This window comes from Acanthochromis polyacanthus, chromosome 8, assembly GCF_021347895.1.
Source record: "Acanthochromis polyacanthus isolate Apoly-LR-REF ecotype Palm Island chromosome 8, KAUST_Apoly_ChrSc, whole genome shotgun sequence".
NCBI lineage: Eukaryota > Metazoa > Chordata > Actinopteri > Pomacentridae > Acanthochromis > Acanthochromis polyacanthus.
In genome coordinates this window covers 29,776,890-29,880,519 of record NC_067120.1, presented here as the reverse complement: position 1 = coordinate 29,880,519, position 103,630 = coordinate 29,776,890, and the positions used below count along the sequence as shown (strand labels likewise).

Genomic DNA, 103,630 nt, shown 5'->3' with positions numbered 1-103,630 from the left:
TGATTATTCCTAAAATGTACTGAGCATGGTGGGCAAACATTGCACCAAATTTCTGGAAATATGAGAACTTCCTACTGTGTTTTGGTTCTGTCAATGAAAAAATATGTACCAATTAAAGCTCATCCAGAGTCCAGCAGCAACTACATCAGCTACAGCTCTTTTGATGATTTGTTATGAAGGTGTGGATGACCAAGAATCGCTTCTTACAGTCTTTCTTTACACTAAGTTGTTTTCATGTCTTCATCTTTCTGGCCTGTTTGCACAGGATTCAGCCTTCACTTCTATATAGTGTAGGCTCATTTGTAATTTCGTGTAATTTTTTGGTCAAAGCAAAAACTCATTTGATTTTGAAAGAGGATATCATAAGTTTAAAAAAAAAATAGGATGCCATTTTTTCTTCACATTCTAAGGGTCCGAAATCCAAGATGGCGGCCAAAATAGCAGCCGTTTAGCAATAATTCAATATCTTCGCTAGTACACATGATATAATTACAAACAAAGTATCATAGCATAACAAAGTAACATAGGTTTCCTGACACAAGAAAACCAATGGAATCATCAAATTTAGGCAAAAGTTGTGATTTACATGCCTAATTTTAAGATGCCGTCCAAAATGGCTACCGTTTACACTAAATTCTACACCGTAGTCCATACAATGATATTGGAAATAAATGTTCAAAGACCTTTTCTGTTTGATTAAAGTAATGTATTGGTCACGTGGTACACACTATATGAACAAGTCAATAAACAAATCTATATAACTATAGTGAAACCATGTTAGTTATTGTTCAGTCATTTTATGAATGAAAAAAAGGCAAAAAGTCACATGGTATATCGATGTAGTTTTAGCAGTGGACATCAAACGTCTTCACACTATTCATTTATCCCTGGTTGGCTTGTTTTGTTGTAGCAAGTGAAAACCCAACATCCACAGAATTCTGTACATGGGATATTGTTTTTGCGACAACTGCACCTTCCTTCACGTCCACTTTTGCATCCGCACTCTATCAGGTGCAGTACTGCCTCAGGAGCTGGTGGATTCAAACATCGAACAGGAGAGAATCAGAATCAGAATCAGAATCACTTTATTCATCCCCGAAGGGAAATTCAGTTGTCAGGGTTCTTATCTGTTTAATTTTGAATTGAATAGCCTGACTGCTGATGGCAAGAAAGATTTCCTAAATCTTTCGGTCTTGCAGCGCAGGGATAGGAGCCGTCCACTGATGTTTCATTGTTCATTGAGGCAGATGTGAAGTGGATGATCCATGTTTGTCAGAATGGCCTCCATCTTGCTCAGTGCCCGTCTCTCCACCTCATCCTCCAATGTGTTCAATCCGATTCCAACCACAGAGCCAGCTTTTTTAATCAGTTTGTTCAGATGCCTTGCATCCTTCTGTTTTATGCTGCCTCCCCAGCAGAATGCAGCATAAAACAGGACACTTGCTACCACAGACTGATAGAACATCTGCAGCATCTTACTGCAGATGTCTAGTGATCGAAGTCTTCTGAGGCAATAAAGTCGGCTCTGGCCCTTTTTGTAGATGAAGTCTGCGTTTGTAGACCAGTCCAACTTATTATCTAGGTGGACACCAAAATATTTATATGATGTCACCATCTTGATGTCCACGCCACAAGTGTTCACTGGCTGAAGAGGGGGTTTGGATCTGCGGAAATCTATGATCATTTCCTTTGTCTTTGAGGCGTTGAGTAGCAGGCAGTTTTTGTGTCTCCAGTCACTGAAGGCACTTATCAGATCTCTGTATTCAGCTTCATGTCCATTTCTGATACATGCCACGATAGCAGTGTCATCAGAGTATTTCTGAATGTGGCAGGACTCAGTGCTGTATTTGAAGTCAGATGTATACAGAGTGAACAGGAATGGAGCCAGGACTATTCCTTGTGGAGCCCCAATACTACTCATTAATGTCTCAGAAACACAGATCCCCAGCCTGACAAACTGTGGCCTTCCTGTCAGGTAATCTGTAATCCATGAAACACAGGAAGGATCCACTCCCATCTCTGTGAGCTTGTCTTTGAGGATGGTGGGTTAGATGGAGTTGAATGCATTTGAAAAATCAAAAACCATGATTCTCACATAAACGCCAGGTTCCTCCAGATGAGACAGGGCACGGTGAAGCATGAAGAGGATGGCATCATCCACTCCAATGTGTTCTTTGTATGCAAACTGCAAGGAATCGAGTTTGTCTTTGACCTCAAGCCTCAGTAGACGTAAAACCAGCCGCTCCAGAGTTTTCATGATGTGTAAGGTTAGCAATAGGTCTGTAGTCATTTATTTCAGCTGGACATTTGATTTTTGGTACCGGTACGATACAGGATGTTTTCCATAGACCAGGCACCCGCCCCAGCTGTAGACTCAGGTTGAAGATCCTGTGGAGAGGTTGACACAGTTGTGCAGCACAGTCTTTAAGCAGTCTTGGACATACACCATCTGGGCCAGCTGCCTTCCCAGAGCAAAGTCTCTGAAGCTCCAACATCACCCCTGTCTCTGTGACAGAGACGGATACAGGTGCTGGAACGGAAGTGGCTGCAGCTGTGGAGACATGTGTAGGAGACGGAGGAGAAGAAGGAGGAGCTATAGTGGGGATTTCCATATGTTGAGGAGAAGGAGGAGTAGCAGTGGAAGTAGGTGTGTCCACAGTGTCAAATCTGTTGAAGAACAAGTTGAGTTCGTCAGCTCTTTCTACATCACCCACTATTGGCTCCCTCCTCTTTTTATTGTTGTGTCCAGAGATGGTTTTGATTCCTCTCCACACATCACAGATGTTACTGTGTTGAAAATTCCTTTCTATCTGACTTGAACCTGCGTCAAATGTCCAACCAAATGCAGCAGGTGCTGGGAGGCGTGAGTGATTTTCATCAGCTTTCCTCCAAATCATGGCTATGTAGTGTCCACGCCAAATATGTATGTCCAGTGAACCAGAAGTTAGAGGAAGGTTTATTCCTTCGGCTGCACGATTTGAGTAGAGGAACCAGCGAAGCTCTTTTACTGTTGTGTGGATTTTTGATCGATACAGCACGCAAACTAAACATTCCTGATGAGAGCATGCATCAGAGGGCAGATCATTGTCATTTCCTAGCATTGCTAGTGCATCCAGGATCTCATCGTCACAAGACATGAATGCCTTGAAGCACCAGTCTTTGGTTCAGCCAGCTGTATGTTCTACTGTTGTAGCTGCTACTTGTAGCGGTACATGCGCTGATTGATTGCCAGATGGCTCACTTTCAGTTGTCTCATTTCTGTCAGCTTCGGCCTGTTGTGCGTGACTACTGAGTTTCTCAAGATGATGCAGCATCAAAGCCTTATCATAGGCGAGCAGAGGAGACCCATCTGAAACAAATAAGGATCGTGGTAACACACCAAACTCATAAGTTCCAATGCACTCCTTCAGGTCAAGTTCTAGTCGACTTCTGGAGATAACAATGAAGCGCTGCAAGAGTCCTCGCTCTTCTTTGATCTTGACCACATTGTCCCCTACTCTGATTTCTGTTGATGCATTAGCGCTTTTGTAAGTTCCAAGACTCTGCCATGTTGGTTAATATATGGACTCTAAGCTACGTTATGGTTGCTGTGGGTAATTGTTTCCTGCAAATACAAAGAAAATACATCTTTGTATACACATATACACCAAATGTTTAAACCTTAAGCTAATGCGGAAAAACTGCGTCCAGCGACTGCATTCAAACATCAATTATGGGGAAGCCGTGTTTAATTCAAGATGGCAGTCTGTCTGAAACACAAAATAAAAAGATTAGTAATCACAGGGAAGTTGTTATCCATGTGGAAATCTCTATTTAAAGTTAGTTTTATAAGTAATAGATGCTGAAAAACATATTGGAACCAGATTTATATCAATTGTAATGTCTAATTTATGCCGTTTTTGTATCATGGCAGCCATCTTGGATTTCAGGGCATGAGAGCGCAAAAAAAAATGGCACCCTAATTTTTTCTTATGTTTATATCATATTCTAACAGAATCAGGAGAGTTTTTGCTTTTACCCAAAAAAATACACTAATTTTTATTTCATGACAAATGAGCCTACACTAGTAGGCCTCTTCCTCACAAAGCTGATACAGGATGACACAGTGTCTGTAAATTCATAGAGATCTGTATCTGTATTCTCAAAAAAACACCGCAGTTGCTGCAGTTGAAGCAGGACTGAGGGTCCATCTCAAACAAATGACTGTTCATATCAGAAGGTCGTGAGTTGTTGGTGTCTCTGTGGAGCAAATCTGTTGTAGGAGATTTACTAAACGACTAAGCATCATGGACATCGACAGTTTGAACATTGAATGGAGCAGTGTCTGTTCACGGTGGCTGGTCATACGTCTCTCATTTGTGACCATAAAAAATTATTTCCTCATTAATCTTTAGGAAAAACTAAGAGCCTGTGACTTATATTAATACACTGTTCTTACCATACATCCAGGTTTTTATGGTCAATCAAGATAACTTTAGTGTTTTTTTAAAAACTTTTTTCTTTACTGGTTTTGAAAGCCAGTAAAGAAAGCAGAAATAACAGACTGTACACTGTGCAGATATAATGAATATTTTTATTTCTTCCACTGCTGGACCTTTCTTTAAAGTGCACTAAATAATGTTCATAGGTGAAATAATAAATGTCATTAAACACAACACAACGAGGCCATCCAGACCATGAGCTAATCACTGAGAGATGCACGGAATCTCTGAGGAAACTGGCTGGCTCACAACCAAATACACAGAGCCAGGCAGGTTCTTTGTAGAAGCAGAAAATTACACTAGACAAGAAAATCTTTATTCCACAAGCAAAGGTATATACACATGTATATCACAAACATGTATCAACATCAAACCTGCAGTGCTTTTAGTGTTTTTGTGACCCCCTCACAAATATGATTTAACTCATATTTTGAAAATAGGTATCTACCTTATTAGCTTTATTATTTGCACTTATTGCTGTCAGTACTGACAAGAGTGTTAGTTGTCTGTCATTTTTCCAAAGGTTAAAAACCAGAAAGATAACAGTGAGAGCCACTATAGCATTTAGAATGAGGGTAGGAACCTTTGTGTGTGGTCGTTGTTTCCAGAATCTGGACGCTCCTCTTAGGGTGTGAGACCGCCCCTCCATCCTCAGATGAGTTTTGCAGCAAAACGACACGGTTCAATGTGCCTTATTCCTATGCTCTTTTCCTCTGTTTTTCAGGTCAGTACGCCACAAAAAACACAATAACTGATGCCCTAAGACTTAGTGATGATTTGAGAATGCTGTGTTGCGATTGAAATATGGTTTTGAGTGTTTTATGATGAGTTTTAGGAGTACGAAAAAGTCCGTGCATTATCGTCATTTTGTGACTGTCAGTAATGGCGCCGGCCAGATGCACGGGATGAAATAGTGATGCTATGCCTCGTGTAGCGCTACACACAAAAATGTGCCAACTTACAATTAATCCCTGACATTATTAATGTTGTTTCCTGAGCACTTGACAGCTACAGTGTTGTTGAAGAGTTTGTTGAGCTGGTAGAGCGGCCATTCAGGGCTTTCTTCAATTATCGTGTGATGAGTTGCGGGACATTCATGATTCCATCTTATGGTATTTTTCGACTGGAAGTCTTTATATGTTTGAAGTACTGTGCTGTTCATGTGGAGAAGTTACCATTAATAGGTTATTACCTAAGTGCATTTATTTGGGTTTAAAGTGCCTGAGTCCTGTTGGGTCTACTGTATTGTTGTTGTTATTTCCCTATAATGTGATGGTGTTTTCATATGTTTTGGACAGACAGTTAAAACCTTTCACTAAAAATAGCTCTAAGCCACAGTAAAGTAAATTAGTGAATACAGATTCATGCTGCACTGTGATTGTGATTAACAGTATTACAGTACATCAGATGCACAGTCAGTCACTTTCATTGCTTAATGGCAGCAACATGGGACCAGTATAACGATGTAAATGGCCTTGAATGTATTTTAAAGGGATGTTTATGGTTAGCCATGTTGAATGGTAATGTAGAGATGCTTAAGGACTGTGAAAAACACACACCCACACTATACCTACTTACCATAGTCACCTGGACAGCACCTTTGGACACATACAGGGCACTCACAGCACACATCCTGTACTGTATCTACTGCACCTGGTTTACATGCACGCTGACACACCAACCATACCTGCCTGAGACATAATGACAAGTACATATACATTTCATACTCACCTGCACACTGTAAACATTTAACCTTACACATACACATGTCATACTTGCCTGTACATTCACGCACACACACACATTCACACCTACCTTGAACCTGAAAGAGGACTGATGAATGGAAGAGACACAGTTGCAGTATTAGGGAAATGTTTATTGTTGTGTATGTTGAATGATTGAATGATAAGTTGATTGATTTATTGTTTTGTGAATAAATCAGATGAGTTTTGCAGCAGAACAACACGGTTCAATGTGCCTCATTCCTATGCACTTTCCCTCTGTTTTTCAGGCATTGAACCTAACACCTTAATCTATCTTATGGCTATACGGTACCCAGCCTAGCTTGGGGCCCATAACATTTTTCTATGTTCATTTAAATCAATCTGCACTGTTTCTGCTCTGGATCTCAAGGCCACTTCACTCCGAAGACCTGAGTTGGACCTCCATGCGATAAGGTCTCGGAGACAAAGTGACACCATAGACTGGAGTGAAGTCAGGTTTTCCTGCATCCTCAGGCCAGATGAACTTAAACTTCCTCAGCAGAGTCACCATGATGAGGAAGAGCTCCATACGAGCCAGACCCTCTCCCAGACACATCCGAGGACCTGAGGAATAAAAAGCACCTCCAGGTCATCTACAACAGTTTGCTTAGACTCACTCTATCTGTGCCTCCCTCTCCAAGTGTGATACAGTTTTTAATGCTCTTATACCTGCAGAGAAAGGCATGAAGGCTTCTGGTTTAACAAACTCTCCCCGGTCGTTGAGGAAGTTTTCAGGGTTGAATTCATGAGGGTATTTCCACTGTCCCTCCTCATTGTGCAATGAGGTCAAGTTCTGGATGATCATCGTATCCTGAAGAGAAATTTGCCAGAGAAACAAAGGTCATAATGGAGACTCTTAACTTTGTTGTCTGTGTTGCCCAAACATATTTAACCATTTTCCCCATACCTTTGGAATAGAATATCCCATGAGCTCTGTGTCTTTAGTAGTGGTGTGGAAGACGCTGAGTGGAACAGTGTTGGCAATCCTCTGCGACTCATGGATCACAGCCTGGATGAAGAGACGTTTAAACTTTTTCTGAAGAATTATTTGACTTGGCAGAAAAGAAAATGAGTGCAGGCTCTCAGGAAATCAGCCACAAAAACATAGATCAATACAGCACCTGCACGTAAGGCATGTTGTTTCTGTCATCAAAACTCGCCCGATCCTTCCCTTCCAACACCTTGTCAATCTCCTGATGACATCGTTCTGAGGGGGCAAGATAGCATCACATGTTGCTTTCCATATTTTGAAATACAACTGAAAAACTCAGATGCTTAATCATCTGAATGAGAGTCAGGGAATAATGAAGCTTTCATGTGTAGAGAAGCTACAAAACTGAAGAGTAATAGATGTCAGTCATGAGAATACACAGTATATCGAGGAAAAACTAAAACTAATCAACTCATTCAGACTCCTAGTATGGTGCGTGCTAACATGGGTCCAAAGCCTTGTGGCTAAATGAAAGGTATTAGAAGCTTCTTTTCAAATTCCATTCAGTTAGGTCTAAATTATAGGAACAGACAAACAAGGAATGCATGTGCAGGTCTACCTTGTATGTGTGGGTGGCTAATCAGGTAAAGAAAAGCAGTAAGCAGGGTGTTGGAGGTTGTGTCAGTCCCAGCAAAGTGAAGATCTAGAGCATACAGAATGAGTTTGTCTTCTGAAAATGTAGAATCCTCTGCATCCTAAAAACAAGAGCATGATCACTGGAAGATAAATGCAATATTACTGTACTGTGCTGATGCACATGCCTGACTTCATGCCTTTGTGTCAAAAAACAAACTGTTACAGCTGTCTTTTTTCAAAATGTCAGTTTTAAAATGGCTGTAATCTTGCACACATATTGTCTGAGATAGTGAGCTGACTGGTTCCACGGTTCCACACACCTTATCCAGTTCATCCAGGTAGCAGTCAAGAAAGTCTCGAGGCTCTCCACGGACTCTGGTCTTCTTGTGCTCGCTCACCAAACAATTAATAAGACCCTTACAAATCTAAAAAAAAACAAAAAACAAAACGAAACATCACTCAAAGTTCGTGTGTATGTACATTTGTCTTTCCACTGACAACATGCTCACAGTATGTGTGTTGGTCATTACAGTATAGGTGTGTGTGGTTTGTTACTTTCAACGTTACCTTAGCATTCTCAAAGGCCTTGTTGCAGGGCAGTGGCAGGCTTCGAATCATAGGAAAAGAGTCATACAGCTGTAAAGAAAGAGAAACCGTTCATTTAACTGAACCCAAATCTGCAGATTCTGCTTCAAGACACAATTTGCTCTGAACAGACAACCTTGTAGTCAGGTGTTTAATTTGAATTCGAAGAAGAAACGGACTTGAGCTGTGCTTTCTTTTCAATGTTAGTTGGTAAATTAACAATGCTAACATGCTAAACTAAGCATCCGGCTCAAAGCAGCCTCACAGAGCAGCTGTAGATTTGTAGCCATAGTGAGATATCTGAGTCTGCTTAATACCTTTGAGGGCTGTACTATGAAGCAAGATTAGTACATGTTGTTGAGCTTAAAGTCAGAGTTTTCAGTGTCCCAATGGTGGCTCTCTTTAAAGCTCACCATGGGAGTTTATGCAGCAGAGCTAACCTGGTCCGAAACAGGCTATATTAAGAGTATCAGAATTAAGAAGCCTTTCCCTCTGATCAGATCATTTTCTGATGATTCTCTGTGAGTGATACAGATTGATCTGCAAACCTGTTGAGTTGTACATTACTAAAACAGTTCACTGAGGTCATGCAGGAAAAGTATCATACTCTATGCATTGTTACCATGGAGCCTGACATATATTCAACTGGCGATGCAGAAACTGCACACATATATTTTTAGGTTTGGTCCTCATTTGCAGCCATGACTGATTTATGCTGGTGCTGCAGTCAATAAAACACAGATTACAAAATTGTTCTATTGGTGGATGACCCCTGGTTCATGTCCCAGCCTGGGCCTGGCATCTTTCTGTGTAGAGTTTGCATGTTCTCCTTGTGTTCTGGCTTCCTCCCACAGTCCAAAGCATGCTGAGGTTAATTGGTGAGTTTAAATTGTCTGTAGGTGTGAATGTGAGTGTGATTGGTTGTTGGTCTGGCTGCACACTATCACTCTGCTGTGATTCAATCACAGTCATCATGGGCAGATAGCAGATGGAGAAAGAATGCCAACTGAGTTCATTGGCCAGTGGCAGGTTTATCCCTTCAACCAGCATCTGATGAGTCAAACCATTACCTCAGAAACATGCTGTACTCACCATCACCCACGGTCCATTGGCGATCTTCGCATTCTCAGTGAAGCACCGAACCACCTCTTTGATAAAGTGATCGTCATACTCATGTCGTGTACCAAACAAAACCTGGCAGATGATGTTGGAGGACATGTTGTGAAACATAACTTGAGGACTCATAGTTTTGCCTGTAAAAGAGACATAATACAAAGTAACATATGGCACATGATTATGCAAGAACATAAAAGAACATTACAGAAACAAAAGCACAACAAAACGTGAGTTTTGTCAACCAGCACACTTCATACCGATGCTCTTGTCCAGCGTTTCTATAGTGTGTTGAATCTCATCATGAATTCTCTCCTCCATTGATTTCTTCCCCAGACCAAAGTTCCTCAAAGTCATCAGAGCAAAGCGACGATGTTCCCTCCAGCGAGGACCATAATCTGCCAGAATCACACCTACAACAGGTGTAGCAGCACAAAGAGTTCAAGTATGATCTCAAAATATGACTGTTATTGCTGTCCTATTCCAATTATTATTATCCTATTTGTTCCTTGTGTCTCTCCCTCCAGCCACCAGAGGGCCTCAGTCACCTTCTCTTCTTCTTCCCCATTCAACTCACTTATTTTCTCCTTCTCCACACACACACACACACATATATATATATATATATTTTTTTTTTACCAGACTGTTCATGCCACATCTTTCCAGCCTTCTGTTTCTTATCTACCTCACATTTTGTTTAAATGCGAGGTAGATAACTTGCTTGGAGCAAAGCCAAAGCATACCTCAGGTATGAATACAGCTGGTATGGAAAGACAGGCTACAGGCAGAATCCACCATACAGAGATTACTGATGCTCTCCAAGAAACAGAGGTTCATTTGGAGAACAAGTTTGCTGTACTGCAACAAGATTCTGACACCCCAAAAAGAGTTCATCTCCTGAAAGAAGACTAAGGTATTAGCCTAGCCCTGCTAGACCCATCTTCTGAATTCTGAAGGCACAAGGGTCTAGGGACGCTCGACAGGGAGGGAGGCGGGCTAAAAGGTTGTCTATCAAATCCCTCTGCAGCAATTGGGTAGGTATACAACCAATCAGCGCAACGAATAGGCTCCTAGAGCGCCGGAAATCAGAGGATGCGGTAATTCGGTGAAGCCTAATTTATACAGTCAATGGGTGAAGCTCAAGTGTATTACAGACATGCTAACAGAAAGATTATTCAGAGTCGGTGCTAATGGAGCTCAACGACTGTTGTCGTTTTTGTTGTCGACCCTGGCAGAGATTTAAATTCGTTGCCGTGTGTTGTCTAGCGCGGCTAGGCTAGTTGTTGCCGGTTGTTTCTGTCAGAATCGTCGCGCCTCTGTCGTCACTTAGTTACGCCCGCCTTCTGACTCTGCACTTCATGGTGATTCGTCCGGTCAGTTTTAGGAGAATCCAGCCTCGAGCCTTATGGAGGGTAACTAGACCCACCCTGGCAGAGAATTAAATTCGTTGCCATGGGTTGTCTAGCGCGGCTAGGCTACTAAGGTATGGCACTAAAAGGCTGCAGAATGAGCTAACTGCTGAGCCAAAAAGGTTGAGGAAAGAGCTTACTATTAGGCCTCAAACTCTGATTGTGGGTGACCCAGCTATGAATGATTTAAAGCACTTTTGTAGCCAAAAAAAGGACCAAAGTGTTGTGTTTTAACAATGATACGGTGTCTGACATTTCTAAGAAAATTATGAGGATCACTGCTGAGCATCCCACAGCTAAATCCCTTGTCATACATACGGGAGCCCTCGATGTTGAGAAGTTGCAGTCAGAAGTGTTGAAACAGGACTTCATGGATCTGCTGAACAGAGTCAGAGGTCTGAAACCTGTTGTTTATGTGAGTGGTCCACTACCTACAGTCCGGAGAGGAGATGACAAATTTAGCAGGCTGATGCTGCTAAACAGATGGCTCAAAGCTACATGTACCGCTCAATCAATAAACTTTGACAATTTCAACATATTTTGGGAACGCAGGCACCTCTTTAAGACAAATGGAATCTTCCTTAACAGATCAGGACTGCTGCTACTGTGCTCAAACATTTTCTACTCCATGCGTCAGACACCAGCCACGGTCAGAGATAAAAGCCAAGGATTCTCAAAACAACAGATTGCACAGCACGCTGGAGAAGAACTGTTACTGCTGGAGATAAGGACTTGCCAAGGACAACAAGGAACCAAGGAAGAGGCCTCAACTATGTCACCACCTCCTGCCCCTCATCCAACAGATCAAGGACAACAAGGGACCCAGAGAGAAGCCTCAACTACATCACCACCTCCTGCCCCTCATCCAACAGATCAAGGACAACAAGGAACCAAGGAAGAGGCCTCAACTATGTCACCACCTCCTGCCCCTCATCCAACAGATCAAGGACAACAAGGGACCCAGAGAGAAGCCTCAACTACATCACCACCTCCTGCCCCTCATCCAACAGATCAAGGACAACAAGGGACCCAGAGAGAGGCCTCAACTACGTCACCACCTCCTGCCCCTCATCCAACAGATCAAGGACAACAAGGAACCCATAAAGAGGCCTCAACTACATCCTCACCACCTCCCGCCCCTCATCCAACAGATCAAGGACAACAAGGGACCCAGAGAGAGGCCTCAACTCCATCATCGCCTCCTGCCACTCATCCAACAGACCACTGTCCATCTTCACCCCCACAGCAAGAGGAGTGGCTTCCACTCCCAACAGGAGGTTTTTTTCAACCTCAACCTGTAGAAATCTCCCCGAACTCTTTGCCCTCCCCAGTCTCGCTCCATCCCCTACTCATCTGGATTTCACAGATGACATGAAAAGGCCTGTTAATGCTGGAACAAAACTGACACCAGGCCGAAATTCCATATGCTTGCCAACTAGTCTTTACTTTGTAAATTCAGCTGTTTCTGATATCTGATATGTGCCAGGTCCAGACTTCAAAGCTGATATTAATGTTATCAACCAGGAAAAGCCCGGGCCTTATGGGAATCAGGTAACCAATATTTCTGTCCGAGGTGGCAACAGAAAAAGAAAAGTGGCTATGTCAAGACACAGAAAGAAAAAGCTTTTGAATATAGTACATATTGTTTGTGAACCACAAACAACTTCTGCTCACATGGCAACCAAAACTCCTCAAACATTAAAGATGACTCAATTAAACATTAGATCTTTAGCAGGGAAGACATTTTTAATTTATGATTTTATTATTGAGCACAATCTTGATTTTATGTTTTTAACTGAAACTTGGTTAGACCAAAATAACAGTACAGCTGTTCTCATCGAGTCGACCCCTCCCATCTTCAGTTTTATCAGTGAGGCCAGGGTGCACAAGAGAGGTGGCAGTGTTGCAATTTTATTCAAAGAATCTTTTCAATATCAGCAGTTATCCTTTGAACATTTCTCCTTCTTTGAGTACGTAGCTCCTCAACTGAAGTCCTCATCTCGAATTGTGCTACTTTATGTTTACAGGCCTCCTAAATTTTGATGAACTTAGTGAACTGCTGTCTATGATCTGCATTGATTTTGACTGTGTAATTATTGCTGGCGACTTCAACATCCATATTGACAATCCTCAAGACCTACTTATCTCCAAGGGTCTGAGTATTTCCAATGTTACAGTGTCTGACGTTGGTCTTTCTGATCATTCCTGTGTTTTCTTTGAGAGCACTGTCTCGGCGTCAGCAACCTTCACAGAGGTAACCAAAAAACGGTGTATTACTGAAAACACCTCTGGAATATTTAACCAGGCTTTCTCTTCAACACCAGCTCTGTCTTGGGGTTCAGTCGATGAGCTGATAGGTAGTTTCGATGCTAAAATTGTAAACATTATGGATGCCATTGCTCCAACTAAGGTGAAAATTATCTCTGGTAAGAAAAAATCTCCATGGAGAAATGCCACACTGGTCAGAAATGGCAAAAGAGAGTGTCGGAAACTGGACGCAGATGGCGAAAATCAAAACTCCAGGTTCATTATGACATTTACAAAGAGAAACTGTACACTTACAATTCACAACTGAGGAATGCAAGATAATCTTATTTCATAGATATAATCACCAAAAACAGTCACAATATACGAGCCTTATTTGCTACTATGAACAGGCTAACAAACCCTCGTGTGTCAGTGGCCCCTGAGCTGCATTCTACCAGGGCCTGCAATGACTTTGCATCATTCTTTATAGAGAAAATCCAAAACATTAGACAAGCAGTTAGCGCCCCCACAGCAGGTTCAGGATATGTCCTGTGTCAGCATAAAACCATTTTAAACACCATGACGTAATTTAATCCTATTAACCACAAAAACCTGGAAGACATTATACATCGACTAAAATCCTCCTCCTGCTGCCTGGATATTCTGCCAACAAGTTTTCTCAAAAAAGCCTCCCAAGTACTGCTGACGGATCTTTTATGGATTGTGAACTTGTCTCTTATGTCAGGTGTTTTTCCTAAGGCTTTAAAAGCTGCTGTGATTAAGCCAACCTCGACAAGTTACAAATGAATAGCTACAGACCAATCTCTAATCTCCCATTTTTAAGTAAGATCATTGAAAAAGCAGTTTTTCAACAGCTAAACAATTACCTGATAAAAAATGACAGCTTCATTGTTTTTCAGTCAGGTTTTTGACAGCACCACAGCACTGAGACGGCTCTTACTAAGGTAATTATTGACATCCGCTTAAATACAGAAAGTGGCAGGATGTCGGTCCTAGTCCTGCTGGATCTGAGTGCTGCGTTTGACAGAGTTGACCACAACATACTAATGAACCGACTGGAGAACTGGGTGGGACTATCCAGCACAGCACTCACCTGGTTCAAATCTTACCTAAAGAATAGGGATTACTTTGTGTCTATAGGTAACTTCACGTCTGAGCAGACAGTAATCACATGTGGAGTTCCCCAAGGTTCCATTCTGGGGCCTCTTCTGTTTAACATCTATATGCTCCCACTGGCTCAGATTATTGAAAACAATAATGTAAGTTACCACAGCTATGCAGATGACACGCAGATCTACATTACAATGTCCCCAGGAGACCATGGCCCTATACAGGTGCTGGGAAAGTGTATTGAACAGATAAATGAGTGGCTGTGTCAGAACTTTCTTCAGTTAAATAAATACAAAACTGAGGTAATGGTTTTTGGAGCCAAGGAAGGGCGATTAAAAGTGACCTTAGTGCTTCTGTCTCTACAGTTAAAAACTGTAGACCAGGCCAGAAATCTGGGTGTGGTGATAGACTCAGAACTGAGTTTTGGAAAACACATTAAAGCAGTTACAAAGTCGGCTTACTGTCACTTAAAAAACATCTCAAGAATTAAAGGCCTGATGTCTCAGCAGGACCTGGAAAAGCTAGTCCATGCATTTATTTTTAGTCGGCTTAATGACTGTAACAGTATCTTTACAGGTCTACCTAAAAAAACACTGAAACAACTGCAGCAGATTCAAAACTCTGCTGCTCGAGTCCTCACTAAGACCAAGAAAATAGATCATATCACTCCAGTTTTAAAGTCTTTACACTGGCTTCCTGTCACTCAGAGGGTAGATTTTAAAGTCCTGCTGCTGGTCTACAAAGCTTTAAATGGTCTCGGACCAAAATACATCAGAGACCTCCTGACTCCGTATGAACCACCCAGGCCACTCAGATCATCTGGATCAGGTCTTGTAGTAGTTCCTAGAGTAAAAACCAAACACGGAGAAGAAACATTCAGCTTCTATGCCCCATATACACACGTGGACACAATTGTTGGTACCCCTCAGTTAAAGAAGGAAAAACCCACAATTCTCTCTGAAATCACTTGAAACTCACAAAAGTAACGATAAATAAAAAATTATTGAAAATTAAATAATCAAAAACAGCCATTACTTTTGAATTGTTGATTAACATAATTATTTAAAAAAACAAACTAATGAAACAGGCCTGGACAAAAATGATGGTACCTCTATAAAAGATTGAAAAGTATTTGACCAGAGTGACATGATTAACTCAGGTGTGTCATTTAATTGACATCACAGGTGTTTCCAAACTCATAATCAGTCAGTCTGCCTATTTAAAGGGAGACAAGTAGTCACCCTGCTGTTTGGTGAAAAGGTGTGTACCACACTGAACATGGACAACAGAAAGCGAAGGAGAGAATTGTCCCAGGACATCGGAAAAAAAATTATAGACAAACATCTTAAAGGTAAAGGCTATAAGACCATCTCTAAACAGCTTGAAGTTCCTGTGACAACAGTGGCTCATATTATTCAGAAGTTCAAGACCCACGGGACAGTAGCCAACCTCCCTGGACATGGCCGCAAGAGGAAAATTGATGACAAATTGAAGAGACGGATCGTTGGAATTGTATCCAAAGAGCCCAGAGCAACCTCCAAAGAAATTAAAGGTGAACTCCAAGGCCAAGGTACATCAGTGTCAGATCGCACCATTCGTCGTTGTTTGAGCCAAAGTGGACTTCATGGGAGATGACCAAGGAGGACACCACTGCTGAAAAAAACTCATAAAAAAGCGAGACTGGAATTTGCAAAAATGCATGTTGACAAGCCACAAAGCTTCTGGGAGAATGTCCTTTGGACAGATGAGACCAAACTGGAGCTTTTCGGTAAGGCACATCAACTCTATGTTCATAGACTCAAAAACCAAGCATATGAAGAAAAGAACACTGTCCCTACGGTGAAACATGGAGGAAGCTCAGTAATGTTTTGGGGCTGCTTTGCTGCATCTGGCACAGGGTGTCTTGAAAGTGTGCAAGGTACGATGAAATGTGAAGACTATCAAGGCATTCTGGAGAGAAATGTGCTGCCTAGTGTCAGAAAGCTTGGTCTCAGTCGCAGGTCATGGGTCTTCCAACAGGACAACGATCCAAAACACACAGCCAAAAACACCCAAGAATGGCTGAGAGAAAAGCGTTGGACTATTCTAAAGTGGCCTTCTATGAGCCCAGATCTGAATCCCATTGAACATATGTGGAAGGAGCTGAAACATGCCATTTGGAGAAGACACCCATCAAACCTGAGACAACTGGAGCTGTTTGCTCATGAGGAGTGGGCCAAAATACCTGTTGACAGCTGCAGAACGCTCATTGACAAATACAGAAATCGTTTAATTGCAGTGATTGCCTCAAAAGGTTGTGCAACAAAATATTAAGTTATGGTACCATCATTTTTGTCCAGCCCTATTTCATTAGTTTGTTTTTTTAAATAATTATGTTAATCAACAATTCAAAAGTGATGGCTGATTTTGATTATTTAATTTTCAATAAATTTTTATTTATTGTTACTTTTGTGAGTTTCAAGTGATTTCAGTGAGAATTGTGGGTTTTTCCTTCTTTAACTGAGGGGTACCAACAATTTTGTCCACGTGTGTATATGGAACAAACTCCCAGAAAACTGTAGATCAGCTGAAACTCTCAGCACTTTTAAAGGCATTAGAGGAGATTTAATTTCCTACGACTTTGAATGTAGCATGCGCATGCCAGCCCGGTCTTACGGGGATTCGTGAAACTGTCACGTCAGTTTTTGTTTCGGTTTCGTGCGCACCAACACGATGTCGTCATGTTTTTCGTGCCGCTCACCACGAGCGAAACCCGCTGTGGTAATCACATCTGAAAGTGGTTTATACCGGCGGATTCATGACGATCTAAGCTGTCCATCGGCGTTTGCGGCCGCCGCTTCGGCCGCCGGACATTCTTTAAATTCCTATGCAAATTCGGCGGATTTGTGACGATTTAAGCTGTCCGTCGGAGTTTGCGGCCGCTGTTGCGGCCGCCATTGCAGCCGCCAGGCATCCAGCCGCAGCCGCCGCCGCAAACGCCGCAGCCGCAGCCGCGGCCGCAAACGCCGCTGGACAGCTTAAATCGTCATGAATCCGCCGGTATAAACCACTTTCAGATGGGATCCGGCCACTGTTGTGGCCGGATGTCCGCGGCGGCCGCAAACGCCGATGTACAGCTTAGATCGTCATGAATCCGCCAAATTTGCATAGGAATTTAAAGAATGTCCGGCGGCCGCAGCGGCGGCCGCAAACGTCAATGGACAGCTTAGATCGTCATGAATCCGCCGGTATAAACCACTTTCAGATGTGATTACCACAGCGGGTTTCGCTCGTGGTGAGCGGCACGAAAAACATGACGACATCGTGTTGGTGCGCACGAAACCGAAACAAAAACTGACGTGACAGTTTCACGAATCCCCGTGAGACCGTGTTGTGCATGCACACATACAACCTCTCCCTCACCCCCCTCTAAACCTCCCCCCTCTTAACATTTACAAAGAAACGCCCCCCTCCAGAAACTTGCGTAGCACTTGTGAAGTTGTCTTTTACGGCTGGGTCCCCCTGGATCTTTATCTGCCATTATGTAAAAAAAGATGAGCAAAACAAGTCACCAGCTGACTACGAAGCTATACCAAAGCAACACATACAGAAAACACGCAAGTCCAAGGCGTACGTAATCTACGTAACTCGACCTGAGCCGGAAGATTTTTGATTGACAGGAAAGGGAGCAAACCAAACGCTTCGGTCCGAGCGCGTTGATTGGCTGATGTTTTTCAGGTCCTGCCATGTCCACAGTTATTTTTTTTTAATTTTTATTCTTTTAGAGACCATACATACAAGTCCACTAAAGGTCAGTATATTCATTTTATGTGAATCAGACAAATTAAACAAAAAAACATCTTCCATAATGCCTTTAGGTCCTTTCTTAAGACGTACCTGTTCTCAGCTGCTTTTGACTACATTATTTTAAGTTATTTTAAATCTTATTTTATGACAGTTACTTTTAAGATTTATTTTAACTCTTATTTTATGACAGTTATTTTAAACAGTTACTAAATTATGACAGTTACTTTTAACAGTTATCTTAAATCTTTTTTTTAATGACTAACTCTGCAATATAACTTTTAAAATGCCCTTGTTTTCTGGCTTCTGTTTTTGATCTTTTTGCTGTTCTGACCTTTTTTTTTAATGATTTTATAAATGTTTTCTTTTGTTTTTCTTTTAATAATTGTGTTGTCATCTTCTGTCTTAATGTCTTTGTAAAGCACTTTGAATCGCCTCATTGTTGAAATGTGCTATATAAATAAATATGCTTTGCCTTGCCTTGCCTTGCCTAAAGTGTGCCTATACCCTTGATTTCGCTGGAACTTGCACCCTGTGTTTGCTTGTCTTTTGTACTTTGAACCTGCTTAGCTGGTAAATTCAGCTTTTGCTTTTGATTAACAGAAAAGGGGAGCGATCTGTTTTTGAAGAAATAATGGCTCAGAAAATAATGGAGGCCTGCTGAATGTGGCTTAAGCAGCAGATTTTACAGAAAGACTCCCAGAGTTCTGAGGATGAAATTGAATCCTGCCAGCCTGAATACAACTTTAATCCTTACCTTTATTTGTTTTCCCAAGTTCAAATACGTGTAGAGTTGTTAATTAGCCTCCATTACAGGGTATTGTGTTGACAATTTGCGTGTTTTATATGTTGTCTACAAAGATACAGTAGCAACAGCCCAACATGATTTCTACTCAGGTGCCCCCCCCCCCTTTTCAGCATTTCCCAGCAAGCTGCAACACATGTCTTATCCACACTGTGTACAAACAGGCTTTACCTTGTGTACACTTTAATTTATTAAGATAATAATGTAAATGAATACTTCAACTGTACCATGACTACACTGTTTTTTCAAACTGGTTTTTATCTTATCTCCAAGTCCAGAAATGCAGGTAGAGAGATAAGGGAGGTGTATTAGTATGCACTGTCTGCTGAAATGCAATTGTACACTATTTGTACTATGTCTACTCCACCTTTATTTTCTGTGATTTCATTGTTAAACATGTCCTGAGGTCGTCCAGCAAACTCAGCACCCTTCGTCACCATAGCCTCCTTCATGGCCTTCAACCCATTGATGAGGACAGCTGGTCTGGGGCCGATGAACAAACTGTAGACATTCCCATAAGTCTTCCTCAGCTGGGAAAGAAAAACAGAACAAATCAGTGTTAGAGATACGTGTCTGTAGGTTGGACCTGGTGATGGATCACTTTCTACACAGCACCAGTCTGAACTACGCTGTCATGTCACAACACACCCTTCTCACTCATTTTGTTCTACAATTTCAAATCTATAAGTCTACCAAATGAAATGTGCATACAACAAAAGACGCCAACAGTTTACATTAATGAGACTAATAATGACAAATAATGAATGTAATATAACTTTTTTTTACTGTCCCCACCGTAAGATGTTAACAGGAGTTGAAGTGTCTTGCTTCCAGCTGTTTAGGACTATTTCCTTTGGGTTTATTATAAATCTGCAGCATCAGATAGCAGTAGCATCCAGGAGCATTTTTCAAGAGAGCTGCACGCATTTGCAGCACCAGTAACTTGATGAAATGGATGGAAGTTAGCCTTGTGCTAAATCTGGCTTATTTACGTCAATCTTGTGAAAGCTATTATGAGATTCTATGTTCATTATTATGCAGTGTCCCAAAGAATGAAAGAAAGAAATTCTCAGAATTCTAAATTATCCCAGAGAGAGCACAGAAAGCAGATCAGTTCTAGCTAGAATCAACAGCAAGTTACACTGTTTAGGCTTAAATGTCCTCACATTAGGTTAGCTGTCACACACAGAATGACAGTTTGTTGCTTCCAGCTGTTTAGGACCATTTCCTATATGTATTAAATGCCATATGACTGTATCCAGAGAGAGAGAGAGAGAGAGAGAGAGAGTTGTGTGTGCACTTTGATCAGCTGCTATTTGTTTAGACTTACTCTTGTCCAATCTCGTAATAATGTCAGATATGTGTGTACCACAGATCTTTACAGTACTGTGTATGGGTATTTCTGAATGAAGCCATGAAGAACATAAGCAGAAGAGTGCCGTACATTGAAATGACAGAATGCTTTCAATTCAAGGGATTGATGAAGCCATCACTTTTCTAAATCCCTTGACTGAAAAGGCTTTTGGTGCGGTTCAGAGAATATTGTCCTGCCGGGAAACACAGCAAAGACAGACACAGCAGAGAAGCGTCAACTGGTGAGAGATTTAAATATTATTTTGAAAGAGTAACACACAATAATGATATATTAAGAAAATGAAGAGAAAATGTTACAACAGGTAATACCAGCAAGCTGGCAATAGGAGAAAGTGGTCATCCTGTAATTATACTTATTTAGTCTTTAGTTACATCACGCTGTCAGATCTCAGATTAATGCAGGAGTTTACATCATCCTCAAACACATTGTTTCTCTACACAGGAGTTGCTGTGGCTGTTTGAAGTGAATTTTCAATGCATTGAGCACACATAGCGAACAACTTTTAACCACATTTAAATGATAATCACCTGGCAAACACAAACTTATCAACAGAAGAAATAAGAAAACACCCAATGTTTATGACCGATAGTAATGTCTAGATGCATGCCAAGTGTGCAGTCAACTCTGACCTGACAATATGTTACACAATCACAGATAAAGAGTACAAACTGGAGGCTTCGTCTCAAAGTGTACTGACAAAAAGCACTGAAACTGCCACTTTCAAGAACAGCACAACAGTGGCTGCAAGTATTTTTCATTTAGACATATAATTATAGAGCTTCTATCAATGATTTTAACAATTTAAGACACTGAAAGAGCAGCTTCACTCACTGAAAACATTTTTCTTACCCTCTCAAAGTCCTTCAAGGGGTTCTCTAGATTCAGCTGCAAAAGGTTCCCCACTATGGGTAGGATCGTGGGTCCCGGTGGAAAGTTTTTGGGCCTTCGGGATCTGAGTTGAAGGACGATGAAGAAAATGCAGAGCCACAGCAGCACAACTGAAAGGAACATGGTGAACAGGTTGGACTGCACTGAGGAGGCTAGCTGGTTAGACCCAATATAAAAGGGCAGCTCAGCTCGTAGCCCTGCCTCTCCTGGTGTACTTTGTTTCTTTGTACTAAAGGTAAGTGATCAACATTTGCTCACACACACACTGTGAGGGACAATCTCTGACAGGATCTGATTCACTGAGCTGGCAGAACAATTTAAGTTTAATGTTGACAAAGCAATATCTTAGGGAACAAATTGTAAGTGCTTGAACTTTTGATTCATCAACATTGTTGGTGTGCTCACTCAGTAACACTGGCAGCCACAAAACACTGACTTCTGTGAGTTGCCACTGTGCATAATAGCTGAAGTGACTACTAATGGAGAGTTCACATTTGTGTGATTATTCCTGGTAAAGTGCTCAGTTATTATATTACCTGAATAATATCAAACCTCAATCATTATTTCTCTGTTTTGTTTGATTTTTAAAAGTAACAGTGGACTTGTCAGTTTCTTCCTTGTGAATAAATACTGACAGTCACTACCTGTTGCTAACATTTGCTTTCCAACCTATTATCTTGTATCTGTGTATCTAACACACTTATAATACCAAATAAGTTTTGGGAAATTCTAGGAATAAGAAGATACACTATTGTTCAAAAGTTTGGTGTGGTGAAGAAAATACCAGACCTTTTGCTACAGATACTGTCATGTGTCACTCCATTTCAAACAGTTATCCACAATTCTTTTATCTTTTATTTTGTGCCACTGTCTGTCAGATCTTACCTTTTCTTGTCACACCTTGCTATTTGCAATTGCTTACCAGACTCTTTGGTTCAATTACCGTTTTGTTCTGTTGTCTTACCCTCGGTCACTGATTAGCAACCATATGCAAATTAGCCATTATTCACCTTGGTAGTTACATACAGACCCCTCCCTACCCTTTGAGCACCCCGTTCTTTGTTTCACCCTGCTCAACGCGACACACATGCCGCTACCTGGACTCCTCCTCTCTCCCTGGATTACATTGTCGGTCTCCCTGCTCCCTTTTTTTTTTTTATTGTGCATATATACATTATTTACAGTGGGATGTATTTACACATACATAGACTTCATTTTGTTTTAACGTTACCAATAAGGAAAAAAGAAAAATAACAATAAACTCAAAGGGGGAAAAAAACTAATAAAAATAAATAAATCAATAGATAAATATGACATTAGTAGACAAACCGGAGAATACAAATAGATTTACATAATTTCTTCAAAAATATTACATAAGTCAGTGGATCTTTTGTTTGTTATACATTTCAGTGAGTCAAAGTAATTTGTTATGTCAGTCAAAAATGCAGTAAATATTGGTTTTGAGTTTGAAAAGTTTGCTTTATGAATATATTTTCCATATAATATAAACGCATTTAATATTTTAGCAATCTTTCTATTTTTGTGGTGAAAATAAGTTAAGATGTGTTTAAAGGTAATATTTATTGGTGTTGAGAATTTAAGTGATAGATAAGATTCAATATTTCGCCATAATTTAGCTGTATTAGTACAATTAAAAAAGAGGTGGATGATATTTTCTGTGGCTAATGAACAAAAACAACAGTTTGAGTCAATGTCAGTGAACTTTGATATCATTTCATTTGTTGAGTAATATCTATGTATAATTTTAAAATGAATTTCTCTAATTTTGTTGTTTATGCAGTAATTGAATGGCATCATCCATGTTTTCGGTCTCCCTGCTCCCCGGACTCTGTTCCTCATTGGGATTACCTGTCAGCTTCTTCATTCCTCATCTCACCTCCACACCTGGCTCCCTCAACTCAGCCCCTCTTCCAGTCTTCTGATTTCCCCGCTCTGTCGTGAGTTCTTCCCTGATTAGCCACTCCATGGCTGAGCATTTTCACTTTGAAACGACAGTTTACTAATGACAGCATCAGAAATACAGATTCAGACTTTCACTATTTCATACATGAAAAAATAAAGAGCCAGTCTGTCTACTTGTACAGTTCTACATGTGAATAAGTCTAATATTACAACTTGTCAATGTGTAGGATGGAGTAGTTATGTAGTGTTTAGGCATAGTTGTAGATGAGCTGGTGTGCTGAGGCGCAGTGAACAGCAGAGCAGTGGCTGGAGAGAGGCGGAAACTTGATAGATATGTACATTCATAGACAAAGTTGACCCCCTGACACCTGATTTCATTTACAATTAAATAAAAAAAACATTTTTGTGTGTTTTCGCTGAGTGGATATTGTTAATTTATTACACATAGAATACAGACACTTCTTCTTCGTTTCCTTTCGGCTTTTACCTTCAGGGGTTGCCACAGTGAATCAATTGCCTCCATCTAACGCTGTCTGCTGCATCCTCTTCTCTCACACCAACTACCTTCATGTCCTCTTTAACCACATCCATAAACCTCCTCTTTGGTCTTCCTCTAGGCCTCCTGCCTGGCAGTGGGAAACTCAGCATCCTTCTACCAATATATTCACTCTCTCTCCTCTGGACATGTCCGAACCATCTCAGTCTGGCCTCTCCGACTTTATCTCCAAAGCCTCTAACATGTGTTGTCCCTCTGATGTACTCATTCCTGATCCTATCCATCCTGGTCACTCCCAGAGAGAACCTCAGCATCTTCAGTTCTGCTACCTCCAGCTCTGCCTCCTGTCTTTTCCTCAGGGACACTGTCTGCAGACCAAACAACATGGCTGGTCTCACCACAGTTTTGTAAACCTTTCCTTTCATTTTAGCTGAAACTCTTCTATCACACATCACACCTGACACTTTTCTCCAGCCGTTCCAGCCTGCCTGTACACGCTTCTTCACCTCTTTTCCACACTCTCCATTGCTCAGTACTGTTGACCCTAAGTACTTAAAATCCTCCACCTTCTTCATCTCTTCTCCCTGAAACCTCACTCTTCCACTTGGGTCCCTCTCATTCACACACAGATACTCCGTCTTGCTGCGGCTAACCTTCATTCCTCTCCTTTCCAGGGCAAACCTCCACGCCTCTAGCTTCTCCTCCACCTGTTCCCTGCTCTCACTACAGATCACAATGTCATCTGCAAACATCATAGTCCATGGAGACTCCTGTGTAACCTGTAAAAAAAAAAAAGGTGTTACAACAGTTAAAATATTTTATTTTTATATTTTTCTTTCATTGACAGTGATTTTCATTCATTCCTAATTGCAGTCTTTATTTCAACCTGTATTTCATTTATTTATGTATCTAGCCACCGAGTTGAAGCATTAGCTCAGTGTTGCTTATTTTCTGGTGCTAAAAGGAAAAACCATGTGTGTAAATGGAAAAAGGTGTATGTGTGCTTGTTACATGGTGTGAGTGAAAAGAGATCATTAAGCTCAGTGTCATGGGTTATGAGACTGCTATTTTTTTCTGTGTAGTGCAGTGCTGTGCACACAGGTACAGGATATTACATGATTGCATTACTTTATTTACTTTAATCTAATGTGGGCATTGAACTGAATGATTTTATGCTCATTCACGTGGATTGATTGTTTATCAATCATTTCATGATTTTGGTTTCATTGTAAAGGGAAAATGGTGAAGTTAAATTTGTTTAATATGTTAACAACAGTTACCTTGTCATAAGTTAACAGTGAAGTTACATTACTGGATATTGATTTATATTTGGAAATCATAAACTGTATAGTTAAGAGAAGTGAATAGTTAAATTAAACCCTGTTGTGCTATACAGGCTGGGTTTTTTTGGAGACCTTGGATTTTGGACCCTGGATTCTGGATTCTCTCCCTGGATGGGAGATGGCGAGCCAACTGTGTGATCAGCTAGAGCTGGAGTGACGAGTGGACCCTCTCTTTTTCGGCTGTCGTTTTGCCGGTGTGGTAGGACTAAGGGAATAGAAACTCTGAAAGATTAAAGGAACAATCCTTAATTTTTTCCCTCCTTGGAGACAAGAGACATTTTATTTTATTTTATTTTAAAGGGTGCACCCAGGTTAAAAGACAATTTAAAACAAAACAAATTGAAAAGCCGGCCATATTTGTACAAATGTTTATTTTTCATATGTGTTAATACATTGCTGTTGCTAAACTTACCTCTGTGTAGTTGCCTCTTACTCAATCGGTGTTCCATCTCATTCTTCATCACTCCCTCTATCCCCTCACTCCCTCTAATCTAGAGTATCCTGGTCATCCTCGTCTGCCATCCTGTCCATCACCATAGCAAACAAGAAGGGGCTCAGAGCTGATCCCTGATGTAGTCCCACCTCCACCTTGAACTCCTCTGTCACACCTACAGCACACCTCACCACTGTCTTACAGTCCTCATACATGTCCTGCACCACTCTAACATACTTCTCTGCCACTCCAGAATTCCTCATACAGAACCACAGTTCCTCTCTGGGCACCCTGTCATAAGCTTTCTCCAGATCTACAAAGACACAATGCAGCTCCTTCTGACCTTCTCTGTACTTCTTTATCAACATCCTCAAAGCAAATATTGCATCTGTTGTACTCTTTCTTGGCATGAAACCATACTGCTGCTCACAGATCTTCACCTCTGCCCTTAGTCTAGCTTCAACTACTTTTTCCCATAGCTTCATCGTGTGGCTCATCAGCTTTATTCCTCTGTAGTTGCCACAACTCTGCACATCTCCCTTGTTCTTAAAGATGGGCACCAGCACACTTCTCCTCCATTCCTTGGGCATCTTCTTACTATCTAAGATCCTGTTGAACAACCCAGTCAAAAACTCTACTGCTACCTCTCCGAGACACTTCCATACCTCCACAGGTATATCATCAGGACCAAGTGCCTTTCCACTCTTCATCCTCTTCAATGCCCTCCTCACTTCATCCTTACTAATCTTTGCTACTTCCTGGTCCACAACAGTCACCTCTTCTACTCTTCGTTCTCTCTCATTTTCCTCATTCATCAACTCTTCAAAGTACTCTTTCCATCTTCCCATCACACTATTGGCACCTGTCAACACACTTCCATCCTTATCCTTTATCACCCTAACCTGCTCCACGTCCTTCCCATCTCTGTCTCTCTGTCTTGCCAACCTATACAGGTCAGTCTCTCCCTCCTTACTGTCCAACCAAGAATACAAGTCATCGTAAGTGTCACACTCCTCTTGCTCAGATGCGCTGGCTCATCAGTATAACGACGAGCGGCTGTGCTGAGAACGCAGCCGGCAGAAATGACTAATCAGTGCCGTTTAAAGCAGGGCGCAAGACGCTGCTCAGTGCTGCATCATTATTCCATCCTCTCTGCGACACAGACTCTCTGTCAACCCTGCACACCACTTCAGCCTCCTTGCTACATGTCGTTTCCCCGGAACATTGTTTTGGTACTGGATTACCTACATCACATTCCCGCTCCTCGGACCCCGTCGCCCCTCAGATGATCTTGCCCGCTCCACCAGCCCTCGTCACTCAATTCCCCCACCGTCTCTGGCAGCTCGGCCCCGCCTCTTCCGTCTACCTCTCCCTGGACTCCGTAAGCCACCTTCCCTTTGAATTTAGTTTAGTTTTATGTTAGTTTATCTCGGCCTTCAGGTCCACCCTTGGTTTAGGTTAGTTTATTTTCTCCTCCCCGCTGTTTCCCTCCTGCTTTCATTATAAAGAGTTTTTTCTGTTCATATATTCTAGTTTTCATTAAATCATCATTCATTTCACCCTCCTGTCTGTGCCTGCTGCTTGGGTTCTACTCTGTTGCGTGACAGTAAGCCCCTTGTTTGGCCTTTGCCACCTCTACTTTCACCTTACGCTGCATCTCCCTGTACTCCTGTCTACTCTCTTCAGTCCTCTCAGTGTCCCACTTCTTCTTAGCTAACCTCTTTCTCTGGATCCACTCCTGCACCTCCTCATTCCACCACCAAGTCTCCTTATCTCCTTTCCTACCAGATGACACACCAAGCACTCTCCGACCTGCCTCTCAACTCTTGCCTGAAAGTCATACGACACTCTTCCTTTTTCAGCTTCCACCATTTGGTCCTCTGCTCTGCCTTTGCCCTATTCATCTTCTTCACTACCAGGGTCATCCTACACACCACCATCCTATGCTGTTTGGCTACACTCTCCTCTACCACTACTTTGCAGTCACTGATCTCCTTCAGATGACACCGTCTGCACAAGATGTAGTCTACCTGTGTGCTCCTACTTCCACTCTTATAGGTCACCCTATGTTCCTGTCTCTTCTGGAAGAAAGTATTCACTACAGCCATTTCCATCCTATTTGCAAAGTCAACCACCATCTGTCCTTCTGCGTTCCTCTCCTGGATATCAAACCTGCCTATGACCTCATCATCTCTGTTTCCTGCACCAACATGTCCATTGAAGTCTGCACCAATGACAACTCTCTCACTTCTAGGGATGCTCTGCATCACTTCATCAAGGTCCAACCAGAATTTCTTCTTCTCCTCCGGCTCACATTCTACCTGTGGAGCATACCCACTAACAACACTGAACATCACACCTTCGATTTCTAGCTTCAGGCTCATCACTCGATCTGACACTCTTTTTACCTCCAGGACATTCCTAACAAACTCCTCCTTCAAGATAACTCCTACTCCATTTCTCTTCCTATCTACACAATGATAGAACAACTTGAACCCTGCTCCTAAACTTCTAGCTTTACTACCGTTCCACCTGGTCTCCTGGACACACAGTATGTCCACCTTCCTCCTCTGCATCATGTCAACCAGCTCTCTATCTTTTCCTGTCATAGTTCCAACATTCAAAGTCCCTACTCTCAGTCCTAGACTCTTTGTGTTCCTCGTCTCTCTCTTCCTACGAACACACCTTCCTCCCCTCCTTCTTCGACCAACAGTAGTCCATTTTCCACCGGCACCCTGTAGGTCGACAGCACCAATGGCAGTCGTTGTTAACCCGGGCCTCGACCGATCTGGTATGGAAGTCATACATTTGATTCGCATGATTGATTTGGCCAAAGTTTTACGTCGAATGCCCTTCCTGACACAACCCTCTGTATTTATCCGGGCTTGGGACCGGCACAATAAGACACTGGCTTGTGTCCCCTTGCGGCTACATTACATAGAACACAGACACGTAGATACAGTGCCTTGTGAAAGTATTCGGCCCCCTTGAACTTTTCAACCTTTCGCCACATTTCAGGCTTCAAACATAAAGATAGAAAATTTTAATTTTTTGTCAAGAATCAATAACAAGTGGGACACAATCATGAAGTGGAACGAAATTTATTGGATATTTTAAACTTTTTTAACAAATAAAAACCTGAATAGTGGGGCGTGCAAATATTACTCAGCCCCCTTGCATTAATACTTTGTAGCGCCACCTTTTGCTGCAATTACAGCTGCAAGTCACTTGGGGTATGTCTCTATCAGTTTTGCACATCGAGAGACTGAAATTCTTGCCCATTCTTCCTTGCAAAACAGCTCGAGCTCAGGAGAGCGTTTGTGAACAGCAGTCTTCAGCTCTGCCCACAGATTCTCCATTGGATTCAGGTCTGGACTTTGACTTGGCCATTCTAACACCTGGATACGTTTATTTGTCAACCATTCCATTGTAGATTTGGCTTCATGTTTTGGATCATTGTCCTGTTGGAAGATAAATCTCCGTCCCAGTCTCAGGTCTTTTGCAGACTCCAACAGGTTTTCTTCCAGAATGCTCCTGTATTTGGCTCCATTCATCTTCCCATCAATTTTAACCATCTTCCCTGTCCCTGCTGAAGAAAAGCAGGCCCAAACCATGAGGCTGCCACCACCATGTTTGACAGTGGGGATGGTGTGTTCAGGGTGATGAGCTGTGTTGCTTTTACGCCAAACATATCGTTTTGCATTGGGACCAAAAAGTTCGATTTTGGTTTCATCTGACCAGAGCACCTTCTTCCACATGTTTGGTGTGTCTCCCAGGGGGCTTGTGGCAAACTTCAAACGAGACTTTTTATGGCTATCTTTGAGAAATGGCTTTCTTCTTGCCACTCTTCCATAAAGGCCAGATTTGTGCAGTGTACGACTGATTGTTGTCCTATGGACAGACTCTCCCACCTCAGCTGTAGATCTCTGCAGTTCATCCAGAGTGATCATGGGCCTCTTGGCTGCATCTCTGATCAGTCTTCTCCTTGTTCCAGGTGAAAGTTTAGAGGGACGGCCGGGTCTTGGTAGATTGGCAGTGGTCTGATACTCCTTCCATTTCAATATGATTGCTTGCACAGTGCTCCTTGAGATGTTTAAAGCTTGGGAAATCTTTTTGTATCCAAATCCGGCTTTAAACTTCTCCACAACAGTATCTTGGACCTGCCTGGTGTGTTCCTTGGTCTTCATGATGCTCTCTGCACTTTAAACAGAACCCTGAGACTATCACAGAGCAGGTGCATTTATACGGAGACTTGATTACACACAGGTGGATTCTATTTACCATCATCAGTCATTTAGGACAACATTGGATCATTCAGAGATCCTCACTGAACTTCTGGAGTGAGTTTGCTGCACTGAAAGTAAAGGGGCCGAAAAATATTGCACACCCCACTTTTCAGTTTTTTATTTGTTAAAAAGTATAAAATATCCAATAAATTTCATTCCACTTCACGATGGTGTCCCAATTGTTGTTGATTCTTTACAAAAAATTAAAATTTTATATCTTTATGTTTGAAGCCTGAAATGTGGCGAAAGGTTGAAAAGTTCAAGGGGGCCGAATACTTTCACAAGGCACTGTATATAATAGTAATAATAATAACAGATATATCATTAGGTTCCACTCCAACCGGTCCTACAAGAAACCATTGCTTACAAAAGGTTCCGAGGTATTGTATATGCAAAAACTGGCATTGGGGGAATGGATACCCTATCTCGGTTGCAGTCTGAATCAAAGTGGTATGTTGCGAATTCGCGACAATAGGTGTCAAGGTGCTACTTGATGTGCAAAAAAAAGACATAGCATCACAATTTAGAACAGGATCAGGAGCTCCTGGGGCAAGTTGTATTTCTTGAGCGGGGGCAGGTAGTACCTCCTCTACTGTGCCTTTTTCTTGATCGTGTCTATGTCAAGTGCCCACTTCAGAAACTTCCATTCCAGAATCCTGAAGTTTCCACAGAAGCAAGCACGTTCCTTAGTACACCATGACTCCAGAAGACCTCTCGTCTGTATACATATTAGACTGCTGTGCCATCTGCATCTTCAGGAGCTTCGCCTGCTGCTGCCTCCCTGTCAGAATGTTTACGATCCACAAACAGGTGGGAACTGGTTGTGCAGGATTTTAAGCACAATGACACCAAATTGCAGCTCATAAACAGGACTCTTACATGTGTTAGAGTAAGAGCATTTCCCCTCATATCGAACACAGAAAAACACATGAAGAAATGGCAGCTGGTGACAGATTATGCTGTAGCACCAAGGCAGTGATTATTCCTAAATGTACTGAGCATGGTGGGCAAACATTGCACCAAATGTCTGGAAATATGAGAACTTCCTACTGTGTTTTGGTTCTGTCAACGAAAAAATATGTACCAATCAAAGCTCATCCACAGTCCAGCAGCAACTACATCAACTACAGCTCTTTTGATGATTTGTTATAAAGGTGTGGATGACCAACAATTGCTTCTTACAGTCTGTCCTTACACTAACTTGTTTTCATGCTTTCATCTTTCTGGCCTGGTTGCACAGGATTCAGCCTTCACTTCTGTAGGCCTCTTCCTCACAAAGCTGATACAGGATGACACAGTGTCTGTAAATTCATAGAGATCTGTATCTGTATTCTCAAAAAAACACTCCAGTTGCTGCAGTTGAAGCAGGACTGAGGGTCCATCTCAGACAAGTGACCGTTCATATCAGAAGGTCGTGAGTTGTTGGTGTCTCTGTGGAGCAAATCCATTGTAGGAGATTTACTAAACGACATCTGACCAGCATCATGGACACCGACAGTTTGAACATTGAATGGAGCAGTGTCTGCTCAGTTTCCTCATTAATCTTTAGGAAAAACAAAAAGCCTGTGACTTACATAAATACACTGTTCTTACCATACATCCAGGTTTTTATGGTCAATCAAGATAACTTTAGTGTTTTGTTTTTTTTTTACTTTTTTTCTTTACTGGTTTTGAAAGCCAGTAAAGAGAGCAGAAATAACAGACTGTACATTGTGCAGATATAATGAATATTTTTATTTCTTCCACTGCTGGACCTTTCTTTGAAGTGCACTAAATAATGTTCATAGGTGAAATAATAAATGTCATTAAACACAACACAATGAGGCCATCCAGACCATGAGCTAATCACTGAGAGATGCACGGAATCTCAGAGGAAACTGGCTGGCTCACAACCAAATACACAGAGCCAGGCAGGTTCTTTGTAGAAGCAGAAAATTACACTACACAAGAAAATCTTTATTCCACAAGCAAAGGTATATACACATGTATATCACAAACATGCATCAACATCAAATCTGCAGTGCTTTTAGTGTTTTTCTATGTTCATTTAAATCAATCTGCACTGTTTCTGCTCTGTATCTGAAGGCCACTTCACTCCGAAGACCTGAGTTGGACCTCCATGCGATAAGGTCTCGGAGACAAAGTGACACCATAGACAGGAGTGAAGTCTGGTTTTCCTGCATCCTCAGGCCAGATGAACTTAAACTTCCTCAGCAGAGTCACCATGATGAGGAAGAGCTCCATGCGAGCCAGACCCTCTCCCAGACACATCCGAGGACCTGAGGAATAAAAAGCACCTCCAGGTCATCTACAACAGTTTGCTTAGACTCACTCTATCTGTGCCTCCCTCTCCAAGTGTGATACAGTTTTTAATGCTCTTATACCTGCAGAGAAAGGCATGAAGGCGTCTGGTTTAACAAACTCTCCCTGGTCGTTGAGGAAGTTTTCAGGGTTGAATTCATGAGGATGTTTCCACTGTCCCTCCTCATTGTGCAATGAGGTCAAGTTCTGGATGATCATCGTACCCTGAAGAGAAATTTGCCAGAGAAACAAAGGTCATAATGGAGACTCTTAACTTTGTTGTCTGTGTTTCCCAAACATATTTAACCATTTTCCCCATACCTTTGGAATAGAATATCCCATGAGCTCTGTGTCTTTAGTAGTGGTGTGGAAGACACTGAGTGGAACAGTGTTGGCAATCCTCTGCGACTCATGGATCACAGCCTGGATGAAGAGACGTTTACATTTTTTCTTAAGAATTATTTGACTTGGCAGAAAAGAAAATGAGTGCAGGCTCTCAGGAAATCAGCCACAAAAACATAGATCAATACAGCACCTGCACGTAAGGCATGTTGTTTCTGTCATCAAAACTAGCCCGATCCTTCCCTTCCAACACCTTGTCAATCTCCTGGTGACATCGTTCTGAGGGGGCAAGACAACATCACATGTTGTTTTCCATCCATCCATTCTCTATGCACCACTTTTATCCTCACTGGGGTCGCGGGGGGTGCTGGAGCCTATCTCAGCTGACTCGGGCGAAGGCAGGGGACACCCTGGACAGGTCGCCAGTCTGTCCATATTTTGAAATAAAACTGAAAAACTGAGATGCTTAATCATCTAAATGAGAGTCAGGGAATAATGAAGCTTTCATGTGTAGAGAAGCTACAAAACATGAGAATGCACAATATATTGAGAAAAATTAAAACGAATCAACTGCGTCATTCAGAGAGTCCTAGTATGGTGCGTGCGAACATGGGTCCAAAGCCTTGTGGCTAAATGAAAGAGAGTAGAGGCTTCTTTACGAATTCCATTCAGTTCAGTCTAAATTATAGGAACAGACAAAGACGGAATGCATGTGCAGGTCTACCTTGTATGTGTGGGTGGCTAATCAGGTAAAGAAAAGCAGCAAGCAGGGTGTTGGAGGTTGTGTCAGTCCCAGCAAAGTGAAGATCTAGAGCATACATAATGAGTTTGTCTCCTGAAAATGTAGAATCCTCTGCATCCTAAAAACAAAAACATGATCACTGGAAGATAAATGCAATATTACTGTACTGTGCTGATGCACATGCCTGACTTCATGCCTTTGTGTCAAAAAACAAACTGTTACAGCTGTCTTTTTTCAAAATGTCAGTTTTAAAATGGCTGTAATCTTGCACACATATTGTCTGAGATAGTGAGCTGACTGGTTCCACAGTTCCACACACCTTATCCAGTTCATCCAGGTAGCAGTCAAGAAAGTCTCGAGGCTCTCCAGGGACTCTGGTCTTCTTGTGCTCACTCACCAAACGATTAATAAGACCCTTACAAATCTAAAAAAAAAAATAACAAAACGAAACATCACTCAAAGTTCGTGTGTATGTACATTTGTCTTTCCACTGACAACATGCTCACAGTATGTGTGTTGGTCATTACAGTATAGGTGTGTGTGGTTTGTTACTTTCAACATTACCTTAACATTCTCAAAGGCCTTGTTGCAGGGCAGTGGCAGGCTTCGAATCATAGGAAAAGAGTCATACAGCTGTAAAGAAAGAGAAACCGTTCATTTAACTGAACCCAAATCTGCAGATTCTGCTGCAAGACACAATTTGCTCTGAACGGACAACCTTGTAGTCAGGTGTTTAATTTGAATTCGAAGAAGAAACGGACTTGAGCTGTGCTTTCTTTTCAATGTTAGTTGGTAAATTAACAATGCTAACATGCTAAACTAAGCATCCGGCTCAAAGCAGCCTGGGAGTTTATGCAGCAGAGCGAACCTGGTCCAAAACAGGCTATATTAAGAGTATCAGAATTAAGAAGCCTTTCCCTCTGATCAGATCATTTTCTGATGATTCTCTGTGAGTGATACAGATTGATCTGCAAACCTGTTGAGTTGTACATTACTAAAACCATTCACTGAGGTCATGCAGTTAAAGTATCATACTCTATGCATTATGTTACCATGGAGCCTGACATATATTCAACTGGCGATGCAGAAACTGCGAACATATATTTTTAGGTTTGGTCCTCATTTGCAGCCATGACTGATTTATGCTGGTGCTGCAGTCAATAAAACACAGATTACAAAATTGTTCTATTGGTGGATGACCCCTGGTTCATGTCCCAGCCTGGGCCTGGCATCTTTCTGTGTAGAGTTTGCATGTTCTCCTTGTGTTCTGGCTTCCTCCCACAGTCAAAAGCATGCTAAGGTTAATTGGTGAGTTTAAATTGTCTGTAGGTGTGAATGTGAGTGTGATTGGTTGTTTGTCTCTATATGTAGCCCTGTGATGGTCCTCTGCCTTCACCCTGATCAACCCTGGAGGATAAAGTGGTGTGTAAAAAATGGATGGAAGGTTTTGATTGCAGAGAATATTCAATCAACAACATTGTCACTTTGATTTTGCCGAAAGCTAAAGCAATATCCTACATTGTTTGTTAGTGTCAGACCTAAATGCACTTCATACAGTATGATGTTAAATATATGCAGTGTAACAATTCAGGTCCTCAGGTGCAAGTGTAATGTTAGAAATAACTATCTGCGGGTCAAGATGGCGACGTGAATAGACCGCAAGTCCGCTGCTCCGATATACTTTTATACTTGATGCCTACAATATATCCGCTTCTTGATAAATTCAACTCAGTTTTTAGACTTTAAGGCAGAACCAACACAGTGAACTCTTATTGGTTACGAATATGTCGAGACACAAACCTCGTAAGACCGGTCCGAACATGGCCCAAGACACCACTGATAGCAGTGTTAGCATGGATAGCTGTGCTAGCCTGGATAGCTGCCCGGGCCCCCCTGACGCTGAAGCTACCTCACACCTCTGATATCACAAAGCTGCTCAACGACATCCGCTCCGAGGTCTGTACATCACGGTCCGAGATACTATCTGAGCTTAAAACGCTTAAATCAACTCTACAAGCCCATGAAGTGAAGCTACAAGAGGTGGGTGATTCACTCACTGATGTTGATGCCCGAGTGATTACCTTGGAGAAGCTGTGCTCCGACTTGGCTAAAGACAACGTGAAGATGAAACTGAAGCTGGAAGACCTCGAAAACCGCTCCAGACGGAATAACATCAGGGTGATAGGAATCCCCGAGCGTGAAGAAGGACCTCGTCCTGCCGCGTTCGTGGAGGCACTTCTGCTTGAGGTTTTCGGGGAAGAAAGCTTCGCCAAACCCCCGGTCGTAGACAGGGCCCACCACTCGCTAGCCCCGCCGCTGAAGCAGAACCAGCCCCCGCGGCCGATGATTATCCGGCTACACCACTTCCAGACGATGGAGCTTATTTTGCGTCTGTCGAGGGAGAAGGGCCAACTACTCTTCAGAGGAGCAAGGATCCACTTTTATCCTGATTTCAGCGCCGAGTTAGCCAAGAAGAGGGCCGCATTCATCCCAGTCAAAAGCAAGCTACGAGAAGCCGGCTTGGAGTTCGCTCTGCTGCATCCAGCTCGTTTGCGGGTCGCCCACAACGGAGCAAAGCACTTCTTTGATTCACCTCAGGAGGTTATCTCTTTCATCCAGCAGATGATCCCACAACCACCGGGTGACTGAAGATATGACATTGGGACTGCCCCGCTGTTTTTCTCATTCTCTCCGAACATTGTAAGTTAGCTTCTGGTTACTAAGCTATTGGGGCTGTTAGCCATGTTGCACTCCCGAGCTAGTAAAGCTAATGTTAGCCATTGAATTCCTGCAACCATGTTATCGTATGCTCTCTCAGTTGCAACATCGAACTTTTGTTATGGACTGTATCGCAGTTTGTCACTTGCAACTAAGTGTCTGGGACACTGTCTTTTTGAAGGGTATTCTGAGTTATATTATCACTTGTTTTCTATGAGTATTATTACTTTTTTATATTTTTATAGCTAATACTCCCCTTCATCAATATATACAGTTTTATTTATTTATTTATTTATTATTTTTATTTTATTATTACTATGTTTACTATTGTTGTCGTTCACTATTATCACTTTTATTATTATTATTAACTTTTATTTATTTACTTTTATTTTATTTTATTTTATATATATATATATATATATATTTATTTATTTATTTTTATTTATTTATTTTTTTCTTAATGTAGACCTTTTTGCACTTCCGTGCACTGTGACTTATGCAATTTGGAGCAGAAGCTAGGTTATGTTTGACTAGCGATAGTTTAGTCTAGTTATAGTTAGACTGCTAAACCACTGTCTCAGGTTAAGAATAGGCATCTCATTGGGGAGATGTGGTGGGTGGGTCATAAGGGGTTTCTGATTGGGGTTCTTGTTGGGGTAAGTTCTTGCTGTACTTTTTTTTTCTTCCCCCTCTTCTCTTCTTTCATCCCTCTATTCTTTATTATCTCATTGTGCCTTCAAGCCCTACGTGTCTGTACCTCAATCTCATGCCCAAATTGGCTTCTACAAACTCTGTTATCTAGTACTACTCTCACTACCATACCTTTACTTAAATGAGCGTACCATCTTCTGGAAAAATCGTTAAAGTCATTTCATGGAATGTCAGGGGGTTAAACCATCCTCTTAAACGGAATAAAGTCCTCTCACATCTCTCATCCCTGAAGGTCGGAGTCACCCTTCTTCAAGAAACCCATCTGTGCAACTCTGATATCCCTAGGCTTCGGCGCAGCTGGGTTGGTCAGGTATATCATTCACAATTTAATGCTAAGAGTCGTGGGTGTGCCATTCTGATACATAAAAATGTCTTATTCACTGTTAAGAAGGTTGATTTAGATAGCAGAGGCCGTTTTGTCATTGTGTCAGGAGAGCTTTATGGTAAACCAGTTATTCTGGTGAACCTTTACACACCCAATTGGGACGATAACCAATTCTGTATTAAACTGTTCTCTACTATCCTGAATATAGACAGTCACACACTAATAATTGGTGGAGACTTCAATTGCACTATTGACCAAAACCTGGACAGGTCATCACCCAGAATGATATCGCCGTCCAAATCGGCAACAACTATACAATCTTTGTGTAATCAATATGGTCTCTCTGATCCTTGGAGATTTTTATTCCCATCAGCTAAAGCTTTCTCATTCTTTTCTTCAGTGCATCATTCCTTCAGCCGCATTGACTACTTTCTATTAGATAATAATCTTCTTTCTTTAGTTAAAAACTGTTCCTATGAGAGTATTGTCATATCAGATCATGCCCCGGTCACCTTTGAATTGATTATACCACACCAGCCCCCTTCATTTTCGCCCTGGAGACTAAACCCCCCTCTTACTTGCTGATGACAATTTCTCAAAATTTTTGACATCCGAAATCAAAACCTTCGTGGAGTTAAATGATTCAGCTGAAATCTCAAGGTCAACCTTATAGGAGACCCTTAAAGCATATATCCGAGGCCAGATTATTTCCTACGTATCTAACAACAGGAAACGGGAGGTTGCAAAGCTGGAAGGGTTATCCCATGCCATTCGTAATCTGGATGCACAATATTCTCAATCACCTGACCCGGATTTGTTTAAGGAGAGGCTGCGCCTCCAGGCGGAATATGATTTAATCTTAACTTCTAAGGAGGAACGATTACTATTGAAGAGCCGCCACAAGTTTTATGAATACGGTGAGAAGGCTAGCAAGCTCCTTGCTTCCCAGGCTCGCCAATTCACCTCATCTCGCTTGATACCTAAAATTAAATCTGCCTCTGGTGCTACGTTAACTAATCTTAAACACATTAATGATTGTTTCTCTGCATTTTATACAACCTTATATTCGTCGGAAAGTCAAAATAGTACATCCTTACTTAATTCTTTCTTCGATAGGATTGAACTGCCAGCTGTTAGTCAACAACTTAACTCAAAGCTTGAAAGTTCTTTATCCTTGTCTGAAATCACTGGAGCCATCACAGCCATGCAGAGCGGGAAATCCCCCGGCCCGGATGGATTTTGTGTTGAGTTCTTTAAAAAGTTTTCTGATTTATTGTCCCCACTTCTTCTTGCTATGTTTACTGAGTCTTTTGATCGCAGCCATCTCCCACCAACCTTAACCCAGGCTTCTATCTCCTTACTGGCCAAGAAGGATAAGGATCCAACTCTCTGTGAATCTTACAGGCCTATATCGCTTCTTAACGTAGATTTTAAGATTCTCGCCAAAGCTCTTACCCTCCGCTTAGAGACTGCGCTTCCCTCTGTAATCTCTGAGGATCAATCCGGCTTTATTCAGAAGCGCAACTCCTTTCATAATGTTCGAAGGCTTTTTGATGTCATCTACACGTCGACTCGGTCGAATGCCCAAGAAATGATCGTCTCTCTTGATGCTGAAAAAGCATTCGACCAGGTCGAGTGGACATATCTTTTTGCCACAATGCAGCGATTTGGTTTCTCCCCTAGCTTTGTGTCCTGGGTAAAACTGTTATACTCATCCCCGTCAGCCTCTGTCTGCTCCAACAATGTCCATTCCCCTTACTTTCGATTACAACGGGGCACACGACAGGGCTGCCCGCTTTCGCCTCTTTTATTTGTGATTGCTATAGAGCCTCTGGCTATATCTACACCAATGTCCACAATTTAGCGGTATCATGCGAGATGACAAGGAGCATAAGGTTTCGCTCTATGCCGACGATTTACTTCTATATATTTCCAACCCCACTCTGTCTGTTCCACCTATCCTTTCTATTCTGCAAAATTTCGGTAAAATCTCTGGCTACAAACTTAATCTCTCTAAGAGTGAATATTTCACCATCGGCACATCAACTGGCCCTTTGACTCCCTCAATTCCATTTAAAGAAACACCTAACGGGTTTAGATACCTGGGTGTGATGGTTACACGCTCTTTCAACACGCTTTTTAAACATAACTTCGCCCAATTACTGGACCGTTGTAAAAAAGATTTGATAAGGTGGTCTGCCTTACCTTTGTCCCTCGCAGGCAGGATTAATTTAATTAAAATGATTGTCCTCCCTCGTTTTCTTTATTTTTTAACATTCCTATCTTCATCAAAAAATCCTTCTTCAGTAACCTGGACAAATTATTCCTATCCTTTATTTGGGGTAATAAGGTCATCGTATTAGAAAAACCTTCCTACAAAGACCAAAAAAACTAGGGGGAATGGGCCTTCCAAACTTCCTTTTTTACTACTGGGCTAGCAATATTCAGAAGATACTTTTCTGGTTTAACCATTCAAAAACAGCTGAGGCCCCTGTGTGGGTGCAGGGAGAGGAATCCTGTAGCCAGTTTTCTCTTTGCTCAATTGTTTGCTCATCTCTTCCTATATCTGCTAAGGTTACCTCCTCCAATCCCATTGTTTTTCACACAATGAAGATTTGGTCCCAGTTTAGAAAGCACTTCGGATTGCAAGAGGCATTAATTTCATGCCCTATTATCTTTAATATAGCCTTTATCCCCTCTAATACGGACGCAGCTTTTCAACTGTGGCATAGAAACGGTATCAAATGCTTTAAAGACTTGTTTTCTAATAATACTTTCCTCTCTTTTGAACAACTTAGCCAAAAGTTCAACCTTCCCAGAACTCATTTTTCCCGATACCTACAGATCAGACACTTTGTACAGAAAAAATTTTGTTCATTTCCTAATCTGCCAATAATGTCACCGATTGACAAACTCCTTGACTTAAACCCCACAGCCAAGGGGCTGATATTGTTACTTTACACGATGATTAGCTCTATAAATCCTCAGATGCTTGACTACCTCAGGCAAGCTTGGGAGCAGGACTTAAACCAGCGTTTTTCAGAGACTGAATGGGATGGGATGATTAACCGAGTCCATGCCTCCTCACCCTGCGCTAGACATGGCCTTATACAGTTTAAAGTCCTACATCGTCTACATATTACTAACTCCCGGTTGGCCAGGATTTTATGTAATAGATGCAATTACTCTCCATGCACTCTTGCTCACATGTTTTGGTTTTGCCCAGCTCTGGAAATATTTTGGAAGGGAATTTTTAAATCATTCAGTGAGATTTTTGGTATAACTGTAGACCCCAATCCACTCATTGCTATATTTGGTGTGAGACCAGACGGTGTAGCTTTTAGTAATAGCATGTATGATTTTATCGCATTCACTACTTTACTTGCACGACGACTAATTCTTCTTAATTGGAAGCACCCGTCCCCACCCTCCCATAGCAGATGGATTAAGGACATACTGTTGCACATGAAATTAGAAAAGATAAAATTTACGCTGAGAGGCTCCTTGAAGAAATTTCATAAGATGTGGACTCCCTTCTTAGTCTATTATGACAGTTTAGATGTTTCGAATTGGAATGAACAGTGATATGAATTGGGCTTAGTACTCATTACTTATCCATACAGCACCGGGCTCTCTTCTTCTCTTCTGTCTTACCCCTACCCCTCCTTTTTTAATATTATTATTATTATTATTACTATTTTAATTTTGTTATTATATTTTATTTATTTACTTATCTTTTTTTTTCACCCACTCTGGGTGTATTGTCTGTTGTTTTGTCTTCTTATTTGTTTGACCTGGCTATTTGTCATCCTCTTGATTTATGAGGTCAGATCCTTTGATGCCTTACGGCTGATGACTGATTTCTTGCCAGCACTCTGGAGATCTCTGTACATCTACTCCCATTTTGATCGGTCACACCCTTTCATATTGGGGTGACTGGGACTTTTTTTTTTCTATTGGACTCTGCTCTCATATTGGCCACCAGCGCAGCATGGTCTCCATTATGCTTTCATTCTTGTGCACCTTATTGAAATTATATTGGTATATACTATGTACGTATTCACTTATGTATTCACGTATATATATATATATATATATATATATTTTATTTTTTTTATTTTTATTTTTTTTTTTGTATGTACAGCGATGCAACTGTGGGATGGGTGGGAAATGGGGTGGTGGTTATAACTGGCGGATTCAATGATGATGATTTTGATATGTTCTTTATATTTCCTTGTTAACTGCCAAAATGTTAATAAAGAGATTTATAATAAAAAAAAAGAAATAACTATCTGCGCTGATTGTTAAAATTAATATATTAACACACAATTCCCAGTTTTCTACCAGCATACATCTCTTGAATCATTAGCAAAAATAGCTCTTTTTAACTTCATATTCTATTATATTTGCCATTGATCTCCAATAAAACAGCCTGCTGACTGCAGTAGGTGGCCACTGATGCTTTTTGGCAAACAAAGAGCCACATGATATGTTGAATTCCTCGAGTCTGAGGCAGAAAGCCTGACTTAACCAAGAAAGTTGGTAACCACCATCATGATACTGTTATGTCTGACTCAAGTTTTAGGTTTTGTTGAGCCTAACATAAAGACAGCCCAACTATGTCAAACTTGCCTCAGTCGTCTCACTTAACCTGCTCATTCTGTAGAACTTAATGGTCTGGCTGCACACTATCACTCTGCTATGATTCAATCACAGTCATCATGGGCAGATAGCAGATGGAGAAAGAATGCCAACTGAGTTCATTGGCCAGTGGCAGGTTTATCCCTTCAACCAGCATCTGGTGAGTCAAACCATTACCTCAGAAACATGCTGTACTCACCATCACCCACGGTCCATTGGCGATCTTAGCATTCTCAGTGAAGCACCGAACCACCTCTTTGATAAAGTGGTCGTCATACTCATGTCGTGTACCAAACAAAACCTGGCAGATGATGTTGGAGGACATGTTGTGAAACATAACTTGAGGACTCATAGTTTTGCCTGTAGAAGAGACATAATACAAAGAAACATATGGCACAGGATATTCAAGAACATAAAAGAACATTACAGAAACAAAAGCACAACAAAACGTGAGTTTTGTCAACCAGCACACTTCATACCGATGCTCTTGTTCAGCGTTTCAATAGTGTGTTGAATCTCATCATGAATTCTCTCCTCCATTGATTTCTTCCCCAGACCAAAGTTCCTCAAAGTCATCAGAGCAAAGCGACGATGTTCCCTCCAGCGAGGACCATAATCTGCCAGAATCACACCTACAACAGGTGTAGCAGCACAAAGAGTTCAAGTATGATCTCAAAATATGACTGTCATTGCTGTCCTATTCCAAATCACGTTTACTTTCTCACCTGTGTCATTATGTGCTCTCCACAGTACTTTAATTGTGTTTTCTTTATGTACTTTAAAACTCAAGACACTGTAAAGTCAGATTAGTCATTTCATAAACTGTGCCTATAAAGTTACACATAGAAACAATAGTCAAGTGTCCTGACAACCTTGTTTACTTTAAAAAAAAAACAGAAATTGTCATTGTTTCTTTTCTTCGTCTTCAAGCTGATCAGTTTGTTCTGCACTAATACTTTTAATCTTCATTTATTTGACAAACCATAGAAGGACAAGAAAAAACTAATACAAAACTAAAGCAATCCCTCTCAGTGTCCCTGCTTATAAATCATGATTTTTGTTTGAAAACTGTTAATACTTTCATAAATGGTATATATATTATTAAAAATACCAGTTAATGTAATGTTTTTGTTGAAAGATAACAGATAGTGTTCAAGGATGACAGATTTTGTTTTTGTCTGTCTTGGGGAAATTTTTGAGTGAAGTGAAGTAGCCACTGTATTGGGCCAACAAATCCCAGTTTAAACTATGCTGCATTAAATAGAATAGAGGCCTTTGTCTAATGTATTAACGTACCTTCACACTGTGGTATTATCTTGAATGGTGTTGTGCAGAACAATGAGCTACTTTCATTAATAAACTTAAACAAAAAACTGTCGTTCAAAATCATTTTAAAAAAAAATCAAACTTGCCTCTCAGACTCTTGCTTCGTTTTAAAAAAATATAAATCCCTTTACACCTTTAAGGTTTCATTTTTTTCAGTCTTTCGTTCCTTGCATCTCTCCCTCCAGCCACCAGAGGGCCTCAGTGACCTTCTCTTCTTCTTCCCCATTCAACTTACTTATTTTCTCCTTCTCCACAATATTTTTTTTTTACCAGACTGTTTGTGCTCATGCCACATCTTTCCAGCCTTCTGTTTCTTATCTACCTCGCATTTGGTTTAAAGTGTGCTTATACCCTTGATTTCGCTTTAACTTGCACCCTGTGTTTGCTTGCCTTTTGTACTTTGAACCTGCTTAGCTGGTAAATTCAGCTTTTTGCTTTTGATTAACAGAAAAGGGGAGCGATCTGTTTTTAAAGAAATAATGGCTCAGAAAATAATGTAGGCCTGCTGAATGTGGCTTAAGCAGCAGATTTTACAGAAAGACTCCCAGAGTTCTGAGGATGAAATTGAATCCGACCAGCCTGAATACAACTTTAACCCTTACCTTTCTTTGTTTTCCCAAGTTCAAATATTTGTGGAGTTGTTAATGAGCCTCCATTACAGGGTATTGTGTTGATAATTTACATGTTTTATATGTTGTCTACAAAGATGCAATTGTACACTATTTGTACTATGTCTACTCTACCTTTATTTTCTGTGACTTCATTGTTAAACATGTCCTGAGGTCGTCCAGCAAACTCAGCACCCTTCGTCACCATAGCCTCCTTCATGGCCTTCAACCCATTGATGAGGACAGCTGGTCTGGGGCCGATGAACAAACTGTAGACATTCCCATAAGTCTTCCTCAGCTGGGGACAGAAAAACAGAACAAATCAGTGTTAGAGATACGTGTCTGTAGGTTGGACCTGGTGATGGATCACTTTCTACACAGCACCAGTCTGAACTACGCTGTCATGTCACAACACACCCTTCTCACTCATTTTGTTCTTCAATTTCAAATCTATAAGTCTACCAAATGAAATGTGTATACAACAAAAGACGCCAACAGTTTACATTAATGAGACTGATAATGACAAATGAATGTAATACAAACTTTTTTAAGATGTTAACAGGAGTTGAAGTGTCTTGCTTCCAGCTGTTTAGGACTATTTCCTTTGGGTTTATTATATACAGTGCCTTGTGAAAGTATTCGGCCCCCTTGAACTTTTCAACCTTTCGCCACATTTCAGGCTTCAAACATAAAGATATAAAATTTTAATTTTTTGTGAAGAATCAACAACAATTGGGACACCATCGTGAAGTGGAATGAAATTTATTGGATATTTTATACTTTTTTAACAAATAAAAAACTGAAAAGTGGGGTGTGCAATATTATTCGGCCCCTTTACTTTCATTGCATCAAACTCACTCCAGAAGTTCAGTGAGGATCTCTGAATGATCCAATGTTGTTCTAAATGACTGATGATGATAAATAGAATCCACCTGTGTGTAATCAAGTCTCCGTATAAATGCACCTGCTCTGTGATAGTCTCAGGGTTCTGTTTAAAGTGCAGAGAGCATCATGAAGACCAAGGAACACACCAGGCAGGTCCAAGATACTGTTGTGGAGAAGTTTAAAGCCGGATTTGGATACAAAATGATTTCCCAAGCTTTAAACATCTCAAAGAGCACTGTGCAAGCAATCATATTGAAATGGAAGGAGTATCAGACCACTGCCAATCTACCAAGACCCGGCCGTCCCTCTAAACTTTCACCTGGAACAAGGAGAAGACTGATCAGAGATGCAGCCAAGAGGCCCATGATCACTCTGGATGAACTGCAGAGATCTACAGCTGAGGTGGGAGAGTCTGTCCATAGGACAACAATCAGTCGTACACTGCACAAATCTGGCCTTTATGGAAGAGTGGCAAGAAGAAAGCCATTTCTCAAAGATATCCATAAAAAGTCTCGTTTGAAGTTTGCCACAAGCCACCTGGGAGACACACCAAACATGTGGAAGAAGGTGCTCTGGTCAGATGAAACCAAAATCCAACTTTTTGGCCACAATGCAAAACGATATGTTTGGTGTAAAAGCAACACAGCTCATCACCCTGAACACACCATCCCCACTGTCAAACATGGTGGTGGCAGCCTCATGGTTTGGGCCTGCTTTTCTTCAGCAGGGACAGGGAAGATGGTTAAAATTGATGGGAAGATGAATGGAGTCAAATACAGGACCATTCTGGAAGAAAACCTGTTGGAGTCTGCAAAAGACCTGAGACTGGGATGGAGATTTATCTTCCAACAGGACAATGATCCAAAACATAAAGCCAAATCTACAATGGAATGGTTGACAAATAAACGTATCCAGGTGTTAGAATGGCCAAGTCAAAGTCCAGACCTGAATCCAATGGAGAATCTGTGGGCAGAGCTGAAGACTGCTGTTCACAAACGCTCTCCATCCAACCTCACTGAGCTCGAGCTGTTTTGCAAGGAAGAATGGGCAAGAATTTCAGTCTCTCGATGTGTAAAACTGATAGAGACATACCCCAAGCCACTTGCAGCTGTAATTGCAGCAAAAGGTGGCGCTACAAAGTATTAATGCAAGGGGGCCGAATAATATTGCATGCCCCACTTTTCAGGTTTTTATTTGTTAAAAAAGTTTAAAATATCCAATAAATTTCGTTCCATTTCACGATTGTGTCCCACTTGTTGTTGATTCTTGACAAAAAATTAAAATTTTAAATATTTATGTTTGAAGCCTGAAATGTGGCGAAAGGTTGAAAAGTTCAAGGGGGCCCAATACTTTCACAAGGCACTGTATCTGCAGCATCAGATAGCAGTAGCATCCAGGAACATTTTTCAAGAGAGCTGCACGCATTTGCAGCACCAGTAACTTGATGAAATGGATGGAAATTAGCCTTGTGCTAAATTCGGCTTGTTTACTCCAATCTTGTGAAAGCTATTATGAGATTCTATGTTCATTATTATGCAGTGTCCCAAAGAATGAAAGAAAGAAATTCTCTGAATTCTAAATTATCCCAGAGAGAGCAAAGAGAGCAGATCAGTCCTAGCTAGAATCAACAGCAAGTTACACTGTTTTGGCTTAAATGTCCTCACATTAGGTTAGCTGTCACACACAGAATGACAGTTTGTTGCTTCCAGCTGTTTAGGACCATTTCCTATATGTATTAAATGCCATATGACTGTATCCAGAGAGAGAGAGAGAGAGAGAGAGAGTTGTGTGCACTTTGATCAGCTGCTATTTGTTTAGACTTACTCTTGTCCAATCTCGTAATAATGTCAGATATGTGTGTACCACAGATCTTTACAGTACTGTGTATGGGTATTTCTGAATGAAGCCATGAAGAACATAAGCAGAAGAGTGCTGTATGTCAAAATGACAGAATGCTTTCAATTCAAGGGATTGATGAAGCCATCACTTTTCTAAATCCCTTGACTGAAAAGGCTTTTGGTGCGGTTCAGAGAATATTGTCCTGCCGGGAAACACAGCAAAGACAGACACAGCAGAGAAGCGTCAACTGGTGAGAGATTTAAAAATTATTTTGAAAGAGTAACACACAATAATGATATATTAAGAAAATGAAGAGAAAATGTTACAACAGGTAATACCAGCAAGCTGGCAATAGGAGAAAGTGGTCATCCTGTAATTACACTTATTTAGTCTTTAGTTACATCACGCTGTCAGATCTCAGATTAATGCAGGAGTTTACATCATCCTCAAACACATTGTTTCTCTACACAGGAGTTGCTGTGGCTGTTTGAAGTGAATTTTCAATGCATTGAGCACACATAGCAAACAACTTTTAACCACATTTAAATGATAATCACCTGGCAAACACAAACTTATCAACAGAAGAAATAAGAAAACACCCAATGTTTATGACCGATAGTAATGTCTAGATGCATGCCAAGTGTGCAGTCAACTCTGACCTGACAATATGTTACACAATCACAGATAAAGAGTACAAACTGGAGGCTTCGTCTCAAAGTGTACTGACAAAAAGCACTGAAACTGCCACTTTCAAGAACAGCACAACAGTGGCTGCAAGTATTTTTCATTTAGACATATAATTAAAGAGCTTCTATCAATGATTCTAACAATTTAAGACACTGAAAGAGCAGCTTCACTCACTGAAAACATTTTTCTTACCCTCTCAAAGTCCTTCAAGGGGTTCTCTAGATTCAGCTGCAAAAGGTTCCCCACTATGGGTAGGATCGTGGGTCCAGGTGGAAAGTTTTTGGGCCTTCGGGATCTGAGTTGAAGGACGATGAAGAAAATGCAGAGCCACAGCAGCACAACTGAAAGGAACATGGTGAACAGGTTGGACTGCACTGAGGAGGCTAGCTGGTTAGACCCAATATAAAAGGGCAGCTCAGCTCGTAGCCCTGCCTCTCCTGGTGTACTTTGTTTCTTTGTACTAAAGGTAAGTGATCAACATTTGCTCACACACACACTGTGAGGGACAAGCTCTGACAGGATCTGATTCACTGAGCTGGCAGAACAATTTAAGTTTAATGCAGACAAAGCAATATCTTACGGAACAAATTGTAAGTGCTTGAACTTTTGATTCATCAACATTGTTGGTGTGCTCACTCAGTAACACTGGCAGCCACAAAACACTGACTTCTGTGAGTTGCCACTGCATAATAGCTGAAGTGACTACTAATAGAGAGTTCACATTTGTGTGATTATTCCTGGTAAAGTGCTCAGTTATTATATTACCTGAATAATATCAAACCTCAATCATTATTTCTCTGTTTTGTTTGATTTTTAAAAGTAACAGTGGACTTGTCAGTTTCTTCCTTGTGAATAAATACTGAGAGTCACTACCTGTTGCTAACATTTGCTTTCCAACCTATTATCTTGTATCTAACACACTTATAATACCAAATAAGTTTTGGGAAATTCTAGGAATAAGAAGATACACTATTGTTCAAAAGTTTGGTGTGGTGAAGAAAATACCAGACCTTTTGCTACAGATACTGTCATGTGTCACTCTATTTCAAACAGTTATCCACAATTCTTTTATCTTTTATTTTGTGCCACTGTTCGTCAGATCTTACCTTTTCTTGTCACACCTTGCGATTTGCAATTGCTTACCAGACTCTTTGATTCAATTACCGTTTTGTTCTGTTGTCTTACCCTCGGTCACTGATTAGCAACCATATGCAAATTAGCCATTATTCACCTTGGTAGTTACATACAGACCCCTCCCTACCCTTTGAGCACCCCGTTCTTTGTTTCACCCTGCTCAACGCGACACACATGCCGCTACCTGGACTCCTCCTCTCTCACTGGATTACATTGTCGGTCTCCCTGCTCCCTTTTTTTTTTTTATTGTGCATATATACATTATGGGCTGCTCAGTGGCGTAGTGGTTAGCACTTTCGCCTTGCAGCAAGAAGATCCCTGGTTCGACTCCCGGGGTGGGCCTGGGATCTTTCTGCATGGAGTTTGCATGTTCTCCCTGTGCATGCGTGGGTTTTCTCCGGGTACTCCGACTTCCTCCCACAGTCCAAAAATATGCTGAGGTTAATTGAGTACTCTAAATTGTCCGTAGGTGTGAATGCGAGTGTGAGTGTTTGTCTGTGTATGTAGCCCTGTGACAGACTGGCGACCTGTCCAGGGTGTCCCCTGCCTTCGCCCGAGTCAGCTGGGATAGGCTCCAGCACCCCCCGCGACCCTAATGAGGATAAAGCGGTGTATAGAGGATGGATGGATAAATACATTATTTACAGTGGGGTGTATTTACACATACATAGACTTCATTTTGTTTTAACGTTACCAATAAGGAAAAAAGAAAAATAACAATAAACTCAAAGGGGAAAAAAACTAATAAAAATAAATAAATCAATAGATAAATATGACATTAGTAGACAAACCGGAGAATACAAACAGATTTACATAATTTCTTCAAAAATATTACATAAGTCAGTGGATCTTTTGTTTGTTATATGTAAGATCCACCAGGCATCATCAACAATGAAACAGAACCAGGACAGAGTTTTGTTTATTTCTCCACCTATGCTCTGGAGTCCTAGCTCCTCTGCAGCCACAGGATGGAGATGGGCTCTCCTTTTGATCAGCGAAGCAAGAGTGATACCAAGATACCATGCCAGATGTGGGACATGCATGGCATGGATGTGGGAAGAACCAAGTCAGCAGGAAGCGATGCCGAGAGCTGACTTTAAAGGATTCCCCCAATACAGACCTCCAGGATGTGTATTGAACCTGTCTTAGCAAGAGACTGGCTCAAATACCCCAAGCACCATCAAGCCTCAAAGGAAACAAATTGAGGGCAATAAAATTCTGACTGATTCCTGAACCACAGAAGAGAGGAAGCTCAGAAACCTGGAGGATCACTTCAAAGACATTCCATGCACAGACAAAGGAACTCTGAACTCACACCAAAACTAACAAAGACAATCATCTCCCAATTCTGGACAAAACTCCTTTTATGTACATCCATTTGACCAAACAAGTGAACTTTTCAATGACTTCATGATTAATCTACCTCTTGATTTACTTTAATATTTTATTCCTCCTGATTAGTATCAATGTCATAATTTTAACCTGTCTGCCGATCACATATGAACATGTTTGGTACCATTTTAATCAGCTATCTATCAGTAACGCTCCTAGATAAACTATGTTCACCACATTTCAATATTTTGGAAAGTTACAGAAATTACCTGAAAATGTAACTCTGTGGGTCATCTGGAGATCAGCCTTCCCTGACAGGGGATGTACCAGACCCCTGCTGAGTTAATGATATGCAAAGGCACCCTTTAAAAGACCACATCTGAAACCACCATTTTGAGTTCTCTTGATAGCAACACTCTAAGATCTTTTGATTCATTTTGAGTTCTCCTGAGTTCTCCTGAATTTTGAAGTCGACTTGCTATTCAATACTCTGAGGCTCCACTCTGTCCACCGTTGTTCCGACCCGCTTCCACAGGCCGACCGGACCGCACGCATCATCGTCACCTTCATCATCATCATCATCATGGGCACGCAAGTACCTTTCAATCACTGAATACTTGGTGCATTCCTCTAAATTCTTAGATTCCCTAAATCCATTCATTTGGCAAATTTTCACATTGGCATTTCCTAAAAGTTACGGCTGCTTTCAGGTGTGGTCTTCTAATTCCTTCCTCCCAGAGCGCCATATTATAACGCAATATTCTCCCAATATTGCGTCGTAATATTGTACTCTATTCCTTTCCTTCCCCGTCATTAACATTCTGCTTAGTGTTTGTTTTGTGTTAGTGCTTTGTGCTTGTTGTGTTTGCTGTGCTCTTAGCTGATAGACATCATTTAATCATAGTTAGTTGTTGTTGTCTTGTTGTTGTTGTTGTTAGTAAATAAATGTTTAGTAACTAAATCCAGTTGACTCAATGGTTTATTGTTCACATCTTGGTCCCTAACTTGTATTTGATTTCAGCTACCGAAATTCTACTCACATTCATTATTGAGCTAAAATAATTCCCTTGATTACTTTGAGGTTTTTCTTGTCTGCAGCAAGAGATGTTTCAGATGCTGCATTATTATTTTTAGGCTAACTCAAATATTTCGCTGGCCGAAAACTAGTTAGACTACTTAATAATTCTGCACAAAGTAATCTTAACCCCAGTTACAGAAACATTATTATAATCTTATGGTTATAATTGGTGGAGAAAACCCTTACAAACATATATCAAAACATATATCCAGAAATCCTACATATACATTTCAATGAGTCAAAGTAATTTGTTATGTCAGTCAAAAATGCAGTAAATATTGGTTTTGAGTTTGAAAAGTTTGCTTTATGAATGTGATATTTTCCATATAATATAAACACATTTACTATTTTAGCAATCTTTCTATTTTTGTGGTGAAAATAAGTTAAGATGTGTTTAAAGGTAATATTTATTGGTGTTGAGAATTTAAGTGATAGATAAGATTCAATATTTCGCCATAATTTAGCTGTATTAGCACAATTAAAAAAGAGGTGGATGATATTTTCTGTGGCTAATGAACAAAAACAACAGTTTGAGTCAATGTCAGTGAACTTTGATATCATTTCATTTGTTGGGTAATATCTATGTATAATTTTAAAATGAATTTCTCTAATTTTGTTGTTTATGCAGTAATTGAATGGCATCATCCATGTTTTCGGTCTCCCTGCTCCCCGGACTCTGTTCCTCATTGGGATTACCTGTCAGCTTCTTCATTCCTCATCTCACCTCCACACCTGGCTCCCTCAACTCAGCCCCTCTTCCAGTCTTCTGATTTCCCCGCTCTGTCGTGAGTTCTTCCCTGATTAGCCACTCCATGGCTGAGCATTTCCACTTTGAAACGACAGTTTACTAATGACAGCATCAGAAATACAGATTCAGACTTTCACTATTTCATACATGAAAAAATAAAGAGCCAATCTATCTACTTGTACAGTTCTACATGTGAATAAGTCTAATATTACAACTTGTCAATGTGTAGGATGGAGTAGTTATGTAGTGTTTAGGCATAGTTGTAGATGAGCTGGTGTGCTGAGGCGCAGTGAACAGCAGAGCAGTGGCTGGAGAGAGGCGGAGACTTGATAGATATGTACATTCATAGACAAAGTTGACCCCCTGACACCTGATTTTATTTACAATTAAATAAAAAAAAACATTTTTGTGTGTTTTCGCTGAGTGGATATTGTTAATTTATTACACATAGAACACAGACACTTCTTCTTCGTTTCCTTTCGGCTTTTACCTTCAGGGGTTGCCACAGTGAATCAATTGCCTCCATCTAACCCTGTCTGCTGCATCCTCTTCTCTCACACCCACTGCCTTCATGTCCTGTTTAACCACATCCATAAACCTCCTCTTTGGTCTTCCTCTAGGCCTCCTGCCTGGCAGTGGGAAACTCAGCATCCTTCTACCAATATATTCACTCTCTCTCCTCTGGACATGTCCAAACCATCTCAGTCTGGCCTCTCTGACTTTATCTCCAAAGCCTCTAACATGTGTTGTCCCTCTGATGTACTCATTCCTGATCCTATCCATCCTGGTCACTCCCAGAGAGAACCTCAGCATCTTCAGTTCTGCTATCTCCAGCTCTGCCTCCTGTCTTTTCCTCAGGGACACTGTCTGCAGACCAAACAACATGGCTGGTCTCACCACAGTTTTGTAAACCTTTCCTTTCATTTAGCTGAAACTCTTCTATCACACATCACACCTGACACTTTTCTCCAGCCGTTCCAGCCTGCCTGTACACGCTTCTTCACCTCTTTTCCACACTCTCCAATGCTCTGTACTGTTGACCCTAAGTACTTAAAATCCTCCACCTTCTTCATCCTCTTCTCCCTGAAACCTCACTCTTCCACTCGGGTCCCTCTCATTCACACACAGATACTCCGTCTTGCTGCGGCTAACGTTCATTCCTCTCCTTTCCAGGGCAAACCTCCACGCCTCTAGCTTCTCCTCCACCTGTTCCCTGCTCTCACTACAGATCACAATGTCATCTGCAAACATCATAGTCCATGGAGACTCCTGTGTAACCTGTAAAAAAAAAAAAAAAAAAAAAAAAAAGTGTTACAACAGTTAAAATATTTTACTTTTATATTTTTCTTTCATTGACAGTGATTTTCATTCATTCCTAATTGCAGTCTTTATTTCAACCTGTATTTCATTTATTTATGTATATATTTTATCCCAGAGGTCAAAGTTCGCTTTGGTGATGCTGCGAAGAGAAAGAAATGCCATTCGCTCACAGAGTGTAGCTGAATTGCTAATGGGAGAAATTGGCGCATGTCCCGCCCTCTTGGCGCATTTTAGTGAGACCCGGACGATGAACAACCAGAGCACCGTGCAGTGGCAGGACGAGGACAGAGATGCAGAAGTCGGAGTGGAAAAAAGTAGGAAAAAAAATACTTACCGTGAATACCGAGGAACTGTGGAAGAAAAGCAACTGTTTAAGCCAATTCTGGAGTGTCTGGCGGACCACGGAAAAGCGACCCTGGGAACTTTACCTGTGTTGATTAAATTTCTTTCCCCGGTGAGTGCTGTGAATGTGTGTTAGCTTCATGAGTTAGCAAGCCCTCCTGGTGTGTTAGCCACCGAGTTGAAGCGTTAGCTGTCCGTGTGTTTACTTTCATGTCCTCGTGGTGTGTTAGCCACCGAGTTGAAGCATTAGCTCAGTGTTGCTTATTTTATGGTGCTAAAAGGAAAAACCATGTGTGTAAATGGAAAAAGGAGTATGTGTGCTTGTTACATGGTGTGAGTGAAATGAGATCATTAAGCTCAGTGTCATGGGTTATGAGACTGCTATTTTTTTCTGTGTAGTGCAGTGCTGTGCACACAGGTACAGGATATTACATGATTGCATTATTTTATTTACTTTAATCTAATGTGGGCATTGAACTGAATGATTTTATGCTCATTCACGTGGATTGATTGTTTATCAGTCATTTCATGATTTTGATTTCATCGTAAAGGGAAAATGGTGAAGTTAAATTTGTTTAATATGTTAACAACAGTTACCTTGTCATAAGTTAACAGTGAAGTTACATTACTGGATATTGATTTATATTTGGAAATTATAAACTGTACAGTTAAGAGAAGTGAATAGTTAAATTAAACCCTGTTGTGCTATACAGGCTGGGTTTTTTGAAGACCTTGGATTTTGGACCCTGGATTCTGGATTCTCTCCCTGGATGGGAGATGGCGAGCCAACTGTGTGATCAGCTAGAGCTGGAGTGACGAGTGGACCCTCTCTTCTTCGGCTGTCGTTTTGCCGGTGTGGTAGGACTAAGGGAATAGAAACTCTGAAAGATTAAAGGAACAATCCTTAATTTTTTCCCTCCTTGGAGACAAGAGACATTTTATTTTATTTTATTTTAAAGGGTGCACCCAGGTTAATAGACAATTTAAAACAAAACAAATTGAAAAGGTAGTGTCTACAGATACGGACCCGTACCCGTAGCCTGTGGCCTACGGATACGGCACTTTCCCTTACCATAAATATTAATGAGCCGGCTGATGAACGCGCTTCGTGATTGGCTGGTAATCCGACGGACATAAATATTAATGAGCCGGCTACGCTGATGAAGGCGCTTCCTGATTCGAGGTGAATCTGCGTGCGGAGCCTGTCATGTCAGTCTTTTTCACGGACATTTGGGGGTTGAAATCAGCACTACTATTAAAAATAGCAAAACTTTTTATTCACGTGACCCTGTTCTAATAAAGCACAAACAGCAAACAAAACAAATGGCGGAACTAACAGCCAGCAAACTACAAGTATTTTTTTACCTTCAAAAGTAGCGACAGACTATTACATATTAACAACCTAAACAAAACCCTGATGTATTTTCTGCGTCTGTCAACACAGACACTGTCACAGTCACTTTAATGTTAGCGGACTCTGTTGAATGGCTAATTTACATCACCACAAACAAATCTCACAATATCACAGTAAATCGAATTTGTGTTTTTTTTAAATTCATGCCGAATTAAAGAGCTGCTCCTCACCATTCACGAGTGTTTGTTTCATATTCGACATCCTTAATTTTATCTTGTAAATTAGCGTCCGAAATTAAATGGGAACATTTGCAATGGAGTTCGTCAGCCGCTTCCACCACTGAATGCGGTAAACTACTTAATAGGAACTGGACTTCAAACAATTGAGACACGGCATCTAAAAGCATAAAAACTACATTGTCTAAAGTGTGAGAGGAGATGGTGTATTTTTGTTGAAATTATACAATGTTCGCCGTCAAAGTCATTCATATAAACTGCCTGTAATGTGCAGCAACAGTCCACAACAGTCACCTCTTCTACTCTTCGTTCTCTCACATTTTCCTCGTTCATCAACTCTTCAAAGTACTTTTTCCATCTTCCCATCACACTATTGGCACCTGTCAACACACTTCCATCCTTATCCTTTATCACCCTAACCTGCTCCATGTCCTTCCCATCTCTGTCTCTCTGTCTTGCCAACCTATACAGGTCAGTCTCTCCCTCCTTACTGTCCAACCTAGAATACAAGTCATCGTAAGTGTCACACTCCTCTTGCTCAGATGCGCTGGCTCATCAGTATAACGACGAGCGGCTGTGCTGAGAACGCAGCCGGCAGAAATGACTAATCAGCGCCGTTTAAAGCAGGGCGCTAGACGCTGCTCAGTGCTGCATCATTATTCCATCCTCTCTGCGACACAGACTCTCTGTCAACCCTGCACACCACTTCAGCCTCCTTGCTACATGTCGTTTCCCCGGAACATTGTTTTGGTACTGGATTGCCTTCATCACATTCCTGCTCCTCGGACCCCGTCGCCCCTCAGATGATCTTGCCCGCTCCACCAGCCCTCGTCACTCAATTCCCCCACCGTCTCTGACAGCTCGGCCCCGCCTCTTCCGTCTACCTCTCCCTGGACTCCGTAAGCCACCTTCCCTTTTAATTTAGTTTAGTTTTATGTTAGTTTATCTCAGCCTTCGGGTCCGCCCTTGGTTTAGGTTAGTTTATTTTCTCCTCCCCGCTGTTTCCCTCCTGCTTTCATTATTAAGAGTTTTTTCTGTTCATATATTCTAGTTTTCATTAAATCATCATTCATTTCACCCTCCTGTCTGTGCCTGCTGCTTGGGTTCTACTCTGTTGCGTGACAGTAAGCCCCTTTTTGGCCTTCGCCACCTCTACTTTCACCTTACGCTGCATCTCCCTGTACTCCTGTCTACTCTCTTCAGTCCTCTCAGTGTCCCACTTCTTCTTAGCTAACCTCTTTCTCTGGATCCACTCCTGCACCTCCTCATTCCACCACCAAGTCTCCTTATCTCCTTTCCTACCAGATGACACACCAAGTACTCTCCGACCTGCCTCTCAACTCTTGCCTGAAAGTCATACAACACTCTTCCTTTTTCAGCTTCCACCATTTGGTCCTCTGTTCTGCCTTTGCCCTCTTCATCTTCTTCACCACCAGGGTCATCCTACACACCACCATCCTATGCTGTTTGGCTACACTCTCCTCTACCACTACTTTGCAGTCACTGATCTCCTTCAGATGACACCATCTGCACAAGATGTAGTCTACCTGTGTGCTCCTACTTCCACTCTTATAGGACACCCTATGTTCCTGCCTCTTCTGGAAGAAAGTATTCACTACCGCCATTTCCATCCTATTTGCAAAGTCAACCACCATCTGTCCTTCTGCGTTCCTCTCCTGGATATCAAACCTGCCCATGACCTCCTCATCATCTCTGTTTCCTGCACCAACATGTCCATTGAAGTCTGCACCAATGACAACTGTCAAGTGGGGCCTAGTTATTTGAGATCCCAGGAGCAACCACTCCCTAAATAAAAGCTTTAAGCAGACCAATGAAAAGCTAAAATGAGAAACTATATAAGTTAACCACATGATTATGCTTATGCTTGATGCAAGAATGATTTTAATAGGCTGATATATATTCTGAAATGATTATTGCTATAGAAGAGAATGATTTAAAATGAGTTATTTGATCATGCTAAGAAAAATGATTTAAAAAGTGATTCAGTGCAGCTTAATGTGAATGATAACTAAAGTAATCCCTGTTTAAGCTCTGTGTGTGCAGGGCAAAAAGCAGAAGTCACCATGACACTGCAGAAAGGAGGACATTGAGGAAGTTCTGTGGCCAAATATGGTTATAGGAAGCGCATGAAGAATTACTTCACCATTGTGCCTTGAATATGCCTTGAATGTGCCTTGAGCAGGCCTTGACAATGTGTGTAGTTGTTGTGAGCCTGATAGTTAAGCAACTGAGCGTACAGATAATGTGTGTGTATTAGAGGATGACACTATAAAAGAGAGAGTCACAGACACTGAATTCGGAGTTCTCCCCCGGAGGGGGGAGATGCTGCTCGCCGGAGCTGCAAAGGGGAACTTGGCCGGAGTTCTGAAGAATCTTCACCGCATCTATTGCCCTAGAGACGGGAAGACAACGCAGGACTTAGGCTCCAGAGATCGCTGAGAACGTCGTTGGAGGTAAAGTCTTTTTCTGACTTTGTTCAACAAGCGAGGACCACACTCTGCGAGATGGAGAGTCCTAAGAGGTTCTGCAGTTATCCTACAGAGATGAAGAGAGACAAGCACCTACGACATCCAGAGAGGCGAAGGAGGCAGCAGCAGAGGGCTGCTCCACTCCCCGGGGCTGGAGGACCCAGTGACCCACCACAGCCTGGTGAGACGGGGGCTTTCCACCACCACCACCCAACTGAGAAGACAGCTGAGACACCCGCACTTGTGTTCCAGCTGCTACAAAAGATAACTGCCAGACCAACGATTGGCTATCGGGACCTCTCCACTCCCCCTGCCTGGAAGAACACCCTTCGCCCAGAAAGAAGACTTCGTACCGAGTCTACTGGTCGATCGAGTGGCTCTCCCAGATGCAGGTCAAGACTGGGTGAAACAGCGGTGGCCACACTGTCCGTCCTCTCTCTCCTAAATTTACTAATTAGAGAAGATTCTTAGGTACGCTCAGCTTAGTTTAGTTTAGTTAAGTTAGAAATAATCAGAACTAATTAAATTGTTTAATCATGAATTAATGTTGTGTCCCTGCTAATAATTGCTTAATAAAACGCTATATTGCATTTTAAGAGAAGTCTTATGAGATTGCTATGATTCACATATTCTGCATAGTGGTAAAAGTTAAGCTGATTGTGTGCATTAAATCTAATGGTTCTTAAAGGTTACTTTAATCCAACTAGTTACTTTAAACATTACCCCTGAGGTTAGTTTTCCAAACCTCTAAAACGAACCGAGGAATATCAACAAGTGCCACAGTTTTAAGAGGAAAGCTGTCGTTAACAAACATGATCAATAAATCAATTCTACTACTTAGGAGGGCTGCTTAGTGAGAGAGTACTTATTGAAGTAAGAGGGGTAAGACGTTTGGAAGAAGACAGTTAGGACCTAGGCGAGTATTCCTCGACACCAGCTTAATTATTCTACTGAATCCTGTTAGGTAAATTCTAATAGGCAGATAGAATCTGACCCTTTAAACGGAGAGCTGGTCCTGAATTAACCTGAGGAAAGGGTTAAAGAAGGCTATACTGATTGACACAACTCTCTCACTTCTAGGGATGCTCTGCATCACTTCATCAAGGTCCAACCAGAATTTCTTCTTCTCCTCCGGCTCACATTCTACCTGTGGAGCATACCCACTAACAACATTGAACATCACACCTTCGATTTCTAGCTTCAGGCTCATCACTCGATCTGACACTCTTTTTACCTCCAGGACATTCCTAACAAACTCCTCCTTCAAGATAACTCCTACTCCATTTCTCTTCCTATCTACACAATGATAGAACAACTTGAACCCTGCTCCTAAACTTCTAGCTTTACTACCGTTCCACCTGGTCTCCTGGACACACAGTATGTCCACCTTCCTCCTCTGCATCATGTCAACCAGCTCTCTATCTTTTCCTGTCATAGTTCCAACATTCAAAGTCCCTACTCTCAGTCCTAGACTCTTGGTGTTCCTCGTCTCTCTCTTCCTACGAACACACCCTCCTCCCCTCCTTCTTCGACCAACAGTAGCCCATTTTCCACCGGCACCCTGTAGGTCGACAGCACCGACGGCGGTCGTTGTTAACCCGGGCCTCGACCGATCTGGTATGGAAGTCATACATTTGATTCGCATGATTGATTTGGCCAAAGTTTTACGTCGGATGCCCTTCCTGACACAACCCTCTGTATTTATCCGGGCTTGGGACCAGCACAATAAGACACTGGCTTGTGTCCCCTTGCGGCTACATTACATAGAACACAGACACGTAGATATATAATAGTAATAATAATAACAGATATATAATTAGGTTCCCCTCCGACCGGTCCTACAGGAAACCATTGCTTACAAAAGGTTCCGAGGTATTGAATATGCAACATCCGGCATGGGGGAATGGATACCCTATCTCGGTTGCAGTCTGAATCAAAGTAGTATGTTGCGAATTCGCGACAATAGGTGTCAAGGGGCTACTTGAAGGGTAAAAAAAAGACATAACATCATGATTTAGAACAGGATCAGGAGCTCCTGGGGCAAGTTGTATTTCTTGAGCGGGGGCAGGTAGTACCTCCTCTGATGTGCCTTTTTCTTGATCATGTCTATGTCGAGTGCCCACTTCAGAAACTTCCATTCCAGAATCCTGAAGTTTCCACAGTAGCAAGCACATTCCTTAGTACACCATGACACCAGAAGACCTGCCGTCTGTATACATGTAGACTGCTGTGCCATCTGCATCTTCAGGAGCTTCGCCTGCTGCTGCCTCCCTGTCGGAATGTTTACGATCCACAAACAGGTGGGAACTGGTTGTGGAGGATTTTAAGCACAATGACACCAAATTGCAGCACATAAACAGGACTCTTACATGTGTTAGAGTAAGAGCATTTCCCCTCATATCGAACACAGAAAAACACATGAAGAAATGGCAGCTGGTGACAGATTATGCTGTAGCACCAAGGCAGTGATTATTCCTAAATGTACTGAGCATGGTGGGCAAACATTGCACCAAATTTCTGGAAATATGAGAACTTCCTACTGTGTTTTGGTTCTGTCAACGAAAAAATATGTACCAATCAAAGCTCATCCAGAGTCCAGCAGCAACTACATCAACTACAGCTCTTTTGATGATTTGTTATAAAGGTGTGGCTGACCAACAATCGCTTCTTACAGTCTGTCCTTACACCAACTTGTTTTCATGCTTTCATCTTTCTGGCCTGGTTGCACAGGATTCAGCCTTCACTTCTGTAGGCCTCTTCCTCACAAAGCTGATCACAAACAGGATGACACAGTGTCTGTAAATTCATAGAGATCTGTATCTGTATTCTCAAAAAAACACTCCAGTTGCTGCAGTTGAAGCAGGACTGAGGGTCCATCTCAGACAAGTGACCGTTCATATCAGAAGGTCGTGAGTTGTTGGTGTCTCTGTGGAGCAAATCCATTGTAGGAGATTTACTAAACGACATCTGACCAGCATCATGGACACCAACAGTTTGAACATTGAATGGAGCAGTGTCTGCTCAGTTTCCTCATTAATCTTTAGGAAAAACAAAAAGCCTGTGACTTACATAAATACACTGTTCTTACCATACATCCAGGTTTTTATGGTCAATCAAGATAACTTTAGTGTTTTTTTTTAAAACTTTTTTTCTTTACTGGTTTTGATAGCCAGTAAAGAGAGCAGAAATAACAGACTGTACATTGTGCAGATATAATGAATATTTTTATTTCTTCCACTGCTGGACCTTTCTTTAAAGTGCACTAAATAATGTTCATAGGTGAAATAATAAATGTCATTAAACACAACACAACGAGGCCATCCAGACCATGAGCTAATCACTGAGAGATGCACGGAATCTCTGAGGAAACTGGCTGGCTCACAACCAAATACACAGAGCCAGGCAGGTTCTTTGTAGAAGCAGAAAATTACACTAGACAAGAAAATCTTTATTCCACAAGCAAAGGTATATACACATGTATATCACAAACATGCATCAACATCAAATCTGCAGTGCTTTTAGTGTTTTTCTATGTTCATTTAAATCAATCTGCACTGTTTCTGCTCTGGATCTCAAGGCCACTTCACTCCGAAGACCTGAGTTGGACCTCCATGCGATAAGGTCTCGGAGACAAAGTGACACCATAGACAGGAGTGAAGTCTGGTTTTCCTGCATCCTCAGGCCAGATGAACTTAAACTTCCTCAGCAGAGTCACCATGATGAGGAAGAGCTCCATACGAGCCAGACCCTCTCCCAGACACATCCGAGGACCTGAGGAATAAAAAGCACCTCCAGGTCATCTACAACAGTTTGCTTAGACTCACTCTATCTGTGCCTCCCTCTCCAAGTGTGATACAGTTTTTAATGCTCTTATACCTGCAGAGAAAGGCATGAAGGCGTCTGGTTTAACAAACTCTCCCTGGTCATTGAGGAAGTTTTCAGGGTTGAATTCATGAGGATATTTCCACTGTCCCTCCTCATTGTGCAATGAGGTCAAGTTCTGGATGATCATCGTACCCTGAAGAGAAATTTGCCAGAGAAACAAAGGTCATAATGGAGACTCTTAACTTTGTTGTCTGTGTTACCCAAACATATTCAACCATTTTCCCCATACCTTTGGAATAGAATATCCCATGAGCTCTGTGTCTTTAGTAGTGGTGTGGAAGACACTGAGTGGAACAGTGTTGGCAATCCTCTGCGACTCATGGATCACAGCCTGGATGAAGAGACGTTTACATTTTTTCTTAAGAATTATTTGACTTGGCAGAAAAGAAAATGAGCGCAGGCTCTCAGGAAATCAACCACAAAAACATAGATCAATACAGCACCTGCACGTAAGGCATGTTGTTTCTGTCATCAAAACTAGCCCGATCCTTCCCTTCCAACACCTTGTCAATCTCCTGGTGACATCGTTCTGAGGGGGCAAGACAACATCACATATTGTTTTCCATCCATCCGTTCTCTATGCACCACTTTTATCCTCACTGGGGTCGCAGGGGGTGCTGGAGCCTATCTCAGCTGACTCGGGCGAAGGCAGGGGACACCCTGGACAGGTCGCCAGTCTGTCCATATTTTGAAATAAAACTGAAAAACTGAGTTGCTTAATCATCTAAATGAGAGTCAGGGAATAATGAAGCTTTCATGTGTAGAGAAGCTACAAAACTGAAGAGTAATAGATGTCAGTCATGAGAATGCACAATATATTGAGAAAAATTAAAACTAATCAACTGTGTCATTCAGAGTCCTAGTATGGTGCGTGCTAACATGGGTCCAAAGCCTTGTGGCTAAATAAAAGAGAGTAGAGGCTTCTTTACAAATTCCATTCAGTTCGGTCTAAATTATAGGAACAGACAAACAAGGAATGCATGTGCAGGTCTACCTTGTATGTTTGGGTGGCTAATCAGGTAAAGAAAAGCAGTAAGCAGGGTGTTGGAAGTTGTGTCAGTCCCAGCAAAGTGAAGATCTAGAGCATACTGAATCAGTTTGTCTTCTGAAAATGTAGAATCCTCTGCATCCTAAAAACAAGAGCATGATCACTGGAAGATAAATGCAATATTACTGTGCTGATGCACATGCCTGACTTCAAGCCTTTGTGTCAAAAAACAAACTGTTACAGCTGTCTTTTTTCAAAATGTCAGTTTTAAAATGGCTGTAATCTTGCACACATATCGTCTGAGATAGTGAGCTGACTGGTTCCACACACCTTATCCAGTTCATCCAGGTAGCAGTCAAGAAAGTCTCGAGGCTCTCCAGGGACTCTGGTCTTCTTGTGCTCGCTCACCAAACGATTAACAAGACCCTTACAAATCTAAAAAAATATATATATATGAAACATCACTCAAAGTTCGTGTGTATGTACATTTGTCTTTCCACTGACAACATGCTCACAGTATGTGTGTTGGTCATTACAGTATAGGTGTGTGTGGTTTGTTACTTTCAACATTACCTTAGAGTTCTCAAAGGCCTTGTTGCAGGGCAATGGCAGGCTTCGAATCATAGGAAAAGAGTCATACAGCTGCAAAGAAAGAGAAACTGTTCATTTAACTGAACCCAAATCTGCAGATTCTGCTTCAAGACACAATTTGCTCTGAACGGACAACCTTGTAGTCAGGTGTTTAATTTGAATTCGAAGAAGAAACGGACTTGAGCTGTGCTTTCTTTTCAATGTTAGTTGGTAAATTAGCAATGCTAGCATGCTAAACTAAGCATCCGACTCAAAGCAGCCTCACAGAGCAGCTGTAGATTTGTAGCCATAGTGAGATATCTGAGTCTGCTTAATACCTTTGAGGGTTGTATTATGAAGCAAGATTAGTACATGATGGTGAGCTTAAAGTCAGAGTTTTCAGTGTCACAATGGTGGCTCTCTTTTAAGCTCACCATGGGAGTTTATGCAGCAGAGCGAACCTGGTCCGAAACAGGCTATATTAAGAGTATCAGAATTAAGAAGCCTTTCCCTCTGATCAGATCATTTTCTGATGATTCTCTGTGAGTGATACAGATTGATCTGCAAACCTGTTGAGTTGTACATTACTAAAACAGTTCACTGAGGTCATGCAGTTAAAGTATCATACTCTATGCATTATGTTACCATGGAGCCTGACATATATTCAGCTGGCGATGCAGAAACTGCGAACATATATTTTTAGGTTTGGTCCTCATTTGCAGCCATGACTGATTTATGCTGGTGCTGCAGTCAATAAAACACAGATTACAAAATTGTTCTATTGGTGGATGACCCCTGGTTCATGTCCCAGCCTGGGCCTGGCATCTTTCTGTGTAGAGTTTGCATGTTCTCCTTGTGTTCTGGCTTCCTCCCACAGTCCAAAGCATGCTGAGGTTAATTGGTGAGTTTAAATTGTCTGTAGGTGTGAATGTGAGTGTGATTGGTTGTTTGTCTCTATATGTAGCCCTGTGATGGTCCTCTGCCTTCACTCTGATCAACCCTGGAGGATAAAGTGGTGTGTAAATAATGGATGGAAGGTTTTGATTGCAGAGAATATTCAATCAACAACATTAATGTCACTTTGATTTTGCCGAAAGCTAAAGCAATATCCTACATTGTTTGTTAGTGTCAGACCTAAATGCACTTCATACAGTATGATGTTAAATATATGCAGTGTAACAATTCAGGTCCTCAGGTGCAGGTGTAATGTTAGAAATAACTATCTGCACTGATTGTTAAAATAAATATAATGACACACAATTCCCAGTTTTCTACCAGCATACATCTCTTGAATCATTAGCAATAACAGCTCTTTTTAACTTCATATTCTATTATATTTGCCATTGATCTCCAATAAAACAGCCTGTTGACTGCAGTAGGTGGCCATTGATGCTTTTTGGCAAAGAGCCACATGATATGTTGAATTCCTCGAGTCTGAGGCAGAAAGCCTGCCTTAACCAAGAAAGTTGGTAACCACCATCATGATACTGTCATGTCTGACTCAAGTTTTAGGTTTTGTTGAGCCTAACATAAAGACAGCCCAACTATGTCAAACTTGCCTCAGTCGTCTCACTTAACCTGCTCATTCTGTAGAACTTAATGGTCTGGCTGCACACTATCACTCTGCTATGATTCAATCACAGTCATCGTGGGCAGATAGCAGATGGGGAAAGAATGCCATCTGAGTTCATTGGCCAGTGGCAGGTTTATCCCTTCAACCAGCATCTGGTGAGTCAAACCATTACCTCAGAAACATGCTGTACTCACCATCACCCACGGTCCATTGGCGATCTTCGCATTCTCAGTGAAGCACCGAACCACCTCTTTGATAAAGTGGTCGTCATACTCATGTCGTGTACCAAACAAAACCTGGCAGATGATGTTGGAGGACATGTTGTGAAACATAACTTGAGGACTCATAGTTTTGCCTGTAGAAGAGACATAATACAAAGTAACATATGGCACAGGATATTCAAGAACATAAAAGAACATTACAGAAACAAAAGCACAACAAAACGTGAGTTTTGTCAACCAGCACACTTCATACCGATGCTCTTGTCCAACGTTTCTATAGTGTGTTGAATCTCATCATGAATTCTCTCCTCCATTGATTTCTTCCCCAGACCAAAGTTCCTCAAAGTCATCAGAGCAAAGCGACGATGCTCCCTCCAGCGAGGACCATAATCTGCCAGAATCACACCTACAACAGATGTAGCAGCACAAAGAGTTCAAGTATGATCTCAAAATACGACTGTTATTGCTGTCCTTTTCCAAATCACATTTACTTTCTCACCTGTGTCATTATGTGCTCTCCACAGTACTTTAATTGTGTTTTCTTTATGTACTTTAAAACTCAAGACACTGTAAAGTCAGATTAGTCATTTCATAAACTGTGCCTATAAAGTTACACATAGAAACAATAGTCAAGTGTCCTGACAATCTTGTGTACTTAAAAAAAAACAGAAATTGTCATTGTTTCTTTTCTTTGTCTTCAAGCTGATCAGTTTGTTCTGCACTAATACTTTTAATCTTCATTTATTTGACAAACCATAGAAGGACAAGAAAAAACTAATACAAAACTAAAGCAATCCCTCTCAGTGTCCCTGCTTATAAATCATGATTTTTGTTTGAAAACTGTTAATACTTTCATAAATGGTATATATATTATTAAAAATACCAGTTAATGTAATGTTTTTGTTGAAAGATAACAGATAGTGTTCAAGGATGACAGATTTTGTTTTTGTCTGTCTTGGGGAAATTTTTGAGTGAAGTGAAGTAGCCACTGTATTGGGCCAACAAATCCCAGTTTAAACTACGCTGCATTAAATAGAACAGAGGCCTTTGTCTAATGTATTAACGTACCTTCACACTGTGGTATTATCTTGAATGGTGTTGTGCAGAACAATGAGCTACTTTCATTAATAAACTTAAACAAAAAATATCATTCAAAATCATTTTAAAAAATCAAACTTGCCTCTCAGACTCTTGCTTCGTTTTTAAAAAAATATAAATCCCTTTACACCTTTCACGTTTCTTTTTTTGTCTTTTGTTCCTTGCATCTCTCCCTCCAGCCACCAGAGGGCCTCAGTGACCTTCTCTTCTTCTTCCTCATTCAACTTACTTATTTTCTCCTTCTCCACAATATTTTTTTTACCAGACTGTCTGTGCTCATGCCACATCTTTCCAGCCTTCTGTTTCTCATCTACCTCGCATTTGGTTTAAAGTGTGCTTATACCCTTGATTTCACTTTAACTTGCACCCTGTGTTTGCTTGCCTTTTGTACTGTGAACCTGCTTAGTTGGTAAATTCAGCTTTTTGCTTTTGATTAACAGAAAAGGGGAGCGATCTGTTTTTGAAGAAATAATGACTCAGAAAATAATGTAGGCCTGCTGAATGTGGCTTAAGCAGCAGATTTTACAGAAAGACTCCCAGAGTTCTGAGGATGAAATTGAATCCGACCAGCCCGAATACAACTTTAACCCTTACCTTTCTTTGTTTTCCCAAGTTCAAATATGTGTGGAGTTGTTAATTAGCCTCCATTACAGGGTATTGTGTTGATAATTTACATGTTTTATATGTTGTCTACAAAGATGCAATTGTACACTATTTGTACTATGTCTACTCTACCTTTATTTTCTGTGACTTCATTGGTAAACATGTCCTGAGGTCGTCCAGCAAACTCAGCACCCTTCGTCACCATAGCCTCCTTCATGGCCTTCAACCCATTGATGAGGACAGCTGGTCTGGGGCCGATGAACAAACTGTAGACATTCCCATAAGTCTTCCTCAGCTGGGAAAGAAAAACAGAACAAATCAGTGTTAGAGATACGTGCCTGTAGGTCGGACCTGGTGATGGATCACTTTCTACACAGCACCAGTCTGAACTACGCTGTCATGTCACAACACACCCTTCTCACTCATTTTGTTCTACAATTTCAAATCTATAAGTCTACCAAATGAAATGTGTATACAACAAAAGACGCCAACAGTTTACATTAATGAGACTAATAATGACAAATAATGAATGTAATATAACTTTTTTTTACTGTCCCCACCGTAAGATGTTAACAGGAGTTGAAGTGTCTTGCTTCCAGCTGTTTAGGACTATTTCCTTTGAGTTTATTATATATCTGCAGCATCAGATAGCAGTAGCATCCAGGAGCATTTTTCAAGAGAGCTGCACGCATTTGCAGCACCAGTAACTTGATGAAATGGATGGAAGTTAGCCTTGTGCTAAATCTGGCTTATTTACGTCAATCTTGTGAAAGCTATTATGAGATTCTATGTTCGTTATTATGCAGTGTCCCAAAGAATGAAAGAAAGAAATTTGTCCTGCCGGGAAACACACCAAAGACAGACACAGCAGAGAAGCGTCAACTGGTGATAGATTTAAAAATTATTTTTGAAAGAGTAACACACAATAATGATATATTAGGAAAATGAAGAGAAAATGTTACAACAGGTAATACCAGCAAGCTGGCAAAAGGAGAAAGTGGTCATCCTGTAATTATACTTATTTAGTCTTTAGTTACATCACGCTGTCAGATCTCAGATTAATGCAGGAGTTTACATCATCCTCAAACACATTGTTTCTCTACACAGGAGTTGCTGTGGCTGTTTGAAGTGAATTTTCAATGCATTGAGCACACATAGCGAACAACTTTTAACCACATTTAAATGATAATCACCTGGCAAACACAAACTTATCAACAGAAGAAATAAGAAAGCACCCAATGTTTATGACCAATAGTAATGTCTAGATGCATGCCAAGTGTGCAGTCAACTCTGACCTGACAATATGTTACACAATCACAGATAGAGTACAAACTGGAGGCTTCGTTCATGGTCTCAAAGTGTACTGACAAAAAGCACTGAAACTTTCACTGTCAAGAACAGCACAACAGTGGCTGCAAGTATTTCTCATTTAGACATATAATTAAAGAGCTTCAATCAATGATTCTAACAATTTAAGACACTGAAAGAGCAGCTTCACTCACTGAAACATTTTTCTTACCCTCTCAAAGTCCTTCAAGGGGTTCTCTAGATTCAGCTGCAAAAGGTTCCCCACTATGGGTAGGATCGTGGGTCCCGGTGGAAAGTTCTTGGGCCTTCGGGATCTGAGTTGAAGGACGATGAAGAAAATGCAGAGCCACAGCAGCACCACTGAAAGGAACATGGTGAACAGGTTGGACTGCACTGAGGAGGCTAGCTGGTTAGACCCAATATAAAAGGGTAGCTCAGCTCGTAGCCCTGCCTCTCCTGGTGTACTTTGTTTCTTTGTACTAAAGGTAAGTGATCAACATTTGCTCACACACACACTGTGAGGGACAAGCTCTTACAGGATCTGATTCACTGAGCTGGCAGAATGATTTAAGTTTAATGCAGACAAAGCAATATCTTAGGGAACAAATTGTAAGTGCTTGAACTTTTGATTCATCAACATTGTTGGTGTGCTCACTCAGTAACACTGGCAGCCACAAAACACTAACTTCTGTGAGTTGCCACTGTGCATAATAGCTGAGCTGACTACTGGAGAGTCCACATTTGTGTGATTATTCCTGGTAAGGTGTGGGAATATGGCCTTTTTATTTACTGTGATTATCTTTATTTGCATGATTATTTGGTGTGTGGTTTTCTTTTATTTTGTTGTGAAATTATTTGCTTGATTCTTGTGTTGGTTTCCTAAATTGCATGTTTTGTTGTGCTGTTTTTCTTTGCATATTCCTTTTTTTCCCTTGTTTCTAATGAGTTTAGGCCAGACTCACTACCTGCCAGCGTGTAGCAGAACAGACTGTGGACATTGATTGAGCGCACCTGGTGCCAATCAGTTGATTACGCAGGACTGAACCTGGGCCAATGACAGCAAATAAAAGAGACAATCAGGGAGGAAAGGACAGAGAGAGGAGGAACGGGCAGCGCGGCAGCGGAGGTGAGCCGCAATGGCGAGCCGCGGACAGACAGGCAGTGCGGTGGCGGCAGAAGCAGCGGGGAACGGCAGCGCGATAGATAACCGGGCAGAAGCGACGGTGAATGGCGGTGTATGACGAGCACCATGGCGGACTACTAGGCTGAGACAAGGGCGCACAGCACCGGCACAGAGACAGGACGACCGAAGAGCGAGAGAGAGACACACGGGAGCCACAAAGTGGGGCCAGGTCTGGAACGCACGGCGGTGCTCAACGCGTGTTTGCGGCATACTGGGCAGCTTGGATATCGCCGCCCAGACCCGGTGAGTCGCCACACACGGGAGGGATACGCGTGGCTCCTTTTATTACTTCCCCCACTGGCAGATCCTCTCTCTCTCCCAGGCTCCAGAGCCTGCATGATCGCGAGGCGCAGCGCCGTGGCCCCGGAGGACTGGAGAAGCTCCCCTCAACCCCCGTCAGAGAGAAGGCCCCGCATGACGAGTCCAGTGGTCACCCATTCATTAGTGACTTTATTTTAAGAACTTTTAGTCTGTTAACTTTTTATTGTTAAATGTGTATTTTTTTTAGATGAATAAATTTATTGGAATGGAAAAAAAATGTTTTTATCCTCTGTTATGCACTGCTCACCTCTGGGTTAAGAACCTCTTTTAAAACGGGTCCTCGTCCCTTACTAGGTGGCTTTGTCAGTTTTAATCGTAATCCAACTATTCAATTTAATTCTACTTTAAAGGCGTTAATCTGAGAAACATATCCCCCTCGGCCGTGACAAAAGTGCTCAGTTATTATATTACCTGAATAATATCAAACCTCAATCATTATTTCTCTGTTTTGTTTGATTTTTAAAAGTAACAGTGGACTTGTCAGTTTCTTCCTTGTGAATAAATACCGAGAGTCACTACCTGTTGCTAACATTTGCTTTGCAACCTATTATCTTGTATCTGTGTATCAAATACACTTATAATACCAAATAAGTTTTGGGAAATTCTAGGAATAAGAAGATACACTATTGTTCAAAAGTTCGGTGTGGTGAAGAAAATACCAGACCTTTTGCTACAGATACTGTCATGTGTCACTCCATTTCAAACAGTTATCCACAATTCTTTTATCTTTTATTTTGTGCCACTGTCTGTCGGATCCTCCCCTTACCTTTTCTTGTCACACCTTGCTATTTGCAATTGCTTACCAGACTCTTTGATTCAATTACCGTTTTGTTCTGTTGCCTTACCCTCGGTCACTGATTAGCAACCATATGCAAATTAGCCATTATTCACCTTGGTAGTTACATACAGACCCCTCCCTCCCCTTTGAGCCATCCTCTGACACGTTTCTTTTGTATTATCCTCTGTATTTATTCAAGAGTGAAATTTTTTCAACTAGTGTCACTTAGAAATGTCCTGATTTTTCAAAGAAAAGCATTTTTTTCAATGAAGATAACATTAAATGAATCAGAAATACAGTCCATCCATCCATCCATTTTCTTCCGCTTATCCGGGGCCGGGTCACGGAGGCAGCAAGCGAAGCAGGTCGTTCCAGATATCCCTCCCCCCAGTGACGCTTTCCAGTTCTTCCTTGGGGATCCCGAGGCGTTCCCAGGCCAGACGAGATATATAATCCCTCCAGCGAGTTGTGGGTCTGCCCCGGGGTCTCCTCCCAGACAGACGTGCTTGGAAAACCTCCAAAGGAAGTCTCCCTGGAGGCAGCCGATACAGAAGGCCAAACCACCTCAACTGGCTCCTTTCGATGCGAAGGAGCAGCGGCTCTACTCCGAGCTCCCTCCGGATGTCTGAGCCCCTCACCTTATCTCTAAGGCTGAGCCCAGCCACCGTACGGAGGAAGCTCATTTTGGCCGCTTGTATCCGCGATCTTGTTCTTTCGGTCACTACCCAAAGCTCATGACCATAGGTGAGGGTTGGAACGTAGATGGACTGGTAAATCGAGAGCTTCGCTTTACGGCTCAGCTCCCTCTTCACCACAACGGTTCGGTACAACGCCCGCATTACTGCTGACGCCGCACCAATCTGCCTGTCCATCTCTCGCTCCATTTTCCCGTCACTCGTGAACAAGATCCCGAGATAATTAAACTCCTTCACTTGGGAAAGCAACTCTCCTCCAACCCAGAGGGAGCAATCCACCGGTTTCCGGCAGAGAACCATGGCCTCGGACTTGGAGGTGCTGATCCGCATCCCTGCCGCTTCACACTCGGCTGCAAACTGCTCCAGTGTGTGCTGAAGGTCACGGTCTGAGGACACCAACAAAACCACATCATCCGCAAAAAGCAGAGATGCGATTCTGAGGCTCCCAAACTGAAAACCCTCCCCACCACGACTGCACCTTGAAATCCTGTCCATGAAAACTACAAACAGGATCGGAGACAAGGGGTAGCCCTGGCGGAGTCCAACACCCACCGGAAACATGTCTGACTTAGTGCCGAGTATCCGGACACAGCTCTCACTTTGGTTATATAGGGACCGAACGGCTCGTAGCAACGAGCCTGGGACCCCATACTCCCGCAGTGCCCCCCACAAAGCCCCTCGGGGGACACGGTCATAGGCCTTCTCCAGATCCACAGAACACATGTAGACTGGCAGGTCATACTCCCATGACTACCCTCAGTAGCTCCACAAGGGTAAAGAGCTGGTCCGCTGTTCCACGACCGGGACGGAATCCGCATTGCTCCTCCTCAATCTAAGGTTCGACTATTGGTCGGATCCTCCCTTCCAGCACTCTAGAGTAAACTTTCCCGGGGAGGCTGAGAAGTGTGATACCACGGTAGTTTGCACACACTCTCCAGTCCCCCTTTTTAAAAATAGGGACCACCACCCTGGTCTGCCACTCCACAGGTACTGTACCCAATGCCCACGCGACATTGTATGGACGTGTCAACCAAGACAGTCCAACAATGTCCAGAGCTTTCAGCATCTCAGGGCGAATCTCGTCCACACCTGGCGCCTTGCCACCGAGGACCTTCTTTACTACCTCGGCGACCTCTGCCACGGATATGGACGAAGATCCCCCCCGAGTCTTCAGGCTCTGCCTCCTCCATAGAGGACGTGTTTACTGGGTTCAGGAGTTCCTCGAAGTGCTCTTTCCACTGCTCAACGATATCCCCAGTACGGGTCAACAGTTCTCCACCCCGACTGTACACAGGCTGAGCGAAGCCCTGCCTCCCCTTCCTGAGGCGTCGAACGGTTTGCCAGAACTTCCTCAAGGCCGACCGAAAGTCCTTCTCCATGGCCTCCTCGAACTCCTCCCACACCCGAGTTGTAGCTTCCACAACCGCCACAGCTGCTGCCCTTTTGGCCAGCCAGTACCTGTCAGCTGCTTCGGGAGACCCCCAAGCCAACCAGGCTCGAAAAGTCTCCTTTTTCAGCCTGACGGCCTCCCTCCTCGCCGGTGTCCACCAGCGGGTCTTTGGATTGCCGCCGCGACAGGTACCAGTGACCTTCACACCACAGCTCCTAGCAGCTGGTTCTGCAATCGAGGCTTTGAACATGGACCACTCAGAATCCACGTCCCCAACCTGACCCGGGATGCAGGAGAAACTCTTCCGGAGGTGGGAGTTGAAAACCCTATGGACGGGGTCCTCCGCCAGACGTTCCCAGTTCACCCGCACTACACGTTTGGGTTTACCAGGTCTGTCCGGCAGTCTTCCCCACCATCGGATCCAACTCACCACCAGGTGGTAATCAGTTAACAGCTCTGCACCTCTCTTCACCCGAGTGTCCAAAACATACGGCTGCAGGTCTGACGATACGACTATAAAGTCGATCATCGACCTCTGGCCTAAGGTGCTCTGGTACCAAGTACACTTATGAGCAACCTTATCGCTGAACATGGTGTTTGTTATGGACAATCTATGACTAGCACAGAAGTCCAATAACAAAACACCACTCGGGTTCAGATCGGGCAGGCCGTTCCTCCCAATGACCCCCCTCCAGGTTTCTCCATCGTTGCCCACGTGAGCGTTAAAGTCTCCCAGGAGAACTATGGAATCCCCGGGCGGTACCCCTTCCAGGACACCACCCAGAGACTCCAAGAAGGCCGAATACTCTGATCTGCTGTTCGACGCATACGCACAGACAACAGTCAGAGTCCCACCCCCACCCCCCATCCCCTCAACACCTCTCCAGGATTCTGGTTCCAGAACCCTTGCTGCGCGTGGAGGTGAGCCCAACTATATCTAGCCGGTATCGCTCCACCTCCCGCACCAGCTCAGGTTCCTTCCCCGCCAGTGAGGTGATGTTCCACGTCCCCAGAGCTAGTCTACGCCACCAGGGGGCGGCAAGCCCAGGTGCCCGCTCCTGCCTACTGCCCGGTGTATATAGCACCCGACCCCGACTTCCTGCCTTGTAGATGGTGGGCCTACTGGGCAGAAATACAGTCTAGAAATTGTTAATGTGGTAAGTGAGTATTCTAGCAGGGAACAGCTGATTTTTAATGTAATATCTACATAGGGCTACAGCTTGCCATTTCCAGAAATGATCACTCCTGTGTTCAGTTTCTTTTTTTTCCTGATGATTAAGCCTCTCTGTTACTTTGTTGGCATGTCCATGTGCTGTTTTTTGTATGCTGTATGACTTATCATGAGTAAAATAAATCCACTCCATGGCTGAGCATTTCCACCTTGAAACTACAGTTTGCTAATGACAGCATCAGAAATACAGATTCAGACTTTCACTATTTCATACATGAAAAAATATCTGTCTACTTGTACAGTTTCACATGTGAATAAGTCTAATATTACAACTTGTCAATGTGTAGGATGGAGTAGTTATGTAGTGTTTAGGCATAGTTGTAGATGAGCTGGTGTGCTGAGGGGCAGTGACCAGCAGAGCAGTGGCTGGAGAGAGAGGCGGAAACTTGATAGATGTGCACATTCATCGACAAAGTTAGACAAAGAGATATATCTCAGGCATTATGAATTATTTCGATGGAAATAGACATCTGAATATGTAATTGTGATGCACAGAGGTGTGTTTTGTTTTAGTTTAATCAGTGACTGGCATGAGACTTTCATGTTCAGTTTGTTGTATTCAACAAAAAGGTATATTCAAACTGGGAAAGCAGATTTGTGTAATATTGCAGTTTATTATAAATGTATTTCAGATGTTACTCACAAAACTAAAATGAAAGATCACCAATCAGTAAGAATTACCTCCACCATATCAGTTCCATACAAGTATTACTATAAATGTTTCATATATACGGCAGAAAAGGCAAAGACGAATATTCCCTATACTATGATATCTCTGCAACATTTTTGCACCAAACTCAGCATCAGTGCTTCCTATCCTCAAAACGCACCTAAAAAGTTTTTCAACAGGACAAGAGAATCATATGTCATCCTGTTATCTGGGCTATCCTGTTTTTGACCAGTATACGTATATTAAAAGACTAATGACTGACTCATTATTCATCGATTTTGGGTTTGCACAAGTGTGCTCCCCTAGCTTTTGAAATTTTTCACTATATATATACCATTACAGTGCCTGTTAAAATTATTCCCTTTTCAGCAATAAATCGTGTTCAGTTTAATTTGGCCTTTTTTGACAAGAATGTCTAAGAATATCATGTCATGTTAAAGTGAAAACAGACAAAATAATGTTGATTCATTAAAAATTTAGAAGAAGTGATTGTGTTAGTATTAACTCCCTTTAAAGTGACTCCAAGTGACAAATCCAACCAACTGGGTTCTAAAAGTCCCATAATCAGTGAAATTATGATCATCTGAGTGCAGTCAATGTTTCTCAAGTGACTGTAGTATAATGACACCTGTATCTGTCAGTCACTAGTGAATCAGTATTTCTCTCTGTAAAAACACCAAGAAGACAAAAGAACACTTGAAGCAACTCTTCATGAAAAGACCACTGGATATCCCTTGGAGTACAGGTAATGCGTTAGTCTGAGTAGAACATGCTGTCCTTGAAAACTGAGTGACTGTACAAGAAAGAGACCAGTGAGGGAGGCCACCAAGACACATATGACTCCTCTAAAGGAGTTACAACCCTCACTGTACATATAGCATTTGTTGCCTTTTCTTCTCCAGTCAAACCTTTATGGTAGGTCATTGATGAGAAATGCTAATAATTGCTACAATTACAGTTTGCCAGAAGGCATGGAGCAAACTCTGAACTGGAAGATATTTCTTTGGTCTTATGAGACAAAAATTTTGCCAACCAGACTACACGCTATATTTTTTGGACACCAAGCATTACACATCATTACAAACACACCACCCCCACTGTAGAGCATGGTGGTGGCAGCATCATGTTGTGAGAATGCTTCTCGGCATCAGGACCTGGAATGAATGCAGGAAAGTACAGGAAAATCCTGAAGGACAACCTGCTGCAGTCTGCAAGGGATTCACAACTTGTGAGATTTGTTTTTCAGCAAGACAATGATCCGAAGCATACAATCAAAGCAAACTGGTTAAAGACAACAAGGTGTGGCCAAGTCAAGGCCCAGACCTTGATCAAATTGAGAATTTGTTGCTGGACTTAAAAAGAGCTGTTCACTCATGCAATCTGACATAGCTTGAGCAGTTTTGCAAAGAAGGATGGGGTAAAACTGCAATGTAGAGAGGTTGACTGAGATCTATCCACACAGGCTGAATGCTGTAATTGTTGCCAAAGATGTATCTGTTAAATACTGATTTGAAGGGGGATTATGTTTGATTTTTTTTTAAGCGGCACGATTTTGTAGAAATGTATTTTCACTCTAACATGAAAGAATCTATTTATGTACATTCTTGTCAAGAAAGTCAAATTAACTATGATATATTGTTGAAAAGCAATTTAAGGGGAAAACTTCCAAGATGGGGCAACACTTTTTATAGGCGCTATAATTGCTATGGAATGTTACACAATACTGCCTCCATTACTTTTATTACGGTAAATTAATGTTCATCTGGGAGTTTGTGCTGATCTCAGTTAGTCTGCACTGTTTCTGCTGCACATCCTGTTCACTATGATGAACTGAGCTGGACCTTCATGCGATAAGGTTTGGGAGTCAACGTAGACCCAAAGAGTGGAGTGAAGTCTGGCTCTCCTGCATCTTCCGGCCAGATGAACTTAAACTTCCTCAGCAGAGTCACCATGATGAGGAAGAGCTCCATACGAGCCAGACCCTCTCCGAGACACATCCGAGGACCTGAGGAATAAAAAGCACCTCAAAGTCATCTACAGCAATTTGACTGATTCACCCTATCTGCCTGCCACTCCAAGTGTGATACAGTTTTTATGCTCTTGTACCTGCAGAGAAAGGCATGAAAGCCTCTGATTTAACAAACTCTCCCTGGTCATTGAGGAAGTTTTCAGGGTTGAATTCATGAGGGTATTTCCAGTGACCCTCCTCATTCAGCACTGAGGTCAGGTTCTGGATGATAATCGTACCCTGAGGAGAAAATGAACCAAAAGAACAAAGGTTATAATGGACTCTCTTAACTCTATTGTTTCTGTTGCCAAAACCTGTTCAACCAGTTGCCTCTTACCTTTGGAATAGAATATCCCATGAGCTCTGTGTCTTTAGTCGTGCTATGGAAGACGCTGAGTGGAACAGTGTTGGACATCCTTTGTATCTCATGTATCACAGCCTGTATGAAGAGAGATTTCAACATTTTCATATGCATTTGACCTGCTGCAGAAGGAAAAGAATGCAGGCTCTCAGAAACTCAGCTACGAAATCACAGATAAGTAAAGCTGCTGCAAGCATCAAAAGACCATGATAGATATTATTTAAAGAGTGAATACAGTGGAGCTTCAAATCAAATGAACTACATGTATTTGATGATATGATATGCTTATATGTAACTGGGTGGAAAATGAAGCGCTATTTACACAAAACGCCACCAGAGGGCACTCTTGTTATTTTTGGGGTAACCCTTGTGACATGACAACGTGAGATGTCTGTGTAGGTTCTCATTCATCCAGGTCATGGTTATCCAAAGTAGTTTAAATCAGTCCACTGGACTTTAAGAAAGTTCCTTGAAGACATTTCACCTCTCATCCAAGAGGCTTCTTCAGAGGCTCAACACAGGAGAGCCAATTCCTCAGGACAGGATTCGGCAGTCTTCCTTCACCTTAAGGAAGAAGGACACTCGTTTCAGGACACCAATGTTCAGATTTTGGACAGGGAGGACAGATGGTTTGAGAGAGGAGTGAAAGAAGCCATCCATGTCAAAGTAGAGAAGCCATCTCTGAACGGGGGGGGGGGGGGGGGGGGGGGGGGGTTTGGGTGGGGGGGGGTGGACTGCGACATCATCTTTCGCCAATTTACAATCAGGTCCTTTCAAAACTCCCCAAAAGAACTACTCAGCAGACTCATGCTAATGACCACCATTAGCACACGAGGGCTCAGTGACATCTGTGCATTTCAACGACCCCCACCGATACAACGACCATCGTTGAGTAGTCAGAAGAGTTTAGGTATTGGTCTTTGTAATAATAGCCGTGGACACACCTCACAGAGGTTTAAAAGCTGAGGCAACACCAACCACCACCAGAACTGAAGAAGCCTCTTGGATGAGAGGTGAAACGTCTTCAAGGAACTTTCTTAAAGTCCAGTGGATTGATTTAAACTACTTAGGATGACAACGTGATATTTTGGGGCTCCATAAGAGACCATGAGAATCAGGAAGCTCTCTCTCTCCTTCCTGAATGCAACACACACAGTTTGACTGGCATTGTTATCTCCGCTTTTCCAAGGTAAATAAACCATAAATGTGTGTTTCTTATATGAAATATTCAGCCATATGCATTCATAAAGGTTTGATGGATGTATATGCTGCTGTTTTGTCAACTAATAAGACTGTACTGATTCAATGTTGTTAGAAACAAGAAGACTGCTAGGAGCTGCTAGGCTAGAGCCCGCGTCTGTCCATTAAATCCAGTGTTGTGAAAGCCTACATTGTTGGTAGGAAACTTGATGTGTATATAACTATGCTTGTACCTGTAACGTTCCATACAGTATGTGAGAATGTTAAAGATGCTAATAATATGTTTGTGTGCTCTGTTATAAAGGTGGGAGCCACTACAGTTTTTTTTTGTATGTACTTTTGTTTTGTTAGCATTCAGTCTCATTTTGACTGTGTACCAGTGTAGTTTTATTTGGAGGATCTGTTGTGAGTGCACAGAGTAGCACCAGAAATTCCTATTGGATTGCAGTTTTGTGTGAAATGCAGCAAGTCAGTCTTGCAAGTTGTTTCATTTATTATTTAATTCTTTTATCCATTGAATAACCCCAATTAATTTTGTCCAGATTAAAGAACCCAAATTTTATTTCTGTGTCCTCTGCAGTTTTCGTTTTGCCAGGCTACATATACAAAAGGGCCTCTAACATGAACAGGATAAAAACCGAGCAGCAAGGACCCAATAAGACACCAATGCTCTCTGAATCTGATTTACTGCTACTTTTGTGAATGATGTCTTAACTTGACATGCCACACCTGCCTCATTATTTACTGTACCTGCATGTAAGGCATGTTGTTTCTGTCATCATAACTGGCCTGACTCTTCCCTCCCAACACCTCATCAATCTCCTGCTGACATCGTTCTAAGGGGGAAGATATCATCAGAAGTTACACCAAGTAATAAAACACAATAAAAAAAATGGCTGCGAGTCAATGAAAAATCAAGCTTTTATGTATTGAGAGGAGAATAGTGATAGATATGGTTGTGAACTAAAAATATTTTCAAACCAAAAGCAAAACAAATGAGCTGTAATAATGGCAGCTTTTCATGGAGAGTCCTTGCATAGTGCATGCTAACATGGATGCATAGCTTTGTGGCACACCTAGATGAAGTGTTTCCTCTAATGTTATCAATTATTTTCTACACATATCCCATTCATTGATGTCTAAATCAGAGGAACAGACAAAACACTGCATGCATGTGCAGATGTACCTTGTATGTGTGGGTACTTCAGCAGGTACAGAAAACCAGTTAGCAGGGTGTTGGAGGTCGTGTCAGTCCCAGCAAAGTGAAGATCGAGAGTGTACATAATGAGTTTGTCTTCTGAAAATGAAGAATCCTCTGCTTTCTAAAAAACAGGAGAGTAATCTTTGTTAGATCAATGCATGCAAAGTAAAAATGCAATTATACTGTACTGAGAGATACTGTGGGAGGTAAAAAGTGCGTATTTGTACACTAAATGTGTCACAGCTGTGTCATTTTTAAAGTTTTAATTGATATACTGTATCCTTGCACCCATATCCATGCGCATTGTATTATCCAAGACAGTGACCTGACTCTTTTTTTTATACACTTGCGCACCTTATCCAGTTCATCCAGGTAGCAGTCAAGAAAGTCTCGAGGCTCTCCAGGGACTCTGGTCTTCTTGTGCTCACTCACCAAATTAAGTACAAGATCCTGGCAAGTCTAAAAAACCCAAACTCTCATTCACAAGTTGTATGAATTCACATTTGTCTTTTCACTAGTATACAGTATGTGTGTGGAAAGACACATGCTATGTGTGTTGACTATTTGTCATATATATACAGTATATGTTGTTAGTTGCTTTTAACCTTACCGTACAATTGTCAAAAGCCTTGCGGAAGGGTAATGGCAGGTGGCGAATAAAGGGAAGAGAGTCATACAGCTGTGAAGAAAGGTAAACATTTGTAGCTTATTTGACTGTGATGGACTGATTCACTATTCGGGATATACCTGGCCTTTTGCCCTTTGTCAGCTTGGACAGGATTCAGCCCTCCAGTGTGGAGGGTCCACAGGATAAAGTATTTCAGTTAAATTGGAAGAAGAGACCAAGCTGACTAGTACTTCTTGTTCAGTGCTAGCTGGTTAAAGTTAGCATGGCTAACATGCTAAACTAAGCATCTGGCTGAAACAGCCTCACAAAGGAGCTAAAATGGCAGAAGAATTCTAGTCTTGGTGAGATTTCTGTCGGGCTTATTACCTCATACTTCAACTCACCATTGCCCACGGTCCATTGGCTATCTTAGCATTCTCAGTGAAGCAGCGAATCATCTCTGTAATGAACTTATCATCATACTCATATCGCGTACCAAACAGAACCTGGCAGATGATGTTGGAGGCAGCATTATGGAACATGACTTGAGGACTCATAGTTTTACCTGTAAAGAAGACATAGTAGAAACTGGCTTATGGCACAGGATTGTACAAGAACACAAAAGAACATTACAGAAACTAAAGCACAAAAAATAATCTGTTTTGTGCACCCACACATGACATACCAATGCTTTTGTCCAGCCTTTTTACAATGTATTGAATCTCGTCATGAATTTTCTCCTCCATTGATTTCTTCCCCAGACCAAAGTTCCTCAGAGTCGTCAGAGCAAAGCGACGATGTTCCCTCCAGCGAGGACCATAATCTGCCAAAATCACTCCTACAACAGGTACAGCAACACAAAGAGCTCAAGAATGATTTGATGCAACATTTTCTCATTGCATGACTGTCTTTGCTCTGCTCCAACGCACATCTACCTCCCATTTCATTATATTTTCACTGTCATTCAATATATATTTTCTTTATGTATATGCTGAGACATTGCTGTATCAGATGTGTTACAGCAAAACTACTCAGATGAGTACATTAATAGATACCGTGCACATGAAGTAGCAGCTTACTAGCTAGGACCACACCATCAACTTGAAGTTTGATTGTTTGGTGGATGCAATGAGCACTGCATTGGTGATGACTGAGGGATTAACAGTGGCCGGAGGACCCACAAGGAGAAGGAAGAGAGAGGAAGAAGAGGCAGCAGTAACGGGAGGGAGGCTGGGGCATGAGAACAAACAAGTGGGAAGGGCAGAATGGTATGTATAGACGTAAAACAGGGAGGGGAGTGATTGAGGTGTGGTCCTGCTCCTGAACCTCAGCTAAAGATTTTTATCTCCATTTAGACGCAATAGTGAGGTGTCATGTAACATGATGTGCCATTTGTTCCTATTTGTGAACACTTCATGCCAACCAGTATTGTATGCACACATAGCAATAATTTAGCAACATATGTAGGTACAAGAAAAAACAATATGCATGTGAAGCAATCTCATTTTATGAGAACATGTAAAAAGAAATGGAATTAATTGCTTTCCACCCACCAGAGGTTCTCAGTGTTCCTTTCTAGCTTTCTAGCATTTAGTTTCTCAGCTCTTCTGTGCATGTAATTTAATGCCTGTACAGCTGATTTCACTTCAGCTTGCTCCCTGTGTTTGTTTACCTGCCTGTTTTTGTATGGTGAACCCGTTAAAGGTATTTGGGTCCTCTTTGAGCTGAAGTGTTACAGCTGCAGAGGCTAACATGGAACACTGTGTCTTTGAAGAAAAAAATGGTTCAAACTTGATGTAGCCCTGCTGAACATTAATCAAGCAGCTGGTTTTCCAAGAAGACAAATCATTGGCGAGTTCAATCTTGACTTTAACCTTTACCTTTGTTTTCTTTCCTAATTCTTTGTGATGAGTTGTTAATTTATATCTGACATATATTATTGTTTCTTTGCATGCTGTGTATGTCTTCTACAAAGACACGCCAGGTGCTTATTTATCCTTTTTCAACATTTCCCAGCTTGCTGCAGCATGTTTCTTATCCATAGTGTGTGAAAACACTTTTGCCTTGTGTACACTTCAGTTCACTGAGATAATAATAGCGATGAAGCTGTAAGTGCACCATGACCATAGTTTATCCAGTTGGACTGGTTTCTATCTTATCTCTGAATCAAAAACAAAATATGTGACTTAAACTTGATCATATACTGTCTGCTTTACCTTTATTCTCCAGGACATCATTAACAAACATGTCTTGAGGTCGTCCGGCAAAATCAGCACCCTTGAGCACCATAGCTTCCTTCATGGCCTTCAATCCACTGATGACTACAGCTGGTCTGGGACCGAGGAACAAACTGTAGACATTTCCATAAGTCTTCCTCAGCTTAGAGAAACAAGAAAGCATATTAGTGTAAGAGATATGTGTATTATAACTTAAAATGGATATTACTTCTAAAGAAGACTAAACATATTTTCTGTTTTAGTTTAGTTCAGTGGGTATTGTCCTGCAAGGGAACAGACAGACACAGTAGAGCAGTGTCAACTGCTGATAGATTTAAAATCATTTAGAAAGAGTAGCACACAATAATGACAGTTATAAAGAAAATGAAGTGTAAATATTGCAACAGGTGAATCCGTCAAGTTGCAAATGTTAAGACAAAGGACAATTATTAATTATTATTGCAAATACATTCTTTTGTAGTCCTAATTCTATTGTATTACAAGATATACAATAAATGGTCATATAACATGCAAGCACATCCCATAAGATATTTACTTTATCTTTTTTTTTTTAGTCAAAACTGACCCATCCAGTATATGCTAAGTGTTTGTGGTGTACATGATTCAACAAGGTGTATTACTGTAGCAAAATGGCAATGCATTCTCAAATCAGATCCTGCAAATGCATCCAGGTGCTGCCTTCAGATCACAGCAGGGACTTACAGGATCCTCAAAGATATTGTTTCTGTAAATAAGAGTTGCTGTTGCAGTGAGATGTTAGAAGTAATTTGTTTCAATGCCCTGAGGGCCACAGAGCTAAGCCCTTTCAACCACATTTAACTAATAATCGCATCACAAATATTGACCTATCAACAATAGAAGTCAGAAAACACCCAATGTGTATGGCATAGTACTGGTTGGATATGTGCCAGGTGTGCAGGGAGTCAGCTCTAACCTGACAACATGGTGTGCATGCAGTACTGATGCAGAGTAATCTAAGACTTTCACAGGTGTTTCATTTTAGAGGTAACAGGTTGCATTCATGGTCTGAAACTGCAATGGCACAACAAGTAAACTGCTGCTGTCAGGAAAGTAGACAAGCAATATTCAAGTACGAATAAAAATAAATTCATGAACAGCTTAAGGCATTCAAAGAGCACCATCACTCATTGCAACATTTTTCTTACCCTCTCAAAGTCCTTCAAGGGGTTCTCGAGGTTCAGCTGCAAAAGGTTCCCCAGTATGGGCAGGATCGAGGGTCCCGGTGGAAAGTTCTTGGGCCTTCGGGATTTGAGTTGAAGGATGATGAAGAAAATGCAGAGCCATAGCAGCACAACTGAAAGAAACATGGTAGAAAGGACTGGACTGCACTGAAGAGGCTAGCTGCTTGATTTACTATAAAAGGGCAGCTCAGCTCGTAGCCCTGCCTCTTCTGGCTGTTTACTTTGCTTCTTTGTACTGAGGCTAAGTGAGGACATCAACTAGAGAGGTCACACACACACTGCAAGGCACAAGTTCTGACAGGATTGGACTCACTCAGATGGTGGCTTGATTTCAGATAATGGATAGTTGAGATAGTGGAGAGTGAAAGTTTCAGCTCTTCTTTGAAAGACATTGCTGGCATGCTCACCTAGGAGCACTGGCAGCCTCAGTTAACAAAACACTGAGTTTCCTTCATGCGTTATAGCTGAGCTGACTACTAATGAAGAGACCAGAGTCAGTAGTTGTGTGTCTGTTCACATATATCCATAATGTTCAGCTATCACATTACTAGAATAACAAAAATCCACCAAAGTTATCTCTCTGTGGCTCTATCATTTTCTTCCATTCCATGCTTATACTCCTTATCTGTGGCTAAATCAGATCCAAAGTTTGCCTTGGAGCCATATCAGCTCATGCTGCAGCCTATTAGTTGAGTGGAAGAAAGCTAATAATTTGTTTGTCATATGCAAAATACTGTAAAAATAATGTAGCATTTCAGCAGGTGTTTTGCATTTTCTTGCATTTTTTTTTGCTGCATGATAAGTTTTGCATTCCATCCCATCGTCTCCTATTGGTACAAGTTGCATACAAAATCAAGACCAACTTTGAGGAATAATGGGAAAGAGAAGAGATAGAAAATACAAATAGGTTAGAGAAACCAGTAGACAGAAATATGATATAACAACATTGTCAAAAAGAAGTGTTACTGTCTTGGAAACTGAATTTTTTTTAAATAAAACACACAAAGATGGTAGATATAGCCTATATAATTGTATTGCACAATATCATAAAGAAACCATGACCAGAAAATCTGTAAATGGACTGTGAACTCAGTTTAAATCCACATCTCAAATTTGAAGTAAGCTGTGGCTGCTATTGTTTGCTGTATGAAAATATAATACACAGATCAGAGGCTGAAAACTATGCGAGGGACTTTCCTGATGTGACTGAAGTGAGTTTTCTCCCGGCAGGAGGTCAGTGGCATAGCGCCAGTGTGGGTGTTTTTGAAGCCAATGAAAGTGAGGGGAAGTCGGAATTGGAGTCTGTTGTAGAATTCAAAAGATTCAAAGGCCTCATTGTCATATGCAGCAATAACAAATCATCAGTGCATTGAAATTCTGATTTTCCACAAAGACTAACCTACTTACTCGGACTGGGACTTTAACGTGTTAATTTTGATTAATTAATTATGGCGAAAATAATTTGGTAAATAAATTAACGCATTTAATCGCACCTTTCTCAGTTCCCTAATTTGTGGCACACCGGTAAGACTGATGAACACTTCAGCCCAGTAGGTGGCGGTAATGATCCTAAAGTCTGTCTGCAGCATACGGTCTATGGTCATGTGGACGACGGCTGGACTTCGGTGTAGCCGGTAAAATGTTAAAGTAAGACACCAGTCAAACTGGGTTAGACCACACAGTAATATAACTGTACACAATGTATTAAACACTAATACTCTTTAACCCTGAAGCGACCGAGTGGGGTCATTTATGACCCCAGCCATATAATTATATTTGCCGTTTTAATATCTTTTATCTGAAAAATGTTTCCTATCATGAATTTGTCAATCTACTTGTCCTACAGCTGCTCATAGTTTTTTGTAGAGATCGGCCAACTGGTGTGACAAGGATAATGGAAACTTGTCTGACCCCAGAAAGATGTATAGGTTTTTCACTACTGTAGGCCTTAGTTTTATTTATTTATGTTTACCTCTAATCGCTATATTTCAGTGTTTTGCAGTGCACTATAGCTGGCAGACCTACATTTTTAGCCACAGCTGCCCTGGGGGAGACTGACTGGCTGCCAATCCACTCCTACAACCCCTCTGACCACCACCAACATTACACAGCATACACATTCATACTGTGTAAGTGGCAGCACTGGAGGTAAGGTGGGTAAAGTGTCTTGCATTGGACGAACGGCTCTGCCACCTGAGCCACAGCCGCCCCTAATCTAAAAGCTTCTCTGCATGTTACATTGCACACATACAGACAAGATGTTTGTGTAGATTTTGTTTTTATGTACTTTTGAGTTACTATTGAGGAAACAAAAGGAATAAAGTTTTAAAAGAAGTGGCAGACAAAGTGTGTCTAAATAAATATTGCGTTCTTACAATGCATCAAATTGTTCATATGGTTTTACTTTAGCTCTGAGTCAAAAATAATTAAAATCCATGAATAATTACAGAAGGTTATTTTAGAATATCCATCTTAAAATGCAGTAGAGTGGAATAGGTAAGAAAGTACAAAAAGAGGCACTAAAGTGGACGTATTCCTGTGTAAAATATAGTGGGGTCATAAATGACCCCAGTCGGTCATTTTAGTCGCTAAAATAGCTTGGTCGCTTAAGGGTTAAGTTCACATAAAGTGAACTCTTTAATACCGTTAAAGTTCACATAAAGTGTTTGCATGCGAGACCTTTTGTCTGTCCCATTCCTGCCCTGACACCTTCACAGCCACAGTGGAGCTGAGACACCAAGGCACTGCAAACAAAGACACTTTCCAGATCTGGCACAAGGATGCAAAGTGACGAATCAGCAGGGGAGCACCAGATCAAACTTTAAAGGATTCCCCTACCCAGATTTTTTTATTGTCATTATAGACAAACTATAGGGATGTCAGTGAGACGTTCAGAACAGAAGAAGCCAGAGTCCTCATGAGATCTATTTGAAACACAGTCCTCTTAAATGCAGGTGAGTACAGTTGTATACCCTCATCTCTACCTCTTTGTGTATCTTTGGTTTAATAACATTATTTCTCTTATTGTTCAATGGATTTTTTTAGTTTTTCTGATCATACTGGTGTTTTCTTTGTGTTAGGCTGTGACAATGGAGTGATTTTTTTAACAGAAGAAGTTTGGAAGAACTCAAGGCACCTGTTGCTCTGTCATTAGCTCAGTTTTGGTTGAAGGCTTAGGATGAGCTGAAACTTGTCTTCACTGGTCAGAGTCACAGGATTACTTCAACTCTGTTGCTGTTCATACCATAGAAATTATTTCATCTCATTAAATCTGGCACCAACTTTAAGTAAGGTTTAAATTCAGTATCTACTTTCAGTGTTCTGTATTCTGACAGTAAGAATCTGGTTTGTTATTCGAGTTTTGACAGTAATCAAGTCCTGTTTAGAAGACAGCTCTGTTCAAGATGCATTAAATACAAACACATATTTTGGTTATTGTATCACTCAGGGGTTAAAGGGAGGGCTCATCCAGGATTTGAACCCAGAACCTCTCACACCCTAAGCAAGAATCATACCCCTAGACCAACTGCACATGTCTGGAAAGGACATGTCTCTGTCAATAATGTGTTGCCATGGTTTACAGAATACTTCAGATTGTTCATGATTCCATCTCATGAACTGGCACCCTATCAGCATGATTCACTGTGATGTCGTTTCCTCAACCTCTTGGGCTGCCTCTGAGTGACACATATCCAATAAGCTTAACTGCCTGAACTGACCTTTATGGACGCTGGTTTAGCCTAGACTGATTTGTGAGGTTTGTTAATGCCATATGAGGTGTTTTACCACAACAATAAGGTCGAGTTTAGTACTGTCAAAAAGTGCATGTACAGAAAACTGTTTTTTTTTACTATATTTATTTTGTGCACTCTTTTTGATACAGAAAACTTAGGATCTGCTCATATGACTTTGGTAGACAATGTTAAACATGAAATGTGGTGCAAAAATACCAACTGCTGAAGAAACAGGGTAAAAGAAAGTATGTATAATGTTTATGGTACAAAGGTCAACATGTGCAAAACAAAGTGAGGCAGATTTGTAGAGAATGGAATATAGAGTCTGTGATTAAACTCTGCACACCCTGAATGTAGCTTCTTTTTTCCTCGCATGTCATGTACATTTAAGATGAAATTGTAGTTGTAATTACTAATTTCAGAAAAAATATGTCAATTATAATGCTGTTTTTTGGTTGTTGTCTTTTTGTTGGCTAAATATTTTTATGTTATTATTTAACTGTCATTATAGACAAGCTCTTGGTGTGTCAGAGGGAGGTTCAACACAAAAGAAGTCTTCATGAGAGCTATTTGAAACAAAGTCCACTTAAAGACAGGTAAGTACAACAGTAGACCTTTCATCTCTGCCTTTTTTGTATCTTTGGTTTCATCTTGTTCGTTTTCTCACTCCGTGATTTTTTTGTGTAATTTTACTGATTGTCCTTTTCTCGTTGTCAAAATCGCAAACATTTCAATTTCCTTAGACAGTCAAATATGGTTTCATAGTATCCAGTTATGTGGCAAAATGAGAGTTCTCTCCCTTGTTTTCATGTGAGACTGAGAACTTTTTGAAATACCTCATAGGTCGTCGTCCCCAGTGTTTTGATCTGTGTAAGTCAAAGCTGACACATTTTGTTGTACGTATGGTATATAGTTGGTGTGGAACAGCTGACTTACTGTTCACACTCTGCGTCAATGACATTCGTGTCCAGAAGCGTTTGGTTTTGGGGTTGTCTTTCTGCACATCCGTCCCATTCCCATGAACACAAAATCACAGGACTCTAAAAAGTTTCAGAGTATTTCAGCTCGTGACAAAAATGTTCACTTGAGTTCAAGTGTGGACTGATTAGAATTTGGTGGTCAAACGGCAAAAGTCTATTGCCCTGCGATCTCAATACATTTCCAGATCCTCACAAATTCAACCAACTCAAGTTGTTCTGCTTTTGTCACAGCTGTGTTGAAAAACCCTGCAACTTCAGATTGTCAGTGGAAATTCGTTTTTCTTCAAGTCTCAAATACAGTGTATCTGGTAGGGTATGACAAATAAGATTCACTTGAAATTATTAGAATAAAGAAAACTGCATGTGAGATGTAGTTGGCAACAAGTACACTTGAGATAAAGATCCAACCAACTTAACTGCTAAATTCTGTCTTTTTTATACATTTTTTGCATGGTTGTTGACTGGATGATTTGTGCTGTTATTTGTCATTGTAGATATTTGGGATTAACCTTGCCAGCAAGTTGATTTCTCGCGATATTTGTGAGTTCACAAATCTCTCAAGAAACCATCTTGCACCGCTCCCGCATTCACTGTTCGTACAGAGCCAAGTTGGCACGGGCCAATCACACAGCAGTATTCGTGTGTGGGGTGGGATATTCGGGTGTGAAGACGACACCAAGCGCCAGTAGATCAAAACAAACACGGCAACGGAGGAGAACGATCGTGTAGATGCTGCTATTAAGTCAGTTTTAGCTGAATCTCCTATCGCTTCTTTGAAGGAAGAACAACGAGAGGCGCTTTGCGTATTTCTGGATGGTAAAGATGTTTGTGCTTTTTTACCTACGGGTTTTGGTAAGAGTTTAATCTACCAATTGGCTCTGCTCATTGTGAAGATCCCGCGATTGGCTAAAAACAAACCTGTGAGAGGCGGGACATACTGTTGCATTGTCCAAGCCTTGCCTCTTTCCTCCGAACGGATTTACATGGAGCGGTCCCAGATTGATATTGTGGAGTACTATCAAGTACTACACAATTATTAATCTGGCTGTTGCCAGGTTAATTTGGGATGTCATTGAGAGGTTCAGAACAAAAGAAGCCAGAGTCCTCATGAGATCTATTTGAAACACAGTCCTCTTAAATGCAGGTGAGTACAGTTGTATACCCTCATCTCTGCCTCTTTGTGTATCTTTGTTTTATTCACATTATTACTCTTCTTGTTCGGTGAGAACTCTCGGTGAGTCTGATGCAACTTTCATGTTATTTTTTAAACACAGAGAGATCCTAATGGCTTAATTCTCTGAAGTATTTTAGGTTCAGTGAATCTCCTTGTGTTTCTTGCTCTGTTCTGAAAATAAAAGCAGGAATCGCTTCACTTTGACTTAATTAAAACTGATCAAACATGCAGGTTTAAGTCTCCTGTTGTCTTTATTTATGGACATTTCTGAAAATTTGCAAAACCTTCAGGAAGAAAATTCCAATAATTCCTTAAAAGTTTCCCTTAAAAGTTTTATGTATTTGTTTTAAATCCCCCAAATTCAGCAAGAAAACTCTTGTAAATATTTTCAAAAAGTGAGTAAAAATCTTCCAAAAAATCCTAAAAATATCTAAAGTGATTACATATATATCAGTAAAACTTCTGATATTTTATTTAAGAACATTTATTGAAATTCGTTGGATTTTGGTTGATTTTTGGAAATGTTCTCAAGAAAAATTTTTTTAACATTTCTTTATTTCCACCATAAAAAGATTTCCCAAAAATGTTGAAAATGTGGACATCGGAAGTTGTGAAAATGTCTTTTTTTTTCCACAGTGCGAAACTATAAAACGGGTCAATTTTGACTCACAGGACGACACGAAGGTGGGGTATGACATCAAGGCATACACAAAACAATAATCAGTAATGTCTTTGTACAAACATAAGAAAAAGAAAGTAGTAGGAAAAAGAAAAAGAACCTGGATTTAAAAAAACACAAACGCACACTGTGATGTCACTCATGATGTCACAGCTGGTGTCAAAAAGTTAGGAATGTAAGACAGGTGGGAACATTTCTTGAACTTTGTAACAGTCAGAAGCAGCTGGTTTGTTTTGAACAACCAACAACGGACGACAAGTCCGTTGTTGGTTGATGTCAGCCATTGTTGACGCCGTCAACAATGGCTGACATCTACAGACTCAACCCACAACCACGGGGCTTTTACCACTTCTTTATTTCTATAATTACCACATCACTTTACACAACAATGGCTGACAAAAGTCAACGTGGACACAAAGTGAACTGCGATGCCATAGATTGGGACGATGACATTCTGGCGGATGTAGCGCCCAGATAGCAAACTATGGGTGAATCAATGTTGAATCTATGTTGAGACCTAACGTAGAAATTATACAGAAAGCGCAAGGTTGATAAAATGTTGAGTCAACGTTTGCTTTTCAACCATAAATCACACTTTACCCAGATAACAAAAGATGTTAAATCAATGTTGAATTAGGGTTAAGAAGGTTGAATTTTGATTACGGTTGAAGATTGACGATTGGATCAACGTTGATTCAACAACATTTTGTCAATATTGAAGTTAGTGTTTAAAAGATGCCATTGAATCTACATTGTATTTTGGTTTAATTAAAATGTTTGACAGGTCAATGTTTAATTAATGTTGAATCTATGTCTGCAAACATGTAATCTATGTAAGCAAACGTTGACATAAATGTATTTTGGTTATTCTGTGGTTACAAAAGATACAATGAGATGTCAACATGCATTTTGAACCAACTCCCGTTTTTCTAGCTGGTTTAGATCGAAAGTTATCAAACCTATTGTGTTGCTCATGAACAGTACATTTCGCTTCCACAGCTCAACATTGCCCCCTATTGACGTCGGAATGCCATGACATTATCGAGGTTTTCACGGTATTAACTATAAAAACTTTGCTTTATCCAGGTTTCAAAGAAGTGAAAACTGTTTTATTCTGCCTTGTATGAATGTATGTTACCATGTCTTCACTGTGATACATATAACAACCATTAGAATGCACACGAACATATAAATAGAAACTAGAACTCACATATTCTTAGACTAGCTTGTATAATCAGTTTATTTTATCTTTGATTGTTTAAAATATATTGTAAGGATCATGGAGGAGTAAACAAATCGTTCTTTTTGCGCGTTTTAATATTTTTAATCATTATTTGATCCGGTTTCATCTCTGCCCTCTGAGCCCAAGGAGGTTCCTCCTTCAGATTCAAAGGAATGCGCGCCTCAGCCGACACTTCCACGCCCCTTCTCAGAGAAAACCCTTAAAACCAGCCATTTTACGTTGCTCGCACTCTTACGCCTCTTACTCTCTTACGCCTCTTACGCTCTTACCGTCTTATCGCTCTTACCCTCTTTACACCTCTTTAGCTCTCACGCCTTTGGCTCTTTTTCCTAACTAGCTTACCGAAACTCCGTCTGAGCGACTCTTTTGTTTTCTTTGGCGCCTTTCACTATCTTTTGTCCTCTTTATTCTAAGATTATCCTGGTAGCAGAGCTGGCCTTTGCTAACCACGACTCTTAATCATTTTTCTTTTAAATCAAAGAATAGATGTCTTCGCTCACGATTTAAACAAATCAAGTCCATTTTTGTTTGACGACAATTATTATTTTAATCAAGAACTAATTCGATCCCGTTTTTTTAGCGGCTCTCTATTCATCTGTTCGCCAGCCAAAACTGCTGACCAAGACAGACCAAGAGCCTGCAGTTTTGTTTTGTTATCAAGCTATTTTTCGGTCAAGTCAACCCCGAGAAGGAAGAACGGCTCCTTCGTTCTTCTCACCATCTGCTGAGATCCACCCAGCTGGCCTGAACCGAACCAGAGGCGCTCAAAAGCATCAACAGCTACCAGACGGCAGGACGCCAAGACGTTGCCATAGCGACAGACTTCACGGCCGGAGCATCAGCCGACCCGTATAGTCAGGTCCGTTCAAGGCAACGCAGTCCCAGCCGGACCTTGTGAGTGACCCGTTCTCCAACAAAGTAAGCCAGCAAACACATGGGTGTGATCTGAATTATTGGGTTGACGTCTCAAAATAGCTTGAAATCTTCCTTAAATAGCTCCTGAAATCTTTTTTTTAATAACTTCGTTTAGTCACCTATCAGTCGTTCATTTTCCAAATTATTAATCATCTCGTCATACCTTCAGCGGTCTGATTACTCAGTCCATAATCCTAGTTAGAAATGCAAATCTGAATAATTAACGCACATACACACACACACACACACACACACATCTATCATCACCTACACCCACACACACCCATTATACTTATTACTGTATTAATCACTGTTTTGTTATTAGTTTTAGTCAATAAATATATTTCATTTAAACCACAATTACAGTCTCTTTTGCGTTTATATGTGTTGACTGGGGTCAATGTTTTTCGAGGATTCTCGACATTCAGATATTAGACTGATTAACTAATCAAAATTTTCAATCCATTAATAATATTTTTATTAAGATTGATTAATAATTTCCCAGTAAATAGACTGGGTGGTGCCCCGATTAATAAACTATCATCAACGAGTGCATACTTATTAAATTAACGTTTAATAAGGCAATATCGCTACACCTGATTTCAGAGTTTTCAGGTTTTTGAAGATCCTTGAAATGAGCTGAAATTGAACTATTTTCAAAGAGAAACAGAAAAGAGCAAAACATTGTCTCTCTGTGATGAATCAAAGATTATGATTCAAAGTTGTCAGGACTTACTTTGGTTGAAATACGAAATGTGTTTGTTATTTTTCTCTTTTATGTCAAATGTTATAAACTGTTGTCTTTCCAGTGAAGAACAGCACATTCTCTGGTTTATATCTAATAATCTAAAGGTTCTGAATTATTCACCAGCATATGAGCATCAGTAATAACTGCATGTTAACTTAATTTGGTTCAAATGAGCTTTATTGACATGAAAATTTTAACAAACCAAAGCTTAAAAATACAGTTTATACAAACATCTGGACACCACATAATGACAGTAAATGACTAATTATACAACATTCAAGTTGAGAAGTGGCATCATTTTAAACAGTGAAATCATACTAATGAATTGTAATGACCAACCTGTGTGCAATACTGGATTCGAGATTTTAAAGAGTCTAGAATGTTCTCTTATGACATCAAAGATTTTAAAAAACAACAAACTTGGTTCATTTTATTGCTGCTTTCAAAATGTGTTTACAGCCAATTATTTTATTTGGCTTGATGTTCCACAAGCAGTTGTTTGATATTATCTGGATAAATACTCAAGATGTGTAAAGGATTAATACATATGTTTATCTTATTTAGTGTTTTTAAGTTGATTTTAACTAATGGTAGGAGTTTAGAGCTCCAGAAGGCTCAACTTTATTAATTTCTTAGTGAGTCCTGAAAATTAATGTGTAAAATTCCACCTTTTAATGGTATCTGGTATCTGAGGTGACCACAGATTTAATTGTGTAACATAATATAGACATGTAGTTACAACTCGGCTCCACAGTTGTAACAAAAACTCGGAGACAACCAACGTACGGTGGGTAACAAATGTTTATTGCCCAACTGAAAAACCATTCCACAATGCCGTCAAAGCACAAATGACACAAAAAACCCACTTGAAAGGCTGGAGCTCCGCAGACACACCGTTCCCGTCAGCAAGGCCCACCTGACTGGGAAAAAAGGGAGCAGTTAAATGCAGCACTGATTGCAGGTGTGCTCCGTCAGGTGGCGACCCTTAGTTCCCTATCAGACACACCTGGTGTGAAGATAGAGGGTCGTCACAAATACAGACATGTTGTAAAAACTTTCATGTGAACAGCTTAAATTAACTGAAGTGCTGGACTCACCTGTTCAGATGTTTCATATCCGGTTGCAGCCTGATGAACTCCTCAACTTTTTTTTTCATGGGAACAGCTTTGTTCATTAATGTTTCATTTTCTAAAGTACAACAGGTGGTTTTGTTCATTAAAAAGTTAGACTTCACAGTAATTATATTTAGCATTTGCCTTTGCTGTATTCAGACTGATGCACAGTCACACAACAAATATTCATTCTGATCTGCTATCTGCTACACACAGCATCTGAAACAATGAGAATGATCCAAAAATATTTTGTCTTCCTTGATAATCTACTTTTATTTTACAGTAGTAGTTCCACCTGTGTTCAGGTACCGTATTTTCACGACCAAAAGGCGCACTGTACCAAAAGGCGCAGTCTCAGTTATGTGTGCCATTACTGTATTTAAAACACACATAAGGCGCACCTGATTATATGGCGAGGGTTTTATATACAATCCACGCCCACACTTCCCCCTTTAACGTTCTCATGGTGTCCTCTACTACGTCGGCCTTACAACAACAACACACACACAAGCATACAAGTGTGCGTATTTAAAATAGAGCCGGAGCAAAACTGAGTTTGGTTGTGCTTTATTTAAGTATTGATTACAAAGTACTAACATTTTTTTAATCATCAATAGGCGCGGGCATGGTAAAACACAGATAAAACAAGCACACAAGTGTGCGTATTTAAAAATAGAGCGGGAGCAAAACGGAGTTTGGTATTCACTTTTTTTTTTTTTTTTTTTTTTACCGGTAATCGTCATCAATCAAACCCATGGAAGTCCTCATCCTCTGTTTCTGAATTGAACAGCTGCGCTAAACCTCCATCAAACATGCCAGGTTCACTTTCTTCACTGTCAGAGTCACTTTCCGTGCCGTGCGGCGCCTCGGAAATGATGCCGGCTTTTGCGAAAGCTCGAACAACAGTGCCAGCAGACACGTTAGCCCAAGCATTTATAATCCATTCGCAAATTGTGGCGTAACTCGCCCGGCGCTGCCTTCCACTCTTAGTGAAACTGTGGTCCCCATCGGTCATCCATCGCTCCCACGCCGCTCGCAGCCTTACTTTGAACGGCCGGTTCACACCGATGTCCAGCGGTTGGAGTTCCTTTGTCAGGCCTCCCGGAATGACAGCAAGCTCAGAGTTCATTTGCTTCACTTGTTTTTTCACATCAGCTGTGAGATGGGCACGCATAGAGTCACAGATCAACAGCGATGGTGATGCGTGGAAAAAACCACCTGGTCTACGTCCGCCTTACAACAACAACACACACAGGACGCACTGCACCATAGGGCGCGCCACACAATTTGAAGAAAATCTAAGAATTTTATGTGCGCCTTATAGTCGTGAAAATACGGTACTTCAATTTCAGTTCAGTTTTATATTTATACAGCAACAAGCATTTCTGGGGAACTTTTCCAATCCAGGTTACAAATTGCAGACAGACTCCACATTTGATCTGATCCAACAGCACCCTCTGGTGAGGGATTTTATGGATTCACCTTGCTGTGCATTATAACACTGAATCCTAGAAAGTTTGGCCCCAGTGACATTTACACATCCTGAAAATATATACATTGTCCTTGTCCAGGATTTAAATGTGGGATGTTTCACAGCTTACGTATTGTTAAGTATGGTAAACAGGTATTGCCCTAGCCCAGCCCTGCTAGTCTTTCCTAATCTTACTGACAAGATCCACATTGATGTCAACTTTTACATATCCCAGTTTCAGTATTTAACTTTTTTTTTTTTTTCAAAAACACATTCATCTTTTTCCCAGGAATGTAAGGATTCAAATCATCTTTTTGTTATTTCTAATCACTGAGTCTCTCAATGGGACTTTGCTGAACCTGTGATACTGCTGACTTAACTTAAGCTAGGGCTCGTCCAGGATTTGAACCTGGGACCTCTCGCACCCTAAGCAAGAATCATACCGCTAGACCAACGAGCCACCACATACAGTTGTTCATATCTGCAATTCTGGACACCGGGCCGTGTTCTGGATATGATAATAAATCCTAACATGTTCTCAGCTTCACCAGAAAACTTATGACATATTTTGTTGTATGTATGCTATATAGTTGGTATGGAACAGCTGACTTCCTGTTTATAATCCACACCAGTGACAATCAAGACCACAAGCATTTTGTTTTCGAATTGTCTTTATGAACTTCCCATTCCCAATAACACAAAATCCCAGGAATCTTCAGAGGGTTTCTTTAGATTTGACTTTTATTCACTTGGGCTCAATCGTAGACTGATTAGAATGTGGTGGTCAAATGTCAGTACAGTCACACAATTGATTTGTTTTTGGTATCATTTTCAAATATGTTGTGTTTTTTGTCTTGATTAGATTACTTTGTACCAGCTACTTGTAATCTGACTAGCTATGACAAGATTGGTGCTACTTTTGTCCCAGCTGTGTTGGAAAACCCAACAACTTAAGGTTTTTGTGAGATATCAATTGTTATTTTTTTGAGTTCTGTGAGCTTCAGAGGTTAAAGTGAAGGCTCGTCCGGGATTTGAACCCGGGACCTCTCACACCCAAAGCGAGAATCATACTCCTAGACCAACGAGCCACATAAAGGTATGTTCACATCTGTAATTCTGTGCTGCTAAGACCTAAAATTGGATCTCAAAGTGGTGACGTGGTGACTTGGGGCTCCACATTTCACCTTGTCCAACAGCACCCCTGGTGGTTAAAATATTCTTCTTGCTTTATTCATGCTGCAGTTTAAATATCCATCCATCCATCCATCCTCTATACACCGCTTTGCCCTAACTAGGGTCGCGGGGGTGCTGGAGCCTATCCCAGCTGATTCGGGCGAAAGCAGGGGACACCCTGGACAGGTCGCCAGTCTGTCGCAGGGCTACATATACAGACAAATAATCACACTCACATTCATACCTACAGGCAATTTAGAGTAACCAATTAACCTCAGCATATTTCTGGACTGTGGGAGGAAGCCGGAGTGCCCAGAGAAAACCCACGCATACACAGGGAGAACATGCAAACTCCATGCAGAAAGATCCCAGGCTCAGGCCGGGATTTGAACCGGGGATCTTCTTGCTAACCACTACTTCACTGTGCAGCCCAGTTTAAATATCTATGTACAATTTTGTAAACTTGGCTGCTGAGATGGTGAAAAAGCTTCACCACAACATTTTTTAAAAATACAAAACATTTAATTAGATTATTAAAACTTTAAAAAGACAAAACATTTAATTAAAACATATGTTAATTAGAAAATTAAATCTTAAAGACAATAAAACTTTAAATAGGAATTAAACAGAAAACACAATGAAGCATTTAAAAAGAAAATTAAACATTAAAAGGTGGTAAAACATTTAAAAAGAAAAACCTTAACAAAGATTTAATTAAAAAATTAAACATTGGGAAAGAAAAGGAAATTTTTCAAACAAGCCAATCAAACATTGGAAAAAACAACAAACATTAAAAAGACAAAACATTTCAAAATCAAATCAGACATTAGAAAAGAATAAAAGGTGAGAAAAGAGCAAAACTACACATTTAAGAAGAATCAAACTAAAGACAAAACATTTGAAAAGACACCAGTTAGACTTTAGAAGATCAAATTAAACAGAAGAGACCATAAAATGATCAAAGGGAGCATAAACAGATAAAGGTCTTAAAGCGTTTTCTAGTCTGAAATGAAAACATCAAGTTGTTTCTTCAAATAGTTCCTCTTTCTGTGTTCTTGGTTTAAATGTAGACAGATTTACGAAGAGCTCATTTCAGAAAACTGCTTTCTCGATAAAGTCTACTGGTAGTTGAAGTAGTTGAAACTAATGTTACCTTCTGATCTCCACAAACTTCACTGTTCAGTGAAGAGAATCAAAGTTTGTTCAGGAATTCTAAAAAAGCCAAAAGTGAAGGTCTGAGAAGAACGGAGATCGATGGACTAAATGTGAAGACTCATGGTCACAAGTTTTAAGGCTTCTGTTAACCAAAAAATTCAAACTAACAGGGAAGTACAGAGAAACTTTAAAATTTCAGCCCTCAGACTGTCTCAAAGTTCAAACTAACAGATATCTACTGTGGGACTTAGAAGATTTCTGCCCTCAGACTGTGTGAAAGCTCAGGTCCTGAGGACTCAGGAGGTCTTGAGGCTTTAGAAAGTCTTGTAACTGAGGGTTCAACCCTCCAGCACAAAGGCTGAAGTCCAACCTCCAGAGAAAAATGGTCGAGTCGAGACTCAAGTTAAAAAAAAACTCGAAAATGGCAAAAAATAGATGATAAATACACACAAAAAAGAAGAATTAGTATCTGAGCAAGGGGTAAGAAGAAAGACTACCAAGTGGATGGTAGCAGGTTCAAGACCTGCCACTGGCCCATTTCTTTGTTTGTCTTTGTCAGGATCTTCAAAAAATTTGAGAAGGGTCTGGTCTTGAACCAGTGACCTGCAACTCCAGAGGTCAACCCTTAACTCACTGAGCTACAGATCAGATATAAAAACGTATCCCCCACCTCTGTCAGCTCAGAGAGTGGATCTGGGTCTTCACACCCCACCCCAGCCCCCACTCACACCTCGACTGGAGACTCTGTCTCTGCCCCCTCCCCCATCATGGACACATCTCCGCCCCCCTGCCTCAGCTGGCTAGTGGCTCCTACAGACAGTTCACCCCCACCCCTCCACCCACTCGCCTTGGACACTGACATCACCCAGCACCCTTCCCCCTCCCTCTCTCCCTGCCTCACACTTACGACCAGCCAGGTACAGAGGGAGCTCTCCAAACTCCGCACCAACAAAGCAAGCGGGCTGGACAACATCAGCCCCAGGGTCCTCAGAGCGTGTGCCGAGCAGCTTGCTGGAGTCTTTCAGCACCTCTTTAACCTCTCCCTGAGGTTGATGAAGGTGCCCAATCTGTGGAAGACCTCCTGCATCGTCCCGGTACCTAAGAAAGGACGTCCCAGCGCTCTCAATGACTACAGACCTCTGGCACTGAGGTCGCATGTCATGAAGACCTTTGAGAGGCTGGTTCTTCAACACCTGAGGACTCTGCTCTCTGCTTTCTTGGACCCCTGCAGTTTGCATACCAGCAGCACATCGGAATGGAGGATGCTATCATCTTCCTCACCCAGAGGGCCCTGTAACATCTGGAGAGGCCTGGGGGCACTGTGAGAGTCATGTTCTTTGACTTCTCCAGTGCCTTCAACACCATCAGGTCCTGCCTCCTGGGCAGAGAAGCTGCTGGAGATGCAACTGCACCCGGACACCACAACTTGGATCCTGGACTACCTCACAGGCCGGCCGCAGTATGTCAGGGTGGATGGCTGCATCTCTGAGGTGGTTACAAGCAGCACAGGAGTACCCCAAGGAACCGTCCTGGCACCCTTCCTCTTCACCCTCTTCACCTCTGATTTCCGGTTCAACTCTGGTTCCTGTCACCCCCAGAAGTTTTCCGATGACTCCTCCATTGTTGGATGCATTACTGTTGATGACGAGGGGGAGTACAGAGGACTGATTGTGAGCTTCATCACGTGGTGTGACAGCACCAACCTGAAGCTCAACATCAGCAAACCCAAGGAGGTGGTTGTGGACTACCGGAGGAGCAAGAGGTCCCCTGCCCCCATCATCATCCAGGGGGAGGAAGTGGATAAGGTGGACTTATATCGGTACCTTGGGGTCCACATCAACAATAAACTGGACTGGTTCCACAACACGGACGCCCTCTTCAGGAAGGGATAGAGCAGGTTGTTCTTCCTGAGGAGACTCAGGTCATTTGACATCTGCAGCAGGCTCCTGAAGACTTTCTACCAGTCTGTGGTGGCCAGCGCACTCTTCTTTGCCGTGGTGTGCTGGTGGGGTGGCATCACGACTGGTGAGGTCAACAGGCTTAACAAACTGGTGAAGAAGGCCTGTTCTGTTGTGGGCCTTCAATTGGACAATCTGGAGACCGTGGCAGAGAGGAGGATCATGGACAAAATCAGGGCAATCCTGGACAACTCCTCTCACCCTCTCCACGACGAGCTGTGGTACATGGGCAGCTCGTTCAGCCAGCGCATCATCCCACCCAGAAGCAGAACTGAGTGTTTCAAGTGCTCCTTTGTGTCCACCGCCATCAGACTCTTAAACAGCAGCGGAGGCCACAGTACATCACTGCACTGACCCCCCCTGTAATTACTGTACATAACCCCTGTTGATTACTGTATTTAACTCTTGCTACCCTTCACACTGTCACTTTAATATCACTGTCACTTTACTTCACCGCACTGCATACCTCAGTGGTCCTGGATGACACTTTTTCGACATTGTGAATACCTCATACTGTTTGCTGCTACTGGTCAGTTTATTGTTTCCCCATTTTGTTTTGTTAATTATATGTCACCCTTGGTTTGTCCTAAAACTATGTGTAATTCTTGAATCCAATGCATGCTACTACCCTTGTATCCTTGTACTTGCCCTGTGCTGCTGCAATACCTGAATTTCCCCTCTGGGGATCAATAAAGGATCATCTTATCTTAATTTCGTCGTCCCTTTGTCATCGTAGTTTCCAAGTGACCACATGGGTGGAACCAGGGCAGAGTCTGGGTGGAGTCAGGGCGGAGAGTGGGAGGGGAGGTGGGTGGCAGCTGTTGAAGTACATTCCTCATCCTGAATTGGAGATTTCTTTCTGGAATGGAATCCTCTTCCCGGGCTAGAGTCGACATCTGTGCAGTAGAAGAATGAAAATTATTTCATTACTGATGCAGAAATTTATAAGTGAGATTAATGAGTCCAGCGCTCGATTTAGACGGTCGCCAGGTCGCCATTTGCAACTAAAAACCGATTTTGGTGACCAAAAATGACAGAAAACACGCTGGTTAGGGGCCCAAATATTTTGATTTGGGCTACTGACCTCCAAATCCATGTTTCAGGGATGGCAATTTTCCGCGGATCCGCCGATTTCCGCTGATTTAATTTCAAATTTGAACACTTTATTGTCGCTGATGTTAACGTCGTTAACATCTCGTGGGAGTCCACGAGACTCCGTCGGATCCAGAATGGCATCTGGAGGACAGCACCAACTGAGCCTAAGCACTGCGAATGGAAAGCACCAAGCCACCGGAGCTGTCATTTTTAACTCGATGGGTCCGCCGGCTGCTCTCCCCGGTCACAGACTGCTCAGACTCCCCGGCTGGCTAGCTATCCCCCGCTAGCTGTTCGGCTAACACCTGCCGCTCCTCACCGCTCATCTGCCCGGGACAAACCGCACCTGTTCCGGCTGTCAACGTCCCAGTCGCCCGCTTGGGCGACCGGACCTCTCGGCCTTACATCGAGCGCTGTGAGTCTATGGAATTGTAGTTGATATGGATATTGGATATTTATTGTCATTGCATTTCTGCCACGAAACTTTGTTGGCACTCCAGAAAAACCAAAACAACATAGTATAACAAACAACTGTATAAAACACGTATTAAATATATATGAAGAGTTCATTTGCAAAAACAGATAACTCCGTTTTGATAAATTTTTAGAAAACTTTTTTTTATTGTTTACTTGAGATAATATCAATCAAACTGAAGTTGAGTGGATTTGACTGAGTAGAAAAATACATGACAAAATAGAGAAAAAATAAATTATTAGTATTATTATTATCTCAAGTAAACAATAAAAAATTAGTTTTCTGAAAACGGAGTTACCTGTTTTTGCAAATGAACTCTTCATATACACAAGTAAATAGTACTTGCATTAGAAATACCACAACATGTTTCTACCACTATAACACTGCATAAAACAGCAGTAGCACAGTATAAAAGTACACCAATACACAACACACATGTACAGAAAAACTGGATTTAAAGCCTCACCTTGTATTAGCTGTTCTGTCCCAGCTGAATGATTCCACATGTGGACTGAGGGACTTATTTTCTCATAGGACCATCTCCCCAGTACCAGTAACTTCTGCTTGAACCTTGGAGGCACACTGCTCTGGATTTATCCTGACAGAAATCTTTAAATACAAAATGAAGCACACATTAAAAAAGTAAAGAAGAAAAACATGGTTAAAGTGACCAATATAGTGCTGTTTACTGCCCATGTCAGTGTAATACAGCCAACAGATTTGGTCTACTAAGTCCTTCTCTGTCAAAAGAACAGCTTTACCAGAAAATTCTGCTTGGAAAATAAAAGAAGTTACATTTTGTAAGTGGGTCAACGTCTTACCTTTCAATGTGTTGTCTGGCCTGCTTCAGTCATCAGATTCGTCTCAGCAGCTAACAGCAGAAAAACGAGAGATAAAATTTACCAAACAGACCGAGCTAATAGACGTAGCTAACAGACCTAGCTAATGGACGAAGCTAACACACCTAGCTAACAGCCGAAGCTAACACACCTAGCTCGCACACTAACTGACGGAGCTAACACACACACACACACACACACACACACACACACACACACACACACACACAGACTGACGGAGCTAACACACACACACCTAGCTAACAGACGTAGCTAACGGACATAGCTAGCACACACACACACACACACACACACACAGAGCGAGAGACGCGCGCTCTGACGCCCACTGTTTAAATTTAACGTTTATACGGTAACATTACCTTGGCTAACTTCTTAACATTATCAACAAATGTAAAAACCAAACTCTATCAAAATTTCATCAGCAAGTAGTCAGCTAAAGTCCAGTCGTCTGACTAGCTGAGGAGAGCTCTCTTTTCTTCTCTCAGTTACCCTTGGACACATCGGCCGTTACCTGACCAAACTGCTTCAATTTAACGTAAAATTACCAAATAATGAAGTAAGTTACCTGCTGGAGTGATGGACAAAAAAAGTAGAATCTTGATGAGCAAGGTCCAGAAAACGACTTTGGAATAAAACAGGCAGCCAGACATCTGTTTAAGTTCAGGAGAATATTAAGATGGCGGGTCCTTGCGTGATGATGAAGAAAATATGTTTGTTGGAACGATGCAAAATGTACTGCTGAAAATTCCCGCTCAAAATTACTGTAATGTGATTTACAGTAAATTTAATTACTGTAAATCCAGCCTCTCAGTGAATTTTACCCATGATGCACTGCAGATCTACAGCAACTTACTGTAAACAGGTTCTACAGTAGATATTTGGTCATTTTACAGTAATATTACTGTAAAAACTACAGAAACTTGTTACAGTGTAGTTGATATGTGAATTGTTGCAGCTTGTGAGCCGTAGAAGGTTTTAATTTTTGGGGCCGAGTGTCAAAAAACATTTAGAAACCAACATCAACAAAACTAGGGTGACCATACGTCCTCTTTTGCCCGGACATGTCCTCTTTTGAGAGGCTGTTAAAGTCTTTCAAATGTCTGGGTTTTTGATCTTGCCTAGCTTGAGCGCATCACAGACCAGTGTATTTATCATTCAAGTTGAATGGTTCCTTTGGAAACAAGCTCTGAGAGGCGGAGTTTGAGCCGAACCCCGGAACGTGTATTAATCATTCACAAAGCAGTACAGAGGCACTCCACACTCACTCACTCCTCGCAGGCTGACAGGCAGGTAGGCACACTGTGAGAGAACACTCGAACCGAAAGAAAATTCCGATACGCAAATGTCATTTCACTGATGAAATGCGAAAAAGGTCCCCCTGTTTTCGTCCGGGTCGTGTCAAATGGGAGGCAGAATGTACAGTCTGCAAAGCTGGGACTTATGTCTCTGTAGCTAATAAGAAAAGGAAAAAGAAGGAACAAAAGGACTGTTGACTTGAGGCATTATTTATATATTTTTTCATTTGCCATTAGACACATTATTTTGAAGAATGGGCTAACTGAACATTGAAGAATAGGCTAACTCTCTTTTTTCTTTTTGTTTAATATTTTGAGGCATTATTTCTATTTTTACATAATTGATAATTGGAAGGTTATTTTGAAGAATGGTACTCTACCTCACGTTTCCTAAATAAGGTGTAAGTGTCAGACTTAAGAGAGATGATTATTTCTTATTTTGTTAAACATCTGAATACATGTGTTCCTACACAACTTGAGTCAATAACTATTAAAGACTAGAGCATGCCATATTTGTATGTGACTGATTATATTGTTTAGGAGAATTGATTTAAATTAATAAATATATTATTTATAAAGCAACTGTTTGTGAGTGTTTTGGGCTATTTTTCTGTATATCCAGGTAAAGTGTTCTTTTCTGGGGAATTCAGAATATCTGTTTAACTGAGTCTGAAGCACAGAAAACCCCCTGACCCACGGAAAACCCCTAAAAATGGATTGAAAATTTTTCGTGCGTGAGCTGGAAGTGTGTCCTCTTTTCAGAGAAATAGAATATGGTCACCCTAAACAAAACACTCAAAGATTTGAACATCACTAAAGGGAAATCCAACTTTTGCACGACAATGTCTAATTCTAGGACATTTATTTCCACCTTAAATGTGTGATATTCATCCTCTAGAGCTTTCACCTTCACATCTTGTTCTACCTGAACTGGTTTGGTCGGGAGCATGTGCAACAAACATGTGAAACATGTGAAACATGTGAATGCTATTTGTAAGCTGCAGCTGCAAAGTATCTTTGGAGAAGTGTGTATTGCTTTGCGTATATTTTGCACACTGCCAGTTAGTGTTGCAGGTGGTGAGAGAGCTTTCAGCAAGCTAAAAATGATATTAAAAAAAACTACTTTAAGTCCAAAATGTCACAGGAAAGGCTCTGCAGTCTTGCCATGCTGTCCATCGAAAGTCAGTTGGCTCGAAAGCTAGACTTCAAAGACCTGATCAATGATTTTGCTACTGAGAAGGCTCGGCGTCGGGCTCTTGGTTAGAAAGGTCGAGCAAGGGCCAGTTGTAATTATGTATTGTAAATATGTGTGCAAGAGGAAGCTTGGCTGAGCAAGGTTGTATCTGGCCTGTTATGTTTTTCTTTATGAATGGACCTACTTTGTTTACTTAGTTTAACATCTCCAGCTGATTTTATTATTGTGCTTGTTGTATGATTCTATAGCTGG

General features: G+C 41.4%; 2 protein-coding genes, 2 long non-coding RNA genes and 2 other non-coding genes across 11 annotated transcripts; 2 read left to right on the top strand and 4 right to left on the bottom strand.

The window, feature by feature from the left end:
- Positions 1-6,336: 6,336 nt before the first annotated feature.
- Positions 6,337-67,436, bottom strand: LOC110946415 (cytochrome P450 2F2-like). Of its 5 annotated transcripts, none has more exons than XM_051951683.1 (11): positions 67,244-67,433; positions 19,252-19,414; positions 9,770-9,922; positions 9,489-9,649; positions 8,379-8,447; positions 8,132-8,236; positions 7,795-7,930; positions 7,366-7,451; positions 7,152-7,253; positions 6,914-7,055; positions 6,337-6,808 (listed from the first exon to the last, which is right to left on the bottom strand). In XM_051951683.1, exons 1-11 carry the CDS (start codon positions 67,403-67,405, stop codon positions 6,621-6,623), a joined length of 1,467 nt encoding a protein of 488 aa, XP_051807643.1. In that variant the 5' UTR covers positions 67,406-67,433; the 3' UTR covers positions 6,337-6,620. The 5 variants fall into 5 exon arrangements, with proteins under 5 accessions (XP_051807643.1, XP_051807644.1, XP_051807642.1 ...); XM_051951684.1 differs by lacking the exon at positions 67,244-67,433 and adding an exon at positions 46,946-47,122; XM_051951682.1 differs by lacking the exon at positions 67,244-67,433 and adding an exon at positions 21,109-21,304.
- Positions 6,509-60,561, top strand: LOC127535019 (uncharacterized). Its single transcript, XR_007943654.1, has 2 exons — positions 6,509-6,658; positions 60,408-60,561. It is a non-coding gene; the product is annotated as an uncharacterized LOC127535019 (long non-coding RNA).
- LOC127535025 (uncharacterized) lies at positions 21,398-25,320 on the top strand. Its single transcript, XR_007943661.1, has 2 exons — positions 21,398-23,105; positions 24,963-25,320. It is a non-coding gene; the product is annotated as an uncharacterized LOC127535025 (long non-coding RNA).
- Positions 67,437-73,224: 5,788 nt separating the features above from the next.
- On the bottom strand, positions 73,225-82,462 carry LOC110971333 (cytochrome P450 2F2-like). 2 transcript variants are annotated; one of them, XM_022221681.2, is made up of 11 exons: positions 82,081-82,460; positions 80,894-81,056; positions 79,363-79,515; positions 79,082-79,242; positions 78,681-78,749; positions 78,425-78,529; positions 78,056-78,191; positions 77,620-77,705; positions 75,646-75,747; positions 75,407-75,548; positions 73,225-75,305 (listed from the first exon to the last, which is right to left on the bottom strand). In XM_022221681.2, exons 1-11 carry the CDS (start codon positions 82,240-82,242, stop codon positions 75,121-75,123), a joined length of 1,464 nt encoding a protein of 487 aa, XP_022077373.1. In that variant the 5' UTR covers positions 82,243-82,460; the 3' UTR covers positions 73,225-75,120. The 2 variants fall into 2 exon arrangements, with proteins under 2 accessions (XP_022077373.1, XP_051807654.1); XM_051951694.1 differs by lacking the exon at positions 78,425-78,529 and having other exon boundaries at positions 82,081-82,462.
- Positions 82,463-94,560: 12,098 nt separating this feature from the next.
- Positions 94,561-94,632, bottom strand: trnap-agg (transfer RNA proline (anticodon AGG)). The gene has a single exon. It is a non-coding gene; the product is annotated as a tRNA-Pro (tRNA).
- Positions 94,633-95,188: 556 nt separating this feature from the next.
- trnap-ugg (transfer RNA proline (anticodon UGG)) lies at positions 95,189-95,260 on the bottom strand. The gene has a single exon. It is a non-coding gene; the product is annotated as a tRNA-Pro (tRNA).
- Positions 95,261-103,630: the final 8,370 nt, after the last annotated feature.

Bases quoted from the DNA above. Each gene is read 5' to 3' on its own strand.
- LOC110946415 (XM_051951685.1), bottom strand. From the start codon at position 67,405: ATGTTCCTTTCAGTGGTGCTGCTGTGGCTCTGCATTTTCTTCATCGTC. The intron at 64,158-64,276 runs GTATGAAGTGTG...TCTCTTCTACAG, and splicing joins AACGTTGGACAAGAGCATCG to GCAAAACTATGAGTCCTCAA. The intron at 62,095-62,232 runs GTAATGTTGAAA...ATATTTTTTTAG, and splicing joins AGGCCTTTGAGAACTCTAAG to ATTTGTAAGGGTCTTGTTAA.
- LOC110971333 (XM_022221681.2), bottom strand. From the start codon at position 82,242: ATGTTTCTTTCAGTTGTGCTGCTATGGCTCTGCATTTTCTTCATCATC. The intron at 79,516-80,893 runs GTAAAGCAGACA...TACCTGTTGTAG, and splicing joins TGATGTCCTGGAGAATAAAG to GAGTGATTTTGGCAGATTAT. The intron at 75,748-77,619 runs GTACAGTAAATA...CTCTTCATACAG, and splicing joins ACAACATGCCTTACATGCAG to GCTGTGATACATGAGATACA.